The sequence below is a fragment of the Astyanax mexicanus genome, chromosome 7 (genome assembly GCF_023375975.1).
Source record: "Astyanax mexicanus isolate ESR-SI-001 chromosome 7, AstMex3_surface, whole genome shotgun sequence".
NCBI lineage: Eukaryota > Metazoa > Chordata > Actinopteri > Characiformes > Acestrorhamphidae > Astyanax > Astyanax mexicanus.
This window is the reverse complement of record NC_064414.1, coordinates 12,201,569-12,318,627: the sequence shown is the minus strand read 5'-3', so window position 1 is coordinate 12,318,627 and position 117,059 is coordinate 12,201,569. Positions and strand designations below refer to the sequence as shown.

The 117,059-nt window shown below is 37.6% G+C and overlaps 5 protein-coding genes and 2 long non-coding RNA genes across 10 annotated transcripts; 2 read left to right on the top strand and 5 right to left on the bottom strand.

Moving 5' to 3' along the window:
- The first annotated feature begins 7,595 nt into the window (after positions 1 to 7,595).
- slc29a1a (solute carrier family 29 member 1a) lies at positions 7,596 to 73,246 on the top strand. 3 transcript variants are annotated; one of them, XM_049481752.1, is made up of 13 exons: positions 7,596 to 7,617; positions 58,482 to 58,569; positions 58,657 to 58,738; positions 59,339 to 59,523; positions 60,588 to 60,727; positions 62,315 to 62,449; positions 62,590 to 62,687; positions 64,171 to 64,252; positions 64,596 to 64,678; positions 66,163 to 66,271; positions 66,369 to 66,454; positions 70,549 to 70,748; positions 72,396 to 73,246. In XM_049481752.1, exons 2-13 carry the CDS (start codon positions 58,541 to 58,543, stop codon positions 72,505 to 72,507), a joined length of 1,341 nt encoding a protein of 446 aa, XP_049337709.1. In that variant the 5' UTR covers positions 7,596 to 7,617; positions 58,482 to 58,540; the 3' UTR covers positions 72,508 to 73,246. The 3 variants fall into 3 exon arrangements, with proteins under 3 accessions (XP_049337709.1, XP_007228814.3, XP_007228815.3); XM_007228752.4 differs by lacking the exon at positions 7,596 to 7,617 and adding an exon at positions 35,216 to 35,356; XM_007228753.4 differs by lacking the exon at positions 7,596 to 7,617 and adding an exon at positions 56,844 to 56,944.
- Positions 73,247 to 74,310: 1,064 nt separating this feature from the next.
- LOC125803018 (uncharacterized) lies at positions 74,311 to 77,469 on the bottom strand. The gene is made up of 2 exons (XM_049481751.1): positions 74,707 to 77,469; positions 74,311 to 74,474 (listed from the first exon to the last, which is right to left on the bottom strand). The coding sequence occupies exon 1, from the start codon at positions 77,284 to 77,286 to the stop codon at positions 75,025 to 75,027; it is 2,262 nt and encodes a 753-aa protein (XP_049337708.1). The 5' UTR covers positions 77,287 to 77,469; the 3' UTR covers positions 74,311 to 74,474; positions 74,707 to 75,024.
- On the bottom strand, positions 77,304 to 81,407 carry LOC125802984 (uncharacterized). The gene is made up of 3 exons (XM_049481569.1): positions 81,158 to 81,407; positions 77,752 to 80,925; positions 77,304 to 77,426 (listed from the first exon to the last, which is right to left on the bottom strand). Exons 2-3 carry the CDS (start codon positions 80,713 to 80,715, stop codon positions 77,304 to 77,306), a joined length of 3,087 nt encoding a protein of 1,028 aa, XP_049337526.1. The 5' UTR covers positions 80,716 to 80,925; positions 81,158 to 81,407.
- Positions 81,408 to 82,996: 1,589 nt separating this feature from the next.
- LOC107197113 (uncharacterized) lies at positions 82,997 to 85,124 on the bottom strand. 2 transcript variants are annotated; one of them, XR_007440070.1, is made up of 5 exons: positions 84,914 to 85,124; positions 84,727 to 84,785; positions 84,522 to 84,580; positions 84,240 to 84,315; positions 82,997 to 83,960 (listed from the first exon to the last, which is right to left on the bottom strand). It is a non-coding gene; the product is annotated as an uncharacterized LOC107197113 (long non-coding RNA). The 2 variants fall into 2 exon arrangements; XR_007440071.1 differs by lacking the exon at positions 84,240 to 84,315.
- A 1,755-nt stretch (positions 85,125 to 86,879) lies between these two features.
- On the bottom strand, positions 86,880 to 87,724 carry LOC125803019 (uncharacterized). Its single transcript, XR_007440072.1, has 4 exons — positions 87,661 to 87,724; positions 87,425 to 87,486; positions 87,248 to 87,306; positions 86,880 to 87,102 (listed from the first exon to the last, which is right to left on the bottom strand). It is a non-coding gene; the product is annotated as an uncharacterized LOC125803019 (long non-coding RNA).
- A 4,003-nt stretch (positions 87,725 to 91,727) lies between these two features.
- LOC103022869 (coiled-coil domain-containing protein 177) lies at positions 91,728 to 97,223 on the top strand. Its single transcript, XM_007228751.3, has 2 exons — positions 91,728 to 92,128; positions 94,348 to 97,223. The coding sequence occupies exons 1-2, from the start codon at positions 92,049 to 92,051 to the stop codon at positions 96,002 to 96,004; spliced, it is 1,737 nt and encodes a 578-aa protein (XP_007228813.3). The 5' UTR covers positions 91,728 to 92,048; the 3' UTR covers positions 96,005 to 97,223.
- A 3,589-nt stretch (positions 97,224 to 100,812) lies between these two features.
- On the bottom strand, positions 100,813 to 112,818 carry LOC103023919 (zinc transporter ZIP9-A). The gene is made up of 7 exons (XM_049481753.1): positions 112,506 to 112,818; positions 110,478 to 110,583; positions 108,774 to 108,947; positions 106,982 to 107,050; positions 104,721 to 104,806; positions 104,393 to 104,527; positions 100,813 to 102,008 (listed from the first exon to the last, which is right to left on the bottom strand). Exons 1-7 carry the CDS (start codon positions 112,599 to 112,601, stop codon positions 101,751 to 101,753), a joined length of 924 nt encoding a protein of 307 aa, XP_049337710.1. The 5' UTR covers positions 112,602 to 112,818; the 3' UTR covers positions 100,813 to 101,750.
- Positions 112,819 to 117,059: the final 4,241 nt, after the last annotated feature.

Here is a 117,059-nt window from a genome sequence, read left to right as displayed (position 1 = left end):
AGCTCACGTGCAAAGCTATGCTTAACAGATTTATTATTCTTAGGACAAAAACATGTAGAACATACAGCTGTTAGAAGTTTACATAAGCTCATAAAGTGCTCCAATTTAAGAAGCTCAGTGTAGCACTGAGGTGTTGGATCATTTACACAAGTTACTCTCTTGAAACAGTCATAGATTTCAAGATTGACCGATCTAAAGAAACAGCAGGGTCACTGTCTAGATTCCAGTGAGTTTTATATCACAGTGGACTGAGAGGAAAACGAAGTGCAGCCTCAATGACCAGAGGTACTGAACATTTAGGGCCAAACCAAAGAGCCTAACCAAACTGTTAAACATAATATTGGTGTTAGCAACATGACCTGGGACTGTTTTTCTGCCAGTGGAGCACATTGCATAAAACAACTGGATCAAATAAGAACCTCACCACAATTCAACATAACATTGGTTGAACATTTTTTTGGGTAGTCGATTAATCTATACATCATTATTAGTATTTTTGTCTTCTTTTTTCTAATATTTACAATGGTACAGCAATTCAAATAAAGAGAGAGAGAGAGAAAAAACAGGGATGGAATGAAGTAAATTATTTTTTTTTTTCAATTAAATGTTTAGTGAATGATCTTTTATCTTGGCTACCTGTGTGAGAATCTGTGGCAAGACTTGACAATTGCTGTTCACAGACACTCTCCATCCAACCTGACTGAGCTTGAGCTATTCTGCAAAGAAGAATTGGCCAAGGTTTCAGTTTCTGTATGTTTAAAGCTGATAGGGAAATACCCCAAAAGACTTGCAGCTATAATTGAGAAAGGTGCAAATAGTGGTCCAACAAAGTATTGACTCAGTGAGGCTGAATACAAATGCCCAGCACACTATTCTTATTTAAAATAGTAAAAAAATATGTATTATTTTTCTTTTCACTTTTCAATTACTTGTTACTTTGTGTTGGTCTATCACATAAAATCCCAATAAATGAATGTGCAAAAAATGTGGAAACGTTCAAGGCTTATGAATACTTTTTCCAGGCACTCTATTTCTAATCCTTTATGTATAATTTTTACTCTGTTTTGATTTCAGGAAAAAAAACAGCAAAATAATATTTCAAAATCTACAATATAGACATGACATTTATATTAATGGTAAATGGATATTTACATTTTGTAAACAGAAAATGTCGGTCTGAATAAACCAAGAGTTAAATTGTGTTTCTCTACATATACGCCTTTTGTTTAAGCAAAAATGTTGACTTTGCAAGCTTTTAGTACCACAATATTTATGTCTAACAGCAGCTGTTAAATCGAACCAGACGCTTGTGTTGCATTTGTACCTTTCTTTCACTGCTGCGATGCATTTGGCACTTCTACTAGGCCTCTCGTTCCAAGATGTAAATTACTAAACATAATCAATCAAAAGCTGACAAACTGCGTCAAACAAGTGCGCCGTATATCATGTCCTCCACTGAAATGGGGTGTTCTGATGAGCATCTCCATTTTAACTGAAAGAAATAAAGAAAGAATTATGACTCTGGGCTATTGTGGAAGTGTGGGTGGTCTGTAGGCTTAAACTTTGGAAGGATATTGGCTGAAGTTTATCAACCTCATGGTAGTGCTTTGAGTCCTTAACCCTCTTGACCTCTGACCCTGGAGTGCCCTGGATAGAAACAAAACACAGCAATAGTCTTTGAAGGATTGCGAGGTTCAGATTACTGGGTTGGATCCACAAAGCTCTTGAGGAAAGTCTAATGAGACGTCTTATCTTGTCATTACCAAGAAAAATGTAATGTTAAATAATTAGCGTTAATGTTACCAAATTTACAGAGCCTGGTGAGGTATTAGAGGTTTTATTTAGCGTTGTGAACACAGAGTCGCTTGAGTTTAGAAGGTAGATTATTTTTTATTTATACTGAAATATAAATTAAATCTCATAACTAACTCTAACTATGCCCTCAAATAGAACTGAACACGCAGTATCTGTTGATGTAGCTAGATGACTACTTACATGACTTTTGCTCTGATTGGCCACACTTTATTCAGAAAGCAGTTCAGGCCAAATCAAAACAAAAATGGCAATTTTTCAAGCTTGTTATCTGTATAGACCGGGGAATGAACTATATCTTGAAATGTTAACTTTGCGTACACCCTACTTCACACTCTTTTCCATGTTTTACATGATATGACCCAAATGTATTGCTTTTAGTTCCAGAGTGATTCTCACTTAACAGACACAAAAAAGAATGTAAAAGTCATCATTTGATAGCAATAATTTTTAATTACAATATAATTTTTTTAATATGTTTTCAAGAAGTTGAGAGCAAACATATTTGCATGCCCCCACTGACCATCGTTGCATTTTTAATGAACTGCAGACAAATAACAATTAATGACAAATGTTTGCTCCTAACGATATTTTTCGACATATCCTCATTTTCAACCCTGTCTCAACATTCAATTTACCTTCTTTAAAAATAATAAAATAGTTCCTGTGACCTTATCCCTGAGGAAATTACATCACACATGTCTTTTTAAGGACAAGTGTCACTTTGTCGAGTGTTGTAAAAATAAAAGCCACATAAAATGTTAATGTTAATGTGTAATTTTGGTCAAAATATAAGGCCAAAACTGAAAAAAATAATCTGGTGTAGCTAATCTTAGTTAACTAATCTTAACTAGCCTGGTTTAACTAATCAACTATTAGATGAGTTTATCAAAAATATATATTTTTGACTTTTTTTTTTCTCATAAAAATGAAAAATCATCTCAGAGAATCACTCACCAAATTAACACATGGGCCTACATTAAGCAAAATATCAGGCTGACCTCTACAACCTGTATCAGATGGAGGTCAAGCCAAGCTGTAGGTCAGACCTGGGACTTGCCAAGCTGAGACGTCACATTGGTTGGCTGTTCGCCTCTGAGTGAACAAGAAAAAAAGCTTTGGAGAAACTGGGTTAATCCTTAGCACTGTTGCATGCTAATTATTCGAGGTAATTATGGGGATTTACTCTGCAAGGGTCAATGAACGGGCTCCATTTCCAGGTTTCGGGCTCAGCGGTGGGGTGTGAGGATAGCAGGGTGCAGTGACTGGAGGTCTGAGTTGTTCATTTGTCTAATGATATCTCATAATAGGGAACTATTTTGGCACATGACCAATACACATCATTATTATGGTTTTTGAGGGGTTGAAGAGTGGAGAGAATAGAAAACAGCACCTCTAACTGTGAAGTGTAATGAAGGCCTGCTGGACTGCTCTGTCAGTGTGCAAACAGCTGTTCTACATTACACACACACTGCATTCAGAGAAAGGTTTTGTTGTCATTGTAGTTTACTGGGCCAATAACCCCTTGAAATCAAGTCATTTTGTTTAGCTTTTGGTCTTAAGACTTAAGACACAAAAATCAGTGTTATATGTCACATGCGGTCATCACAGTTTGTGTTGAAGCAATGTTGTGTAGTATTTTACCTTAAAATAGCTGCTTCAGTGTATTTTTGCTCTACTGGTTTTGTAGTCTCTCTCTTGGCTCCAGGTTACTTTGGAGAATGAGGCAGAACATCACTAGCAAAAACTCCATAACACTGTTTAATAAGAGTTACTGCATTCGTCAGCTTGTCCAGAAATAGTGTTTCATGCTATTACCAGTTAGCATCGTCATGTAACTCTTCTTATATTATATATAAGCAAAAATATATTTTTTTACATTCTAAATCAGAACAAGAAGAGAACAGGAGAAGAGAAAAGCTTCTGAGAAACTGGAAACTGGAAAAGGGGGCAGGACATTGCTTGCAGGAACTGTGTGACACTATGTAGTATGAGTCATATTATTTAATCCCTCAGCTTGTCCAGAAATGCATGTCCTTTACTGGTGTCTCAAACCATTAAATACATTTTCAATCAATTTTAAATAAAATTTATTTAAAAAGCATACACATAACAGCTTTAGAGAAATCAAGAAAAAATGTCAGCAATACATAAAACAAGGGTCACCAATTACACAATTGTTTCAATGCGTGAAACCGCAGACTCATCTTGCTGCTCTTCAAAAACATTTTTTCACAGAAACAATGCAGAAGAATGTTGGTTGAACATGAGGTTTTCTCTAAACACAATCCCATTGGCTGCCCTTGACTCAGAGTTGGAGACTAGTCCAGATATTACTTGCTAGAGGTTTTCTGGATGTCTGTGACAGTCAGCGATCACTTGGAGACAGCTTGGTGAGCATCTTTCAGCAGTGCACACTACACGAAACGACTGAGTGATCTAAGTGATTTAGTCTGCAATTTACTAAAAACAGTCGGCAACTGGGAAACAGGGCTAAAATCATATAGTGTAAACTAGTCGTAACCAGTTCAGGGCAGATAGCAGTAAGTTTTACTTTACACATTAAGAGAATCCAATTTATAAAACATCAAAACTATCCTGAGATATTATAATACATTAAAAAAGGTTCTAGTCTACCAGGCGTAACTCACATCACACTATTATTTCTATCAAAAAAATATAGAAAATATACTAGCATTTTAACTTAAATTTATCATTTTAATTTCACATTTTTGTTATTTACATTAATCAAATATCCATTAAACGCAAATGTGATTAATCGATTGCCAGCACTAAATGCATTATTTTTGCAGACTTCAGGCTAAAGTACTTGCCAACTGGCTTGTATTATATAAGTTTTCTTTTCTTGTGTTTTGCATGTCCTGATTGACTGATACTAAAATGTTGTTTCAAAATATTAGGTTAGTGGCTCACAAAGCCATATTTCAGCCATATTTCACATTGCATATTTCATCTTAAAGTCATGTGTCATATGATGCATTCACCTGCCACTCTAAGATTTCCTTAAGTTAAACTGAGGTCTATTTATAAGATCAGAGAGCAGCATGTGACACTGCTGGCTGCCTCCATGTGACTGTGGCACAGTGGCACAGTTCCGTGCTGTGGAGCACGAATACAGGGCACATGGATAATAAATAGGGGTATACAATTATAATTAGTCAGGATCAGAATAGGCTGATTTATTTTTACTGCAGCCAATCTGTATTATAAATTTATGCTGTAACTAATATGAGCCCGCTCATATTATAAGCAAGTTCATATACTGTATATTATGTTTCTGGCTTAGCCAGCACACTGTGCATGTAATATCTTAAGTGTAATTTGACCTTCAAATTTAAACTTCACATAAACAGCCAATAAGCAAGGTCATAGAATTATTAAAAGTTGGTCATCAGCCAGTTTGGCTGGAAATAAATCAGCTGTAAAATCTCATGATCTATGCACACCTTGTAACATTGCCAAACAAAAGACCAAAGGCCAAATAGTGGTCAGTATAGTATAGCAGGTATAGCAGGTAACACTGCTGTGCTCGATGTTGCAGATATGGGGATTTGATTTCCCACCTTAGCAAGCACTATATATTAAATAATAAAGAAAACTGGATACCTTAATGTTTGTTTTAACAGATTTAATACTTACAACCAGCCTTATAACTAAATGGTTTAACCATGGAAGTTTAAACTCTAAGTTTTACTGTAAGGGAACTCAAACACATAAAGCTCAATATATTGTAAATTCTAAATAAAAAGAACAAATAAAATAGTTAATTATTAAATACAAACTAAATCCCTCTACTAGGTGGACGTTTTCATTGCTGGATCAAAAGTTGCTTTCTCTATCTCGTTCACCATCCTAAAACAGTAAGAGCATTACAAACTTAGCACAAATCATTTGCTTGGGAACACTTTTCAGCTACACCTAGATCATATTTTATTTTTTAAGGTCTAATTCTAACACGGTATTAATGACGAGACCAGCCACTGGCTAAAATCTGGCAATATGGAAATATCAAATATAGCAGTTCTCATAAAGCTCATCACTGTGTTTGTTTACAGTTTAAGTCCCACCCTTCAAAAAAAAGAGCCAATCAGCTTGCTCCTTACATTACGAGTACAGGAGTACAGGAGTACAGGTCTGTGTACCAATGGGGAATCCCCCCTCAAAGTGGAGATCTGCGCAAGCACAGTAACCAAAAAAAAGATGGAAAAAAGTGTGTTTTTTTGTATTTTTGAGCTAATCACTACAAACTGGTTTAAAATATGTTTTTGAAACAGTTATTTGAGCTTCAGTTTCTAATATGTTGTTTTTTCTGTTTAAAGAAATTGGAGACAAGTCTCATATGACCTGAGATAACTGTGCCTTGCCTGTAAGGACTTTGCACCCATTATAGTTGACATTATAGTGAACAATAGTAACTTACTTACTAGTTGAGGGATTTTGTAAAAAATACACTTTCATTAGGTTTATTCTGCATCTTTTATAGCATTGTATAAGAACATTATTACAGGGAATCCAAGGCTTTACAGCGTGGAATACTTTTAAACTTGAGCTGGTATAGGGAAGTGGATAACACAACTACCATCTCAACATGGTAAAATGTAAAATCTAACTGTTGTGCTTATTGAAATAATTAAGGTAACGTAACATAAATACAATATGCATAGTTACACACGCCATTCATTTGAGTTAGGAGAAGATTAACTTTTGGGCATACTTTTTTCATGGTGAATTGATTCAATTGAGTCATATTGACTAAGTGATCTGACTTGTGTGCCTAACATTTGGTTAGTGCAGTCTTGATGAGTATGAGTGAATATGATGAGTAATATGCCTTTCCCACTGGTTTCTGGGAACATCTATTTTGCATACTTGGTGTGTCTTTCTCCTGCTTTACTCACCATCAGTGTGTGGACATCTTCCCGACTACCTTCTCCTATGTGTTCAGTTATAATGTATAGTGTGGTACAGCTGCCTGGCCTCAGTGTTCAAGGCTGTAAGAGCAAGTTATCCCCTTTTCTGCTGCTGCAAATGGCTCTGTGAGGACTGAATGCTGCCTTTAAAACCCATTATTTGACAGATTTATGTATTGTATTAGAAAAATGTACTGGATCCAGTTTCTGGTCTTGGTACTCTATCACATGGTTCAGTTGTAAGTAACTCTGCACAAGTGTCTATGGCTCTTTATTTGACGTCAGTAACCTTCCAAATACTAGTAGGATCTTCATCACACCGTGAATGTTTGCGGCATTTGTCTAGACAGAATTGCACAAACCCAATCATTGATTTTTAATTTGTCTGACCTCTGGAAGCTTAAGTGAACCCTAACCTTGAAGAAAAAAAAAATTACATTATTTATTTAAGTTTGGCTGTTGTCCAGGGGCAGACATTTTACTACAAAGAACTGAAGAAAGCCTTTCTTTTTTGAGCAGCCTATTTATTACATTTTCATAAAACCCGGGTCCTCTTTATTAAACACGAGACCAAAGGAGGTGCAATATGTTATGGCAGGCATGTGGAACATTTCTCATAACTGTGTAACACATGGGGCCAGAGTACAAAAAAAAATCTATTCACAGCAAGGCTTTCACGGTCACTGATGGAATTTGGAGCTGGCACTTACTTAATGCTGAGCAGTGCAACACTCGCATGGGAATCAGCGAGCAGTCTTTCGGCCATTGTGAGAGACACCTAAAGGAGCCCTGGGGGAAGGGTGCCTCCAGCCCCAGCAGAGTGGCATGCAGAGCAGACAGGACGATATGAGGAGTCACTCAGCTGTTTCGCAATGTAAGTAGACGTGGTGTGATGTGTGGTGACAAAGAGAATGTGTGTTCTCGTCGAGCAGTGGGCTAATAGCAGTCTGCACTCGCTCTCGGAAGGGCCTGAGGCACATGAGTCTGACCGTGAATACTGAACTGCTTTCCAGTGATATTAACCCCCAAATAAATAATCAAGTCAAATAAAATGTATTTATATAATGTTTTTTACAACTCTCGCAAAGCAGCTTTACAGAAATGTGGTAGAAGTACAGAGAATCAGAAAGAATTCACTGGTTATCTGAGAAACCAGAGTGTTGTTAATGGTGCTGATACTAGAGCTACTGTGAACATGGAGATATCAAAACAGCAAACTCAGTCTTCCCCTGCTTATTTATTTAATGTTAAACCAAAGAAATTACAACTGAAGAGAGCTGCTGAGATACAAGATGATTTTATTCTGATGAAAAGTGCTCATGGCTGTACATATTTTAAGGTTAAATGTAATATACAGTAAATTACACAACAACAATTTTAAAACATGTTATTTTTTGTCATTTGACACACAATGTTTAAATGTTTATTTGAATTGTTAAAATGGCTGGAACAGAGAGAAGCTAAAACCACACTTTTAAAAGGAGATAAAATTATCTCCAGCACTAACCAAGCACTACTTCATTCTGTAAATCAAGTCACATGATCACACATTCATTCACACACTGTCCTGTGATGATGCTGCCAAGATGATCATTATATGTCACCTTGATGAAAAAATGCACTTGATTGTATTTAAAACATACTGAGGAAAGTGTTTCCTCAGATTTAACAGATATATGTACTTATTTCAAATACATTAGTATTATACTTTTGTCAAATGCTTTCAATTAAACTTTAATAATACTAATTATTAATATAAATACATTACAGTAAAGTTTACTCTTAGTTCAGCTTAAATATTATATATTTTAAATGCTTGCTTTCAATTAGACTTTTGAGGTTTTTTTGTATTAAAAATTTTATGTATTAAAAACAACTGCAATGGCAATTTTCTTTAAATATAAAAACAATAATAGTATGCTTTCATCAAATGCTTTAATCACACTTTTAAAATATATAAGATTAATTTATTGATAATAAATACATTATTATCAACTTCACCTATAATTATAATTCAGTTAATAATTTTATTTGATTTATATTTTATTTAAATATTTCTTCAATGCGTGTTCTCAATTTTAGGTAAAGTAAAACTTTTAAATTAATTTAATATGTCTTGTTCTCAAATAAACTTAACTTTTTTTCTTTTATTATTTAAAAAGATTAATTACTAGTCTAATTGATAATACAATATACTGTTATTATACTCATTAACTGTATTTTAATTTTACTACAAGCAGATTTAAAAAGTACCATTTTAGGACAGGTAAATACACTTAATACAATTACTGTAAAATACAACTTTTGCACATTTTTATGTAAATCTGGTTTAATTAGTACAAAATTATTTTTTCCATGTTGGCATGTTTTTACAATGATCAATGGTTTGGCTATAAGTACGCGTTTTAAACTTTAAGTGAAGTAAACTAAGGTTTACTTTTTTCATTAGGACATTAAGTTAAGCACAGTGTGCTGTAAGGAAATTTACACAGATTTTAATTTCAGCATGGGCTCTTTTGGATTTAATGAACTGTACTGGAAAGGCTCAGTGTACTGGTGTGTCACGTCACAGCACTCAGAGGCCCTGAGTTTTGCATCTCTTTATTAGGCAGAACAGATTCTTATGACATCAAAGCAGTGTGAGCATGTGAACGAAGGGCTCAGCTAAAGACAGACCCGAGCGTGGCTTGCTTAGTCAGCTGTGGGAAGGCAGTTTGTGTTTTCTGGTGGGTTCAGGGTCTTGGTGTTTAAAACAGGGTTAAACCAGTACACACACTCTTTCAGGACACAGCACAGCATGGGGTTGCATGAGAAAGGCCAAAAAATAGCTGCAGATGAGCAAGTACCCCTACAACATCCTCCGAGTGGCCAGTGAGTTTCACACAGATGTTTGGTTTAAGGGGCATTAAAATGGTAATTGTAGTAATGGCTCATTTTCACTTAATGGAAAATGCTCTTCTTTGGTTAAGCCCATTTACCTGCGTAAAACTGTGACTAATAGGACACCCAGTCTGCTTATATTTTCTTAATCTCTGGCCTCGGTTTGTTGGTATTGGAGTTTACAATTTAGTTTGTGTCAAAAGCTGCTTTGAAGGAGAAATGTTGTACATTAAAAAAAAAATACTTAAAAATATTAGGAATCCATGCTTTTGTTAAAAGAGGCATTTAATGTCATACATTCCCAAATCCCTGATTACAACATTGCCATTCACTGTGAACTGAGACTTATAGTGCTTATCTTTAATACTAAAAAAACACTTGGTACAACTCAAATCACAAAGGTAGGAAAGTATTCAAAATGTAAATAAATAAAAAAAAAAACACAGTCTTGTATTTACCTTGATTTGGCCCCACAAAATATTTCATCATTTACCTACTCAACCTATTTTCCTTTATAAATATACAGCGTACAGTTGGAATTTAATGGTTTTTTTTTCCAAAATTTGATCTGATCCTAAAATAATACCACAAAAAATTATAATCCTGCAGGTCTTTAGTGAACATACTCATACTAAAAATGGTTGTGAAAAAAAGAAGTGAACCAATGAAATCAACAGCTGGTTGATCCCCCCTGGCAGCAATAACCTTAATCAGGCACTTTTCCAGGGGAAATTTTAGCCCATTCTTCCTAGCAGAACTGTTATAGCTCCGTCATATTTCTTCGACACCTCAATTGTATGGCTCTCTCAAGTCAATCAATAGCATCTGAGGTCTGGGCTCTGCATTGGACCAACAAAAGGCAGATTAATTTTTTTGCTTATAACCCATTCTGTTGTTAACTTGCTCCAGTGTTTTGGGTCACTGTCCTGTTGCATCACCCAACTTCTACAGATTCAGCTGATATACAGACCATCTCATATTATCTATCCTGTAGAACATGTTGATACACTTGGAAATTTATCTTTCCCTCAAATGACTGAAAGCTAGCACCTAATCAGGCTCCCTCCACCATACTTTATGGTTGGGACTCCCTGCTTGTTCAAAGTTTTACGAATTGTAGACTTTATGCAGAAAATCATGAAATTACAAAGGGTTCAAATACTTTCTCTTGCCACTTTATATCCACTCCTACATTTCAGCCCTGCAACACATTCAAGAAAAGTTGTGTAACTAGGTCTGTCACGATAACAACATTTTCAGGACGATATATTGTCCCAGAAATTATTGAGATAAACGATAATATTGTCATTTTAAAGCGCCACTATAGAAAATGCTTTTTTTCCTGCTTCTGGGCTCCCAAAGGAGCTTTAAGACAGTGTGCCACAGTAATAAAATACTAGCATAATACTAATACCCCATTTTACAGTGAAACTAACTTTCTATTATTAAGAGCAGACATTGCGATTCCATGATAAAAATATTTTAATATCTTAAATAATTAAAACAAATAACGTACAACCACCCTGACACTCTGTGGGTTCTGAGAAAACGGCACTAAATATTAAAACAGACCTTTATAAAAAATAAAGTAAAGATTAAAGTAACATTTACAAAAATTTTACTTTTTTTTAACTCTGGACAAAACACAGAGGCACCTGCAGATAATTTTTACAGATCATATATGTATATGCTGTAAAACCCACATTAGCTCAAAAACACAAATATTTATATGATCAAAGACACAGATGGCTCAGTCAGAGCTCTTGCTATAAATGTATTTTTTATGTAACTGTCAGACAAATTCAGAGCAAGAAACACCAGCATGTTTAGCGTATGGGGCTTGAGGCAGGATCTCTCTGGGGTAACAATATTCATATTCAATATTCAGCTGGTTGAATTGGGCTGGATGGTTGTGCTTTAAATAAGATCTCAGGTTAGTAATATTGCCAGCTTACGTTGCCAGTGTTTTGAAACAAAGCAGACGTACAGGATCATTCGCGTTGATGGTTCTCCTCGCTCATTTGGCTTAAAGCCAAAATACCACAAAGTGCGGCTTTAAAGCATATAAGCATTATAAAGCATTATAATACAGCCTAAGTGAAAACACTTTTCCAGATATTTACATGAAGTCTTCACTTTTTTTGTCAGTAATGCACTCTCTTATGTTATATATTTAAAATTTAATGAATTTAAAATTACACAAATTCTGCAAAATGAGCTTTTACTAAAGGACATGGACCAGATATATTCCATCAATGAATCCATTCCTCAATAAAGTACACAAAACAGTACATCAACAATGGATTTCATGTAGCAATGTAATAATGTAAACAATTCACTTGTTTCTGATTTGTTCTTTTACCTTTTATAATACAAAGGAACACATTTTTAAAAGAAAAATCCATAAATATCAGTTCTAAGGGGCCTACACAATTAATAATCTTTATTTAATATTCCTCTAGCAGGCAACAAAAATAGCTCGAGTTATGTGAGTTATGGTCCACAGTGGGCTAAGGGATTTTAACAGGTAAACTCAGTAAAGGATTGTTTATTAGCTGATCAGTTGGATCCGGTGGAAAACACACAATTTAAAGGCAGTTTAGCTGCTTTAAACTAACAACATAAGTACTGTACTAAATTCTGGCTATCCTCTACATCTGGCTTCTAGCTAACTAGTTAGCTAACTGGATTTTCGTTTATTATAGCTGACAGTAAGTACTGCAATCCTAAATTAGTAAATACAAGTAAAAACAAATAATTAGTTACTGGCTGATCAGGTACATTAGCGTAGGTTGAACATTATATATATGGGTTTGATCTGTCTGTTTTGATTGGGAGTCTTTTTAACCTGCAGAAACAGCTCCAGAAACACTGTAATCACAGTTTACATGGTTAGCTCCATTACCTTTCTTTTAGAAAAATCTCCGTATATCCAGAAATGTTTTAACCTCAGCTGCTCTGACTAGCTGCTTGAACTCAGGCGGGGCTTCCCCACACTGACCCTCCTCTGCTTTCCGCAAAACCAGCAAGCTGATTGGCTGTTTCCCCTGAAAGGCGGGACTTTCTCCTTAAACTGGCACCATGATTGGTATTAAGAAATTTAATAATCTCTCATTTATACGTTTTTTTATTAATTTTTTATAATACAGGAAATTTACGGGAAAATACTAATACGGGAGGACAGTGGGAAAGAGGGGTAAAATACGGTAGTTTCCCGGCCAAAACGGGAGACTTGATATGTATGGATAGGTTCAGTGGTTTTACCCAACAGAGTGACTGACAAACTAATAACAAGTCTAGTCTAGATAGTACTTAACATAAGTAAAATTCTTTACACCAGATAATTTGCATTTGCATGTTTTCTTGTCCTTCGTTAAGCAGAACAGATTGTTATGAGGCAGCTCATAGCAATGTGAGCATGTGAATGAGCTTGTTCAGCCTTGTTGAAGAGTTTCTTTCTTGTTCAGAGAAGAGAAGAGTCAGGAGAGCAGAGCCGAGAGGAGAAGCTTCTTTATTGTAGTGATCACGTTGAGACTCAAAACTCTGTCTAAACATTCAGATCTCAAACCACAGCTTATATACACCCCTTAGAAACAGATGTTCCACACCCCTTCCGCACAAGAGTGGTTTGTGAACCTATAATTACCTCCACCACCTGTCACCTCTTGACCTTAGACCATCTGATTTACATCAGCCTGTATAGATTGTATATAATTGCTGTCTCACAAAAACCTTTGTTCGCAAAAATGTCAACTTCACAGGAGAAAGACAAAAAGCTCTTTTTTCAAATGAAAGTAAATGTAATTTATATTTGTGAAAGTAAATGTAATTTACTTTTTTCCCCGAATAATTCCTTAGCATTTACATTTAGCCCATTCATCCTTAAATCCCGACAAGGTCTGAGAAAAAAGTGTGCTTAAGTTGTGGCTTATTTGGAGTGATTTTGGGAACAAAACAACAACAGATTCATTGATTATGCAACCCAATGTAAACATTTGTTCTGCATGTTTATGAGGACTTTTACAGAGGACGCAAACATCTTGCTCTGGTCCACCTTTGAAAGTGAATCAGTGATCTGTGTTCGAGCATGTTATATATTGCCTTGTGTGAATAAACGTTTTCTTAATAGCTTCACCAGAGTTACATAGAGCAGTATAGCAATGTCACATGCCTGGATTAGCAGTGTTAGGTGTGCTACTCTAATTATTACAGGTCAGTGAAGTTAATGGTCTAAATGTGACAATGTCGGTAAAAAAAATACTAGAACAATACACGGCAAAAAAATCTAAATCTTTGCAAGGGAAATTATCTCATTTCAAGACAATAAATCTGTTCTCTGATTGAAAATATTGTCCTACTCAGCATTGTATAAGTGTAAGACTATTTTGCTGGTTTGGAACAAAAAAGTCACCAGTCTTGTTCTGATTATTTTGTCCAAATTTAAGCCAAGAAATCATGGATTCTTCTTTGATTTAAGTCTTACTTCTCTTATTTTGAGACTTTGTGATCACTTATTTTATTATATATTTTATTATTATTTTAGAAATATTACTAAAAAAAATTTGCTTACCACATTACCAGCTTTTTTGCTTTATATAATAATAAACATCTCAATTTACACATATTTTGTACATTTTGTAGTTTGTTTTTTTGTAGTTTTTTTCACAGGATTTTTTTTTTTGCAGTGTGCCATGTGTGAGCTACAGCTACATAACAGATGTTTTCTTTCATCATAGTGTTTTCATCTATGTTAGTTTGGGTCAAAGTCCACTCACTAGCTTGGCTTCTCTCATCTCTCCAAGCTGAAAGGGTAAAAACTAGCATGTATATTTTTGTTATCAACAATTTGTTATCAAACAGTCCAGGTGAAGAATGCTAACTGCCAATTTCGCAAACAGACTCCATGACCAGTACTGGTCTGAGTGAGAGGAGAGGAAGGGCTGTTCTACAAAGCTTTCTTTGAACTTTAAGCCACAGATGACTTTTGAGTGGTCAGGGATTGAACCTGCGATCCCCTTAAAAAAGGGTCCAACTCACATGCCAGTGTCATCTGGATGTAAAAGATTCCTTAAGAAATAGAACACATTAGGTAATGTGTGGCTACTTTGTCAGGTAGCAAGCCGAATTGCTTGTTTCGAACAATACCTGACTTCTCTAGTCTGCTACATGTGCTAATTTCACACTGTAGGCATTGTGCAGAGTACTTGCAATGCCAACAGGTAACAGTATTAGCTGAATATTAAGCTAGTAAAGCTCCCTGACCAGAAAAGAATGTGCTTTCAAATGAATATCCACCTCTTTGGGTGCCAAAAGAAGGTTGAACCCTTGGAGTATATTTGATGTAATAGAGTGGAATGCGTTTTCATTAAGTACTATGATATGAAAGAAAGCATCTGGCTGTTTGAACGGATTAATGAACTCAGTGGGAAGTAAAGAGTAAAACATACAGACCAGCGGAAGTTTATGTTTTTATAGAAAATGCTGTAATGAGAGCAGGGGGAAATGTGATATGGCAGACGGCAGAGGGTTGCTTGACTTAATTATTTAATTTTGTTTCCTATGGGTGCCTTTGACTGCTTTATATAATGGTCAAAGTGTGTAGATGTTAGATTTAACCTTTAAAGAAATGACACATGTATCACCATTGTTATTCTCCAAAGCAATCACATAATTATGTACAAACTAAACCAAGACCAAGAGTCAGGCAGTTTCAGACAGGTGAAATCTGCTGATATTTACTCTTCTGAGAGAAGACTCCTCTAGAGCTGATCCAAACTTCCAAAAAATCTAATTATGGTCCCTCCTATCTGGACTCTGTTCTTTCCTCCAGGCACCTGTAACTGCATGTTTTACTGGTAAACGTGCACCTGAAAGAAACTACTTCACTTTTCAAGGTGGAATGGAATAGGTGTATAGATGGGGAAGTTAAAATGAGTACTAGAAATTATAAAACTATCAGTATTTGCTCACTTTTCACTTTTCTGCCCCAAGAAAGTTTGAGTTTGTGTATATTCACGATAGTGCTGAGAAGCTTTTAATGTAGTTAAGAGCCACTCTGCATCTTTAAATATCGTCCTGTGGCTATGGTTCCTAGATTATTACAATGGGAAAAAAATATTATTAGTTCCCTTGCTAATTTTCTTAGTTGAACCACTAACAAAGACATGAAAAGGTTTCTTTTAAAAGTGAGAGAAGGAATATCAACTAAAAGTGAAAAAAACGTAAAAATGATTAATTAATTTGTATTTGTTTAGGTGAAATAAGTATTTGATCTTGTACCAACCAGCAAGAATTCTGACTCCACAGACCAGTTGTGTTCCCATGAGGCATACATTTTTTCTCTCTTTTTAAGAAAGCAATCTTTATCTGTATAAATGTCCCCTGTCACAGAATCAGTCCTTCCATTTAAACCAAAGAGCTGTCAAAAAATGTATTGGACAAAACTGTAGACCTGCACATGGTTTGAATGAGCCATCAGCTAAAAGCTTGGAGGGGGAGGAGAGACAATATTTATAAAATTAAAGAAAAAAAAGCTAATCGCCCTTGCACTGTGCAGAATGAGGGAGGAGCTTGTTAATGATCTCAAGGGAGCTGTGAACAAAGTTAACAAGAAAACCATAAGTAACACACTTTGTTGTAATGGATTAATCTGCTGCTGATGGTCCATCTGCTGATGAAGGCTCATGTTCAGCTTGTCTAAAGTTTGCCAATAAACAACATGAAAGATTTAGAAAAGGCTTGGTAGAATATGTTGTGGTGAGATAAGACAAAACTGAGCTTTTTGCCATCAAATTGAATCACTGTGTTTACATACAGGGAGAGGAATGCTGAATATGACCCAATGAATACTGTACCCACTGTCAGACATCGAAGTGGAAACATTCTGTTTTAGAAAGACTTCACCACATAGGTGGGCTGATGAACGTGGTCATGTACCATAGAATATTTAATGAGAACCTCCTGGCTCAGGCCAGAGCACTAAAGGTGGGTTGTGTATGGGTCTTCCAGCATGACAGTGACCCAAAGATACGTCCAAGACAACAAAGGAGTGGCTTACAAAGAACCTGAAGAAGCTTAGCCAGTCTCTAGACCTTAATTCGAAAGAAAATCTAACAGCTTCCCAAAGTTCACTCTCGTTTAGGCATTTTTAATTTTTTTCTTCTTCAGCCGAGGGGGCCTTCATTTTTTGTGGGGCCCTACTGAGCATGCGCAATAAACTTATAGGGCTTTTTTTTGACATTCACCTTCAAATAATGCAAGCTATTATTGGATTAAATAGATAAATTAGTTTTCATATTTTTTTGTGCTTGCATTGCTAGTAAATGCCAGATTACATCCTAAATGTACATTGTACGTTGTTTCTTTTATAGTACACCTCCGCTACAGCCAGAGATGTATTGTAACGAAGTAGAAGTACTTTACTAATGTACTTAAGTACTAAAATACTGTATCTGTACTTTACTGAAGTATTATTTTTCTATTACCTCCACTTTTACTTTACAACGTATTTTCCATGAGTTCAATACTTTTACTCCGATACATTTTTAACGTGCTGCATAGTTACTAGTTACCAGGGGCGTCGCCAGTCCTGTTTAGGGGCTCAGGAACCACCAATGATAATCTGCGTTCTCTCTGCTGAGCACTCACACGTGTACACGTCATTAGATAATTAGTAAACTTATTAGTTTATTTAGTGACTTAATTTAAGACTATATATAAATGTACTGTATTACTTCTACTTAAGTATGACACTTAAAGAAAACTTCAACTTCTACTCAGGTCACTATTTTCACAGAGTACTTTTACCGAAGTCTGAATCTCTAGTACTTTATACATGTCTGGCTACAGCACAGATGACATTACTCTCTTCATCTTTGAGTAGAATAGAATAGCAGGTCTTCTCGCTCCTGTCTGAATCAGCTTTCCCATTCTCTGGCCTCCCTCCAGCTGGCTATAATGGGGAATACCTTGCTATTGCTGTGCAGTGAGGGGATAAACTCACTGTGTGTGCAGCTGACTGCAGGCTGACTCGCAGGGCTGGGATTAGTGTGGTCTGTGGAATTCACACATGGTTATGATTCATCATGCTTTCACTGCCCACCCCAACCAGTGCGTGAGAGGCTGATGGAACATGTTGGAGACAAATTTCCGCCAGACGTTACTGGGTGCTCCTTTAGACAAAAACACAGGGAGTGGTCTGTAATTATGGCTGCAAATGCGGCTCCATCGTCACTTGTGTGTTTTGCACTGAGTTTAAAGCTAAAGTTTCCAAGACGGAAGAGACTACCTACTCACACTGACTGCACATTATTCACAACACAACTTAAATTTAACACACAGACATTGGTCTCATTACAATGTAGAGTTCCTTCGTGAAATTATTTGTTTTAAATATATATGAGTTTTATTAACTTCTTACAATCTCATCATCTCACCAGTAATAATTCAGTAGCTTAGTTACTAGTTTAAAAAACCCAAAATAAAATTCTAGCTTTAAATTATTACTTACATACATTTTATTTCTTTTTCATTAAATTTATATTTTAGTTTATTTTATTTAAAAATAAGTGTATCTCAAATAATTAGAATATCATTGTAAAAGTTTAAAACGTTATTTTAGTAATTCAGTTCAAAATATGAAACTCATATAGTATATAGATGTTTTACACACAGTGTGATCCATTTTAAGCCTTTATTTATTTAATTGTTGATGATTGTGGCTTACAGCCAATGAAAACCCAAAAATCAGTGTCTCAGAAAATTTGAATATTATATAAGACCAATTGGTACTTTTGAAAGTGCGGGCAGTGTGCCAAGTCCTGCTGAAAAATAACAATTAAAGAAATAAACACTTAAGATTACTCTGTGTGTAATACATTTATATAATATATGAGTTTCACATTTTTAAATTGAATTACTGAAATGAAGTAACTTTTTAATGATATTCTAATTTTGTTACATGCACAATTATGGTATATGTATTACTGTCTGATCTTTTTTTGGATGGTGTTGCAGGCCTGAAATGCAGGAATGGATGTGTTTCAAAAAAAGAAATGAAGTTGAGCAGATAAAACATGAAATATATTTGGTTTAAACTGTATGCAATCAAATAAACATAAAAAAAAGCCACTTTTTTTTTTTTTACTTTTTTGTTACTGTCCCAACTTTTCTGATTTGATTTTTCTGGGCTCAGGCTGCCAACTCACTGACAGTGAGACCCACACTGGCTGTAAAACATGCCAAAATATCCCGCTCTCACTTTACTCTTGCCATTTCTCTTTGAATTTTTATGACCCTTTGTTCCCATCACTGTGTATTTTACTGATTAGACACTCTGAGCCAGCAACTGCACATATTTGAAGGACAAGCTCCTCCAAAAAACTGTACAATACATACTACTACCACCAGGAGCGCTGTAGCGGGAGAAGAGTGCAGAGTTTAAAGGCCTGTTACTGAAAATTAAGCATTTTATGTTTTATAATATTTATTTATTAATTTCTTATCAGTAATAGAAATGTATTTGCGGAATGAATGTTTTATGTAGAACGTAAAGTTTTCTGTTCTTTTTTTTTTTAAGTTAACATCCAAGGCATCCACTGTATTGGAAAAATGCACAGCAAATATGTAGTGTGGCTTAAAAACAGTAGTAACAGTGCTCATCAGATAACTGTTTTCAATATAGGCCCAAAAAACACAAAAACAAGTCGATCTGAGATTAAATAACAATATAATTATGATAGTTTGTTGTTTGTTCAGTTGGTGTAACTAATTCTTAACTTTAACAGTAAAATATATATATATATATATTTTATACATATATACTTATTATATATATATATATACTTTTGTGAAGGATTTTAGCTCAATCCACATTCATGTGTTAATTCACATGATTTGTCTGGAATCTTCTTAGTTTTTAATGCATATAAATCATGTGACTAAGTTTACACCTAAACCACACAGGGTAATACAGAAAAATACCCGCATTTAGTTTTTTAAATTATGATTTTAATGATGATTAATTACAGAATACTGTTCTACTTATTATAATTATTGTTAAGAGATTGATACCACTAATATACATATAATTCCATTTTGCCAGTCTCACATTCATTCTTTTATTTACATATAAATATTTATTATTACCTTACTTTACCCATACCCTTAATCAGAAAAAAATTGTCATTTCAACTTTTGTTAAAGTCACAGTCCTTAAGTTTTGTGTATTAAGAGACCTCTCCTGTAAAAGAGAATCCTGGAAATGTACTTTTAAAAAGTGTACGGTTGTGGTGTAGTTTCATTTCAAAGAGGATAAATCTGGTGATTTTAGTGAGGAATCACATTCTCTTTTAGCTTGCCAGCTCTCTTCAGGTCTAGTGCTGCATTTTCTCCTGTAATGATGTGTGAATGAACAGAGGAGGACTGAATTTGCTGTTAAGATTTTTCCAAGTTCGCAGTAGCTCTTATATCAGCACCATTAGCACAGTAGCTCAAGTAAAAGCTCTGATGGACAGAAAAGATTCTGAGACCTACCAGAAACCCTTTTTTTTAGGATGAATATATTTGCCTTTGCAGGGATGATCACAGAAACACACTGATGCTGTGTGTGTGGACAGTGTGATGGGCAGCATGTAATGAACAAACTGAGCACTGTTGGAGCAGATGTGTATAGCAGGATGTTTTGATAATGCCTGAGACTACCTGTTAGTGGTTTATTTTTACTTACACATGCACACAGCACACGCCTCGACAGGGGGAGACTTCCACCCACACATCCTTCATTTTATAATAATAAATAATACATTGCTGTCTCTCTCTGAAGCTTTCGGCTGCAGTTATTATTGTATTTACTGCTGTAATGTTGTTGAATTATGACTCTTAGTAACTGTTGATTAAGGTTTGATGTGTGTGATGATTTTGTTATTGTTAAATCATTATCACGTAGTTTACCATGCAGTAGAATCACTAATCACTATCACCATTACCCTCCTCCCTGATCTGTTCAGCGTAATGGTATGGTATCATAATTGTATGACTGGTTACATCCACCCAGTGCTTTTAAACTCTGTAGGTGTGAAGTAACCCAGCAAAAGATCCTTTATTATATACAGTATAAAAGATTTTTAAATATACAGTACCTTGGACGCTTATCTGGGGTGCAGCTAACTCAAGCTGGTAACTCTGATTAACTTATTCTGAGCAATAGATGTCCCTCTTGGTCTTCCTTTTCTGGGGTGGCAGTTCTCTCATAACATTTTAGATGGTCTTGGCGACTGCACTTGATATTTTCAAAGTTCGTAAAATGTTTTGGATTAACCTTTAAAATTATTAAGTATTTTTTTTACTTAGTTGAGTAGTATTTGCCATAATATGGATTAGAACATTAATGTTTACCAACTCTACCTCTTCCCAATACAACTGATGCTCTCAAACACAAGGCAAGAATTTCAAGTAATCAACTCCTTTAGCTGTTGACTGAAAGCCATTCCAGGTGACTCTACCTCATAAAGCTGACTGAGATGAGTTGTCATCTAACCAAGAGGTGCTACTTTGAAAAAGAAAAAATATAAAACATATTTTGGTTTAATAAATAATTCTCAGTTTTTTTTAGTTTGGATGGCTTTAGTATTAATCTACAATCACTGAAATTAAGGTGTGTCCAAACATTTGACTGGTACTGCATAGTCTACATATAAAACTTTTAATTTAAATTTTAAATTTATCTTCATATAGGGACATATATGTACATATATGTAGATATTTCATATATGGCAGTCTCATATAAAGTTGCAAGAAAAAGTATGTGAACCCTTTGGGATTACTTGTATTTCTGCATAATTTGGTCATTAAATGTGTTCTGATCTTCATCTTAGTCACAACAATAGACAAACACAGTCTGCTTAAACTAATACCTCACAAAACATTATATGTTTGCATGGTTTTATTGAACACAACATGTTAGCATTCACAGTGCAGGGCGGAATTGCTTGGGGCCCCAGGGATCGGGGGCCCCCTGCTGGCCAAAAGGTTGGCAAAAAATAAAACGCATTATTTCATTTCATTCTTTATTTCATTATTTCCAAACGCATATTATTTCTTAGTCTTCAGCACAACCATGAAGTGGTCTTATCTCAGCGGTGCCCGAAGAAGAAAGAAAATGAAGGAAAGGAAGTTCAGCAAAGAAAGCTTTACAAAGCTCACCAATTTTTTCACAGCAGCAAGAAATTAAAAGTATGATGAGGATGAGGTACATGAGACAGCCAGGTTGTCAATATTGCATTTTGCTATACAAAAGAATCCATTTGATCAGGGCCCCCGGAAAAAAAAAACATTGCTTGGGGCCCCAGAACTTTCAAATCCACCCCTGGTCAGGAGGTCATGCCACAGCATCTTAATTGGGTTGAGGTCAGGACACTCCAGAAGGCGTATTTTCTTCTGTCGAAGCCATTTAGTTGTTGATTTACTTCTATGTTTTGGGTTGTTGTCCTGTTGCATCATCCATTCTCAGTGGGCAGACAGATGGTCTTAAGTTTTCCTGCAAAATGTCTTGGTAAACTTCCGTCCAAGCCCTGAGAAAGAGTCGGAATTGTAGGGCGATTTACTTAAGAAAGCTGAAACAAACAGAAACAAGGCAGTCTCAGGCATTGCGCTCGCAAAAGTCTCTGAAACCAAAACAAAATTAAATCGGGCAGTCTCAGGCATGGGGCCAAAAAAATTCTCTGGGAGGCACGGCAGGTACAGCTGGTACAGGCGTGGCAAGGACAACTAAAGCAAGCATGGCAATTACCAGAAGGGCAGAAGTGGCAAAAATCAAAACACTGAAGCAGCAGGTACCGCTGGCACAGGAAACAAGCAGACACCACTGCCGGGAACGGCTGGTACTGTCTGTAGAGAGCTGAGAGACTGGAACTGCTGGACCATAGATTGCTGTCCTAGTGCGGTTGGTCTCTCTGTTACGGCAAGCAGCAAGAACACCAGGAGTCGGACGAAAGTGCAGGGCGATTTACTTAAGAAAACTGCACAGAGCTCTTACACACATGCACATATACAGTTGCAACTTCACACAAAGACCAACACAGCAAGACTGAAACACTGGGGTTTTATACACACTGCGAAACACCTGGGAATACTAATTAGGGGAGTGGCTACAAATTAAGAGGTGGGAAGACTAAAGACAATCGGAAAGAAGGGAAAACCATGTGCACTCAAGCACATGGCCAGGTAAACAGACACGAGAAAACCAGGAGGACCAACTAGAACATGGCACAATGCTTCTTAACAACAGCAAACTCAAAACTGGTGTATTTTTTTTATAGGGCAGAGCAGCTTTAACCAACACATCCAATCTCATGACATCCTGCCTCCAATTAACTCTTAGAAAAGTCATTAGCCTTGAGGTTCACATACTTTTCCCCACTCACTGTGAATGTTAACATGTTGTGTCCAATAAAACCATGCAGACATATAATTGTTTGTGTGGTTTTAGGTTAAGCAGACTTTATTTGTATTTGAATTGTTGTGACTTTATGTTGTGAATTTATGCAGAAATCCAAGTAATCCCAAAGGGTTTACATACTTTTTCTTATTTCGTTTCTGGAAGGGGTGACAGAGATGCTTTCTATTACCACTAAAGTAGTATTTCTGATTTCATGATCTGTAACAGATACTGCCAATTATGGTAGTTTACCAGAGTGGAGTAACATGAGTAATTGTATCCTTTTACTGTACTTAAGTATTATTTTTGGAAGCTTTAAACTTTACTCACATAGTATACTCACACGTTTTTCCTCGTTAGCCTATTCACGTTCTTGTACATTTGAATTTACAGTTTTTATTAAACCATCCAACCAAATTCATATTGATCTAAAATTACACTGCCTTCAGCTATGCTCCGCAGCCCTCAGCTATGCTTTTGTCTTTCTGTGAGACAGTACGCCTAGCTGACATGTATTATGTGGTCATATAAACACAGGCCCTGTGTGTGTGTGTTGTGCTTAGGCTATGTCTGGAGGAGCACCATCACACATACACAGAGTTTATCTGTGGTTAGAATGACAGTAAAGTTCTTCTTGATCTTGTCTGATAAAACAAATGATAAAACACTTGAAGCAGCTTGTTATATCGGGACTGCAAAATACACAGCGAATATAGCAATTGATAAATAACTGATTGATAAAAACTTGACTTCTCACCTTAAAATGTTTTAAATTAATATTGTAATAATAAGAAATATTATATATTATAAGAAAAAAATATTTATAAGAATAGTGTTGTCATGTTATGGTATGTTGTTGTATACTGCTGTCAATTGTCAAATCTATGTGTTTTTAACATAGAAAATGGACTGCTAAAAATGTTAAATATGTTTTTTTAAAGGTTATTTACTGTTTTTTTCCCCAATCAGTGCTGCATGTTAAAAAAACTCACATGTGCTACAATAAAGTACTGGCAGTAAAGCTTCCCGTCACAGCAGCTGCTATAATTTAGTTTACAGTTTCTGTATTCATTAGCTGTTAAACATGCAGTGTTTTTGTGGATATGCAGGGACACATTTTGTGTGCACTGTTATTTGCAATATAAAGCTACCAAGAATGTACAGCAAATTTGGATTTTTAAAAGTGTCTAACACTGTACTGAACCAGAAAACATTATTATCTTCTGTGTGTTTGTGCAGTCTGTCCTTGAGAGAGTGCATGTAATGTGTGGTTAGCAAACACATTAACAGTGCAGAACGATACTGTTTTGTCAGTTTTCATGATGTCCTGATAACACTTACATAACATGCCTGGAAGGTAATATCTCTAGAGTTGGACAGAGCATTTATGAATCTTAAACTTAATTTAAATTTCTGCGGCTGGCAAACATTTACCCTGAAACTGACCCACACTGTTTGATATGTCATCAGGGCTTGGCCACTCTTGGACATATGTTCTGGTTGTGTCCATCCCTGATTAGGTTCTGGACTAAAATATTTGATGGTTTTACACATATGTGTGGCAGGCATATTCCATTAGATCCAGTTACTGCTGTATTTGGTGTCATAAGTGAGGATGTTCAGATCTCTACGTCTCAAACACACGCCATTGCATTTGCTTCACTTCTTGCTAGGAGACTTATCTTGCGGCAATGGAAGTCTGCTAATCCCCCGTCTTTTTCTGACTGGGTCAGAGAGGTTCTGGCTTTTTTGCCCTTAGAAAAGCTTAGATACTCAAGGGGTGGGTCTTCTGGTAGGTTTTACAAAACGTGGAGACCTTTCATGGAGTTTGCAGAACATCTTTCTTCTCTTGAGCATCAATGATGCATACTTTAGGACACTGGGCGCGGCACAGTTGCACTTATTATAAAATGACACTCAGAAATAAATCCATACAATGTGCTTAAATAATAAGATGTTCCTCAAGGCAGCAGACCTTTTTGTTTTTGTTTTGGTATCACTGTCACTGTTATAATTATAATTCATTTAATTATTAATCTTGTATTGTACGTGTTCTGTGTACCCTTGGGTGGGTGGGATCTGGGTTGTTGTTTGTATAATTGTGAAAAGTGAAAACCTATAAATAAAGTTATAAAAAAAAAAAACAAATGCTGAGTTTTACACACAAAAAAAATCTAATGTAAAAAAGTATTTTTATGTTCCACATTCAAAATGGAAAAAAGTACATCAAATCTGAAGCTACATGAAGTTTGGAAATCTGTAGTGATTGACAGCAGAAATTGATAACCTCTGTCCACTATGCTCTTCATTTACATGAAATGAACAGTGCTTTGTGTGTTTACTTCAAAATATCCATAGTTAGTTTGTAGAGACTAGGATCAAAAGATACACAAAGGTTGATAATGTTTAGAACCCTAGGAGATTGTTTTTAAGAATTCTTTGAAAAGATGAGTCTTCAATCGCCGTTTAAAGAACGTGAGTGACTCTGCTGTTCTGAGACCCAGTGGAAGTTCATCGTTGGTTTTGAGGGATGGTGGTTCAAACTGAGCCGTACTGGAAGCTCTAAGAGCTCTTGGTACAGATCTGGGTTTGACCATTGCCATCAAGCAGGAAGGAGCTGGTCTGTTTTTGGCTTTGTAGGCTAGTGTAAGGGTTTTGAATTTGATGCGGGCGGCAAAAGGAAGCCAGTGGAGGGAACACAGCAAAGGAGTCACATGACTGAATGTACATTTGCTGTACATTATGCTGAGTTTTACACACAAAAAAAATCTAATGTAAAAAAGTATTTTTATGTTCCACATTCAAAATGGAAAAAAGTACATCAATTTTTTTTAAACATACTTAAGTTACTTTATCATTTTTTTTCAGTTATTTGACTTTTTTTTTTTATTTGCCAGTATTTTCTTTCATTTTTGTGATTTTTGGGAAGTTTGCTTCTTGAATATCTTGTTTGCTTCTGTTTTAAATATTTCTTCAATTTTTATAATTATAACATATTTTTCCTTTAGATTTTTTTTTTTTATTATTTTTGACTGCAAATATTATTTGGTGTAAAACGTTGGGAGAAATTTAACTCTGCATGGTGTTTCTTCATGTGTTCAAAGCCTAATGTAAACATGAAACCAATTGGTCTTCAAAGATGATTCCTAAAGAGATAATCTGAGGATAGCTGAAGTTTCCGCTTGCTGAATTTGGCAAGTATGGCCCAGGTGATTGTGGCATGAGAACAATGGCAGGGTCCTGAGTGTGGGGCGTGTGACAGGACGCCCGTCCCTCAGGGGTTAAGCAGGATGACCCTCTTCTTTTCCACAAATAATAAACTGAGATGATGGAATGTTCTGGAAGGATCAACAGCCCAGTTATGTGATTGCATAATTTGAACTGTTTTTCAAGAAAGGTCTCGTATCCTGTAGATGAAAGTGCTTTCCATCACAAGCAGTTTTTTGAACATGTAATAGCTTCTGTTTTACACTATACTGCCAAAAGTTTAGTCATTGGCTTTGCACGCATAAGAAATTGAGTGACATCCCATTCTTAATCCATAGTTTAATATGATGTCAGCCCACCCTTAACAGCTAAAACAGCTTTAACTCTTCTCAGAAGGCCAAATGTTTTTTGGAGTGTGTTTATGAGAATCTTTCATCATTCTTCCAGCAGGATAACAATGTCCACTCTAGTTCACCCTAAAGTCCCAAAGTAATTCATCCCACACAACAAACCCACTGATCCATGTCACTATATACCTTGTTTTGTGCACTGGTGCACAGTCATGTTGTAATAGATAGAGGGCAGCTCCAAAATGTTTAGGAGCATGGAATTGTCTAAAATTTCTCATTAGCATTAAGAGCTCCTTTCACTGGAACTAAGGGGTTAAGCCCAATTCCTGAAAAACAACCTCACACCATAATCCACCTTTACACTTAGCACAGTACAGTCAGATAAGTACCATTCTCTTGGAATTTGCCAAACCCCAACTCATCTATTGGATTGGCATAGAGAAGCACTGCTCTGGAGTCCAGTGTTGGAGTGCTATCCACCACTGCATCCAATGCTTTGCATTGCATTGCTTGGTGATTTAAGGCTTGGATGGAGCTGCTTAGTCATGTAAACCCATTTTATGAAGCTCTCTACACTCTACAGTTCTTAAGTTAATCTAAAACTACATGAAGTTTCGATATCTGTAGTGATTGACAGCAGAAATTGATAACCTCTGTCCACTATGCTCTTCATTTACATGTAAATGAACAGTGCTTTGTGTGTTTACTTCAAAATATCCATAGTTAGTTTGTAGAGACTAGGATCAAAAGATACACAAAGGTTGATAATGTTTAGAACCCTAGGAGATTTTTTTTAAGATTAGTTTAAGAACTCTTTGAAAAGATGAGTCTTCAATCGCCGTTTAAAGAACGTGAGTGGCTCTGCTGTTCTGAGACCCAGTGGAAGTTCGTTCCACCTCCTTGGTCCTTTAGCACAGAGAAGAGTCGGAAGGTTTGTTTTCTGTTGGTTTTGAGGGATGGTGGTTCAAGCCGAGCCGTACTGGAAGCTCTAAGAGCTCTTGGTACAGATCTGGCTTTGACCATTGCCATCAAGTAGGAAGGAGCTGGTCTGTTTTTGGCTTTGCAGGTGTCAGGGTTTTGAATTTGATGCGGGCGGCAAAAGGAAGCCAGTGAAGGGGACACAGCAAAGGAGTCACATGACTGAACTTTGGAAGATTGAAGGCTCACAGTGAAAGACCAGCAAGTGGAGAGTTGCAGTTGTCAAGTATTGAGATGACAAGAGACTGCACAAGCACCTAAGTGGCTTGTGCGGATGTTATACAGGAGAAATCTGCTGAAATCTGTCCTTTTACACATACTATCTCTTTGCCGATGAGTTACTGTCATTCCCATTTGCTTCCACTGTGTTATAATTGCACTGACAGTTGGCTGTGGAATATTTATTGGTGAGGAAATTTCACGACTGAACTTGTTGCACAGGTGGCATCTTTTCATGTTACCATACTGAAGAGTGACCTATTTTTCCACTAATGTTTGTAGAAGCAGTCTGCATGCCTAGGTCCTTTTTTATACACCTTTGATTTTTGAAGTGACTGGAATTTCTTACTTTAATTATTTGGATGGGGAGTGAATACTTTTGGCAATACACTGTCTCAACTGTATTTCACATTAGAAAGGAAACTTCATCAGTGTACTGTAGAACACTGAAAATGCAACATGATCACAACACGGGCTTATTAAGTTACCTCCAGTACTGCTTGAGGGGTTAAAAAAAAAAGATAGAAATTCAGTGTCTATGCGCAGCACAGATATTATGTAATCAAAATGAACTCCACCTTACAAGACCTTAGGGAAGAGAGTTCAGAAAGCGGATCTTATTTCATGACATATGGCAAAAAGATCTTTCCACCACCCTCCTTCTTGCTCTGCTCTTCTCCTAGTCTAATCACATACAGTGCATTCATTCCTTTGCGTGCCTTTGAAGAAGGAGAAGCTTTATAACTAAAACAGGCACGCGGCTTACGCAACTTCTCCCATCAGGAACTTCTGCAAGTAAAATTGAGCCACATGTTTTCTGGATGATTCACTGCTGAATATGATATTTTAGATAAGTCATTGCTGTGGTTTGTATAACAATTACAATCTTGCATGAGATCCAGGTAACTCCAAATTTTTAAACTGGAGATTAAGTAGCATTAAAGAGGCATTCTCAACACCTCCACCAGCCCTGTATGCTAACTGTGGTGGATCTAGCTTAACGTCAACCTGTGCCAAATTGTTCAAAACATTTCATAATTAACAATGTCAGGGCAATTGGTCTAAAATCATTTAGTACTTTGTTGCATTGATTTTTGTCATTGGTGCTATTACAAAATGTTTCCAAATATATGAAAGCTTTTGCAGGCTTAGGGACTGAGAAAAAAAAATTAAATGGAATACACCCCACAGTTCACAGATCTGCCAATGCTTTTAGATACCTTCCACACACCTTATTTTTTATTTCCCTCACTTTCCACCTTTAATTAATTAGAGACCTCTGGTTTATTGTTAGAAAATACCCTTACTTTCTTAAGCACTTATACAGTTCATACACAAGGTGACATAATCACAAACCACCTCAGTAAATTTATAAATACAGTCTGTAGACTTCCAGAAGACAGACCAGTTTGTACAGTCAAAATAGAATGGAGATACTTCTTCCTCCTCTGCACAGATTTAAATTCAGAAAGAATATATACTGTGTTATGATCAGATGATCCCAATGGTGAATACACTGGGATACACTACTGTAGTTCAAAACCCTATGAATAAACACAATCATGCTGTGGGCTTATATAATGCCTTATAGATGATTATTAAGAATTCATCACTCTTAAAAGTGATCTGCTGTCAATTGTGCAACAAACCTGCAGAAAGGTTTAGGGAAGGTTAGTATATAGTGCACCACACATATTTAACTAGATGTGTGTCATATCTTATCAATATATATATACAATATATATTGTGGCACAGTTCATGTCATGATAAAAAAAATCCATATTGTGAAAATATAGGTAATGATATTTTTAATATAATTATTTGTGCTTGTGGTCTATACGCATGTACTAAATATTCTGTACTTTAGTATTTTGGTAGATGTTTTACTGTTTGTAGTGTTGTTTCATTGCATTTCACTGTGCTTAAATAATTATTTTTATAAATCAGACATATGGTGAATTACTGTTGTTTGGAAAACAGATGAAAGTTTACGTAATATTTAATTTCTTCTGAATGTTTGAAACTGTTATACTAACAAAAAACAAAATGTAAACATTTGTTGCAGTAGTATATATTTAAAACGAATCAAATAAATGTAAAAACAAAAAAAAGGTAAATGCAAGTAATTTTTATAAACATTAGAAACTTAAAACAGATAAACTAAAAATAAACACAAAACAATAGAAACAAAAGTGACTAGACTTAAACAAACTGACTAGAAATTAGAAACAAACTTCTATGAATCCTCTTAATATCATCAAATAAATGCGCACTGAATAAAAACAGACAGTTTGAAATGACATAAATGAAGATAAAATGCAGTTTGCCTTTTACCTCCTTTCATAAACAATCAGTCAAAACACTCAGTCGAAAACTTGCCTGTAGACAGTGATACTGTTATTTCAGCAGATTTCTCTGCCTTGGTTGGTCTTGGGTTTGTTTCAGGCCATCTTAACCGATTTTCTTTTAGTTTTCCTTCCAGACCCTGGCTGAATCTCACAATAACTTGTACTTACCTACAGTTAATAACAAATTAGCAATTTATTGTTATGTGTAGAAATGGTTTTAATTGATTTTCTGTTTATCAGTGGTGAACTTCTAATTTCTTACTATAATTTTTTATAATATTATATTTTCTTACATTTTATAATATGTATTTATTATATATTACAATATTTTCTTACATTTGGTGTATGTGTGCATAAAAACATAATACTAAATAGCAAATACTTTTGTACTTTTAATCAAGTGAAGGTCTACTTTTAATTTTACCCTGGGTATCTTTAACCAACGTACATGTTTTTGGTACTTTGTACCCCACTGCTGACTATGATCCAGGGGCAATTCTAGAATTAGAGGTTTAGGGGTGCTAAGCACCCAACAAACCGTGCACCACTGTGGGGGGACAAAGTACGTAAAACACGTCCCCCGAAAACTGTTTTTTTTAGGAATGAGTGGTCATATCAGATGAAACTGAATCCTTTTAATCATTTGGACACAAACTACTATGTATTTTAATTCTTAAAATTTTGTTTAATGATCTACTTTCTATAAATTCAAATATTCTTTTAGCTTGTCAGAGACACATATATAAATAAAAAACACTACTTTTTGAGCTTGAGCACCAAAAAAGGCTAGTGACCCCGCTGCTATGTTCTATATCTATCCTACTCAGATCTGCATTCAGCTCCTTAGACTTGTTATTGTGTTGGTCAATCCAGTATGTGCTGCTAAAAACGTCCTTTTTATGTCACAAAAAATCTACTAGCTGCCAAAATGATGACAAACAGGTAGTCTTTTTGGGACATTTTTTGTGACCCTGTATGCAGGATCACCCCAGAAAAGGAAGAGTAAGAGTTTCCTCTGTTGCACATGATAAGTTCATCAGAGTTACCAGCCTCAGAGACCGCAAGTTTACAGAACACCAGATGAGAGCACCTTAATGCTTTACAGAGTATTTTGGTTTGTTCAACATTTAAAGCTATTACATGATTCCTTCTGTGCTCCTTTATAGTCTGGATGACTCCAGTATAGACTGAAAAATCTGACCCACATGCCTGAAAAAAAGGAAAAAATATTTTATTTAATATATGTATTTTACAATGTAATATGCAGTAGGCAGAATCGAATCTAAAAAGGCTTGTTGAATGAGAAATAATTGAGTTCATTTTGAGACTACTGTCTTTAGTATTTTGTTGTGTTATTATTGTGGCAAATCTGAGCACAATGTGGGACATAATTGGGATCTATACCAAACCTCAAGAGGAGACACATGTGAGATTACTGAGCTCTTTTTCTCAGGAGACACATTTGAGGCAGGAGATTTATGCAAAAGTATCCTTTGTGATATTAATAAAATCTCCTTTTTTAATTTTCTTTCTCCTGGCTCCTCAAAAGTCTAATATGGCCACGTCCCAGATGGGTGGTAGCTTGTAGTGCACTATAGGCTCCAGTGGCACAACTTAAGCTTTTGTTCTTAATGGCATTTTGTTTCGTTAAATTACTTTTACTTTTATATTTTTAATAGTTTTGAAACCAGTATTTTTACACTTTTACTTGAGTAAAAAGCTTGAGTTGATACTACAGAAATATGTTAGACCCCTAGTATATACACTTTTACCTAAATAATAAATGTGAATACTTTTTTCAAATAGTCATAAAGCTCCTCATATGCTGAGTCAGGTGAGTAAGAACATAGAAAACAAAATTGTGCAGAGCTTGTGGTTTTGGAACCCATGATTAAGAATGAAAGAACAAGCACTGCTGCGTTTGCCTACGAGTGAGCAGCCATGCCCATCAAATATGTCTTATCCATTAACCATCAACCTTGCAGCGACTCTAATTACATTCTACATTTTAAGTATAAGGTTGTGAATTATGCGTTCTTACATGTACACTGTTCAGATCTTTCCGTCCAATATCCTTTACAGAACAAAAACAGGCAAGCTGACAGGATACAACTCGCTGACCATAGAATTAGATTTCACTTTGGATGGAAAAGCAGGCAGCAACAGAGTGAAATGAGCTTTTTTTCTTTTTTACTGCACTGGGAAAACATGGCCAGGGATGACATATTGAAAGGAAGGAAATATTAATATCTGGAAAACTTTTGTTGGAAATACTGTGTTGTATTTTGTTTGAAAACACTGAAGTTGGTATCAAGATAATATTTTATAGCACGCGCTATAACATGCTTGGGTGCTTCCTCACTCTTCATTCACACTCTCCTGCTTTTTCCTTTCTCCGTCTCTGTGTTTGTGTGTTATTCTCAAGGGCAGCTTCCAGACAGTCTCACCCCAACCACAGCATGCCGATTTTAGACTCGACTGGTTGTAGGTGGAAATGGAGCAGTCTGGCTGTGTGTGCTAACAACGTCTTCACACTATTTGCTCAACCATCCATTTCTAGCTCAAACCATAAGTAAACAAGAGTCCAGACAGTTGTGTTTTAAATATGCTAAGTAACCATCACATCAGCCACCCGAAGAGTTGAGGTATTTGAGTAAATTAGCCCAAATGAGAATAATGTTGTGCAGAGGCGATTCTAAGATCAGAGTTTTAAAAGTGCTCTCAATAAACCTTGCTGACACACATAAAGACAGCACTAGTCTAGCACACTTATATAATATTAATACACAGACCGACCAACAGCACATCAGCTAGACTCTCTCACTCTAGTTTAAAAACTGAACAGTGGCTGCAGTCTGCAACATTAACTTAAAAAGCATCAGACAACTGTATAAAGAGTGCTGTTTATATGTAAATGTGTGCATGCACGTTCAGCACACTGCAGAGTGGCAAGAAAGTGGATAGGAACATTTGCATGGTGAGGAGAGACCTGAAAAAATATTTAGCAATAAAACATTGTTTAGTTTATCAGAGAAAAACTTCCTTTTAAAAAACAACAAAAACATTTGTTTCTGCTTTTACTTTTAAGGGAGCTGGGACTCATTTTAGGGCTGCTTGAGCACTTAAAAGGGCCCAGTTTCACCCATGTTGCTGTGCATCTACAACACATTTTGAAATAACCATTCAAAAAACATTTGCAGTTTGTTTTATAAAAGCCTGAAAAGCTGGTTTCTTTATAATGCCTCATTACGCAACTAACATAAAGACAGAGTTGGATCATTGTTGTAAAATGAAAGGACACATTTTTTTTGTTCAGGTCCACTTGAGAAGACAGACGCTTCCTTCATCCGTGCAGAACAAAAAAACATGCAGAGATCTGTCAGAATGAAAGGCAAAGAAAGAGCAGATTTTGTGCTGTCATAGAGATGTGCCATTGCTATGCTTTCTAAGTGGTGATACTTCATTTGGCCCTCCAGGGCCTTTGGCCTTCACTGAGTATTTCACTGCCCCCCAGCTCTCCTGCTGGGACTGAGGCTGTTTGCAGTTAAGAGCTGTTTACACAAGTGCACATTTGTCTGGATGGGCAAAAAAACAAACTAGTATCTCTAAAGAACCCATTTTGTGCCTGATTAAATATGTAGCTTGCAATTTGTCCAAAGCACTATTTAAAGTTTGTTGTAAGCCCGTTTAACAAAAATAAGCTGTAGGCATCATGTGAATTGAAATATTTAGTTATAAATGAAGTTTTAGAGACTGTTATAGGCAAGGAAATATCTCTGGAGAGGAAGTTTCTGTCTGTTTTAGCTCAGTTTTACACAAACATACTGCTCATAAATGCTAGTTTGGCATTCCATATAGCCAGCCAATGGGTCAATTTTCAGCTTTAATGCTGACTACTTTTAAGACTTACTTAAGTTTAAGTGTTCATTTACAACAGACTACTGCATGCATAGGCCAACCCTGCACTCTGCACTGGCAGGAGACAAGTCCCTTATGTCCTACCAAGTTTGTATGTTGTCAGTGTGCTTGTGGCTGCTTGCGCTGTTGCGCTGTTTATCTGTGTGGCTGGTTAGCATGGACACTAATGCATAAAACAGCCTATTGGGCCATCTGCTACTCTCTCTCTCTCTCTCTCTCTCTCTCTCTCTCTTTGCCTCTCTCACTCACACACACTTCCCGCATGCACACATACACAGCTGATGGTATGTTTCTTCTTTCCAAGGTGGAATATGGAGTTACAAAACCATTTACGTTCTCCATTAAACCTCTATAAAAATAATGATTACGATTGTAAGGATGATTAATCACAAAATTGCAATAGTAGTGATTAATACAAAACATTTTTAAAGTGACTGACACAGCTAATGGCAATATAATTTAGTTTTGCCCCTCTAATGCTGATTCATTTATTTACATTTAAATATCCATTATTAAAAGCTTATGAAGATCTAATAGGCCACATGGTTTACACTGTTTGTTTTTGGTTGTTTCAAGTAAATAAATGCCTATATACAGCTCCACCTCAGTTTCTGAATCTGCTGCTCTAATTTGCTGTTTATAAGTATACTGATTGAGTAAAATTAACATTGTTGTTTTATTCTATAAACTACGGAAAACATTTTGCCCAAATTAAAATATATAAAATATATTCATTTAGACTATTTATGTGCAGAAAATTAGAAATGGCTGAAATAACAAAAAAGATGCAGAGCTTTCAGACCGCAAATAATGCAAAGAAAACAAGATCATAGTTTTTATGCATGTTGGCAAGTTCTCCTTCACCAGTCTTACACACTGCTTTTAAATAACTTTATACCACTCCTAGTGCAAAAATTCAAGCAGTTCAGCTTGGTTTGGTGGCTTGAGACCATCCATCTTGCTCTGGATTATAGTCAATTTGGTAAAAACCAAAGAAACTCGTCATTTTTAAGTGGTCTCTTATTTACTGGTAGTGGCAATGGTAATAGTTAGCAGCAGTGGCAGTAGTAATATCAGTAGTAGTAACAGTAGTGGCCGCAGTAGTAGTGGCAGCAGTAGTAGTGGCAGCAGTATTGGCAGTGGGCACGCTGCGCTGCCTCCCTCCTCCTCCTCTTCATCGCGCTTTGTGGTGCACATGGTCTCTCGCGCGCTTTAGTCAGTGTGCCTGTGAGCCCTGAACACAGAGCTGAGCGGCTCCGCACAGATAAACTCTGAGAGGTAGGTCTTTCTCTCATTTTACTGCGGAATTATCTCTTCCTCTAAAGGGGTCTGACCTTCTTCACGGGTTTATGAGCTCCGTACGGGTCTGTGTACTCTGTGTACACCGGGTTGAGCGTGAGCTGGTAGAGCTCACACACACTCCAGCGTGTTTACTATGGTGGAGAGGCTGGAGGGAGTTTCGTGTTTTGGTAGTTCATCTTGTTCAGTACTACTTTGGCTGGCGGCAGTAAAAGTGTGTGTGTGTGTGTGTGAGAGAGAGAGAGAGAGAGAGAGAGAGAGAGAGAGAGCAAGAGCGCGCGCGCCATCACTTTATTTCACTCACACTACATTGTCTTACACGGGTCCAGTGAGATAAACTATTAAACCTGAAACAAGAACACTTATTTTTGTCAGAGAAATGCAGCGTTTACACTCACTATAATTTAACTAGTTAACTAGGTTAGGTGAGCTAGGTAGTGAAATAGTGTGCTCCTGTAGTGTTTGAGGAAAGTGTTACTCCACATGTTGTAGCTACAGCCTCGTGTGTAAATATTGGTTAAATTGTTTAGCATGTAAAAAGGTTGATAATTAATGATACACGTGAATTATACAAGGCGTAAAAATGTATTTAGTCATCGTTAAGTGTGGTTGGTAATCTTAGCCAGTTGGATAGCCTAGGTTATCTATCTAACGCTAGCTGGTTATCTAGTTATCTTTAGGCTGTTTCTCGTCATCTTTCTTCCATCCTGTAGCCGGAAACCTTTGGTAGCAGAATCGTTCTGTGATTAAAGCGATCTCAGCTCGTCATGCTGACTCTGGTGACTCGCTATTTGTAACTTCTTTCACATGAAGTACATTAAGAAAGCCCTCTTTGTCTCAGCAGTCAGCCGCAGAACCGCATGGCATGTGTCCACACGCGGTAACCTATCCACGTGCTCTCAGTTGTGGCGGGCGATATGGCCCTAAAATATTATCATGATATCCCATGATATTTTTTCGACAGCGATATGACAAAACCGTACATTTTTAAAAATGAATTTCAACTATACACTTACTGCAGTCAAATCTAAATAATTTCAGAAGATTTTCATACATTCTGTAGCAACAAAATATATATAAACACTTGTCTATTTCCTAAACAAAAATCTACCACAACATTAAAATGCAGCATATGACGTGCATGCATATAAACCACAAACAAACAATTAAAAGTAAATACAATATATAATAATAAATAATAAAAACAAATACAAAACAGACTGTAATAGCTTTCAAGAATATCATAATATGGAGTGTTTATTTTTTTTATTGTGTTTGGCAATATTATTGCAATATGATATGGCATACCACTAGTTCTCGGTGTCTGTATAATGCTGAGAATATGTGTGCTTAAAGTAAAATGTCTCAACATTTATGTGTAATTTAAATCTGCCAGATGTACACAACTCTAGGTAAACATTGGTAAAGAGTGATTTGTGGAGACATTTATTTGCCCTTGTGGGTATTCTCAATAGTAATTAGTGGTGATGGGGGACCAGTGGTGTACATACAATAGTATTTGAATCTAATGTAGTCATTTTATTGCAAAACTGGGCATGTATGTGTGTTTATATTAGGGCTGTTTGAAAAATAATCTTGTTATTCTTCAAAAATATGAGCAATTGTGTATATATATATATATATATATATATATATATATATATATATATATATATATATATGCTGTATAGATTTTATTTTGGCTGATATTAAGCAGCCCCTTAAACCGTACATGCTGCTTTCATGTTAAACATGGTACAAACATGTACTCCTAGTATTTCAATGTATGAAAATCGCTCAAACAAAAGTACCTAGACACAGGCAAAGAATATAATATTCAAAAGTAGAAAGTGAGAATAGGAATATGATTAGGAATTTAAAATATATATATAAAAAAAATCTTAAAAGAACAAAGTAAAACATTGTGATTATATAGAATATACTGAAGCAGTCTGACTGTTTTATATGACTCAAAGTGCCAATCAGAAAAAATAAAAAAGGCAAAATGTGGTTGTGGATTGAATGTAGTGTGTTCAATACCTTTATAAGGTACATTTACTACATTATATAGCAATTACCACCAAACATCCTTGAGTTCTTGAAAAGTGCTATATAAGTATTGTTTTATGTAAGTATTATTGATATTTTTATTATTTAATTTTTAATTATTATTTTCTGAGCATGTCATGGAATTTCCAGTACTAACGCATATATGTTCTATACAAACCTTAAGTCAATTATGTCATTCCAAAGGACTCTTGCTGTTGCATGATGTGGTCACCCAACTGCAGAATCAAAATAAATACACTAGTGAGTTTTGGGAACATTGGGAAAACCTGTTGGGCTTCTCTAGCCTGAATTTAAGATGATATACCATTGGGCATGAAGGCATACAGGTTCTGTATGGCATTTTGTGGCACATGTACTCACAGATATTACGGCTGGGCTTTTAGCAGAATCACTGTACTCACCACAAGGCCTTCATTACTACAATTTGACCATTGACCGCCCCCAAACAGAGGACTATAGAATAGACAGAATATATGTCCAGTCTGTAGCAGTCCAGGTGCCTTGTTCACGACACCACTGACAATGGATGCCAAGATGGCTGACTAATGGACAACTTAGATAGCAGGCACTTTGTTAAAATCAGCTATACAGTTATATGAGCATACTCATTTTTTTGAGTTTTTGTTTAATGACCTGTGATAAAGCCTTTAATAACAATAAACTTATTTAGTTTAGTATACATTTCCATACCCTTGCGCAGTAATAGAGGGAGTGCCCCCTGTGACGCATGACATAACTGGACACTGCCACCTGCAGCAATCTGGGTTTCTTTATTGCTTTTGTAAATGAGTGTTTACTACGGGATTGTAAACTAATAACCAATCCTGATCCTGTGGATTAGACAGGGACATTATTATCCAAAATAACTGATAATTACTACACATTGTATTCTTCCATTTTTTATTTTACACAAGTTATTTGTTATTCTGTGTAATGTATTCCATAATATATATGTAGAATTTATTGTAAATACTCTTGTTTACCTGCTTCATTATTGATTTCAGTAGTGATGGAACGTTGTTATTGACTTAATGTCAGACTGCTGCTTAATTGCAATGGGGAAATGTGTATTGACTAGGGTTGCAGCGGTAACCGGTTTCACGGTATACCGTGGTATTAAAATGCACGGTTATCATACCGTGTGTGTTTGCTTATTACCGGTAAAACGCAAGCCAGCGGTGAAACTCACCCGCGCATGCGCAACTCTGCTCCGCTTCAGCTACTCAGCACACAGCGGTGAGAACGGCAGAAAGTGCTAGACTAGAGCTTCATTAACAATTATTATTGTTAATGAAAACGAACCAAATAACGAAAACTGAAAGTGAAACTAAACTACTTTATTTATTAGCGCTGTTTTCACTCCCGCAGTTCTACAGCGGGAGGTGTTGTGCTGATTCTGTCCGCGAAGCGGGAGTCGGATTGAGCAGGGAGTCGGATTCGGCACAACAGCGGCAGCGCGGCAGCACCTCGCGGTCCGCGGTGTTAGTTGTAAGCGCTCACGCTAGCCGCAAAATACGACAGAAAACACTGAGAAACTGCAGAATTATGAATTGGACTAAAATGAGCACGAGGAGATAAAAGAGAACCTTTACCTGTGAGTAGCTCACATCAGAACACGCAAATCTCTCTCTCTCTCTGTGTCTCTCTCTCTCGCACGTGAACTTCTCCGCACTGTGTTTAGCTGTTCTTAAAAATCATTTTAATTAAATAATAGTTCTATGCTTCTATGTTAGTGTTAATTAACATAATTCTGATCATATTTCGCTCATTCAAACAGCCTGAAAACAGACTTGTAATCTTGTAATCAACAAGCTTGTAATCAATGTGGCCGTAAAGTCACAGCTAAAGGAGGAAATACATCAAACCTGTTCTCCCATCTTCGAAAACACCACCCCGCTGTGCAGCGGAAAGTATGTGTTCAGTTTATAATTTTAATCTGAACATAAATAAAAACCTCTTTGTAGTCGTGCACAACCCATGCGGTAAGCGCCCGCAAAAGCGCTGAGTTATCCGAAATTTGGGCACGCAGGTACAGGCGTGAAGTGCGTGCTACGATGGATTCACGTGTCCGTGTAAAGGTCCTGGCCGGACTGGATGTGAAAGACGCCATTCATTTACATGCGTTTATTTTCAAATTCTGACGTGCCTGTTTTTCATATGTTGAAGGTTTTAAGGTATGAAAGCCTTAAAATAGAAATCTCTATTGTGAGGATCATGTCAGAAATAAATCCCCTCTTTCTGCAGTATCTGGTTATATACCAACTTTTTTATATATATACACTCTTAATGCCCTTAAGAGTAGTGGAAAAACATGGTTTCCTTCACCTGATGGTGTAGTTTCTGCAATAAATAGTTAATTGAACATAAAACCTTTGTTGTAATTTCTTTAAGGGTCAGTTTAATAATATATGTAACAAACTGTGATACCGTGATAACCGTGATACCGCGGTATTTTCCGAGACGGTTATCATACCGTGAAAATCTCATACCGTTGCAACCCTAGTATTGACTGACCTGTACTTTTGTCTGGCTGTAGTATCAATGCTTGGACACACTGACCTTACTTTGCTTCACTACTCTCTTGTTAGTTTTCACTAGTACACACAATGCTTAACAGTCACTTATTGCCAGCCTTTACATAGATAAAAATACTTTTTTAGGAATGTTTGCAGCCAAGTGGGTCACTGTAAATGTGAGGTGAGGTTGTGTAGATGAGTTTCACGTGAGCATCATGTGAATCTTGGCATCAATGCCATGACTATGTGCATTTCCTAAGCATGTGTATGGCCTCTTCTCCTGTCACATGTTCTTTCTGAGGGGAATGTTTCATTATGTTATTAGGGCTTGGGTGTATCCTTTGCCAAACGTCTGTACTGACCCGGTCAGGACATCGTTTTTTTTAGGGCATTCTGGCCTATAACTAGGATTTAATGTTATATTTTGTTATGTAACATTTTGTGATTCAATTCATCCTTCAGCATGATTGGTTGGTGATATCCATTAATACATTCATGCCACACTGCCCAGGTTTTCTCCTTTCCACAAATTTCTTCCACATTTAATATGCTTTTTCAGGATTTTATTACTGCTTTTACTCTAAAGAAAGGCTATCCAAACTCATCCCACTCCCTCACCCCTTGGGAGAATAAACATATATTTATTGAAACATAGATGCTCTAGACTCCCTAGCTTACTAAAGTTACTGCTTTATTACACCATGTGATGGTACTACTCAAAATAATAGAGTAAACCTGCAGTGAAGAATATTGATTTTCTAATTGTGAAAATGACACCAATAAATCCATAATCCTGGTATTTGCTTAAGAGTATTTGGAGCCGTGAGGTATTGTAGAAGTAACACTGTACTGTGCGATAGGCATTAAAGGAACAATTCAAACTCACAAACTACCAGAAATTAAAGGATTTGCTGCTAACCTCTTGGTTTCAGAAACCAAAGGACACATTTAGATGTCTCTAGATGAGCAGGTGGTTTTAATGTTATGGCTTATTAACATTAAACAACTTATTTAAAATGGCCCTAGCTAAAAAACGCAAAAGAAATACTATGTTTTCTATAGAATTGCCAAAACAGTGTTACAGCTGCTTTAGTATTTCCATGTGCCATTCTAGCATATACGGTATATTGCACATGTTCGGAGGTGTTCTCTTTATTTTTATTTTGTTATTTAAAAGTGTGATTTTGCTGGTCCACATGCTGACCAGTTTCATACTGTGCAGTGGGTTTTTACAGATATGTTTACTGGCAAATAGAGCAGATTCATGTCTGTTTCATATCATTTGAAGACTGTGTAAGAAGACCTTGGAGAATTACAGAATGTAGTTCTCGTTGCAGTATGTGTGAAGAACTGTTTAAGCATGTTCTGAAGTGTGTGCTGTTGAAGACGTTGCTGTGGCTCATATTCACTCGGTCAACTCGTATATTATTTCACTGTTTCCATTAATTTGATTTAATGCCAAATAATGAAATAGGGGCAGATTACATCAGTAAATGTGAAGAGGAGGACGTGAGGTTCAGTCCAGACTTTTTTTGCCTCATTCCATTTTGGAAATAATTCCAAAGCTGTAAAAAAAAACCTTAAAATATGTTGAACAGTCTGTTGAATTGCGCCATAAACTTCAGCAAATTTCTTTAGCTAACTTTATAAAGTTTCTTGTTAAATGTCTACAAAATTTACAAATTACAGCATTGCACATTTGTATTTTTCTCATATTGATGTGTCCCACCAAGAACCTGAGTCAGCTGTGCAGTGGCATATAGCTATTTTGAGTAAAACTTACACATTTCCCATTTGCTACCGGCAACATCCGTTTGCATATTTGGTGTGTTCTCCCACCGCTCAGTCACCATCAGCGTGTAATCACTCACTCCCAGGCTGCATTCTGTTAGGATTTATATATGTATTGTATATAATGATTAACTACCAGGCCTCAGTTCTATAGGTTATAAGAGCAAGTTACCATGTTTTCTGTGCTGAGTATGATTTATGTGATGGCTGGGTCCAGCTACTCACTCTTGCATTACCACAAGTTTAAATGGTTGGCGTTTAGGCAGATATGTAATGGCTATAAATGAAGGGATGAATGAATAAAGTTTCATTTAAAGATTCCCAGTTATTAACTTAAATTAATACAAAAAATATGTTGATTGGCCAACTGGATTTGAATTTGATTAATTCTAAACATTTCATTGACACAACTTTGACAACACTGAAGTGAGCCATATGTTCCTAAAATAATATCACAATATTTCATGGTATTTTCACAATAACGATACTCTTGGCGATATGGTAAACATTAAATTAGAAAATTTATTTCAAGAATACTGCAACTTTAAAAATACATTTTATTATTTCATATGATTTGATCTGTCACACCCCTAACTGAGATATTAATTTTATCAGATTTGTAACAGAAGTCAATGATCCACAATGTCATGATACTAATAATGCACTCCAAATATCTCCATATATCCAGGATTAAAGTAAAATGAATGAAACTGGACAGATATAATCTGTCTGTAGTAGATATATAATGGGAAATGAAAACAGTATGAATTTTCCTTTTTTTAAAAAACAGCAAAAAAGTAGTACCCTGATGTGATAATTAGGGTTGGGTGATATGCCACGATATTTCAGGGTATAATATAATTTACGATATTCAAACTTGTAGGCGATATTATTGTGTACAATATGATATGGCACATCCCTACATACAATATGCATTTAAAAAAACGTAGGCCAACAAAAAATCTTGGAAAACGTAATATTCTTTTTATACAGTGTTAATTTTTAAAAAGTAAATTTTAGATTTTCTAGCCTCAAAACTCAAATATCTAGTGCACATGTGTCAAACACAAGGCCCGCGGGCCAAATGTGGCCCGCCACGTCTTTTTATGTGGCCCGCGAGAGCTTGTAAGATCTTAGTGTCTATAATAAATAAGTCAGAAGCGTTCTTTGACCAAAAAATACATTTCCCACAATGCTTGTCGATTGTATTACCCGCAAAGTTACGGCTTACTGCCACTACACGGCAGTGTAGTCATTAATGTGGAAACCCTGCCGGAGGGAAGGTGTAACTTCGCGGGGGGAATTGAGACATATAAATGTTTATCCCATAATGTCCAGAAAAAGAGAAGTTGATGCAGACGGACGGCTGTGCTTCAAGGCGAAAGACCGGTATGCCTTTTGTGTTACGAAGAGTGTTACTGACCAAAATAAACGCTTTTTAGGAGAGATATAAGTTCTGTGTAAATATTTATAAGACAATAGCTGACAAAATCTGTTTTAATGACGTTAATAAACATCACTGGGACAGCGCTAGTCGCAGTTTCACCACAGCAAAGGACGAGGACGTGAATCACTTATCTAACCAGCCTTTACTGATTTCTGCCCTCAATAACCCTTTCAATAACCTCCAATAGCCTTTAATAGTCTTCAGTAGCCTTCAACAGTCTAACCTTGCAGCCGTGGTGTGTCCACTAAACTCCGTAGTTATAAACATCCTGAGGTTAGCAGCGCGCTAACTGACCTGTTTATAATGTAATCCCAGCAGTGACTCATGCTCTAAACGGCTGCTGTTAGCTGATTGGGCTGAAAGATGAACTGTAGAGAGCTGTATTATTCGGTTACAAAAATCTTTATTTCATACACAGAAGAACTTAAAAATTTTAAAAACGCTCCAGACTGGCTGAGCTGAGCCCTGTAGCCCATGGCTGGGCTGTAGCTCTGACTCAGTAAAGACTGCGGACTTGTGGTACTGCTGCTGCAGCTCCCACTAGTGGTTGGATGAGGAACTGCTAAATCTGAGGAAATGCTATGTTCTTAACAGCTCACAATTTTTGATTTTATATGTATTAAGCCTTATTTCAGTTAATAATTTCAAAGTTAATATAACTTGATGTCATTTCTATTCACTTGAATAGTTTGGTTCTTGATTGATGGAGTTTTTGGATTTCATGACATGACAAATTAAAAGGATTTATGTTAATAGAGCAACAAGCAAACATTTTTTCCATGCAACTGTAATATTTGATTGAATAAATAATATATTGAGAGTTATTTAACATTAAGGAGTAATTACATTCATTTACATATATTACATTTGGTTACATTTTATTACATTTATAAGTTACATCTGGCCCTCGGAGGACAGCCAATATGCCAATGTGGCCCTCGGCCAAAATGAGTTTGACACCCCTGATCTAGTGCATTTCAAGTTGCATTAAAATGTTGAGTTTTCTTAGCTTTTAATATTAAAAGTAAATGAGTTTAATTGTAACCATGCCCAATGTTCTGTGTTTACCAAACTATAGTGGGTTTTACCTCCTGAAGAGATGGTCATCAAAATATTCTGATAGGCTTTTAATACCCTGAATAGCACGTGGGGTGGCACCTCTGGGGAGAAGAGGTTTGAGCCCTCTTTTGAGGATTTAAAGCTTTGCATATTAATAGTGTTCCTAGCAACCCTCATGTTCTTCAGCCCTGTAGAATGAGTTGAAGCGAAGCTGTTTCCAGGTTCCACGCTGCTTTAGGACTTGGATGATCTTCACTGGATGATCTAAATTGTGGAGAACGCTGCTAGTTTGATCCCGCTGTGTTCCGGGACACTGAATCACTCAGGATTTCTCTGCCATCTTTCAGGGACCTCCTCAGATTACATGGTCCACCTTGGGCTCAGCACCCCAGCAGGCAGGCTATTCCTGGAGCCCGTGGCACTGTTTTTAAATGCAATGCTGTTGCAAGAGAATCTGGGAGGCTGGCCAGGATGATTTTTGACAGGCTGTTTTGCAGAGGTGACCGTTGTGTTTACGAACATCGTGTTCTGATGACTGGTAATGGACAGTTTTGTGTTTATTTGTGTAGTGTTACGTTGAGCACCAGGGGTGGGATAAATTATCAAAATCTTGATATTCATTTGCAACACATTGGTATTTTCTCTTGGCGTTTTAATTTCAGTGTTTTCATAAGAGAGCCTGGAATTGGGGCCTGGAATAGTTTTCTCAGTGTCTTGAAGGACACTTCAAGACACTGATCAGGTTTAGATCAGGGGATTGTGGAGGATAAATGCTTTTTTGTTTATTATGTAATTCCATGTTTGTCTCTTAATTGTTTTTATGTCTTTAATATTAATCTACAATTTAGAAAATGATTTAAATAAAGTAAAACTTTGTATGAGAAGAGGTGTGCGTTGGTGTGTTTTGACTTGTACTGTTTGTTCCATTTATCCTCTTCCTTCCCAGGAAGGTGTGACCATGTTAGTCTGAAACCCTGACCAAAGTTACTGCTTCATTACTCCACATGGTGGCGCTAATCAAATGAATAGGGTAAACCTGCGGGGAAGAATATTGGTTGTGAAAATCTGTGAAACTGACACCAATAAATCCATAATTCCTGGTATTTTATTCTTTTCAGTAACACAGATGCTGTGAAGTATCGTAGAGAATTGTCTTGCCAGTATAGCAGAATCACAATATTGGGATATCATTATCATGGTCAGTGTATCATGATGTGATATATCGTGATATGCTCTCTGATTCCAAGCCCTACTGTGCACTCTGGCCCATGTATAGAGGAGTTTCTTGGTTGGATCAGAACCAATATAGAGTGATTGCTTCTCTGGGTTTGGCAAGCAGGTGGATCAGGGAGTGAGTTATACACTGTAAATGATTGACATTGGCCTGGAAAGCATCTATGCTTATAATGAATGATGACAAGACAACAGCGAATGTTTATACTTAAATGAAGTTTGCTCCCACCCACTTCAGCAGCAAGCAGATGCATTTTTTTCCAGCATTTTAGACGCATAAATGTAATAAAACATTCCTATCTAGAAATATTTTATCAGTAGTTGGGTGTGTTGGGAAGGGGAGCACATTGCCTTGTTTGCCCTTGAAATTCCTGTAGCTAAAATTCTTGTCTACTGTGTTAAAGTGATAGTACCTTTTCTTTGAAGGATAATAATTTTAGCAAGTTGTAAAATAAGTGTCTGTAATGAAACTTTAAAAAGGACCGTCTCTTTTGTGTGCTTTTATAAATTCCTGAAAGTTCCATAGCATGAAAAATTAAATATTTGTTCTTAGTCCAATTTTCAGTGAACCAATGTGCAGTGGTTCTGTTTTTGCTTATCCAGTGAGTTGAATAGATAGTTTTGGTTAACGAAAACCACAAAATTTGATTACATGTTCATGTGGTTACTATTGCTCTAAAAGAAATAAGATTCTGTTTGTGGGGAGCTGTGTATTTTCCTTCAAGTCTGTCAAATTATTTTTGAACTGCACTTCTTTATGGATAGAATAGTTTGGAGCCCAGCCTCTAATGCTCTGGGGAGCAATGCTATAGCTGCTGCTGATCGACGTGCCCTGCTTCTTGCCAACTGTATAGGAAAGAACAGATGGCCAGGGAACCAACTAGACAGGACAGTGTCTTGGTTCTGGATCTGTCAGATACTCCAGTAACCACAAAGTCTCTGGCAACACACGAGCACTTCAGAATAGAGTTATTTCGTTTTAGCATCGTCTTTGCAATGTGGACATGTACATTAGTCCCATCACAATAATATGCAATTAGATAAATTAAATCATACACAAATACTGCTGGGCAGTATCACCAAAAATGTATATTGCAGTATTTTTCAAGATTCTGACACGGTTTCAAGATTCTGACACAGTTGTTTCAAGGTATATCATGGTATTCTTAATATTTACTTATTTATTTTTATTTATTTATTTATTTTATTTATTTAATTTTTGCATGACTGGCCTTTTATATAGATTTGTGACTTACTCTACTATTAGGAGTGAATATAATATAAAACACTAAGGCTGTGGATTGATTGCACAATTCCTTTCATGTTTTTCTGAATGAATAATTGTTGTTTGCTGCTGTTTTTCTTTTACTCCTATTGCTCATATAAAACAATCATTGCAGGGAACAGCAACAGGAGCTGTTCTCATTTCTCTCCAGGCGGGACAGAGCAAGACGATCACTTGACTCCACAGAGCCTAGCTACTGTTACTCCAGTATGTTAGCTTGTTATGCTAACTGGCTAGCGTTAGCGAGCTGTACGAGTATGCTCCTTTGGCAGTGCTGTTCTACACAGCACTCCACAGTTCCAGTGGTATGGCGGTATGTGAAAAATGCATACCGGTTTTAATTTCCCCTCCGGTATAACAGTTAATCCCTGCCCGGCACTAATACACTATATGATAAACATATCACAATATATTAATATGTCACTACGTTGCAGAACTCAACTCCAGATCAACACCTGCTGCTACAACTGTCAAGCTGACCTGAAAGCACTGCTACATTTAGCTTATGTTCCAGGTCGAACCACAAGGAGGTTATCACCAAGCCATGCCTTTTCACTCCCTTTAGTCAACACAACATGCCTTAACAGGAGCTTTCTCCACTCTGTTGGAAAAACATCGAACAGCCTCCCATCTGCTGTCGTCCAATACATCAGATCAAGTAGTGTTTATTTTAGGGCTTTAAAATAAAACACATATTCATTGTTATCTTGAGGAATTTACATGATTACCGCATCAAAAGGGTTGCTTATTTTAAGTAATTGCTTACCAGTTACTAATACTAACTAGTTTTGAGTAGTATACTCAAATATCCACAAAATTCATACTTAGAACCAGTCAGTTTTAGAGTTTGGTAATGATGGACAGTATTATCTCACAATTAAAAGCAAAACAGATTGGGAGGAGCTACTCACGTCTGGAACAATATTAGAAAAGAGATTGTGGAGAACGATGCAGTAGTTGAATGCAATTAAGTGCAGCAGGCAGCTGGAGAACCAAATAAACATGCAAATGTAAAACATTATTCTCATTATACAGAAAAAAAACGGGAGGAAAAGAAATAAATAAATATGTCATAACTATGTTAATATTTTGTATACTAACCTGACAGTCCTACACTATTAAGATTAGTATATAGTATATAATTGGGCCATTGTGAATTACAGCCAACAAAACTCATTACCTGCGGGCAGCAACAGAGGGAGCTCTTCATACAGTAGATCACATGACATGACATAATGAGAGAGAGGTCCACAGTGAATCCACACACACACCAGACTACTACTTAACCTGGGAACAATTTGTGTAACCAAGCTGCTGGAAAAAAACTCTGAGGAGCTTAAAATGAACTAGAATCTTAATTTATATTGGTAGCAAAATGTCTAAAGATATCCAACAGTGTTATTGCAGGGGGCGGAGAAAATGTTGATACATTATCGATATGTGGTGTCAAATGCCGTTATTTTTATTGAAACATATGTGCTCTAAACCCCCCACCCCCCTCCGATTAGACTTACTACAGTTACTGCATTATTAGTCAAGGCAAGAGGCTTTTATTGTAATTACATCCGAGTACAAGTACACAGTGTACAAAAATTATGTTCCCCCGGAAACATGGTACAACATTGGTTAACTATACAATAGGCAAACGTAAAGGGCAAAAATGCAATAAATGTTCAACAAAGAACTATAACACTACAATAAATACAACAGACAGGAAGTGTTTAGTTCCGTCTGTGTTTGTTGAGAAGTCTGACTGCCTGGTGGATGAAGCTGTTGCAGAGTCTGGTAGTAAAGGCTTGGATGCTCCTGTATCTTCTGCCAGACGGCATTAGAGTGAAGAGCCTGTGTGAGGGATGGGTGAAGTCATCCACAATGCTGGTGGCTTTGCAGATGCAGCGTGTGGGATAGATATCAGTAATAGAGGCGAGAGATCTTCTCAGCTGTCCACACTATCCGCTGTAGGGTCTTGCGGTCTGAGGTGTTGCAGTTTCCAAACCAAACGTGATGCAGGTGCTCAGGATGCTTTCTACAGTCCCTTTTGTAGAACATGGTGAGGATGGGAGGTGGGAGATGTGCTTTTCTCAGTCTCCGCAGGAAGTAGAGGCGCTACTGGGCTTTCTTGGTTACGGTGCTGGTGTTGAGGGCCAGGTGAGGTTCTCTGCAATGTGAACACTGAGGAACTTGTTTTTCTTTACAATTTCCACAGCAGAGCCGTTGATGTTCAGCATGTGCTGGACACCTGGAGCTCTCCTGAAGTCGACAACCATCTCTTTGGTTTTATCCACATTTAGAGATAGGTTGTTGCTTCTGCACCAGTCTGTCAGCCACTGCACCTCTTCAACGTTCTTGCTGATGAGGCCAACTGCAGTTGTGTCATCAGCAAACTTGATGTGATTTGAGTTGTACTTTGCTGTACAATCATGAGTCAGCAGAGTGAACAGCATTTTCATAACTACCTAAAACACAAACATATACAGTAAGAGTGGGACAATATATGGATATTGTCAATATATTGTATCGATTCAAGTGTATCGTGACATCAAATATCAATATTTTTATTGAAACACACTAATAAATAATTCATTCCTGGTATTTGTTTATTTAGGTGTATTTTATCCTCTTCAGTAACACTGGAAACATGACATGAAGTATCGTAAAGAATTGTTTTGCGATATATCAAACGTATCAGAGTACTGTAATTATCTTCGTTATTGTGGGAAACATACGTATTGTGAGATTCCCTGTGATTTTTGGAAATGCTTCTTTGAAACAGGAATGACAACATTTCCCATGTTCTGGTCTATTTGGGTTTGGTTTTAAGATTAGGACAACATTCCCACAACAAGCAGCTTCAAGGCATGCCAGTGCAGCACCTGATTCCACCATCTGGTCTACATGTTCCACCATTAATACAGTTCCACTATGGGTTTCCTGGATGCTGTGAGTGTTGTAGTTCAGTCGGTATTGATTTAAAATGTGATTTGATGCTAATGTAATTTTTGATTCTCCTAAAACGTGATTGGTTGGGGTACTGTAGAGCAAGGAACTAACTGTAGGTTAGGTGTTGTGGTTGGGAAATAGTGTGTTGATGAATATGCTGAACTTGATATGTTGATGCTTTATGACCACAACATGCAATATCTGCTCCAAAAGTGCGAGAAGTGCAGTGTGTGGTTAGGCTAGCATACACTAGCTTGCAAAAATATTCATAGATGTAATCGACCCACACAAAGTAACATAATTGTAAAGTGGATAAATAAATGCTTAGTAATTCGGTTATATCTTTACCAGCTTTGTACATCTAGAGACTGAGATTTTTGCCCATTATTCTTTACAAAACAGCTTAAACTCAGCCAGGCTGGATGGAGAGTGTCTGTGAACATCAAATTTCATGTTTTGCTACAGATGAAGCTCAGTGGTATTTAGGTCAGGACTTTGACTGGGCCTTTCTAACACATGAATATTCTTTGATCTAAAATATTCCACTGTAGCTCTGGATGTATGGAAGGTGAATCTCCTTCCTAGTATCATGTGTTTTGCAGCCTTCAAAAGATTTTTTTCAAGAATTGCGCTGTATATAGAATAGCTCCATCAATCTTTTCGTCAACTCTGAATATCTTCCCTGTCTCTGCTGAAGAAAAGCATCTCAGAATGATGCTGCCACCACCACCTTAATGCTTTACAGTGTATTTTGGTTTGTTTAACACTTTAAAGTTAACTTGTGTAATAATAATTTGTGTAATGTAGGGAAAAATTAACATTAAATGAGATGGTGTATTTAAACTTCTGACAGGTACTGTATATGTAGATGCACATATTTTCAAACAGCAGAAAGTTCATCTTATTCCTAAAATTACCTAAATTACCTACATTTCATTGTTTTTACCGTAGAAATGAATATTACCCTTTTATTATAAATGTCAATGTATTCATTAACACTAGCTGATCAATGAGGTATGTAGGATACTGGTTCAGCCCATATGTGTGCAGCCCTAGTTTAATTTGATATATCTCTGCTCTCACGGAAAGGAAACGTATGTGGTTATGGTGGTAAAGTATCATCAGCAGTTATCATTACGGTATTTCTTTCATGTTACTGTTTTTGTTGCAGCCTGGCAGGTGGCTTAGTATTAGAAATGAGACATTGTCTGATTTAAACATTGAAAATGTCAACCAGAACAAGAACATGGGCTCGATTTAGACTTTCCTAACCCATTTGATGGGTGGATTTTAGAATAAAAGAATTGATTTTATTGAACTTTTGTGTTGTATTAAAAATACACACCAGTGTTGTCAACTGTCGTTCTTTTGCTGTGTGAGGCTATCTTGGTTAACACAGTTCCTTCCATTCTGTGATGGCTTTATCAAAAGGTCACAAGTTGGTTTATATAACAAGCCAAATTTGTCCGGGCCATAGTAGTGGGAATAGTGTGATTTGTAGCATTTGGCCATGTTTTTTTTTGTTTTGTTTTTTTCCGACAACTTAAGTCCCTGATTAGAAAGCCCTATACAAGCCTGACATGTAAACACCTCCTGTTTGCATTGTGCTAGAACATGTGACGTTAGCTGTTTTCATAGAAGTTCACTTACAGTCACTGAATACATGTATGAAAATATAAAAGAATTTGCATGTTGCCTAAAAAGGTCATGAATTTAGGTTTTATTTATGTAATGTCAGAATATTCTTAAAAAAAAAACAAGCTGATTTTTAAAAAGTGTACATATGTGTATCATTATTTTATTATTGGCATAAAATGTTTTTTTGCATTTAAATGCTGAAATATGATTACATCTTACATCATTTAAGTTCTGTGTAATTACACACTCCCAGTGTTGGCTAACGGATCAGCATATTGCATGTAGGGAAGTTTTACCACTTGTCATTGTTTTTAATTTGTTACAGATGATTCCAAATTCAGTGAGTTGCAGTGTCTTTATGCCTAAATGATTTTTCTTTCTCTCTTTTTTCCTTATGTTCCCTGCAGAGTATAATTCACTGATTTGGTTGTCTGATATGCTTATATTAAATAGTAATGCTTAAACGATATATTGTGCCACCTCAATTTAAACAATATATCACCAATATATCAAAATATATTAAATGGTAACCCCTGAATCAAAGTATGTATCATATCTACATTTCCTGCCAATACACAATCCTACTGACAACATTTTTCTGCAGTCTTTCATAACCATCTGGAACTGAGCCTAATTAGGCCAGTTAGTCAGATGGTTGGCTGACCAACTAACAGCACAGCAGTGTTCCAGTTGAAAGGGCGTTGCATCAAGTTAATCAGTCTTAGCTACTTACTTAAATATTGTGTTTAAGCTGAGAGGTGATGATTTTCTTAATTTCAAATAAAGTCAGGATCAAAAGTTAACGCTTTTGATATATATTTTAGTTACGATATTAAAGTAAACGTTACTTTCTTCAGAAATATATTAATCCTGGTCAGAACTTTGAAGAACAATATACTGTTAAATGCAGTTTAATTCCAGATAATTCTGAAAAAATGTCTGAGAAGACTGAAGACGGTGCAGTAGGCTGCTAATTTATACTGCCCCTGCTAGCTTTGCTAACCGTCATTTTTAATAGATAGGCTTAGAAGGTAATTACCTAATATTAAGGTTTAATTATGTTAAGAAAGGTAAGGATTTTAGTGCCCTGGAAACCCTTAGGGTAACACTGATATTGACTCATTTCATTTTACAAATAAGCTTCAAAAGACCTGTGCCTAAAGACATCAAACCCTCTGAATGTGTTGAGCTCTGCGGCGAGCTGACGCCAGTAAAAAACGCCTGTCCGTGATTCTGTAAATAATACATATCGATATACCACAAAACTGATATCACCGTTATTGAAACATTTCTTATCGCGATAAATACCGATATCGAATTATTGTCCAGGCCTAACTACAGACTTTTCCTACATCCTTTTTTCAGCTGTAGCTTCCTATACTTTGCATTGATTGGTTTATAGTATACAGTATTCTGTCAATTCAGTGTGTTGCTTTTTTAAGTTTTCCCTTTCACAGGCGTGCGAGTTTCGCAGCGGATTGAGGGTAATTGATTTCCCTCTGATTCCTTTCATTTCAGTTTATAAATAATATAAATAATTAAATTGATTAATGTACAGTTACAGTAGATACTGCTGCAGGACATGCCAGCACATGTGCCAAGAGATGATTTTCAGTACAACACATCTTTTTCGCTCTGGTTTGTTAAGGCTGAAAAACTTCCTATAATTGATCCAAAAATCCAAACCACTTAGAAAAATGTTTTCACACTGCAGACAAAGTGGACCGTGATTCAGGGTATTTATCAAGTTTAGCTGGTTTTGTGTGTAAAGCAGTTTTCTCACATTAGAGTTGTTATTGTTACAAAACGCATATAAATATGCTGCTTTTTGGTCTTGTTTCCAGGAATATATTTTAGTAGTTGTTTAGCTGACTGTTGGACCTTGTTTTAATGAAATGCTGCTAAATCTGAGAACAACTAACCTATAGAATTTACTGCAGACGTAGAATGTGCCTCCTCCTCCCATGCGCCTTATTGGTCATGTCATGCAAAATCTATTAGGGGTCATTTTAAAGGACATGGTGCAATGCTTTGCTCACTTTTTTTCATTAGTTTTGTCCACAGCAAGCAAGAGTCCAGTCTTAAGTCTCCAATGGCTGCAGTAAGATCTGGTCCAAGCTTTTATCCTGACTTGGTCAGTCATTAGCATTCCTGACTTTTGCTGGGGTGTGATAATACAATTTCACGCTGATACCAGAGATTGGAACATCCTGTTCAGAGTTTGTAGATGTAGATAGTTACAATCGATTAAGTAGGAGATAATCTAATCCAAATTAGATTTTATACCAACAGTCAGCCACTGGGACTCTAAGAAGCTTTGAACATTAAAATAATAGATGCACACAAAGCAGGAAAAGGCATACACTTCCCAATCAAAATTTGGGCTCACCCTTTTAATTTTTCATGAAATCTACATTGTATTTTAATACTAAAGTTAGTATTACAGAGTCTGGATTACTTCAGTATTCATTTACAATTTAGGGGGGATTCATTGAATGATAATGTGTTTTCAAACTATTGACTGGTACTGTATTGTTTGTGTGGATGATTCCTCAGTGCATAATGTATTTGACAAATTACCGTGAACTGCAGTTATGAAGCTTCCCAAGACAAATTAGATGAACAAAGGAACTGCTCGTAGGATTACTAGAAAGTCAGTTAAAAGGCTTTTTCTGCATCCTCACCAGAAAACCTATTGTCAGAATTTTTCAAAGGAGGCCTGATACATTTTGAAAACTAGTTCTGTGGAGTAATGAAGTTATAATAGAGCAAGGAAGCCACAATAATCAACTTTTCAGCTTTATAAGGTAGAGTCACCTGGAATTCAGGCTTTCAGTTAACAGCTGTGCTGAACTTATCAAGAGTTACTTGATAAGTTGAAAAATACTTGAAAAAATACTTCAAGAAATGAAGGTCACAACTTTTGAAAGTGTCTTTAAGTGCAGTCGCAAATCAACTTTTCAGAATTTCCTAAAAAGAACATGCTCTAGCAGTTTAGCATTCGAAACCCTGTGTCTACTAAGCTGCTGCTTTTGTCTATTTGAGCACTAGGGGTGTAAAAATCTCAATATTGTATACTATTGTCATATTGTGCTTTACTGCAATGTATTATTTTTTTTTAAAACACAGTAGCAAATGTTAATTATTAGATTACATGTGCAGATGTGTCAGAAGTGGACAATTTAATGCTAACCATCCACCCACTAGATATCAGTGTTATACTCTGTCTTTAGAAATCAAAGTTCTAATGGAAGAAAAAGTAAAATAGTCTTTTATCCCGATTTTAATAAATATTTAGTATATTAATATTACGTGTTCTTTATTCTATGACAGTTTTTTTTATTTGATTTAAACAATCTTGATTGCTTTGCTTACTGTATTGCAATATATTAATTCGTAATTCCTGATTGAGATGTGTATCGTTCTTGACATTATACCGCAAATTTAGGCCCCCATCCCTATTTTCCTTCCACTTGAGTTTGTTTGGATATTTGATAATTGACAGCCATGAAAGACTGTGTAGCATCAATGCAATATACCCTGTTTTAAAAAAAAATGTTTGTTTTTAATTATTTTTTAAGGGCGGAGATGAGGGGAAATGATTAAAATGTTTTTAAATGTCACAGATACTTGATGAATCATTTTCTGAGAAGTTCAAATGGAAGTTTAGTAATACAAAATGTAATATATGTTTGATGCTGTCCAGAGGTCAGAGCTATTTCAGTAGACAGTTGTGTGATTGAGTGCTTTGGAGTAAACCTCTTTTAATGGAAGCATTTTGTGGCAAATGGAAAATGTCTTGGTGTTGAAATTGTATATAGAGTGAAGTCCTGCTGTTTGTTTTATCGAGCTCTGCATTGTCCTGCTTTGTTTGGATGAGATTTGAGTGGTGTCTCTTTGTTCGCCTACACACACACAGGTTCTTTTAAAGCAGCTGCTGATTGTCACTAATGCAAAAAGGCATTCAGTGCCTTTTCTATTGGGCCATGTGTAAAGCGTGCATGAAATAAACAAATTACTTCATATGGAAAACCTCACCATGATGCTTTCATTTGAAAAATGCTTGATATTGACTAAATCACAGTGTAATTATAAGCATATTACTTGGGATACAAAAATATTTTTGTGTGCATGTGTGTATCAGTATCAGTCAAAAATCAGTCAAAAAGTATCAGTCAAAAGTTTGGACAAACCTTACATTCAGTGCCTTTTCATTATTTAATTTGTTATCTGCATTGTAGATTAACACTGAAGACATCCAGACTATGAAGAAAAACATATGGAATTATTTGGTAAACAAAAACATGTTAAACAAAACAGAATATGTTTTATATTTTAGATCCTTCAAAGTAGCACCTCTTGCTTAGATGACAGTTTTGCACATCTTCGCTGGATTTTCTCAGTCAGCTTTATGAGGTAGAGTCACCTGGAATGGCTTTCATTTAACAGCTGTGCTAAACTTATCAAGAGTTAAGTAAGTAAAAAAAATACTTTAAGAAATGAAGGTCAGTCAATCCAAAACATTTCATGAACTTTTGAAAGTATCGTTAAGTGCAGTCGTAAAAACTGACAAAAACTGGCTCTAGGAAACCGTCCTAGAAAAGGAGGAGCAAGAGTTTCCTCTGTTGTGCAGGAAAAGTTAATCAGAGTTATCAGCCTCAGAAACCGCAAGTTAACAGCACCTCAGATAAGAGCATCTAAATGCTTTACAGAGTATTTTGGTTTGTTTAACACTTTTAAGTTTCTACATGATTTATTATGTGTTCATTCATAGTCTGGATGACTTCAGTATTCATTTACAAACTCTTGATTAGTACTGTATGCAAAAGATTTGTTTGTGTGCTTTAAGTGACTCTAAAGATCCATGTGCTGGAGCACACCCTCGCATCATTTTTGTATGCATTTATTTGTAAATCAAGGGATCAGAGTCTGGAGGAAGAGTGGAGAGACACACAGTTTAAGCTGCTTTGAGGTCTAGTGTGAAGTTTCTACAACCAGTGATGGTTTGGAGAGTCATGTCATCTGCTGGTGTTGATCCACTGTGTTATATCAAGTCCAAAGTCAGTGCAGCATTTACCAGGATATTTTACAGCACTTTATGCTTCCCTCTGTTGACAAGCTTTATGGAGATGTAGATTTCATTTTCCAGCAGGACTTGGCACCTGCCAAAAGCACCCACTGATCAAATATAAAATTACAATTTTCTTTGTAATGAACTTTTCCATTTTATTTTATTTAGATGCACCTGTAGTACTGTACGTCAAAGATAATTATACTGAAATTCCTCATCACGCATGGTTCTCAAATCATCTAATATAGAAAATGCTATATATCATTTTACTTTTATTTAACTTTTATTTTTCCAATCATAGCTCAAATATTTGGAGCCATGTGTAGCGTGATGAAGCGTGGCATTTTAAAGCTTCCTTTAGTTCATCTTCAGTGCAGTGAAGCTTTCTTACTCGCAGTGCTGGGTGGGCTGGGCTGTAGAGGCTGGGTCAGGAAAGTAGGGCTTCCCCTGTCCCTTCTCATTCAGCACAAGACTGGCTTTGTTGAGCAGCTATCGCCATCGTAAGAGGAATCATAGTGTAAGACTTGTTTTATATTGTTTTTCTCTCTATCTAAATTGTTTGTATTTGGAAAACTGTTATGTGCTGGATTTTTGGCTCATTTTGAACTTCAGATTGTTTGCATTTTTGATGTATGCATTTAGAAATTAGATAATATTAGTCATTATATTATATTATATTATATACTGTTGCACTCTGTCCTGTATTTTTACAGCAGAATTATTTCCTTTTATTTTATAAAAATATGATAACTTGTTAAGCCTGTTTCTTACTCTCGTTTATTGCTTAATGAAACCAAGTAATTGCTGATGTTAGGATTCCAGTGGTGTATTACACGCATGCCATGCTTTTAGCTAAGGGTATTACAACATATACGCCCAAGTAAAGCTTTAAACACGAGTAGTAGTAAAATGTAACTCTTTCTTGACTTATCTGGTGGAATCATGGTTTTAGAGTGTAAGTGTTAATGTCAGTGTAATATTAATCTGTTCATTTTAACCAGTTGATGTCTAAATAATTGGTGTTGGTCATGAAAGATTAACTTGTTTTAAATATACAAGATCCGAAGTCCTTTTTACACTAAATAATATTTAGCAACAATTTCTGAGGGGTTGTGGGGAAAAAACACATTCAAATGCAAAGTAATATTTGTAGTGCTGTAAGTGCAGGTATGTTTTGATTAGCTAACCCATAGGTTGACTTTAGGATTTAATGATTATGAGTGGAATTTTGCTGTATATTAAAATGCTGTTAGATTCCAGAGGGTGTGGGATTTTCTGCCTCAAAGTTCAGATTCTTTCCAACAGGAAATTGGTGTTCGGGATCACTGCTGTGTTCTGTATAACATGTACAATGGACCTATGGGTCTGTGTCTCGTACCAAGATTAAGCCTTGTCGTAGACTATGGGTATTTTTTCTATTAAAAATGTTGTGTAGTCCTTTACAAAGCTTTATTCTGGTCTGGGAAACAGAACCTGTTATAATTACTTGTATGTCTGTGTGATTTTTTTTTAACTTAACTATATATTTTAGCCCTAATTTGTGTTGGGCTGGGAAATTGGAAAATATCACCATCCATTGCCCAATGATATCACAAGACAATTCTCTACGATACATCATATCATCTGTGATACTAAGGAGGATAACATACTCCTAAATGATCAAACCCCAGGAATTTTGAAGTTATTGGTGTCAGTTTAATAGAATTTGACTGCCAATAATCTTCACCGCAGGTTTACCCTATGGTTAGTGTCATGTATGTGTATGTGTAGTACTGAAGCAGTAACTTTAGTATGTTAAATAGGGGGGACTTTGGGAGTTTGAAGCCCTGTATTTCAATACAATATTGACATTTGACGCCATGCATCCATACGATACGATTGAATCGATACGATATATTGCAATATCAATATATTGTCCCACTGCTACTGTGTAGGTTGGTGCATTAGATAGTTATGAAAGTGCACTTCAGTGTTATTTAAGACATTTTTAATGTTATAAAACAAATTAAAGCATGTTTTAATGTGCCTGTAATTTGATTGTAATATTTCTGTAGTTACAGATTTGATCCCAGCCTTTGAAGCAGAGCAGTGATCCACTCCGTTCAGAAGAACAATGACTGCAATTAATACTCCTCGAGACAGGTGAGCAGTGTCTGGCCACACTGGTCAAGGTGCTGAAGACTGAAAATGTACAGGTGTGTCATGTTTTGTGTGTGTGTGTTCTGGCAGGTACAACGCAGTATGGATCATCTTTTTCATCTTGGGGCTGGGAACTCTCCTGCCATGGAACTTCTTCATGACTGCCACCATGGTAATTATTTTTGTTACAGCCGTCTCTGGTTAGTTATATTTAGAATTTTATAGTTTTTTATGATGTTTACAAACTGGACTTTTTCTGTGTCATTAGATCCAGATGATGTTTATTTAACCCACGGTATCAGAAAGTCCTTAACCCTTTATGGCATGATTTTTCCCTCAGGCAGCACACCAAAAAACCTTTTTTGGATTGTTACACTGTCCTTTCAGTGGCTATTTTCTTTTCATTTACTTACTAAAACAGTGATTTTTTTATTTGTTGCCTTCGGGCACAAAGGAAATTATACTGAAGCAGTGGTTCTAAAATGCTTTGATGCATCAACAGCGATCCGCAGCCTCCAAAAAAGTAGTCTAAAATATTTCTTTCCCAACAAATATATATACCATGCTATAGAGGGTTAAGAAATAATTTAAACAATTCATTTGTTTATCCAAAACGTGGATTGAATCTGTTCAGTTTACAAATTTAAATGCTTAGGTTTGATCATTTGCACTGGTCCTAATTTCAGTGTACAGTGTACAAACTGTTCATTTGTGTTTTTTAAAATATTGGTTTGTCAGAAAACACAGAAATGATTCAATAATTTCTCCACAGTATTTCACCAGCCGGCTAAAAGAAACGTCTACGAATGGGGCTGCACAAAACCAGACATCCAACAGCTCAGAGGCAGGAGGTGACACACGTACTGTCCTGGAGGCCAAGTTCAATAATGTGATGACCTTATGTGCCATGGTGCCACTGCTCATCTTTACCTGTCTCAACTCCTTCATCCATCAGAGGTGAAACTGATGAAATTTTCTTTTGCTTTCTGCTAAAAAACCCGTTCACTACATGAGTTTTACCACTTTTATGAAAGATATACATAAAAGCAGTTTGCCCCCTGTAAATTACCCATAATATGAAATAATGTCAGGAGCAGTAGTAGGAAAATTATTCATTTATAATGTTGCAGACCCCTATAAAGACTGACCACTGAATCCCAGTTATGGTATCAAGGGTCAAATAAATGTAGGCTTGGCTTGACAACATTTGAAGAAGTGAGCAGCAGTCTGTTAGTGGTGCTTTCACCGACACCAATACATTTACAATGAGACACTAGAAATCTTACAACACACAAGGGATGCACAATATATTGTTTTAGCAACACCATCATAATGTACGCAAGTGCAATCTTCACATTACATGACATACAATGTAAAATTATATATTTAAAGCTTTTTTGCTGCCAGATACTATGAAAAATGTACAATGTTCATATTTACATTAAGATGATGTCTAGCCAGGACCATTTATTGATTCACAGATTGCATTGTAATATTTAAAAAATCACGAACAACAAAATATTGTAATGTCAATTGTTTTCAAAATCGTGCAGCCCTATTCCATACTGTATATATATATATTTTTTATTAATATAATTAATTGACTCTTTATCACACCAGACCTTCAGATAGATTATTTTAGGTCATCCAGATTTTTTTCATTTTGAACCAGGTCCACCTCTAACTTCTAATCAAATCTAGGGAGTGCATGTCAGCCTTATCTACGCTCTCAGCCTCTTTCACAGGTCGAATTTACTGCTTTTGGCGAGCTCAGAGTTCGTGAGTGAAGGATGTAGTAATTCTAAATCGTTCATATAGTTCATGTACTCTGATGGCATGTTTGTTTTAATTAACACGCTTTGGGAGGGGTCCCGTATACACCCTCTTACTCCCCAAACACAGTATCTCAGGAATGTTGATCCTATGCTCTCTCCCTTTCTCCCCCAACATCCCCCCTTCCCTCTTTCTCTCCTTCTCTCTCTTTTCTCCCTCCTCCTCCCTCTCACTTCCTCCTTTCTCAGGATCCCTCAGAAGCTGAGGATCTCTGGGAGTCTCTCAGTCATTCTGGTGGTGTTTCTAATTACTGCTATATTGGTGAAGGTGGACATGGAGCCTCTGCCCTTTTTCACTTTCACCATGATCAAAATCGTCTGCATCAACTGTGAGTGCCCGCTTTGCCCCCTGAAACAGCCCGCTCCATTCCTCATGGTGCTGGGGGAGTCTCTCTGGGTCAGGTCACTGTGTGTTGGTTCAGCTTCATTCTTTGAGTTAGAGGAGGATGGGGTCAACATCATAGACGTGACTTCTTTGATGATGTTGTTATTGTTACATACTGGTTTAGAGAGTCCAGCTGTTGAAGAGTCAACATAAAAGGGAACGTGTAGTGGAAACTTTTTAAATTCCTGTGAGGGTTGTTTTTATGTCCTGTTAACTAGGGCTCTGTATCACCACTGATCCACCAGGTTGTGATTCAATTTGATTTCTAAATGGATTTGATATCAATTAATTTAGTAATATATTTCAGCTATATATTTTCAGAGAACTAATGTTCCTTTCATTATTAAATATTTTAGTGTTTACAAGAAGAGTTAACCCAAAGACAGCAGTATATATGTAATATAAACATACTATAACACACTTCCACACAACAAAAGCTAACGTGTTTTCGAGCTAAATGTGAATTACTAAAAATGAAACCCATCTTTTTAACTAGTGTATCAAGCTCTAGTAACACCGAGGGAGGGAAAAAAATAATTGTTAACATTATCCTCCCTAAAACTACAGAATGGTTTGAAACTATTTAGGGTGGAACAGAAAGTCAGGGAAAATTTGAACACCAACTTGATTACTAAACACAATTGAGATTTAAATTGACTAAAAATGAGACGTATTTTTTGAACTAGTCTTACAGGCCTTAGGAACACTAAGGGGTGGGGGTTGTATTCTTGTCATTAACATTAGCTTCTCAAAAAATACAGCAAGTTTTGAAACTGCTGGTCTAGTGCATTTAGTGCTGGACGATATGGCCAAAATATATATCAAAATATATTTCTTAATTTTGGCCAATACAATGAATTTCCGATATTGATATAAACAGTATAGCCAGCCACCACCCTTGGTGTACGTAATCACATCCCGATGGTGCTGGGTGATATGGTAAAAATATTATATCATGATATTTAAAGCTATTACCACCATACACAGTATTTATCATGTTTTGACATGTTGTCAATACAAAATGAAAAAAAAAATACGATGAAATATTAATATATTGCCCAGCTCAAGTTTATTTAGGGTGGAAACTGAAACTTGTTCACTAAACTTGAGTGAGATATAAATTTACTAATAATTAAACACATCTTGTTTAACTATTCTAGAAGGCTTTTGTAACTTTGAGTGTGAAATATTGAAACTAGTTGATAATGTTTTAAGTTTAGCTTCTTTAAAATTACAGCATTTCTGGAAACTGCTGGTGTAAAACTTCTAGCTGGAGCTGTCTCTCCAGCCCTGCAGATGGATGCCATCAACACACAGGAAAAAAATAAATAATTTTAAAGTTATATCTCGGGTTTATATAAATCAGTATTGGATCATTTATTTTAAGATTTGATTTGAATTTTAAAAATCATTTTTTAACACGCTCCTAATGTTAACGTTCTTGTTTGTTGAGTTTTCCACCTGTTGTTTTGACAGCATCTTCATAAGAATTCCTCATCACTCTTCAATGCTTATCTCTTGTTCTCTCCAGCGTTCGGTGCGATTCTGCAGGGTAGCCTGTTTGGTCTGGCAGGAATGCTCCCAGCCTCCTATACAACTCCCATAATGAGCGGCCAGGGGCTGGCTGGAGCCTTCGCAGCGTTTTCCATGATCTGCGCTCTTGCCAGTGAGTACTCAAACTTTTCCCTCACACAAACCAGTCATAAACCAATCACCTGCTTTTCACTCCTCTGCAAGGTTTCTGATTTAAGTTACTATTGCCTTGATCTGTAGAGTCATGACCTCTCTCCTGTTTTTATTTTCCAGCTGGCTCAAAGTTGCAGGACAGTGCTTTTGGATACTTCATCACTGCCTGTGTTGTAATACTCCTAGCCATCATCTCCTACCATGCCCTGCCAAAGATGGTACAAGCCAAAGCTGTTTTCTTTTTGAGTAATTTTAGTATTATAAGAATGTTTGGTATCACTTTATTTGGATGGTTCGTTGTTACATTCTTAACTTACGTTCAACTGCATGTATAATCAATGCATCTGAACTCTAAGGTGAAAATGAATTATTCGTAATTAAATGTAATCCTACATCTGACTTAAACTTCAACTCTAATCTTAGCATTTTAGGGTTAGGTTTAATGTGTAGATTAAGGTTTAGGTTAAGGCTAGATTTTAGAGTTGATTCATGGTTTGGTTTAGGCTTGGAGTTAGGTGTAGGTTTAGGTTCTATAGAGAATAATTTACATTCAACTAGTTTTGGAGTTTAGTATAGAGTCTATAATAGACCATCAAATAAAGTGTTACCAATTGCTGTTAATTTTTTTGTTGTTGTTGTTACTAGGGAAAGAATTATTTAATTCCCAGTATATTAGTCTTGTTTTAGCAGTTAGAGTACCTATACTCTCTGGACATGCTGTACACAGTGCCACACTCCAACCCATGTTAGTGAAATAATATGTTAGTAGTGGTCTTGGTGTGTTCCTTTCCGCTGATGGAGGAGGGGGGTGTAAATGCCTTCACACAGCATTCAGATGTAGATCATGCATAGAGGTCATGAAATATTAAATAATCTTGGCCAAGATCATTAAATGCAGATTGTTTCTAAACTTTTAAACACTTTTTAGTCTTTAGTCTTTAAGTATTTAGTTCAGCAACCTGTAATTGCTGTTGTTTAACCAGTGGAGAAGAGATGAATGAGCAGAAATGTAAATCAAAGCTATTATGAAGCTTTAAAAAACAGAATAAAACCAATAGAAGAAATGTTGTCAGTTGTTTATAAAAAAAACAACCATGTTGATTTTGCTCAAACATATGTATGTATCTTATTTTTTCCAGAGATGTGTACAGTAATATCTTTAATATTTTAAAGGGTAGTATGTTTAAGGACCAGTATTGTTTGAGGAAGAGTGAGGAAAAAAGAAATAATTAGCATAAACACTAACTAAAAACAAATATTTTTCCAATACTGACTGACACTAATAAGAACAATGCATTTCTTTCTTGAATTTTTTTTTTTTTTTTCTTAGCCACTGCTGTGTCTGCTTACCAATGTGTAGACACTGCCTGATGTGTACACTCCTTAATAACCAAACCATAACAATATCAAATGCTGTAATTAAGCACATTAATGCTGTTGTAGCAGTGCACCAGTGTGAGATTCCTTGGCTCAGTGTATATGAAAATGTAAATCCAGGACTGTAGTAGTACTTGGAAAAGTGCTCTACATGCCAAGTGTAAAAACCATATTCATTCTGTTTTTTAATGACCAATGAACATACCTAATAAACTGGTAATACAGTATTAAATATAAAACACCCTGTTACATAAAGAAATCAGTTTTGTTGTACAGACAGTAGGTTTCTGGGCTTTTACAAAGTTTTGTTTTTCTGTCCCGCAGGAGTTTTTCCAGTATTACTCAGACACCAGTAGCCCCAGACCCGGCAGTGATGAGGAGAACAAGATGGACTTGTTGAGTAAAGGTAGAATATCTGTTTACTCGCTGTTGTAGAGTATGTTAAAAAGTCTCAACTGCTCCAAACAGGAAAAAAGTTAGCAAACAAGCTCTCGCTCTAACTCTACCCGACCCAGCGGCCAAGGAATGTATTTAATTAAAGTCTGCACCAAACCTCAAACCATCTGGAACGCGGACGCTGCATGTGTGTTTAGTCCTGCTGATACTGTGTTTGAATGTTTCTTTAGATAGAACCTGATTTAAATTCACCCTTTGATTTTAGTTTGATTTATCAGTGAGCCATCATCAGTTTTAATGATGATGTTTAAGATATCGAAAAAGAAAATGATTTGTCAATGTTTTCTCCACAGAAGCCGCTGGAGAGAAGAGACCTGTAGTGAGTCTCACTGATGAGGACACACATACAGTGTCTGTGTTTGCCATCTTCAAAAAGGTAACTTACCATTTTTTCCTGTGGTTTGAAGCATCTTCATGTGGCCTGGTGGGTCAGGGAGTCTCTTAGTGTTCTTATTTATTCACATCCATTAGGACTGCTGTCAGAAATAGACAGAGAAACACTTGCTCTAGCCACCTGGGCCACCAGTTCAGTGTAACACACATTCCAGCAGCTTTTCCCTGTTGACACACTTCTCGTAAATAAATAGTTACACACCGAGGGAATTGTCAGGTTGCAGTGCTGTTATAAGGAAGACATATGTCACCACTAACAGTAAATGATGATACATTGAGACTGATATTGTGCAATATTCATTGAATTGCATATACAGAAGTAGTGTCTAACACCTGTGTAACCCTACAACATGCCAGATGTCTTGGCATGGCATTGGAGATGTTCCTAATAGAGTCCTGTAATAATTCATCCCATGTAACTCCCAATATTCTCACACACTTCCTGCAGATCTTTTCAGTAGGGGTGGAGTGTTAATAGTGCATCCAATAGAATCCCACATATTTTTAATCAGGGAAATGGTTTGAAGATGCAGCCGGCCATGGCGTAGTATCTCTGTCGCCAAAGGAAACAGTTCAGACAGTACCAGTATGTGGATAAACATTATTCTGTTGTACACCCAAGTTACACCCAACACTATGACATTCGTGACAAACCATTGGCATTGACCACAGTGCCACTACACACACATTTTTTTTGTTGTCTCCTCCATAACAAAAGCAGGACTCCTTTTTGAAGGTGACCTGCTGCCATTTGGAGTCACTCAATGACAGTCTGGAATGCCACTGTTTCAGTATTTGGTGATGTTAATGTGGTGTTCTGGTCAGTCATACTAATGGGCTGCAAGCATGTAGTTCTGTGTTGTGCAGCCGTCTGCCAGTGGTGTTGGCATTACCAGGAGGCCATCGCCTTTAAATCTCTGGAGTCTTGTTGAGTCACTCGGTGCATGTTGGACAATTTGTCAGTTCTTCCTGTCTGTGATTTTGTGTAGGTCTCCTAGAGCTTTCTTGTCTATTGTGGGTGCCTTCTTCTATATACTGCTGAGAACAATGTGCTGTAGTAATATCTGCATAACCAGTATGGCACGCAATACGTCAATAAGGCTATCCTGTTCAAAGACCTTTAATGTGACCCCTCTAAAACTTACAAACTAGAAGCTAGAATTGCTTTCAAACTGTAGTCAGAAAGAGTTATTTATGCAGTCAGGTACAGATTTATATCATTTACATCTCTCAAAATGTCAAACTTGCCCACCAAGTTTCATTCCTGTGTATATTTGTGTTTATATACCTGGTACCTCAGAGTTCTGCTGTTTCTATTTAGTTTGATAAAAAAACAATATGAATCAATATAAAAAAAATATTTGCAGTAAAAACAGCAACTTTCTTGACTTGTTGGAATATTATGATCTTTTGTAGATCCATTGTCATGTATTTATTATTCCCTGTAATTTTCCTGCTCTGCTGTAGATCTGGGTGATGGCTCTGTCTGTGTGCTTTGTCTTCACGATCACCATTGGCACGTTCCCTGCTGTGACTGTGGAGGTTAAGTCCACTGTGAAAAATGATGAGATTTGGGGTAAAAAGCATGTTTTGTGAACAAATTGTACCTATATTTATTGCAGTGCTCATCATCGCCAGTTTACTTACCCAATGGTTTACTGTTATATTCACAGACACCTACTTCATTCCTGTGTCCTGCTTCTTGCTCTTCAATTTGATGGACTGGGCTGGAAGGAGCTTGACTGCAGTGTGTATGTGGGTAAGTGGTTTCATTTATTAATAAAGGAAAGAAGGAAAGAAAGCTTGTATGTGAACTTTTAGCCTTGTTTAAGTCACAAAATCTCTTTCCTTGGTTGAGAATCCAACATCAACATCTGGGCTGAGTATTAAATGAGCTGTTCCAGGGATTTTTCCTGGTGTGTGAGTGAAAAGAACATTCTGCACTGAGCGTGTTAAATACTCGAAACAAACTGAAACACGAAGCCATTCCAGTGAACTCTCATAGAAAATACTCCCCTACATCTATGCCCATTGTATTGGGGGGGAACCTTGGAAAAGAGCCTGTGTTGAGAGGCATGATTCATACGTTTTGGTAAATCCTCAACACACATGTTAGCAATTTGTGCACAGGCTGTAAGGCAACGCAGGTTTTGTTAAAGCAGTGATGAAACTGTCCTGTAGGACGAGTTATTAGGGTGTGTTGGACACAATCTCAACCCCTAACCCAGACTTCTAGCTGAAACTTCTTTTGCATGCTCAGAGCTAGTCCCTGCTGCTTTTCTAATACAATTTCCTCTAATTTCCCTCATGATTATCATGTGACCATACTAGAGCCTCACAGTACTATCATAATCAAATTACTACCAGGGTGAGTTACTGAGATTAAACTACCTTTTTAACAAGGTTTTAGTGTAGGGACTAGGGGGTGTAAAGAAGCATCGTGACACAATGCATCACAATGTGCATATTGGGAACAGACTATTCCGCCGTTTATTATGTTACCTGTGACATTGGGCAGCATGCAGGGTGAGTTTTGGCTCTCCGGGTTTGGGTTTGGCTCTTGTGTATTGAAGCCCATTTCCGCCAACTGAAGAAAAAAAAACGTCCTCAACTAAGTCATAATTATGAGATAGAAAAGTCATAATTATGGGATATTAAGTCATAATTATGAGATAGTAAGTCATAATTATGAGATAGTAAGTCATAATTATGAGATACTTAGTCATAATTATGAAATAGTAAGTCATAATTATGAGATAAAAAGTCATAATTATGAGATACTAGTCATAATTATGAAATAGAAAGTCATAATTATGAGATACTAAGTCATAATTATGAGATAGAAAGTCATAATTATGAGATAGAAAGTCATAATTATGAGATAGAAAGTCATAATTATGAGATGACTTTTTTATCTCATAATTATGACTTACTATCTCATAATTATGACTTACTATCTCATAATTATGACTTAGTTGAGGACGTTTTTTTTTTTCTTCAGGTGGCGGAAATGGGCTTCCATACTTAAATAATGTAGTAGTAAGATATAATGAAAAGAAAAATATTTGAATTTTAAATGCAGAAAAAGTCACTAAAAATTTAATTCTTCAATAAAGATGAGGCTTAGACATGTTAAACAATATAGTGCCAATAAAATATGTATACAGCAAACATTTTTATAAGGTGCACTTTGCATTGTTTAAACACTTAAGAAATATAAAAAAAATAAAAAAGTCTCTTTATTTCTTGTCATTCCAAATTTGTTCCAAATATTGTGGGAAAACAATTAGCCGTGAATCCAGAAAATTAAATCTAAAAAGAGTGCATCATTACACCCCTAGTAAGGACTAAAGATTTTCAATATCCTGAAAAATGTGTTTATGTATTTTGTACTTATTTACACATTTTCTGCATAAAAAGCTTTTAAAATAAGCTTTTAAATTATTTTGTGTAATATTTTTAGATATTACATTACTTTACATTACATTACATTTGGCAGACGCTTTTGTCCAAAGCGACTTACAATGATTACACTATGCAGCTTCTGTTAAATCTTTAAAAACTCATTTTAAATAGTTTACTCTGTCAGGTTTAGATTAGTCATTCCTTTATTCAGTTAAGTTACCGTACAGTACAGTTTAGAGCAGAGACCATTTTCCTAAGCCCAACCCTGATTCAAGAAAATGGTCTGTGACGTAGGCCTGCATTTTTAATGCTATTTTTATTTTATATAAAGCTATGGCGCGATAATCACAATATAGCAAAATAACAAATCACACTGTGATCGTGACATGACACATGAGCACCCTCACATCTTATTACACTTTGGAGTTCCATTCTTAATAAACAGTTTTCTTAAGAAATAGGCCTATGGTTCTTCTGGATTGCACAGTTCAATAAGATACATTTTAACAGATTTGACTCATTCAAACAAGTCTGATTTGTAGTTATAAAGCTCAGATTTAACTCTCTTTTTACTACAACAATGTCTGGCTTAACCTCATAATGGCAGTTTGTAGGCCCAGTATAGGTAATCAAGTGATTTACATTTATCAACTACCATGAAAAGTCTAAGAAACCTTAAGAAATCTTAAACAACAACCATGGGAAGAAAATCAGTATTTCTAGAATATCTCAAGTAAAACACACACACACACACACAAACTACTGTCAGCTGTTCCAGCTTCATGTGCTTCAGTTAAATGTCTAATGTGTAATTGGTCTGACCTCTGGCTCAATGTGAAAGCTGTTCATCCTCCACCACCCCCCTCTTTCTGAGTACAATCTAATTGAAGGAATTATGAGAATGAGACTGCATGCTGGGGACTGGTGGGGGAGCACTAAGTTATTTCCTACGAGAACTATTTTAGATACCGTGAAGAAACAGTTATAGTATTGAATGAATGGAATGCTGAGGCAGTGCTGTGACCAGAGCTAATCGAGTTGTTAAGAATGAGGTCTTCCTCTACCTTAGCTGAGATAGTGTGCTGACAATGCTAAAGTCATACATTTAATCCTTTAATAAAAAAAACTATACTGAAGATATATCTGATGAAGTAGCTTTATCAGAAGAATGTTAAGCCAGGCTTTATACAGTAAGCCAGACTTCAGAGTCTGGTTGAACCAGACAAGAACTAGAGGTCTGCTAAGCAGCTAATCCTAGTAATATTGTTGCTTTTGGGCTGGATTTTAGTAAGCAAGCAATATTTAACTCTTTTCTCTACAATGAACTAGTATTTATATTATAAGCCTGTTCATAATTTAAGTCTGTCTTTGCTGTAATAGATGATCACCATTCAATGCAAAGTGTGTTTGACTAATGATTTTAATTATCTCTGTATTTTCAATTGCATTTATTCATATATTCAAAATTATTTTATACAATATAGGACAAATTAGTATTATTGTCTCTGCTTCACAGGCTACCAATTGTGCATAATTTATTAATAACTATACATTCATTAATAATAATCATTAATCATGCAATTAATAATATGCATGGACCATTTCTTATTTGGATTTTAAAAACAGTTAAAAGCAGTGGTGTGCAATGAGGCCCTTCTAACCCTTCAGAGTGCATGTAAATAATTACATAATTTTTTAATCAGGAAATATATATTACTAAAATATGCTAAAACAGCAACTAATTCAAAGAATTAGTCTGTGTTTTTCAGTTGCTACAGGACTCTTATCTGACGGACAGCGGTACTGACTAATCAAAGCTTTTTAAAAAGCTGTCCCCTTGTGTCTGCTCGTGGACCCTTCTCCTGATTTTAAGAAGGGTGTAGTAATGAGTCTGTTAGCAAAGTTGTAACCAATCAGATTCATGATTTTCACTTCGGGGGCGGGGCTATTGCTGTCTATCCCCTTCTGAGCGCTCTGCTGAAGGGGTACGTGCTGATTAGTCGTAAAACAGCGTGCATGCTGGCTCAGTTTACTAGTTAGCTAACTATGACGGAATTGCGGCTGCAAATCAGACAAATATTGTATCACATCATATTAAAAAGCCCTTTTAAAGGCTGTTCTTCAATGTGAAACTAATCCACAGTAATAGGTGGCCTGACTGGTGAGTTTTTGTGTGTACTTAATAATGGTTTGCAGAAGGGATACCCACTAAATTCACAGCACGCCACTGGTTAAAAGTAACCAAAAATTTAAATTCTTCAGAAAAGATACTGGAAAAAACCCATTCAAGTAGAGCAACGAATTACATTTCTGTTGTTACTGTGAACCACTGTTTAACTTAGACATGTTACACAATTATATTTTTTGTTCATGCGTAAAACAGAACCTATAAATTAATAGTGCCAATACAAATATTTACATATGTTTTTTTTTCTCGTTTCCCCGCAGCCTGGCAAAGACAGCATCTGGCTGCCCATTCTGGTAATAGCACGTGTGGTGTTCGTCCCTCTCTTCGTTCTGTGTAACGTGCAGCCCAGGTACTATCTGCCAGTTGTATTCGCCCACGATGCCTGGTACATCATCTTCATGATCCTCTTCTCGTTCAGTAACGGTTACCTGGCCAGCCTCTGCATGTGCTTCGGACCCAAGTGAGTATTACGCCATCTTTTGTACTCAATCATCTCCGTTTGTTAAATTCCTGTATCTGGTTCTGACAGCCTTAAACCTTCCAAAAGATGGATTGATATTTGTCTAAATTGGGAATGTAACATCTAAAATAACTAAAAATAATTGTTTAGCACACTTTCTTTACTGTATTGCTAGAAGTATTTGCCTACACATCTAAATCATTGAATTTTGGTTTCATTTACTTTCTGGGCCACAACTGTATAAAACTAAACAGCTAGGCATCCAGACTGCTTCCACAAACATTAGTATAAGAATGGGTCGCTCTCAGGAGCTCAGTGAATTCCAGTGTGGTACTGTGATAGGATGCAGCACCTGTGCAACAAGTCCAGACTTAAAATGTCCTCACCTTTAAATATTCCACAGCCAACTGTCAGTGATATTATAACACAGTGGAAACAACTGGGAATGACAGCAACTCGCTCTGTCAGTGTAAAATAACTAAGCAGAGTCAGCGGATTCTAAGGAACACAGAGATCAGATTAGCTCAAGAACAGTTGAGCATAGAAACCTATTCCATGAAGCTCTCTGTCCGAGCAGCTCCCTGAAAGCCTTACATCACCAAGCGTAGTGCAAAGCGTCAGACACAGTGTTGTAAAGCACTCCAACACTGACATATAGAGCAGTGGAAATGTGTTGCTTTGAAATGATGAATCATGCTTCTCTGTCTGGCAAACTAATGGATGAGTGAGTTTTCCGGTTGCCAGGAAAACAATACCTGTCTAACAGCATAGTGCCAAATGTAAAGTTTGGTGGAGGAGGAATTATTGTAGTGTGGGGTTGTTTTTCAAGAGTTGGGCTCGTATCCTCCTTTTGGAAACTCTTAATGCTTCAACATGCCTAGAGATTTTGGACAATTTTCTCAACTTTGCGGAAACAATTTGGGGACTGTATGATTACACACCAGTGCACAAAGTAAGTTCCATAAAGACAGATGAATTAGAACAGAGACTGTGAGCCAGACCTTATTCACCATCAGTGTCTGACCTCAAAAATACGCTTTTGGAAGAATGGTCAAAAATTTCCATAAACACACTCCTAAACCTTGTGGAAATCTTTCCCAGAGGAGTTGAAGCTGTTATAGCTATAATGGGTTGGCCAACATTATAATAAACCCTATGAAATAAAATGGGATGTAACTAAATGTCATATGTGTGAATACTTTTGACAATATAGCGTATGTCATAGTTGCTAGTAGAGCTGCATGATTTTAATGTATAATTATATATTTTTTGTATTAAGACTGTAAGGTTCATGTAGGAATATAGTTTTTTGTTTGTCAGCTTTACAATAGCCCCTCAGTGTGTTACAATAAGCTCCACGTGTCATAAGAAGTCGCTGAATTGTTTAAGAACAGTAGATACTGCTAACAAAGTGTATGATTTCCTGTGTAGCAGAGATGCTTCTATTTAAAAACCAAAATGTTGTCCTCTGCTCTGTCCCAGCTGTTCAGCTGTACGTGTGTGCTTTGTAATTGGCTGAATAGCTGAATGGATAAGATCTACGTTTCCTCGCAGGTTCCAGTGTGATTATGAGAATCGTTTTTTCTGGTAATTTCTGCAACCATTTCCTGTTTGCTAATATTGGGCTGTTTCGTCTGTGTCCCACAGGAAAGTGTCCCAGCATGAAGCGGAGACCGCAGGGGCCATCATGGCTTTCTTCCTCTCGCTGGGCCTGGCGCTGGGAGCAGCTCTGTCCTTTGGCTTCAGGGCCATGATCTAGAACCTTTGGTTCTGCAGCCACTCGTCATGGTGCCTCCTAGGGAAAGTTACAAACCATTGCCAACTGTGCCAGTCTGAAAACGAAGAGACAGATTAATAATTGGACTCAATCTGAGAAAACAGAAAATGTTACTTATATTGGAAGACTTCTCATTTTTACGGCATTGTTCTTATACATTCACACAAAGCAGAGTTGCAGGAAACTGGAAAAGACCGTGTTGGGGAGGCAGATGTTGGTGTAAAAGAATCAGGTTCTCAGTTATACACTTGAGCCATTTGTACAAGCCAAAAGCAATTTGTATTTTATTTTGACTGTTTTATTTTTGTTTGTATTTAGAAGTTTAGAGGTTAAAGAGAGAAGTGAGAGTTTAGTGTAGTATTAGAAGAACCATTTGCTCTTTTGATGAGATGTTTGTTTTTTAAAAATGCCTTACTCTTACTCTAGTATCATTTGTAATGTTTGTATTTAAAGTAATAGTAATACATAGTGACAGTATGAACTTCAGCTGTAAACGAGGACAATAGTGGTGCATTATTGTTGACATAGCGTGCCTTTAAAATAATTTCTCTAGTTATTATTCTGAAACTACGTATGGACAGTTCAAATTAATGATCATTTTAGTCCTTTTTATAGTTTAGCTCACTTCTGTTTTATTTTTTTATGTTTTTTAATATGTTCAGTTACTATTTGTGGAATGCGTTTGTTTAATTAATGAAGAACAAGATGCCTAACTGGCTTATCTCTGTGTTCCTGATGTTTTCATGGCAACAATGTTTCTTTTATTTTAACATTCATAGACTTACTAGGTGCTCAATAGCAAAGGTAAGGCACTGTTGGTGCTGTGGTCAGAACATGCTGCCAACTTTCTCTTCAGGCACAGCTGCTAAATTAGTGCAGGGGTCATGTTGTGAATGAGCTTTGGTAGAATAGAACAACCAAATTGAAAATTGTGTGTATAAAGGATAATGGGGCAGCTGGCTAGTTTGTTTTTTCCCTTTACTTTTAGTGAATGTGTTTAGATAAGCTAGTTTGCAGAAATGTGAATGTCCCTATCAGACTGAACTAAATGAGACTTTTTCAATTTATATATTCTTTTTGCTTCATTCATTTGTCGAGAAAAGTAATGGGTGCAGAATGTGCCATTAAACATGGCCTTAGATCATTAAAGCCAGATCGTATTAGAGAATTAATGAGCTTAGGATAGCTCTGAATAAATCCAGAAAAAGTTATTGTGGGTGAAAGGGGAATTCCACAGATATCTGATATTATAAAAAAATTAATATGTGAGCAAAGATTTTTTTTAAGTGTTCATGAACTGAAAATGAGTAATGCCCCTAAAAGCAGCATTACAGAAAGCTGTTGCATGCAGTTTTGCTATTATGAACCTGCTGTCTGATACCCGAAAGCTATTTACCACAGTTACAGTATGTGGTAGTTTTTGGCCATATCATTCAGCCTTTATATTAGACCAAAACACAATATAACAATATATTTTAGTCGATATGATATAATTCTAATATCAACATGAACAGTATAAAGCCACCGCAGGCTGTGTACATCATCACACACTGGCACTGCCAGCCTACATTAACCTATAGTGTTCTGCCCTTTGTGCTCAGCTTAAATCCTGTAATGATACTGAATCTCTCATACAATTCTAGACTTATGTTTGGTGGTTTTATGTGCCTTTATTCCTCTAAAAAAAAACAAAGAATTTATAGAAGACAGTCACACATGCCAGATGTTATTTTCCAACAGACCATTGACCATTGTTAAAGAGTAACTAATAATAATAATTAAATAAAAGGACACAAATTGGTATACTAGCATCAAAGTCTGGTTCAGGTTAATTGAACCACTACAGGAAGTCGGATAAGAACTTGGTTAGGATGTCCCCGAGGATGTGAATCAGCAACGGAAACTGGAAATCTGCTCAGTAGTTTATTGACTTATATGCATGTGTGGTTCTGTAAATAAAACCAATACAGAACTAGTTTAGTGAAATATTGATTAAGGAGTCAACATACACCATCAAACATATACAAATTAACAACGGTCCTTCTCAAATAGGCAAACAAAATCAAGGGCATTTAGCTACACATCTGATCGACATTAAGCATTTACTTAGCAACATTTCTAGTTAACATTTACAAATATGTAGTGTATAAACTAACACAAGAAAAGGTCCATAGTACTTACTTTAAACGTACGCACACCAAATGAACTGAGCAGCTTATAATTTAACAACCTGAACAATCAACTTTAAACTTAAACTATGAAGCTGAACTCTCTCCATCTCTCTCAGCTACTGAGGCACTGATAATTGCAGCTGCAGGGCTGATTACTTCTGCCTTCTGATTGGGTGAGAGGTAATGAGCCATCTGATTGGTGGAGTCATTACAGAATCATGAAGGGAGGGGCTGCTCCTAGGTGCTCTGCCTTTTGCACAGCCGCCCCCAAATTCACATGTGGAATTTGTACATCAAAAGGCCAACTGCAAGTGCTGAATGGAATATACTAATCGTCATCAGGCAGAGCGGGAAGACTAACAAGTCTGGCTACAGGCCGAGTATAGGTTCTGTCCTTAACTTGTACGTCTGCCGACCTGATCCTTTTGTCAGCACCAGGAAATACCTGGGTAACCCTCCCTACTGGCCATAATGCACGAGGCAGCTGTGGGTCAATGATCATAACTGTATCCTCAAGCTGAAGATCTTGTTTCTCTGTCTTCCATTTTTGGCGTGCTTGCAGGCTGGGTAAATAATACTGGATGAAATGTTTCCAAAAATGGTCAGCCAAGAGTTGGCTATGCCTCCATCTCCGACGACCTAACATTTCTGAGTTCTGGTAGACTACTTGTGGTAAAGAAGCATCTCGCCGCCCCATAAGGAGGATGTTTGGGGTAACTGGGTCAGGGTCTGCCAGATCCGAAGATGTGTAGCCAAGAGGTTTGGAATTGAGGATCCCTTCAACCTCTATGAGAAGTGTCCTCAGTACTTCTTCTGTGACTGCTTGGGCCCCTAGTGTAACTTGAAGAGCAGATTTAACTGACCGAATTTCCCTTTCCCAGCAACCTCCAAAATGAGGTGCACCTGGAGGATTGAAAGCAAATTTGATTTGGTGGCCTGCAAGTTGAGCTTGAAGATCTGAATGGAGGGCATTGAATGCCTCTTTGAGCTCTCTCTCCCCTCCTTTAAAGTTCGTGCCCTGATCACACAAAACCTCAAAAGGTTTTCCACGCCTTGCAATGAATCTCCTGAGAGCCATCAAAAAGGCATCCATGTCTATACTGGTGAGGATATCAATGTGGACTGCCCTAGTGGTCAGACACTTGAACAGTATCCCCCATCTTTTCTCACTGCGGCGCCCAATCTTGATCATGTAGGGACCAAAACAGTCAACACCAGTAGAGTAGAATGCTGGTTTCAGGATGCGCAATCGAGCTGGAGGAAGGTCAGCCATCCTTGGTGGGTTTGGACGGGCTCGCCATTTCCTACATTCGGCACAGTTTCGTTGGTGTTGACGAATGGCTTCACGCCCTCTTAGTATCCAAAACTTTCTCCTGACCTCGGAAAACAGCCTCTCTGATCCAGGATGATGCAACTGGTCATCATAATCTTTGATGAGAAGCTTAGTGATTGGATGATGGGGATCGAGAAGAATTGGGTGGACCATTTCTGGCTCGAGCAGAGTACCACGGCGGAGACGACCACCCACTCTGATTAACTGGCTTGTGTGATCAAATTCTGGGGCAAGTGCTAACAGTCGACTAGTGGCTGACACTGGCTTGCCTGCCTTCAGATGAGCTACTTCGGTGGGGAATGATTCCAATTGCACCTGACGTAGGGCTGCAATTTCAGCATTCGTATAATCTTCTGCTGAGAGGGAGGATATATCTTGAGTACCATGATGCAGCAAGGCAGTTGCTTGAATTAACTTCTGAAAGGTCTGGTACTGTGCAGGGTCTTGCAAGAGGTAAGTAGTTGTGGTTATACCACAGAAAGTAGATGTCCTCAGCTCACTATCTTGCTCATTAGTAGTAAGGGACGGTGGCTCTGGCCAGTGTTCTGGTGACTGTCTGAGAAATGGAGGCCCATGGATCCAACGACTGTTGTCAGCTAGCTCGTGAAGAGTTTTTCCCCGAGTTACATCATCTGCTGGGTTGTCACAGGACCGGACATACCTCCATGTGTCTGCCTCTGTCAGGTCTTGTATCTCCGCCACTCTGGTCCCCACAAAAACTTTGTAGTGACAGGAGTCTGAATTTAACCATGTAAGTACTGTGGTCGAATCAGTCCATAGTACAACATGTTGAATAGTAAGAGTTAGTTCAGTTTTGAGGACCTTTGACATCTGGGCACCTGTAAGTGCAGCACATAACTCTAAACGGGGTATCGACTGCTGTTTCTTGGGAGCAACACGAGACCTTGCCGTCAGGAAAGCTACCTCTACTTTACCATGGTTCTCAGTTCGCAAATAAGCAACAGAACCATAGGCTTGTTCAGAAGCATCGCAGAACACGTGTATCTCCCTCACACTGCTAGGGTGATCCATTTCTGGGCTTGTATAACATCTGGGTATGTGAATACTCTGCAGATCATCAAGTTCAGCTTCCCATCTGCGCCAAGCGGTGAGCAACTCTTCTGGTAACTGTGGGTCATCCCACCCTCTCTTTTTATCCCATAGACGTTGGACCAACAGCTTTGCTCTGGTGGTATAGGGGACAATATAACCGAGAGGGTCATATTGAGAAGCCAAAATCTTGTAGATGGTGCGCATAGTGACTACTGAGCTGTCTACCCTGCGGTGCTTGTATGACAAGGTATCAGATTGGCAATTCCAGTGCAAGCCAAGGGTGGATTCTGGTATGTCTTGATGACCTTCGCTGAGCCATAGTTCACTACTTTCAGACCTGATTTCTGGAGGGAGATGTCTGATTACAGAGGGCTCATTGCTGGCCCACTGTCGTAACTCATATCCTCCTACCCTGAGGGTAATGAGAAGTTTGTCCACCATGTCTCTAGCACTTTCAGTGGAGCTGAAACTCTGGAGACAATTATCTACATAAAATGACTTTTCCACTGAATGCTGGACAGCTTCTCCTGCTTGACTGCATTCTGCCGCATGCTTTTGCAAAGCAAATACAGCACAGCAAGGGCTGCAGGTAGTCCCGAATGGAAGGACTCTCCATTCATAAACACTGGGAGGGTTTTCTCGCTTCAGGTCTCGCCACAAAAATCTGACAAGAGCTCTATCCTGGGGGAGTAAGCACACTTGATGGAACATACTCCGGATGTCACTACTGATGGCAATAGTGTGCTCTCGAAAGCGAAGGAGGACTGCTAATAGTGGTGGACTGAGAGTGGGACCTGGCAGCAGCATCTGATTCAAATTATGACCCTTGTACTGAAATGAGCAGTTAAATACCACTCGGTTCTTCCCATTGTGTTGTACCATGTGGTGTGGTACATACCATGCTTCATCTGATTGTTCCACCTGTTTTGGACATAGTTTCACAATATAGCCAGACTGTTCCAGTTTGTCAATCTCGGCTTGATAAGCAGCAGCTTGATTGGAATCCTTGGCCAACTTCCTCTCAATACTTCTAAGCTGTGGCAAGGTTGCATCTTCGGATGCACGTAGGTGTGCCATATTTCTGGTACGAAGGAGAGGGGTAGCATATCTTTTAATGCCATTCACTTCAACTCGAACTGTCTTCTCCTGCAGAAGTTGGACAGCTTCATGATCTTGCTTTGACCTGGTAACAGCCTTCTCACTACGGTATGGAAACACATCCATTTGCCACAGTTTCTCCACATGGGTATGCAAATCAGCACAGGGTGACATGGATGTAAACAGACACTGCTGTGGGGTAAGATTATCTCTGAGCTCTCGTGCTGGCCCTTGGAGAGTCCAACCCAGTCTCGTTTTCACTGCTGCAGGGCCACCAGGGGGCCCTAGTCTTACAGGCTCTATAGGAGTGATGAGATGTGGACAGTCAGAACCAATCAGCAGCACTGGGGAGACTTTGTCTAGCTGTTGTAATGGCAAGCCCAGAAGATGTCTATACCTTCTTTGTAGAAGAGCAACTGGATGAGAATGCTCTGCTAGTCCCAAAGGCTCAGCGGTGAATGCACTCTGTATCTTGAATTTTCTCTTGGGCTCAGCTACAGGAGATATCATGAATGATACAGCTGCCCCATGGAGAACCTGCAGGTCCTGCCGGACTGTGCGGAGGACTAAGTCTTCAGGTTGTCCTTTTAGGCCCAACTTCTTAGCCGCAGTGTGGAGAATAATAGTCCGCTCTGATCCATCATCTAGCACCGCATATGCTTCCATGGACCTATCTCCATTGCTAAGAACCACTTTGCTGACTTTCAGTAGTACCTTTCGGTTGTATGTTGGGCGATCAACGTACAGGACCTCACTGGCTGTGCTTACCAGACAAGAGTTCTCTACTGGATTAGCCTTTGCCTCTGCTCTCTCATTCACATCATGTAGGACTGCCAAATGTCTCCTATTACACATCTTGCAGGGTGCTTTCAATGTGCATTTAGCAGCTTGATGACCACGGCCACAACGCCAGCATCCGTTATTGGTTCTGATCCAATTCTCCTTCTGGTCTCTGGTCAGCTGCTTAAAATTGGCACAACTATTTAGAAAGTGATTGCTGTTGTCACAGTAGGGACAATAAGGTTTTACTTTCTGATCTGCACTTTTATCTTGTATCTCAAATGCTGTGGTCTTACTTGCTGAAGACCTCTCTGTGTTGAGGAGGATACTGGTAAGTTTACTGGTTTGCTTGATGTCTTTGCGGACCTCTCTCCGCCTACTGGAAGAATCTCTGTGAGTATGGGAAGAGAATTTGATGCTATCCTCTTGGACTTGCAGCTCATATTCCAGCCATTCAGCCAGATCAAGTAAAGTAGGTACAGACACTCCCAATGGGTGGATGTATCGCTTAAATCCAGATCTGAGGTCATGTGGGAGTTTGCTCTGTAATCTTGTGACGTGGGATCCACATTCCAATTCGACATTACCCTTTCTCCCCAACTGCTCCAACATGCTCACGAGGGAGCGAACTCGAAGAGCAAACATGCGGAAAGACTTCACATCTCCACTGCCAATATCTGGGCCATCCATAACTTCTGCAATGTGTTGCAAGGCCAACTGATGGGGCTGACCATACATTTTGTTGAGAGCACTCATGGTGTTGCTAAAAGGATATGGAGAGTTGCTGTAAGAATCAGCGACAAGTAGAGCTTCTTCAAGCTTTAAGTGGTCTGCCAATATCTGAAACTTGAAGCGCTCTGTAGCATCTTCTGGTAAAATATTCTCCAGGGCAATCCTTAATCTGGAAAACTCTCTTGGGTCTGGAGAGCTTAGATTAGGAATAGTTGGAGTTGGCCCTCTGTAGGTCTTCTCTTGTTTGCATGGACCTGTATGATGCTGTGGAGGATGGTTTTGTGCTTGAACATTATGAATGTCATAGCACTTATTGTTCGAAGGGCTAGGCTGAAACTGGTTGGATGGGTGGTCATACTGCAATGACCGATGTCTTGGAGAAAAATCAATTTGGCCCATCTGTTGTGTGATCCTCTCTGTAGAATCAATTGGGGCAGAGTGTACTTTGTGTTGTGCCAGGCTATGACGAGGTGCAGGTATGGGGCAGAATAGATCTGCACTTGGGTTTGTACGTCCTGCCGTAGCATGTAGGCGAGGTGATGGAACTGGATGGGTCAGTCTATGAGGTGAGGTTCTCATCTCTAACCTGAGTTCCTTAACTTCCCTATGCAGAATTGCATTTTCTCGTCTCATCTCCTGGAATGCTGATAAGAGTTCAGGAAAGTGACTGGTTTGCTGGCGCAATACATCATGTTCCCTTTTCATCTCCTGCCAGATAGCAGTCAAATCAGACAGTGGGTTCTTCTGTTTGGGAGATTCCACATGCTCTTGAGCCATATCTCCTACTGTATTCTCCCACTGATCTGTGATGAGACACTCATTTAGACTGGGAGCCTGGCTAACAGGGGTACTGTACCCAGTGGGGTCTGATGTATGCTGTGCTTCATCTTCCCAGTTTCTATCAGGTCGAGATAAATGACGCAGAGACTGAAGTCCTGTGAGGTCATAGTCCGTAAGGTAAACAGGACGGTTTAGTGTTCTCCGAGGTCTAACTACAGGTTGTTCTTGACTGTGATCTGACATCCTCACTGTAGTAGTTCACTGATCCGGCTCGGAGGACCATTAAATAAAAGGACACAAATTGGTATACTAGCATCAAAGTCTGGTTCAGGTTAATTGAACCACTACAGGAAGTCGGATAAGAACTTGGTTAGGATGTCCCCGAGGATGTGAATCAGCAACGGAAACTGGAAATCTGCTCAGTAGTTTATTGACTTATATGCATGTGTGGTTCTGTAAATAAAACCAATACAGAACTAGTTTAGTGAAATATTGATTAAGGAGTCAACATACACCATCAAACATATACAAATTAACAACGGTCCTTCTCAAATAGGCAAACAAAATCAAGGGCATTTAGCTACACATCTGATCGACATTAAGCATTTACTTAGCAACATTTCTAGTTAACATTTACAAATATGTAGTGTATAAACTAACACAAGAAAAGGTCCATAGTACTTACTTTAAACGTACGCACACCAAATGAACTGAGCAGCTTATAATTTAACAACCTGAACAATCAACTTTAAACTTAAACTATGAAGCTGAACTCTCTCCATCTCTCTCAGCTACTGAGGCACTGATAATTGCAGCTGCAGGGCTGATTACTTCTGCCTTCTGATTGGGTGAGAGGTAATGAGCCATCTGATTGGTGGAGTCATTACAGAATCATGAAGGGAGGGGCTGCTCCTAGGTGCTCTGCCTTTTGCACAATAATAGTAATAATAATAATAATAATATGAAAAATACCAGCCCTGTTTAAAATGAGGTGAACATTTTAACAAGAATTTAGGTAGTCTACCATATTTTGATCAAATCAAAAGCACTTAGTGAAGTATAAATAAAAAATGAGCCAAACATTTAGACACACCTTAATTCTGGTCCTTTTTCATTATTTTAAAATATTCTGCGCTATAGATTAATACTAAATTCATATTAAAGTTATGTCACTTTGAAGAAAGACCTATGGTTTTATGTATTAAACACAAAAAAAAGTGTTAAACCAGGATATGTTTTATATAAAAGTATCACCTCTTGCTTAGATGCAGCTTTGCTGGATTTTCTCAGTCAGCTTTATGAAGTAGTCACCTGGAATTCAGGATTTCAGTTAACAGCTGTGCTGAACTTAAGAGTTAATTACCTGAATTTCTTGTCTCTTAATGTGTAGTAAAGTAGTGAAGAGGTAGAGTTACAGGTATACAGTGAATAGTGAATATTTGAGTAATGTTCTAATCCAGATTATGACAAGAACTACTCAATTTAGCAACAAAACTTTTGACTGGTACAGTACATTTTTAAATCTGTATGCTCCTCAGGTCTTCAGTTATGAAGGTCAAACACAAGGTCAAAATGCGGGCCTCAGTGATATTGAAATTACAGCTATTGAAATATTTTCTACCTATTTTCTATATTGAATTATTGTTCAGCCCCATCACAAACTATATATTTTTACAACAAATGCCATATCAGGTATATTTTTAAATATATGTCCAGGTATCTCTCTCACATTTTCTATAAATACGGTTTTACATCAATCTACTTTCTTTATATGTTTAATACCAAATTTTACAGCTAATAGCTAATATCTCAGGACGCAGCCCAGTCCAAGAACGCCAAGAATGTTAGTAGGTTTCAGTACTCTGCTCTGAACGTGTGTAGGTTCCTGCTGGAAGTGGTGTGGGCGACATGACAAACTGTTTCTGCAGCAGGATCGTTTGATTCCCCCTTGGACCCCAATAGTTTCTAAATTGGGAAGCGAGGAAAGACGGCCTTGAAGTGAAACACAGGAACTGTGCGAGTATAAACAGGTGAACTAATTTCTACTAATAAAAACAGCTTTTGATGGTAAAGAATGGGAGTTATACAAGTTATTAAAAGCTCATGTCACCTATAATTACACCAGTCTAAATTTGGGGTATTTCCCAAGAGGACTAGAGACAAAAACTGTCGTTTTAGGAAAGTAGCCAAAGAATATAAAACACAACCCCCAACAAGTACTATGAAATTCAGTTAATCCTGTTGAAGGTAACAAAAGGTCATTACCTATTAGGGGGTGTTAAAAAATATATCAATATATTGATGCATCATGATATTTTGTGGTGCAATACTTTTCAAAATCACAGTATCAATATTTAATGATTAGTTCAGATGTTGTCAGGCAACAATAGTTTATTTTGTGCTGTTTAAACCCTGCCCATTACATAGCAGTTTTCAACTCTGTTCTAATTGGAAACTAAACATTTCTTTTATTCAGATTTTACAAATGTTTTTTGTTATGGTAGTGAGGCATTTTTAAACAATTGCAAGATATTGACTTGCTTACAGTATTGTGATATGTTGAATCATAACCCCTGTATCGTGATATGCATCATATCGCCAGGTTCTTGTCAATATACAGCCCTGTTACCTATGGTTGTTTATTTTTTGGACATTTATCACATTTATTACAGAAGTATTGATACTACGGTTAAAAAACACTTCTGAAGAGGAAATATTACCTTAGGCTTTTTACTCAAATAAAACTGTAAAAGTACTGGTTTCCAACCAACCTAAAATATAAAAGTAATCTTATGGGAAAAAATTACATTTTTCTAAAAGCCATAATGACTGTTATATTAAAATGTTAATGTTGATCAATTTGGGATGCACTTGGCTCCCTGTTTCAGCTGCATATATGCTCAATGAAAATGAATTTTAGTACATTTAGTACAATTTATATATATTAAAGAAGCTTAGTTGGACGTTTGTCTGGAGTTCTCTTGAGTCTCTGCACGGATCATCTTCATACTAGACTACATACGTCTGCTCTGTTCTTGCTGATAACTTCTTGCTTAATAACTTCTTTATTACCTGATCACAGGTGATGAATGAGTGGGAAATGATGAACATGACTGGACATCCAGAAGACTGGAGAATAGGTGTGAGATTCACAGTATGATGATGATAATAGTAGCAATAATAATATAATAATAATAAAAAATATTATTATTATTATTATTATTAACAATAACTATGTGGAGAAAAAAGAAAAAGATAACCTCCTCCTTCTGTGAAGGGACAGTAATGTGTTAGTGTTTAATAATTTTAGTAGTAACATGTTATGTAAAGTATTCTTTGGAGTATTGCAGTGTGAGGAGGTGAGCATCAGTGCTCGCTGAGCCCACAGCTGAATCAGCCCTGACTAAATCAGAAGCAGCAGCGCCTCCTGGCGGCCCTGCACAGCCCTGCAGCTCCATACAGCCAGCTCTGGACTAAGCTATTAATTGCTGAGTAAGAGAAACAAAAAAATATATAAAACAATGATGGAGAATATGTGGGGCTGGGTAAAACAGGCCCTTTGGGAAACATAAGAAATTAGAATTATACCACAGTTTGTTCTGACCCTGCAATGTGATTGGCTGAGAGCTGTTTTATGAGTGACATTATTAGCCAGTAATGCACTGTAACTGAAGCTCTCCATGTATTACTCCGCCACAAACAGGTAAACTAGCAACGATGCAGCGCTTACAAACCAAATACAAACCACATGATATGTCATTATTTACCACTGGGAGCTGCTGGATTCCATAGAGGCATAGTGAAGAAATGCCATGCCTCCAATAGGCGGCACAGGCAAAGACGCTGTCACATAAATAAATAAATAAGCCCAGCAATTTGAAAAAACGCATTATTACACACATTATCAGCTGCCGATATCAGGTTAAAAGTTATCAATTAAATAAAAGCTTGTGTATATATTTTCCAGTTAATATAGGGTATGACGGAAAGAAAAATCTGTGGTTAGTGAGACTGGTTAGAATATAGGTACAAATGGTAACAAAGCTTACCAGTTTTTGTAAACAGTCTTTAGACAACCCAAGCACAGATCTGACTGTTCACTGCAGAGCTGGAGCTCCGTCACAAAGACACACAGAAAAAAAACAAAAATGACAAAGAGAAATGTGTGGTTAGTAAGGTTGATTATAGTATATGTCTGGTTAGAGTCTGTTTAGTTGGAGAGTCTGATTAGGTAACAATGGTAACAGAGCTTACCAGTTTTTGTGAACATTCGTCAGAGGGTCCCACCACAGATCTGACTGTTCACTGCAGAGCTGGAGCTCCGTCACAAAGACACACAGAAAAATAAAATGACCGAAAGAGAAATCTGTGGTTAGTGAGGCTGATTATATATATTATATATGAGTATATGTAACAATGGCAACAGAGTAACAGAGCTTACCAGTTTTTGTAAACAGTCTTTAGACAACCCAACCACACCGGTCACATCTGACCGTTCAATGCAGAGCTGGAGCTCCGTCACAAATACACACAGAAGAAAAAAAAAGCACAATAGAAAGAGAAATGTGTGGTTAGTGAGACTGGTTAGATTATATGTGTGCTTAGAGAGCCTGTTTAGTTGGAGAGTCTAATTAGCTAACAATGGTAACAGAGCTTACCAGTTTTTGTGAACAGTCGTCAGAGGGTCCCACCACAGATCTGACTGTTCACTGCAGAGCTGGAGCTCCGTCACAAAGACACACAGAAAAAGAACAAGAATGAAAGAAAGAGAAATCTGTGGTTAGCGAGACTGGTTAGAGTATATGTAACAATGGTAACAGAGCTTACCAGTTTTTGTAAACAGTCTTTAGACGACCCAACCACACATCTGACTGTTCACTGCAGAGCTGGGGCTCAGTCACAAAGACACACAGAAAAAGAAGAACAACAACAATAGAAAGAGAAAACTGTGGTTAGTGAGGCTGGTTAGAGTGTATGTGTGGTTAGAGTCGGTTTAGTTGAAAAGTCTAATTAGCTAACAATGGTAAAATAGCTTACCAGTTTTTGTGAACAGTCGTCAGAGGGCTCAACCACAGATCTGACTGTTCACTGCAGAGCTGGAGCTCCGTCACAAAGACACACAGCAGAAGAACAAAAATGACAGAAAGAGAAATCTGTGGTTAGTGAGGCTGGTTAGAGTGTCTGTTTAGTTGAAGAGTCTGATTAGGTAACAATGGTAACAGAGCTTACCAGTTTTTGTGAACAGTCGTCAGAGAGTCCCACCACAGATCTGACTGTTCACTGCAGAGCTGGAGCTCCGTCACAAAGACACAGAAAAATAAAATGACAGAAAGAGAAATCTGTGGTTAGCGGAACTGGTTAGAGTATAGGTAACAGAGTAACAGAGCTTACCAGTATTTGTAAACAGTCTTTAGACGACCCAACCACACATCTGACTGTTCACTGCAGAGCTGGAACTCAGTAACAAATACACACAGAAGAAGAAGAAGAAGAAGAAGAACAATAGAAAGAGAAATCTGTGGTTAGAGAGTCTGTTTAGTTGGAGAGTCTGATTAAGTAACAATGGTAAAATAGCTTACCAGTTTTTGTGAACAGTCTTTAGACAACCCAACCACACATCTGACTGTTCACTGCAGAGCTAGTGCTCCGTCACAAAGACACAGAAAAAGAACAAAAATTACAGAAAGAAAAATCTGTGGTTAGCGAGACTGGTTAGAGTATATATGTGGTTAGAGAGTCAGTTTAGTTGGAGAGTCTGATTAAGTTACAATGGTAACAGAGCTTACCAGTTTTTCTAAACAGTCTTTAGACGACCCAAGCACAGATCTGACTGTTCACTGCAGAGCTGGGGCTCCGTCACAAAGACACACAGAAGAAAAAAAAGCACAATAGAAAGAGAAATCTGTGGTTAGCAAAACTGGTTAGGGTATATGTGCGGTTAGAGAGTCTGTTTAGTTGAAGAGTCTGATTAGGTAACAATGGTAACAGAGCTTACCAGTTTTTGTAAACAGTCTTTAGACAACCCAAGCACAGATCTGACTGTTCACTGCAGAGCTAGGGCTCCGTCACAAAGACACATAGAAAAAGAACAAAAATGATAGAAAGAGAAATCTGTGGTAAGCGAGACTGGTTAGAGTATAGGTAACAATGGGAACAGAGTAGCAGAGCTTACCAGTTTTTGTAAACAGTCTGTAGGCGACCCAACCACACGTCTGACTGTTCACTGCAGAGCTGGGGCTCCATCACAAATACACACAGAAGAAGAAGAAGAACAACAACAACAACAATAGAAAGAGAAAACTGTGGTTAGTGAGGCTGGTTAGAGTGTATGTGTGGTTAGAGAGTCTGTTTAGTTGGAGAGTCTGATTAAGTAACAATGTTAACAAAGCTTACCAGTTTTTGTAAACAGTCTTTAGACAACCAAGCACAGATCTGACTGTTCACTGCAGAGCTGGAGCTCCGTCACAAAGACACACAGAAAAAGACAATGACAGAAAGAGAAATCTGTGATTAGCAAAATTGGTTAGAGTATATGTAACAATGGTAACAGAGTAACAGAGCTTACCAGTTTTTCTAAACAGTCTTCAGGCGACCCAACCACAGATCTGACTGTTCACTGCAGGGCTGGAACTCCGTCACAAATACACACAGAAAGAAGAAAAAGAACAATAGAAAGAGAAATCTGTGGTTAGTGAGGCTGGTTAGAGTATGTATGTGGTTAGAGAGTCTGTTTAGTTGAAAAGTCTGATTAGGTAACAATGGTAACAGAGCTTACCAGTTTTTGTAAACAGTCTTTAGACAACCCAAGCACAGATCTGACTGTTCACTGCAGAGCTGAAACTCCGTCACAAAGACACACAGAAAAAGAACAAAAATGACAGAAAGAAAAATCTGTGGTTAGCGGAACTGGTTAGAGTATAGCTAACAATGGTAACAGAGTAAATGAGCTTACAAGTTTTTGTAAACAGTCTTTAGACGACCCAACCACACGTCTGACTGTTTACTGCACAGCTGCTCCTCAGTCACAAATACACACAAAAGAAGAAGAAGAAGAAGAAGAAGAAGAACAACAACAACAACAATAGAAAGAGAAATCTGTGGTTAGTGAGACTGGTTAGAGTATATGTGTGCTTAGAGAGTCTGTTTAGTTGAAAAGTGTGATTAGGTAACAATGGTAACAAAGCTTACCAGTTTTTGTAAACAGTCTTTAGACAACCCAAGCACAGATCTGACTGTTCACTGCAGAGCTAGGGCTCCGTCACAAAGACACACAGAAAAAGAACAAAAATGAAAGAAAGAGAAATCTGTGGTAAGAGAGACTGGTTAGAGTATAGGTAACCATGGTAACAGAGTAACAGAGCTTACCAGTTTTTGTAAACAGTCTTTAGAAGACCCAACCACACATCTGACTGTTTACTGCAGAGCTGGAACTCAGTAACAAATACACACAGAAGAAGAAGAAGAAGAAGAAGAATAAGAAGAAGAAGAATAGAAAGGGAAATCTGTGGTTAGTGGTTAATGAGACTGGATAGAGTATACATGTGTTTAGAGTCTGTTTAATTAGAAAGTCTGATTAGGTAACAGTGGTAACAGACCTTACTAGTCTGTGTGAACAGTCATTTAGGGGCTCAACCACATATAAACAGAAGTAAAGAATCATATTTTGTGGTAAAAGGTGTGCTGTAATTGAAGACATTTTAAACAAACCAGTTCACAGCTGAAAACCCTGGCAGCCACTAAGGAATACATTAGGAACCAGCCGGAAGCAGTCCAGCACCACTGAAACAACCATTTAGAAACACCACAGTAAACACCTTTCAGTCCTGAAACAGTCAGCTAAATGATTCACTCCTTTAACAGTGTGCACCTTAACTATCCTCCTGTTTATTTTAATGATTATAAACCCTTTGAAAATTGTAAAGATTAAATAATTAGATTACTGTATTAGAGTATTGTATCTATCGGTGTGTCCGCTATGGTGATATTAACTATGTGACTCTTGACCTGTTTAACCCAGCTAGCGCTCAGTATCTACCTGTAGAGTAGATTTGTGTACAGAGCTCGTGCTGGTGTGTAAATGCTGCGCTGATCTGGGGTCTGTAGCTCCACAGCGCTGTAGCTCCGCTGATCTTCTCTCCAGCACAGTTAATAATAGCAGTATTTCTGTTAATTATTAATAATATAATATGATATAATATATTAAATATAATAATATAATAATATTCGCGAGCTCAGCTCGGTTACTGCGTGATCAGGTTTAAGCTGTTTAGAACCGTGACGTAGCGTCACAACAGCGCTCACAGCGTTGCTGGTCTCCAAGGTAACGGGTGTAAAGTAGCTGCTGGAGTTGCGCTAAGCTGCACGCGGTATCCGCGCCGCTGTGCGCTGAAACCCGCTGTGTTTGCCAGAGTCAGAGCAGATTACCGCGGGGAAACGCACAGCCCCAGATCCATATCTAACAGGGTTATGAGTACTATCATACACTGTAACACTGGGACTGTGTATGTTTATATTTATAGGGACAGAGCTGTTTACTACAGCCTACTACTAAAGACTCCATGGTGAGGTGTGTATCACACACTGTTTAAAAGATAAAAAAAAATAAAAAGCTCCTTACAGCACCCTGTCCTTCACTTAAACTCATGAGGAACAACCAGTTTAACTAATCAGACACTTTAATACAATGTTTTACATCCAATATATCTAATTCTGGTACAATTTCTAGAACAAACTGTTAAAATACAGGTTCTGAAATTGTTGTCATTTGTGATACATCAGGATTTTAAAATATTAAGCCACAATAGTAAAAAAAAAAAAACATGAATGAGCTCCAGAAGAAGCGCTTTGCTTTGATTATTGGCCTTTTTTAAAGTGAAGCTAACCTTACGGATTTCATTTGGATCCAGCTTTTATCTGAATAAAATGTCAAATAGTAAGTACATGGCTGCAAGTAACGATTATTTTGATAAAGCAGTGAGAGTGTACAGTTGTAGTGCAGAAAATGGGTTAAAGAGTCTAAAAGCGTTAAGAGTGTACAGTTGTGGTGCAGAAATGGGCCAAAGGGTCTAAAAGCAGCGAGAGTGTACAGCTGTGGTGCAGAAAACGGGCCAAAAAGGCTAAAAGCGGCAAAAGTGTACAGTTGTAGTGCAGAAAACGGGCCAAAAAGTTAGCCAAAGAGTCGATAAGCTGCGAACGTGTGCTTGCAGTAAAACAGTATGGCTGTATGCGTGACGTAAGTATGTGAAGACGTGTTACATGGCCAGAATTATTCCCTCGAAAAATGTGACCCGACACCCCAGTTTTTGGAATAAATATATTAGGCTTAGCAGGGATGGTCGTTCCAGTACACTGGTACAATTAAACACAATATTTTATCCCTTCTCCACACAGAACTGATCATGCTTTCAACAAAATCATACAGACTGCCGCTTAAATGTTTCTTATCTTTTGGGAGAACATGGCAACTCCAAAGAAAAGAAAAATGGACAGCAAATGCAGAAAAGTTTAGGCACATTGGGAAAATTACTGTTTTTAGTTCAGAAGAAAGTGCTTATGTTTAATTTGTCAGGAATCAGTTGTCGTAATGAAGGAGTTTAATATTAAGAGACATTATGAAATGAAACATCAATTTGAAAAATCTTAGTTTAAACAACACTGTCAAAGATAGACAAAGATAGTAACTAATCTATGTAAATGATAGTAATCAGGAAAATGTATTATTATCAGTGGTAAATTTCATTATTTGTTTTATTACAGAATCTGTGGTCCTTGACTGCACATATATTTCTCACTAAAATAGAATTAACTTACTACGAAAAGTGCTTTCAAAATTCTAAATCTGGTAAGACTGAGGTTTTATCTACGTATAATATTCGTTAATAAGTATGCAGATGGGACAGCCTGCTGACACAGCTCTCCGGTCTAAACTGCAGGGGGCGCTGTAGTAACACGGCTGATACGCAAACAGCGACATGCGGGCAGTGAGGGGTTATTACCATTATTTACTTCATTTATACTGTTCTCTCTACAGTATATCACCCAGGACACGCTTAAAGCTCCATAAACTACAGACAGCAGCGACAGCGATTTTAGCTCAGAGCAGAAAACACACACACACACACGCTGAACAGAGCCGGTTTGTACAGAGCCTGCCCACTTACTGTCTCTACCGTTTATACCAGAACATTACTGCACACCGCCAGAGGGAGCCCGCGAGGAAGTACCAAATGAACTGGAGTGAATGGAGCTAAACGACTAAAAACGAATTAGATATTGTAATTAACCACGTGTCTGGGATACTTTTAGAAAATAGATTAAACGAGTCTGCTAAAAAGCAATGAAATCTTAGCTGTATATTTTCCATTTGTACAGGAAACGATTTTTGGGCAACAGGTTCTCTAGCATTACCACTACTGTGCGCTGATTCTGGAGTTACAACCAGAGCACAGAGTTTTAAAGTTTTATAACTGGAATTTAAAAGCTTTTAAAATAGGTTCGCGATTTTAAAACGTTTGGTTTTATTCAGCATTGACCAAATTATTCAGTATAAAATGATTTAACGTTATTAAACTACAATTTTGCTCAATTCATTTATAACATAGACTGTATATAGCTGGACAGAGCATCGTCTCTTAAAAGTGAAGCCACCACAGGTCGGGCGCCCCCTGCTGTTCGGCTGCAGAAAGCTGTGTAACTCCACCCATCCCCATAGGTTTCAATGGCAAAACAGACAACTTTCAATCACGTTTTTTTCTAATATACTGTAATTCTACCTCCATTATTTAAATGCAACAGCTAGTGTAACCTCTGCTTATATTGTCAAATTTTTATATCCCCACAGAATTCGGTTTTTAAAACTTTCTTTGGCTCTATTCAAAAAAGGTGTGGTTATGGTAAAAGGGCTGCTTATGGGCGGGACCAATAACAGACCGTCAGCTGCGCTCCGCCCCGCTCTGCAGTCTGTGACCGCGAGGCAGCCCTCAGGGGCGGGGTTATTTAAATGAGTAGGCGGTCTCTCCACAGCCTTTCTCCCTCCTCTGGTCTCTACTGCGCAGACTCTGGTCTCTGAATCGCCATAATGGCGGAAGATTTTGGCTTCATTTTCATTGAATGAATGGGAACGGCGACACGGCGTCCATCTTTATATACAGTCTATGATTTATAAGAACTTCATAAAAACCCATTCATTTTGGTCTCCCTCGAGAGCGCCCTCTAGTGTTTGATAAAGTCTGAACACATTCTAAACTGGGTAATCTGCTCTCTAGAGAGACTCTGGACAGACCAAAACCCTTAAAACCCTGCAGTTTAACCTGCAGTATAAACTTATTGTAATGCAAACACATATATAACTAATACATGTTAATAATAAATCTCTGAAGCTCAGCTGGCTACACACTGACTCCACACTCCTGTGCACTGAGCTGAATGAACCCCAGACTGGGGCGGATTAAAACTGGCTGACCTTAAGCCGGTTATCTCTCAGATAGATTCTCGGCCATCATGTCAGGACTGTGTGTAGGAGACTCGGGGAGATACGTGTTTTTCTCTCAGTTTTCAGGACTATAAGCTCTGTGGAGATGGAGGACTGCAGGCCAGGCTCGCCTCTGATGCACCTGGACCTGAATAACTTCGACACACCTGAAGCAGAACTCAGCAGGTGAGCCTTTACTACAGCCCTAGCATTACTCAGCCCTGCTCCCGGAGTCCCACTGCGTGTAAACATAAAAAAACCTACCACTTTTAATACGATACCTGCCTACATATCTCAATACAGATCATAGGGGTTAAAAGTATGGACATTCATTACTCTGGTAGAAGTCTATGGACCATTCCACTGAATGGGTTTCATTTGATTGTTGCAACTCTTCCAAAATTATTAATGTAATTAATTTATTAATTAATTTGTATTTTTTCAACTCTGAATCTAATAACACACATATTTAACTATTAAAACATGTACTGATCAATCTTAAACTGAGGATGGTTAGATGGTTACCAAAACTCGTGACATTTAAAAAGCATGTTTAAAAGCAAGTCTACGAATTCCTTTAATTTTCTGTCAAGAAAGTCTTTATTTTAAAGAAATTGTTAACTGCATGTTCAAATATATACGACAAAAGAAAAACAGTATATATGCATGCACATTGCATTTTTCTAAAATATGCAAAGTTATTTATATCTATTCAAGAATCTGAAATTGATCAAAATTATTATCATGCAATTTATTTAACAAATGGATAATTGATGACCCAAATATAATTGGAAAAATGGTTTAAATGAACTAAAACCAGGGGACGATACTCATTTCTGTTATTGTAACTCACACCCGTTATTGTAACTCACTCCCGGTAAAAAAATAATAGAAGATTAACCATTAAACAAAAATTATTAGTTTAATTAAATTAGCATTAGTTAAATGATAATTTTATTAATGATAAAAGAAAATCACAAAAAAGATTAACAATGTGATGATGTTTATTTTTTATTTCAAGGCTGAAGTTACCACCATAAAAAGAGGAAATACCAATGATGCGCCAGTAGAAAGCAGGGTTGGGCTGAGCAAGACGAGTTTGGCATTTAAGAAATATACATTAAAATAAATAGCCTGTTCTGCATATTTCCAATTCCCCTAACTCCAAATTATCAAATAGTCTGTTGACGTTGACACCTAATTTAGAAAATAGAACTATTACACTTTGAATAGCCTAAAAAATAAGGAATATTACTGTACCATGTTTTTTATTATGAGTCTCTGAACTTGGCTTTAAAAATATTATAGGAATAAATTGCCTGTTCTGTGTATTTCCAGTTGCTCTAATTCCAGATCATTAAATAGTCTGTTAAAGTTGACATCAAATTAAAGAGTAGAACTGTTAGTCTGTGAATAGCCTAAAGAACAAGAATTATTACTGTACTATTTTTATTATGACCATCTGAACTTGGCATTTAAGAAAATACATTTTAATGTTTATTATGTATAATATATATTATTAAATGCCAATCTTGTCTTTCTCGGCCCTATCCCGCTCACTACTGGCTCATCATTGGTATTTAAACTTTTTAAGGTGGACCGGAAAATCAAAATAAGAAGCTTGCATATAAGAAGCTAACTTCAGCCTCGTCATTTCAAGTAAGAGCGTAATAAATTTGGATGAATGGATTAAACACAGATCCTTCACTGGAGAGCGATGACGCTGCAGTTATTAGAATAGTAGGATTTTTTTCCCGCCATGTATATGGTTAATGCTGATGTGTTGAGGCATTCTTAAGTTATTACGCTGAAAAGATAACAAGGAGCGATTTTTGTGTCAAATGTGGAGTCTGCATGTGTAAAAAAGATACTCCCTGAACCCTTCACTCTTTCATAGTCTGAGCCTGATGAATCCTGACATTGTCATCTTGGAATTTGCCATCAGGGAAGAAAAAAAACAATGGATATGATGGAATAACTTGGTCTATATTCAGTATATTCAGGTAGTCAGCTGACCTCATTTTTTCAGCACATACTGTTACTGAACCTAGACCTGACCAACTGCAGCAACTGAAGATCAACATCGATTCAACTTTATAGTTGAGTTAAGTGCTGAAGTGCAGAAAGAGACATTTAAATAATACTTAATAATTGATTAGCACTTTTATAGGGCTTATGTTTTAATTAAATAATGTTAATGCCACATATTGATAATGTAGCACAAACAAAACGATACAACATATGTCATACTAATATAATGTCTCAACCCTAAATGTCTTATTACCCAGTCATAGTTTGAATTAATATATTTCAGCTTGGCACCCACTTTCTTGCAGGTTTCTGTTCAAATAAAATACACTGATTATTGTGAACTAAAATTGCATTCTTTCCATTGAATTACCCAGGTACGTTCTGACCAGCCCGAGGTCACTGGAGTCTTGTGCGAGGTTAGGGGTAAAACCTATTGACCTGCTCTTCAAGACGCTCACAGAATTCATGGATGAACATCAGGACACTCCAATGGAAGCACTTGCAGCGCTATATGAGGTTTATGAGAGGGGGCGAAGGGAGCGTGTCCGGCTGTGTCGGAAAGAGAGAGAGAGAATTATACAGGAGGGGAAAGAGCCAGTGTTGGCCATGAAGCCGTTCTCGGGTTTGGAGACAGTGCTGGAGCAGGCCAGCGAGACCCAGAGCATTGACTCCAAAATCAAAAAGTGCCACAGCGAATCATTGCCAATGGGAAAGAGTCGATCGGCAGTTGGGTTCGCTCACGACTCGCACATGACCAAGACGCCATCCGAGCCGAAATCCCCGTATTCTAGTCAGCTCCTGCCTTACAGTCACAGCCTGGGCGACCTCCGGCACTCTCCATCCACTGCAAGGAAGCTGGGCAGGCTTCGACAGGACATCTGCAGGAAGCTGAAAGTCACTGTCCCAGAAAAGGACTGCAAGATAGCAGCACTGATGCTGGTCAAGCAGGAGGAGGAGCAAGCCCAGATACTTCAGAGCCAGAGGGAGCAGCAGCGGCGTGAGGAGGCACAGAAAAAGGAGGAGGTGAGGCGGGCCATCGTAGAGCATAGGAGACGAAAGGAGCTGCTGCGAAGCCTTCGGCTTTGGCATGAGGACATAGAGGCACGGAGGAGGCAGCGGCAGAAGGAGCAGGCGGAGGTGGCACAGCGCCAGAAATGGGAGACGTTGGAGCAAGAGGAGCGCTGGAGGAGGCGGGCGGAGGAGCAGGAGGAGCGGCGGAGGAACCAGCTGGAGAAGGCACGTAAGGAGGCAGAGGAACGCACGCGCCGTCGAGAAAATCTGCTTGGGGAGTTGCAGAGGAAGGAGCAGGCAAAGAAAGAGGAGGCGCTGGGCAACGCCAAGGTGAGGGAGTTTCAAGCTAGGAGGAGCAAAAGTATGAAGGAAAGGAGAGAGCGACAGAGGTTAAGGGAGGAGAACCAGCGAGACCAACTGCGCCACTCCCTCCTGAAGCGTGAAGTAGAGGAGAAAGCCCAGGCTGAGGAGGAGGTGAGAAGGAATGAGCTGGAACGGAGGCTGCAGCGTTCCGAGGAGAAACACTCCCAGCTGCTGGAAGCGAGGCTGGGGGATTTGCGGGAGCGGGCCAAGAAAGAGGCGGTGCGAGCCAGGCGGGCTCGTCTGCGGGCCTGCCAGGAGCAGAAGGAGCGGCAGGAGGCGAAGGAGGTGCTGGCACAGCTTAGCCAGAGGAGAGCAGATGAGGCACAGCAGCATGTAGATCAGCAGAGCAGGAGCCGGGTGCAGCAGGTCATGCTAGAGAACCTGGAGAAGGAGATGAGACACCGCAGGCTCCGGAAGCATGTCCTGAAGGTGGACGAGGCCCAGCTGGAGCAGAGGAGGGACGCCGTGGCTTTAAAGGAGCAGCGCAGGGAGCAGCTACGGAGAGAGCGGGAGGAGGCGCTGGAGAACAGCCGAAAAGTGGCCCACGCCTCCTCCTGCATGAGGGAGATCGTGAGGGAGCAGAGCCGCAGCAGAACGTTCCAGCAGATGGCGCTGCAGGCTGAGTTAAGTGCCCACCTGAGCCGCTTAAAGCTTTGAGCATTTTAGTATTTTAGTGCACAGACAAAATAATCTGTTAACACTCACTTACAAAATCGTAACATTTCTACAGGCATGCAGCAATACAAACACGTAAACAAATAAAAATTTATAATATTGTTGTTCCCACAATGCATTCCTGTCGATAAACACACCATGAATGATTTGATGTAAAAATTAAAATGTCTTGCCTTTTATTTTATTTTATTTAATTAAATTTTAATTGTTCTTATTCATAATGTAAACAGAGTTATCTGGAGTGATTTTATGTGGGATGGTCCTTTGTATAGGATTATTTACTGTTGTGGCGTCAGGAATAGAAAATGGCCAATACAGACATTTTATTTCCTAAAAAAATCTCTTTCTTTTTAGGACAGTATGGAAATTGCTATTAAATGCTGTGCTTTTTACATTTACTTTTACATTTATTTTAATAACAGAAAGTATGAAACCAATATATTTCAGTTATATAAACTTTATTTAATGCATTAATATACACCCGTTCCTGCATTTCAGGCCTGCAACACTGAAAGGACTCAAAGGTTCATCCGTTTGAAAAGGTTTTAATGGTAAGGACTTTATTGGTAAAATGTATAAAGTTTAAATACACAGTATTTACACCTGTGGGAAGATAATTGTTTAAAACTTCACTAGAATATTTATAGAGTGATTAATTATAATTAATTGTAGACTATAATAATGGAGTTAAGGATATTTAAAAATACTGACAATTCCATAGATAGGCTAAAAGATACAGTATAACTGTAATTTGATTTAGGTGTCTGGCAACATGATACCTGCACACTGAGAATCATATCAGTATCAGCAGGTGTTTGTGACTGCATGTGAGGATACTTTTTTTTCATATTGAGTAAACGTCATTTATTTAGTTTTTTTGTTTACTTAGTTAAATATTTCTTCTCATAATCTGGATTATAACATTACTCAAATAGAGCTATTCACTGCATACCAACTCTACCTCTTCACACCTTTACAACTGATGCTCTCAAACACAATAAGAGACAAACATTTTAAGTCATTAACTCTTGATAAGTTCAGCACAGCTGTTACCTGAAAGCCTGAATTCCAGGTGACTCTACTACATAAAGCTGACTGAGAAAATCCAACCAAGATGTGCAAAACTGTCATCTAAGCAAGAGGTGCTATTTTGAAGAATCTAAAATATAAAACATGTTCTGATTTGTTTAAAACTTTTAAAATAGTTTTTGCATAGTTTTGATGACTTTAGGATCTACAATGCAGAACATTAAAAATTAAAAAACACTTTTCTCAAACTTTTGACCTGTTCTGAACAACATTAATATTTACAATATAATTTTATATGTTTGTTTTTTCACCAAAATGAATGCCAGAGAAATTAATGTTTACATTGTATTGTAATTTCATTTTATCATGATTATGCTTTTTTAAAAAATATTTTTTAAATATTTTAAAATGGACTTTAATATGTTTTTTACTCAATTTCAATTGTGAACATTTTGGCTACTTATTAAAAAATAAATATTAATAAATAAAGATTATTTTATAGAATGTGTGTTCTGTAAATTATTGTTCACTGAAGTATAAAAAGAGTATGAATAGTCTTGCTGAAAGTAATATATTGGTCAGTACAGGACCTGTTACTGCTTCCGACATATGGTGAGAAACAGTGTATATTTTAACAGTCACCCCAAACATTTTACACTGCTGTGTGAACGAGGTACTATATGTACACTTCTACTTCAGAGCCCAAACCTGCTGAGCTGTTTTTCCTCTACTGATGCAGACTAGAAAAAATACTATTTGGAAAAATTCATCATATTCCTGTTTAAAAACCTGAATGACTGATTTTTGTCTACAGTGTGATTTTGACTGCAGGAAAATGTATTTTTCTATTTAATATATATTAGATATTTTTATACAAAGAAATATTTACAAACAAAGTACAGGTGCTGGTCAACAAATTAGAATAATTTGAAATAGTGCAATCATGAAATTCTTTGAATGCATTTTTTGTGCAGAAAGCAAATCAGGTGTTCACCGCACCTGTCCTACTCGTTAGACTAATCACAGAACTCGTTACCTGGAAAAAAATTTGCTCAGCTGAGCTTTCCAAAAGGCCCATTTAGGCCATTTAACTGTGACACTGTTGTTTTATTGAATTAGAATAATGGAGAAACTGTTTCATTGAATTAGAATAATTTTTATTATAATTACAATCATCACTTTCTCAGTATTTTGTGGCTGCCCCTTTGGCTTGTATGACTGCCTGAAGTCTCCGCGGCATCGATTTGACCAGCTTGTCGCAAGTTTCCGCACTCACAGCTTCCCAGGCAGTGGCGATGTTCTGCTTCAGTTGGTCCAGCGTAGTAGGCTTTCTGTCGCGAATTTTCCGCTTGACGATGGCCCAAAGGTTTTCAATGACATTGAGGTCAGGCGAGTTGGCCGGCCATGCCAAAACTTCAAGCTGTTTTTTAGTGAACCAATCTTTGGTCGACTTTGCCGCATGAGCCGGTGCAAGATCCTGTTGAAATATGAAGTCTTCTTCGCCGAACTGTTCCTCAACAGTCGGAATCAGGAACGTTTCCAGAACATCTTGATATACGGCAGCATTGACAGTCTTCTTGAGGAAGCAGAGTTTCCCTACACCTCGAGCGGACATGCATCCCCAGACCATAACGCTCTGGGGAAACTTGACGGATCTTTTCACGCACTCGTGGTTGTAGGTTTCGCCACCACGACGCCAGACACGAGGACCTTGGTCACCGAAGGAGATGCAGAAGCGTGATTCGTCACTGAAGACCACTTTCTGCCAGTCTTCAGCAGTCCACTCGCCGTGTTCTTTGGCCCACTTCAGCCGTTTCTCCATTTGTTTCTTGTTCAGCATCGGTTTTACTGCTGGAACGCGAGATTTGAAGCCGAGTTCGCGCAGACGACGGTAAGTAGTTGATCTGGAGACGTCAGCGCCGGTCTGCTTGTTCCACAAGTCGGTGAGCTCGGAAGTGGACTTGAACCGGTTGCTGACTGCGATCTTTCTCAGCTGCTTGTTGTCGCGAGCAGAAGTTTTTCGGACGCCGGAACAGTTGGTGCGCTTGCTGCAGTTTTTCTTGAGAGCTTTGCAGACGGAAGACTGGCTGATGCCGAGCTGCTCAGCAATTTTAGTTTGGGTCAAGCCTTGTTGGCGAAGGGCTTGAATTTGAGCCACTATTCCGGTTGAGAGGTCGCGCTGCTTACCCATGATTGATTTTACAACTTAGAAATTCTACTCAACCCTGACTTTATACTGCACAGTGAACACTCTTCACAGAAAACAAAAAATCGAGCATTTATTCTAATTCAATGAAACGGTTTCTCCATTATTCTAATTCAATAAAACAACAGTGTCACAGTTAAATGGCCTAAATGGGCCTTTTGGAAAGCTCAGCTGAGCAATTTTTTTCCCAGGTAACGAGTTCTGTGATTAGTCTAACGAGTAGGACAGGTGCGGTGAACACCTGATTTGCTTTCTGCACAAAAAATGCATTCAAAGAATTTCATGATTGCACTATTTCAAATTATTCTAATTCGTTGACCAGCACCTGTATACTGCATTAAAGTCAGTCTGTTTTTTCATCCTTCTCTTTTCCTGCTTTTAGTTGTAAACTCTAGTTTAGGAAGAGTAGAATACCTGCTAACCACAACTGTACAGCAAGATTCACTGTCTCTCACTGTCTGTCGGATCAATAAGACTGACTGTACAGGTTCTCTGATTGACAAAGAAATGCTTCTGACTACAACTCACAACTTTTCCCCCAACAGACATCAATTAGGTGGTAAATACAAGCCTAATGATGACACTTTTAAACCTTTTACCATTAAATTCCGTATCTGAACATTTGTATTTCATTTTGAAGATTTTAAACACACAAATTAGTTTTTTTTTTGGTCCCTTGTGCCCCTATGTCATTAGATCTGATTTCCATCCCTCTGTTTTGTGTTCCTCTGAACAATCTTCATTTAAAAGAATATGTACTATAATTTTTGGACTATAAGGTGCACTTAAAAATTCTTGAATTTGTATGCCTTTTAAACCGGTGCACCTTATTTATGAATGTATGTATGTTATGTTGTAAGGAGAAGTAAAGCCACTCCACTGAAGTTCAGCGTTATACAGGAGTTTCAGTTTAGTTCTCCAGCAGGATTAGCATTAGCCGCAACCAATGCTAGGTGCTAGCTCTTTCACTGTTTAGAGCCAACTATATTGGCCTGTAGTCTGGTGCTAACCATGGCTAGCACTGCTGAAGCAGCCTTAGCATTACCCGCTAACTGTGCTAGCTATTTCCCGTTCAGAGGTGAGTATATCAGCCTGTAGTCTGTGTATTTACCATGTTAAAACAAGCTACGTAGGATAAACTGCTATCTGATATTTGCCTTATATTTGTCTTATCGGACCACTTAGTTTGATGTTGTCGGGCAGCATTAGCTGCTAACCGCTAGTGGTTATCCGCTAATGCGGCTGCACCCAACCTTAATGTAAATCAAAGCTTACTGTAAATAAAGGGAAGCGCTTTACTCACCTAAATAAACAGTTTTCAGGAGAAGAATCTGTGTAAATTAACATACAGTGTTCGTTTGACTTTTAAAAAAGCCACCCAGACCCCCCTGTTCCTTACTAGTGTTGCATAATGCGCCTCATAATCCAGTGCGGCTTATAGTGCATAAAAACACTTCCACCCCCTGCCCCAACATAAATCTATACACCCTACCGCTAGAGGTGCACGGATTGGGTCATGGGGTGATAAACAACAGCAGTTTGTAACAATACTCAATAGAATATTGTTTATGGCTTTAATAATGGTATTTCAACCTTAATTTAACAAATGTAAATAGCACAGTATTCCACAATACATAGAGATATGAATACAAATGGCAAAAAGAAAGAAAAAGTGTTGTTTGGGTGTGTTTACACATGCATGCATAAATTTTAAGCACCTTTGCTCGTATGGCTGGAATGATAAACAGCATGTTAACTTTCCTCAAACAGAATATTGTATGTGGCTTGTATTGTCTATGAAAGTTTCTCACATAATATTGGCAGCTAGACAAATACTATCATTGTGTAAACAAAAGTCATACCAAAATTAATTATGACGTTGCAGTGATGTTACCAAAACATTTAAAATTGCTGTCAGAACTTGCAAAAAGCTTGATGGTTACCTGTAACATTCAGAAAACCTTCTACTGACCAAAAACTGTTAGCTGGGTTGTGTGTATGAGTGTTTGCATGCTATAATGTTTAGCAACTTTGCTTATTTGTCTAGAATAATAAACAAAAGCATGTTAACTTTCCTCATCAGAATATTGTATATGGCTTTATTGATGGTTTTTAAACCTTAAATTTTCACAGATGCCATAAATAGTTCTTCATTTTCTGAATGTGTGTATGTTTATGTATGTTCAGAAATGTTGCATGTACTTCTCGAATAATGTGGCATGCTAACCTTCCTCAACAGACTATTGTATAGTTTATTTGGTATGTAATCTAAAATAGTGCACTTTAATAAATATATAAAAATCAGTTTCTATGTATGAAACATACAAAAGTTTCATACATACAACAGTTGAGAGTGGGTGTCGCTTAACAACTATATGCAGTGGTAAAAGTACCGTAAGCCATTAACAAAACATACACAAAGAGTGAACACTGTCAAGTGCAAAGTACATTTAGAAATCTTTTTTGGCATCACAGGAGTCCATGAGGTTAATGTCAGTCATCAGGCAGCCCGAGAGCCAGGAGCACAGGCAGCGCAGCTCCAGTGATCAGAGTGATGCTCTCCGGCACACTCAGACCCCTCTGCTGATAGGGCCCGGGGCCTGCATGGTGGTGAAAATGACTGGTTCTCTGCTGCCCCCTGCTGTTAACCTCAGGCAGGACATGCACAGTGGCCACGTAAAGGAAAGTTCCAGCAGAGACCAGCATGCCAATCCCTGTGGCACTAAGGCGGTGCTGTGCTGAGCCACCAGTCTACAGAGTGGACAGAACAGAGGTTTAATTAGCAACATCATCACATACACATACACTGTGCAAACTTAACTTCATCAGACATAAGCACTACTTTCTCATATAACATTAGTGAACTTTACTTACTTCATAATATCCTAATGATTTAACTAATGAGAACACTTGAGTAAACTACACTCCACCCCTGCAGAATCTTCAGTGAGCATGTGCAGAGGAGCGGTGCGGGAGAATTTTTGAACACTCATTGAACTTTTAGTACACTTAATAGTGGACATCAGTGGTAAGCTTAACTTAGAAATAACAATTTAGGCAAGGTTAGCTTGTGTTTTTGTTTCATAATAAGGAATAATAGGCAAGTATAATTTCTGCCAGACTATACTACTAATAAATGGAGAGTTATGGCTTTACAACACTGTGGCCAGACAGTAAACCATTATATGAAATAGAACTGTACACCCAGGGGAAGGTAGCCCTAGTGGGCACCCTGGTGAGGAATTAGTGGGGGACAGTGGTAGGCATAAGCATTTAAGTAGAATAATTTACCAAAAGGAATTTAAATTTAAAGTAAAACACTGGCTGATTTTTGGTGCAGTGTTTTCTCTGTGTCACATTTGGCCTCTCCTCTGGCCTTCCTGTGGACCTGTCTGTGGTCAGAGTGCTTCTACACGTTCTCTAGATTATGAGAATTGATTTTTAATTAGTGTATCTTGTAGGTGTGGGCTGTAGGTGCCTGACTAACAGAGATTAGTACTCTAATGCAGTTCTATGCTGGGGCACACCAACACAGACATCACACGTTTCCATGGTTCCAAAACAATAAAGCATTATCAGCTATCATGTTGCTGACAAGATGTCATTCACATAACGTCACTGTCCAATGAAAAACAAGTATCTCCTACAAGTAACAAGTAACTTTACAGAAGAGAGAGATGTGTCTTTATTTTTAATGGAAGTCAATGTAAAAATAGTTTATTTCGGGTCATTTTAAAGACTGCTATTGGTCCATTCACCAGGAATTTTAACACAGTGTGAGGCACAGTTTGTGTTTTAATTCTGGAGTTATATTAATACCATTTTAACGGTCATTAGATTGTTCTTTTTGTCCATTCTTTTGTTTTGTTTATATATACACACTTTTTTCTTTGAGTGTGGCTTGGTTTGTTTAATTTCATCCCCAGACGACCGTTTTTTTTTTTTTCAGTTTTACAAGTCTTAGTAATTTTCTTTAGTTGTGTGAAAAATTTGTTTATTTTTTTTGAAGTTCCTTAGACTATATTTTTTCAACATTTTGGGTTTATTTTCGTTTGTTATTTTTCTAATAATAATAGTAAATACATAATTGATGTTCTTTTTTTTTTTTTTTTTACGGGGCGAATAACACAAAGTAATGCAATAGTTACTTTTACTGGTAACTAGTTACTTTTATAGTGGAGTAACTCCGTTAGTAACTCAGTTACTTTTTTGGAGAAGTAACTAGTAACTATAACTAATTAATTTTTCAAAGTAACGTGCCCAACACTGCTCCTTTGTGTCTGACTAAACCACACAGCACTTTTTCATCTGTACAATATTCGCTCCACTCAGTACTCAGTACTAATGATACGTAAGCACTAGAGTTGCAACAGTATGAGATTCCATGATGATATGAAATCCGTCGTAGGCAATATTCTTCTAATTCCTTCAAGTCTGTTTTGAACACTTAAACACTTGAACACTTAAATAAGCAATGTGAAAAATGAGTATGGAAAGATTCTCCTTAAGGACAGATAAAAGCAGTAGCGTGTGTGTGTGAGAGGAAGGGGGCTGACACAATTGATTAAATCTCAACAGTAATTCTACCAAAAAACAGGGCACGGATCATAGAACATGACCCCAGCCACCCCCTTAACCCCTATTGGGGTGCCTATGCCTTGGTGTGGAAACTCTTTGAAAAAGTTTAAAATGGCTCTAAATTAAAGAGCGAGGCAGTGATTGAACTGTCCATGTCTGGTGTGTATGTGATAATATGTGTACTTATGTTCTGAGTTTGGTTAATAGGGGTGGTGTGAGGATGTGATGGCTTGTTGCTGGTGTGGAGGGGGGTGGGACAAAAGGTTTGGGTTGAGTTTATGTATTTATGTCTAGTGAGGCTTTATACGAATGATGGAAATAAATTTCCATTGTAGACAATAAACTGTCTATAAACTGACTCTCTGTCTACAAATAAAAAATAATCTGCATTTTGAACTTCTAGACAGTATCGACAGCGAGGTTACATCACTATATACCCTAAAAAAGCGCTATAAACATTGACAGCACTATTTATTACTGTTATTATTTAAACATTTGCATGCCAGCAGTGCCCAAACTTTTGCGTATATACTTTTATTGTAATATTAGGGTCTTACTGTGCTCAAAATGAAGTATGTGCTAATAGCCAGCACTGGAGCTGCAGCTGAGAAAGCCAGCAGATGCTTCTGGATTGTGCTCTTCTCCAAGCCTGCATGCATTAGGAAAGAGACAAGACCAAACGCAGCTGGAGCCTGAGGACACACACACACACACACACACACACAGATAGTAAGCATAGTAAAGATATTTTTACACCCTGTGAAAATGCCAGCTGCCCTAAGGTTTCCATTTTGGAATTACATCATCATAATATCAGTCCTTTCATATGAACTGTTAATAAAGCAACAGACATATCTGTTATAACTGCAAAATATCAGTTCTTACCTTGTGCAGAATCACAGCGAAGAAGACAATGACCTGAACTGATGCTTGAGAGGAAGCCACAGCTGCTCCTAGAGCAACACCATCAGCTAAAAGAGTTTAATACAGAGATTAATAACATTACTAAACATCTGCTTTTGTTTTCCTTAAAATGAGACCTAATGTAACCATACAGCACCAACCCGAAAACACTTAATGTAATTAAAATGAATCCTAAAATAGTCCTCCTTAATGTCCATTATATCTCAAGTTAAATCAATACTACATAGTAGTTACCTACCTCTACCTTAAAATTACAACTTACAAGTTCAAAAACACTGTAATTATTGGTCAGCTGATTTGTAATAGTGAAAACAGCTTCTCTATAGTTGTGCTCTGGTCTTGGCAGGCTGCACAGTGTAACTAGTAAAGCAGCCAGGATAAAGTTCTGTAACCCATCCAGACTCCAGAATAACTTTTTTCACAAACTAACATTTTTTCGCTTGTAAGACGAGCAGTTGTGGACGGACTCACAACACTACTGATATTAGAAAAATGGTTTCTTTGATTTTACCAAATAGTAAACCTCTGGAATATAATTAAGGAAGATGAATATTCTGTTGGCTGACGAGAAAAAAGTGGAACTTCTTAGAAGGTGTGTGTCCTGTTACCTCTAGCATTAAAACCACATACAGCCCTGGAAAAAAATAATAAACAACTTAAAAATTATGAGTTTCTTTGATTCTACCAAATTGAAAACCTCTGGAATATAATGTAGGAAGATGGATGATTACAAGCCATCAAACCAAGTTGAACTGCTTGAATTTTTGCACCAGGAGTTATTCAGAAGCAGTCTGTAAGACTGGTAGAGGAGAACATGCCAAGATGCATGAAAACTGTGATTCCACTAAATATTGATTTCTGAACTCTTAAAACTTTATGAATATGAGCTGTTTTTCTTTGCATTATTTGACATCTGAGAACTATTATTTTGCATTATTTTGTTATTTCAGCCATTTCTCATTTTCTGCAAATGAATGCTCTAAATTACAGTATTTTTATTTGGCATTTGGGAGAAATGTTGTCTGTAGTTTATAGAATAAAACACAATGTTTATTTTACTCAAACATATACCTATAAAAAGCAAAATCAGAGAAACTATTTCAGAAATTTAAGTGGTCTCTTATTTTATTTTCAGGGCTGTGTATATTCTTGGATATATTGTAAAACATACAGACACTGTTGTATTTGTTTGTGCACTTTTCTACTAACATTATATCAGTTGTGTTGTGAGTCCATCCACATCTGCTCATCTTACAAGCACAGTTCTGCCATCAGCCAGCGAGTGGCACAGTTTCCCTGTTTACTGTTGCTGCTTTTGAAGCTGCACAGTTGATTTACATGATCCACCAACCACACTTATATTATTGTTGGGCTTTTACACTAGTGCCCTGCTGAAGCTCGTTCTCCAACAAGCTGACTGGCTGTATGTTGAAAAGAGGGACTATCTAACCAGCAGGAAGTCTCCTTATAACCAGTTTCACCACATGCAAATTCACCGTCCCAATAGCATCCAAAAATAGCTTTAATTTTCTCAGTCATATCAGTATCTGTATTATTACTCTACTGAACCAGTCTAAAATTCTTTCATATTTAATAATTAATTTAAAAAGTAGGAGCAAGAAATCTTCACAAAATGCTATTTTAAATAGATCTATAAAATCAGTTTATCAGTTTTGTGACATCAGTATGATGTTCAGTTTTAAAAATCGACAATGCAGGTGAAGTCACGTGAACTGGTGTCCATTAATGTCCATGCAATATAGTTTAAATGTCACAAATTGCCCCTTGAGTAATAACAGTAGCTGCTCCATTGGAAATATTGTGTTTTGCCAAAAATGACAAAGATAACTATTCCTGGCAATACTTCCTCTTGATCCAGACAGTGACAAAGGGTGAATTTAATACCAGCTGTTAATAAAAGAGAAGCAAAATAGAGAATGGGTTCAGACAGAGCGAGTCAAGGCTGGTGGGAGATTTCCAGAGATTGCTTATCTGCATTTGTCGGCTTCATTCTTTGGTGAGATACAGACCGAAGAGTTCAGTGTCCCAACAAAAATGTGCCATGGTGGAATACACAGAAAACCCACCCCCACTGTCTGTGTTCAGACCAAGGGGCTATTCATCAGATTCACAATTTAAACTATATTTGTATAATTATTGCAGGAAACACATTGTTTGATTGTGTGAAGTGAAAGGAAAGAAATCCTGGATTGAAAGTCTACCTGCAGCGTGGATGAGGAGACCCAGCGTGGCTGTGATGCCGCTGCCGTTGTAGATGCTCGACCGTGAGTCTGTTTGGAGAGAAACACATTGGTAAAGGAATCGTGCAGAACAAATAGATAATTCTATTGTCTGTTTATTTACACAGTAACCCATTCTTTTAAACAATATTTTCTCCACAATTAATTGCAATAAAGACCATGTTATGCTACTAATATAATAATACAACAATATAATAATTCATAAACACATTAATTCCTTTCAAAGAGCAATTAACATTTAATTATTAGGAAAATGTAGACAATGAAATTACAAAATAAATAAACAAAACATAAATCAAATAAAACTACTATTAACAAACCTTGACAGGCTCTTCCAATTAAAATATTAAGTTTAGCTAAAATGGTGGGGTCTATATATTGCACATATTGCATAAGTTGATAATTATGGTGGTAGGCCAAGTTAGAGTAAAATTTGCTAAACATAGCAACTTTGCAGGAGTTTGTTTAATTTTACTATCCTCTGTCACAAATACTGATTATTGCTGTTTAATAGCACCGCTTCTAATTTTATTATACTAGTTAATTTAGAAAACTATCAGTATAATAAATGTAAACTTTAGTAAACAAAAAGAGTGTGTTGTTGTGGTCCCAGTGGATCAGATACAGAAGTGCTGGTGGAGTTTTAAACACTGTGTTCACTCACTGTCCTCAACTCTATTACACACTCAGCAGGAGGAAGATCTTTATCTTATCAACCCCTCCAATAACCTTCCCCAAACTGTAACTTTTGGAAATTAATATTTCCCCTTAGATAATGCTGCAGATGCATGGGTTCATAGACATAGGAAAGTGTGATAAACGGAGATGCTGGTGCTGTTGTCCACAACGGCCGACAGCATGTGATCACTCGGGTTTGGATGTCAGTGTTTCAGGGAGCCTCCGTGTCTATGCTACCTTCTGGCTCTCTCCCTTAAGTTAGGCTGCTATATTCACTGCTGTGGACTGCTATGTCTGATTCACTCACTGTACCAGCACAACACACACTAACACCTCATACACCACCACCATGCTAATCAGCTTTATGCAAGTGAAGGTGCTCCAGAAAAAATCTGATTTAGTGATATCTACAGCCCTGTCTCCACAGTGTGAATGTAAAATAGGTTGTGACTCTAGCACGTCTGTTTTTTAATTAATCCTAAACTACAAAGCTTCTGCTCTGAGTGTCTCCTGGCGGTTCTCCGAAACGCTTGACTGATACTACTCCCTTATTCCGTGCCTTTTATTGAGACTGTGATTTTATCATACTCACATTCATTATCCACTCAACTCAACTATCCACTGATCTCAGCAGGTCCCAGTGGCTTTATGATTGTAGCCAAATTAATGCTCTTTTACCATAAATCAGTTAACACAAGGTAATCTCAACACTGCCTGTCAGAGATCTTTTACCTAATAATATAATACCAGGAATTATGGATGTATTGCCACTAATATTCTTCCCTGAAGGTTTAGCCTATTTTTTAGATTAGTGCCACCATGTGTATTTGAACTGTAATTTTAGTAAGTCTAATTGGGGGCCAGAAATTGGAATGGCTCATTAAATGCAATTAAATGAAATCATGAATTCGCACTGCAACAAACATTGCAAGAAATGCAAGAAAAACATTTACAATCTACAATCTTCAACCTACTGCAAGTACTAACACAGTTCTCAAAGAGTGTTTAAAGTATGTTAGGGACACGGCGAGTGACTCTAACTAAAAACAGAGTAAGTAGCTGAACTGTAGTTTACCGCGTGCAGAGCAGTACTCAGCAATCTGGTCAACCACAAACATGAGGGTGAAGCCCAGCACCAGAGACAGTCCTATGAAGACACGTGGACGCGGGCCTTTCTCTGTGGACGACTCCAGAGTCGAATTGGAGTCTGTGCTGTTTAGTTTAGTTTTAATAACGGAGCAATCCGTATCTGCAAGGAGAAGACCAAGAAGAGGAATTAGCTTCCGGCACAAACACAGTTAAACCCCCTCCTCCAACAGGCCATGAGTGCAGCAGAGAGAGAGGAGGGTAAGGGGCACAAATCAGTACTGGATCAAATGTAACACTAATTCATGTATGTAGTTAAACAGGTTTAAGTACAACATGCTTTTAGCAGTTCTATTCTACTCGTAGCAACGTCGTTGTTGCTACTATTCTATTCTACTCGTTTGCATACTTTATTCTTTTACTTTATATATAAATGTCTCAATTTATTTAGCCCTGTTTCATGATTCGCATCATTTTACCAAGTTCTTGACAGTTCATATCCCTATTAGGGATGCAAAGTTTGGCTTACAAATCCACCTGTATCTAGACCAGTCTGGCTCTGAGCTGCAGTAGTATGGTATTTCCTCCGACACTGTTTAACAGGGACTCGCAAATTTTCAGACTCCCTCAATCACCTATACTGAGCTTAAGCACAGCTAACAGGAGCACAGCTAACATGTGTGGACATTCCTCCAGCACGGACTAAAGGCTAGTGTGTGTTGGCAATCGGCATCCCGCTAAAGTTTAATACTTTAGAGCCGTGTGTGTGATCCTGCACAGTGCCTCCTGCTGTATACTGCTGCACAGAGCTCCATGTGTGATCCTTCCACAGCGCTGATTACTGGGCTAAACGGTGGGTCTCTTCAGTTTAGTTTCACTCTGGTTTTATTGATTTGCTGGTAAAGGAACACATTATAAGCAGAGCTTTTCAGCTAACTTTAAACTGTTTAATCCTGACCACGTATAAACACTGGCGAGTGTTTAGATGAACTATTGGTGTATTTAGGAACGGACAGTAGCTTCAGCTATTGATCATAATTTGAAAGGAAATCGCCAAAACCTAATATTTATGCTTCTACATTAACCAACACAGAAGTGTGAAAAAGGTCTACTGGTATTCAGGGCAAACAGCTAATGATGAAGGAAACAGAAAAAATTGAAACAAAAAAAAAAAACATGATAGCAAAATATTATCCAAGCACAGTAAATACAGTACCAGTCAAAAGTTTAGAAACACCTTAAATTTAAAGGTTTTTCATTATTTTAAAATGTTCTGCATTGTAGATTAATACTAAAGTCCTCTATACTACGAAGAAAAACATGGAATTATTTAGTAGAAAAGTGTTAAACAAACTAGAATATGTTTTATATTTTAATTTCTTCAAAGTTGCACATCTTGCTTAGATGACAGCTTTGTTCATCTTAGCACTTTCTCAGCATTATGAGGGACGAGATTACCTGGAATGACTTTCAGTCCCTCTTAATGTGTTTGAGAGCATCAGACTCAATATTTGACTTCAATAGTCATCATAACTTCAATATTAAAGGTGTGTCCAACCTTTTGACTGGCACTGGAGTGACTTATAAAGTCACTCTGCTACAGAAAGTTTTTCTTTGATAGAAAATCTTCTCCTAGAGGAAGAACAGAGGAAGCACTCGGGGAGAACAGAGAGGCCAGCAGAATCTTCCTCACCTCTCCATGACTCCTCCACTAACTCCACTCCCTCTGGAATGATTATAGCAAGGGCGGTGCCACACAGAAGCCCCGCCCCCAACACACTCACAAACTGCAGCTTTTGCTGTGGAGAGAAAAATAAGACGTATTAGCACTTAAGCAGAGATGGGATGAACAGCCTGAAGCTACACTTTACTAACAATCATTTGTTTCTAAACACTGATACTAAACACAGTAGTGCAGTGATACTTCTGCATAAAATCACTCATATTTCAAGAAATAGGAACGAGAGCTCCTTAGATATAGTGCTGTTATAAATTCTCTCCAGGTAAGACAAGAGCAAGACAAGCATTTGATTCCACAGAGCTGAGCTAATGTTACTTCAGTGTGTTTGCTTGTTAAGCTAATTGGCTAGCGTTAGCTAGATAGCTGTGCTTCTTTGGAGGTGCTGTTTTACACAACGCTCCACAGCGCCTCTAGTGGTATGGTGGAATGTGAACAACGCAAACCGGTTTAATTTCCCCTCCAGATGAACCGGTATACCGCCTAGCACTAATGAACATTGTTTAGTTTTGAAATTCTGAGATTGAATCAATGTCTACTCTATAAAGTTATTTTGTGTTTTACTCAGATGAACTAATATTATCAAGTGAAGAAAACTGACCAGTCAAGAATACTCAATAAAATTAGTTTAGATAACATCAACCTGAAAACCTAAAAGTGTTTGTTGAGCCAAAAAAGGAAACGGATTTCAACCCTTCAGGGATTTCAGGGAGTTTTGGTTTAATGCACATGGACCAAGACACTTTCATCAGTGTTGGTTTATACAGCTTTACCATAAGCTCCTGGGACCATATATTTGCATACTGGGTGTGTCCTCCCCATTACTTAGCACCAGTGTGTTGTAGGTAACCCAAAGCTACCTTCTCCTGGTTGTGCATTGCTATTTTATAGCTACCAAGCCTTGGCGTTTTTAGTTGTTAGTATTTCAAATCTTTTGTACCAGTCAATAGTGTAGAAATCTTCTGATTCAATGGGTTTTTCTTCTTTTTATTTTTTATTTTTACATTGTAAATGTAATATTAAAGACTATATTAAAGCATGTGGAATTGTTCTGTAAACATCATGTAAAAGAGTTTTAAACAAACCAGAATATGTTTTATATTTTAGATTCTTCTTAGTATCACATTTATCTTTAAGGACAGATCTGTACACTCTTGGTATTTTAATCTTAGTGTCCTCATGAGAGAGAGTCACCTGGAATAGTTTTCTCAGCATCTTGAAGGAAGGAGTTCCTAGAGGTGCTGAACAATAGTTGCTGCTTTTCCTTCACGCTGTGAAGCTCCAGCTCATACCAAATCACCTCAAATCACCATCTCAGTTCATCAGGTTTAGATCAGGGGATTGTGGAGGACAAACACTTTTATTACGGTTTACTAAGTTTACATAATTCCACATGTGTCCCTTAATCGTTTTTACGTCTTTAATATTAATCTATAATGTAGAAATTTAATACAATAAAGAAAAACACTGAATGAGTGTGTATTCTAATTAACTAAATATTTTAGAAAATATTACTTTAAAAAGGTTATTTCTTTACATTATTTAAGTAAATTAAACTTCTCCAGGTTTACAGTGTTTTTTTCTGCTGAACTCTGTAACTCCAGTGGTGTGTTAACTGAGATAACAGCAGAACTGAAACTCGCTCAGGGAATCTGGAGCAGCAGGAGTGAGTAATCTGAGAGATTTAGACCTTTACTCTGTATATAAACCGCCCAGACTAGTTCCAGTCTTGATTAACTCTTACAGACAGAGAGATAAAGCTGTGTTACGGTTTAATTCGGCTGTAAATACTGTACCTCTGTAGTTAAATAGTTTAACAGACTGAGAGAGTGAGTGAACGCAGCTTCAGCTGGACCGGAGCCGCCTGGTACCGTTAACTTAGCCCCTACCCGCCCGGTCCGAATAAACCCGTCGCCCTTCTACCCCGCTCCCCGCGGCGGGCCCGGGGCTTCCTGCTGCCGGATAATTATCGATCTCACTTACCTGGGATAAGTTGATCAGTACCGGGATCAGTCCTAGCAGAAAGCATCCCGCGAACATCGCCACGGAGACCAGAACCACCGCCGCCGCTCCGTCCATTCCTCCGCCCGCCGGGGAGAGAGACCCGCTCCGCTCCTCAGGGGGTTCTGGTACCGGGGATCATACCCCGTGTTTTTAACCTCCAGCGAACCGCGGTAGAACCGGCGGTAGATCCGGACCGAGCGCTGCGGGAGGAGCTGCACTGAGAGCGGGCAGCTCAAACTTTCCACGTAGCCTAGTTTAACCTAACCGCCGGGGCAGAGCCTATATAAAGAGCCCCCCAGCGGCGGAGAGCGGGAACTGCAGACCGCGGCTCAGCGCTGCTCCACACACTTCCCTCTGCTTACAGTATTATAACGCTGACTGCAGGCAAATCATGAGACTCCAGCGTGACGCTCAGACTAGATACTTTCACTTTTTACTTTATTCTGTGGTTAACACTCATTCCAATACACCAATCAGCACCTCCACCTCACCAGACTGATAACTCCCATATATATTTTTATATATAAATTTATATATATATAAATGTATAAAAGTATATGTTTGCATGGTTTTATTGGAAACAACATGTTTACATTCACAGTGAGGGGGGAAAAAGGTATGTTAACCCCTAGGCTAATGACTTTTCTAAGAGCTAACTGGAGAATGTGATGAGATTGGATGTGTTGGTTAAAGCTGCCCTGCCCTATAAAAAATACACACACCAGTTTTGAGTTTGCTGTTCTTAAGAAGTATTACCTGATATGAATCATGCCTTGCTCAAAAGAGCTCTCAGAAGAACTACGTGCGAGGAATTGTTGACTTGCATGAAGCTGGAAAGGATTACAAAAGTATCTCTAAAAGCCTTGATGTTCATGTGTCCACGGTAAGACAGACTGGCTACAAATGGAGAAAGTTCAGCACTGTTGCTACTCTCCCTAAGTGTGGTCATCCTGTAAAGATGACTGCAAGAGCACAGCTCAGAATGATCAATGAGGTGAGGAAGAATCCTAGAGTGTCAACTGAAGACTTATAGAAATCTCTGGCACATGCTAACATTTTTGTTAACAAATCTAAAATAAAGAAAACATTAAACAAGAATGAAGTTCATCGGAGGACACCACAGAGGCAGCAACTGCTGTTAAAAAAAACATTGCTGTTTGAGCACCTGGATGTTCCACAGAACTACTGGCTAAATATACTGTGGACAGATAAAACCAAAATTGAGTTTTTTTGGAAGGAAAACACAGCGCTATGTGTGGAGAAAAAAGGCACTGCACACCATCATCAAAAGAGTTGCAGGTCCGATCTGCAACTACAGGTACGTTTGGTTGAGGTTAATGCTGCCGAAAGATTGTCAACCAGTTATTAAATCCAAAGGTTCACATACTTTTTCCCCACTAACCAATTGGTCTGGTAATATTAAAATTCATTGAAAACACATTGAAATTTAGGTTTTCATTGGCTGTAAGCTGTAATTATCAACATTAAAATAAATAAACGCTTAAAATAGATCACTCTGTCTGTAATACATTTATTTAATATATGAGTTTCACATTTTGAACTGAATTACTGAAATAAAGTAACTTTTCAATTATATTCTAATTTGAGATGCAATTAAAAGTAGGCTTTGTTAACAATCAAAGGCTTCAAAGTAGAGATCAAATTCCCATGTGCAACACAAATGCTGAGTGAGTGGTTCTTCCTGTTCTTCCTTCTACCAATCTAACCAAACAGGCTTCACCTTGTCAGCTGATTCTGTATGAGCCTAAACTCTGACTGTTTATAATAAAACATTCCACCAGATTGTATCAGTGTTGTAAAAAGAGTAAAATGAGAATGCCCTGTATAACATTCACTGTATGTTCTTTTAACTTTTTGCTGGAACTAATATTGACCTTTAGTTGCTCCTTTAAACACCAACATCATCAAAGGATACTTTTATTTTAATTGATAAAGTGCTTACTACTGAGCATGCTTTAACACAAACCAATCAGCCGTAACATTATAAGCACAGACAGGTAAAGTGAGTAACATGAGTAACACACTAACTACTTCTAACCCCATTTCCTTCTTCCCCTCCTTCACTTCTCTATCCCTTTATTTCCCTTCAACCTCCTTTAAGCCCTATCTAAAAATGGGTTATCTAAATTCCTATTACTTTTGTACTTCATTATTGTAAGTCGCTTTGGACAAAAGCGTCTGCCAAATGAAATGTAATGTAACGTAATGTAACATTGATCATATCTTTACAGTCACTATATATATATATATATATATGGTAATAGGTGAACAGGAGGTTTTTGAAATTGATGTGTAGACGCATGACAACTGGGCAAGTTTAAGAACATGAGTGACATTAACATGGGCCAGATTATGTCTAGATAAACAGTTGGGTCAGAACATCATGGAGTGTTTCTGGTATGCAGTGTTAAGTACCTATCAAATGTGCTCATAGGAAAAACACTAAAAATTGGTTGCTTTGTTTAAAAAATTGGTTGTTATGTTTAATAAATATGATGCACTCATGCTAAACACTTTCATGTCTTATTTGTTAAACCAACATGACTGTTTAATACATATTGAAACTGAAAAAAAAAGTTATAACTTACATTCTATTAATTGGTATTTTTTTAAGTAATTATAGGATACACTAAGCATGAATAGCTTTGTAGCATTTTGCTAACATAAGTCCACTCACAGGTAACTTGATCTTACAGTCTTTAAAAAAATTTTTTTTTATTATTATTATTTTATTTCTAATTTTTCCCATTTTCTCCCCAATTTACACGGCAAATTACCCAACCCACTCACTAGGACTCCCCCTATCATTAGTAATGCCCCAACACACCAGGAGGGTGAAGACTAGCACATGCTTCCTCTGACACATGTGAAGCCAGCCACCGCTTCTTTTCGAGCAGCCAGCGCACTCGGAGGACAGCGCAGCAGCTCAGTTCCGATACATCAGCTCACAGACGCCCTGTGCTGCAGACATTACCATAGGAATGATGTGGGGAGAGAGCGCCATCTACCCACCTGGAGGGAGCAGGGCCAATTGTGCTCCCTCTGAGCACCGGCAGCTTGATGGCAGCTGGGGTTCGAATCTGCGACATGCGATCTTACAGTCTTTAATACCAAGAACAGGCAAGCATAATGTAAAAATGGCAACACAAGGCCACACATAGTAGAAGAAGGTAGCCTGAGAAGAAAGACTATACAGTGATTGAGAGTAAAGGAGAGGGAACCCCTCTGTGTTGGTTCAGTGCAACCAGTAAAACCCTCAACAGGATCGTGGGGACCAGAGACTCAGTGATGCATTTCTTATGCATTTACTTTTCCACTGATGTGGAACCGACACAGTGTTGATTTGCAAAACAAATTTTTAAACTAGTTCTCTGCATTTCTACCAACAAATGCAGGTTCTGGAACCAGGAATGTTCATTTGCAGTGAGAACCGAAGAATACTAGGTTCTTCAACCTGAACTGTCACCACTTCTGTTTACTTCTGCCGCTGTATAACGCCTTCTGTGGATGGCGTATAATGTGACGTTTTGACGGTTCCACTAAACTGGTGTAATTGTGGGCTTGTTCGCTGAAAAGCACCACAGTTCTTTTACGCTCGAACAGAACTGGTTCAAGAGTTCTTTTGGTGGAAAAGCGCTATACGTGAAGGTTCCTCCTCCAATTTTCAGCACTTATAGAAGAGTTTGATTAGATTTATCCCTTTATACTTTCTGTTAGGGCTGTTTAAAAAAAATTAAAAGGTATATAATGTTGTATTAAACCAAAACAAACCATACATTGTATAACTTAAATGTTATTATTATTATATAATATAAAATATGAAATATAAAGCTTTCTATTGTATTCAGATCTAGTAAGCTTACTGAATAACACTGAACTCAACATAATGTTCATGATACTAACGTAGTCTGAGACAACATTTACCTTGTGACTGGGTGCAGTATAAAACCGGCAGTATCCATTAGAACAGAGGTGGGGAACCGAGGAACAGAGTCCAGCAAAGTTTACTGATTTCCCTGCTTTAACCGACCTATTAACCCTAACAGTAAACAGGTGAATTCCCAGCTAACAGAGAACATTATAAGAATGTTTAACAATGTTTTGGAAAGGTTTCAGGAAGGTCAGCCTGTAAAGTTAAATAAATAATGTTCCAGGACAGCTAAAAACATGTGACATAATATTAAATATGTGACATATATAAAATATAAAAATGTAATGAATATATACAGTGAAGTGAAAAATGATTCGGCTCCTTACAGATTTTTTTTTTTGTTATGGTTAATTTTTAAAAATATAAAGATTAATAATAAAGATGATCAAACAAACTTTAAGATCAAACAAAAATAAATATAAAAAGCACTTTTTAAATAATGATTAAATTTGTTAAGGGAAATCTAGCCCTGGGTAAAAAAAAATGTTTGCCCCCTCATAAATTTACTGTGATTAATAACACCTAACACAACCAGCCCTGATTACTGCCAGACCTGTAGAATCAAGAAATCACTTTAATAG

Bases quoted from the DNA above. Each gene is read 5' to 3' on its own strand.
- slc29a1a (XM_049481752.1), top strand. From the start codon at position 58,541: ATGACTGCAATTAATACTCCTCGAGACAG. The intron at 62,450-62,589 runs GTGAGTACTCAA...TTTATTTTCCAG, and splicing joins CATGATCTGCGCTCTTGCCA to CTGGCTCAAAGTTGCAGGAC. The intron at 64,679-66,162 runs GTAACTTACCAT...GCTCTGCTGTAG, and splicing joins TGTTTGCCATCTTCAAAAAG to ATCTGGGTGATGGCTCTGTC.
- LOC125803018 (XM_049481751.1), bottom strand. From the start codon at position 77,286: ATGCGCACCATCTACAAGATTTTGGCTTCTCAATATGACCCTCTCGGT.
- LOC125802984 (XM_049481569.1), bottom strand. From the start codon at position 80,715: ATGTCAGATCACAGTCAAGAACAACCTGTAGTTAGACCTCGGAGAACA. The intron at 77,427-77,751 runs GTCAGATTTTTG...ATCTCCCTCCAG, and splicing joins TCCCCCAGGATAGAGCTCTT to AAATCAGGTCTGAAAGTAGT.
- LOC103022869 (XM_007228751.3), top strand. From the start codon at position 92,049: ATGGAGGACTGCAGGCCAGGCTCGCCTCTGATGCACCTGGACCTGAAT. The intron at 92,129-94,347 runs GTGAGCCTTTAC...TGAATTACCCAG, and splicing joins CCTGAAGCAGAACTCAGCAG to GTACGTTCTGACCAGCCCGA.
- LOC103023919 (XM_049481753.1), bottom strand. From the start codon at position 112,601: ATGGACGGAGCGGCGGCGGTGGTTCTGGTCTCCGTGGCGATGTTCGCG. The intron at 110,584-112,505 runs GTAAGTGAGATC...TTCTCTCCACAG, and splicing joins TACTGATCAACTTATCCCAG to CAAAAGCTGCAGTTTGTGAG. The intron at 104,807-106,981 runs GTAGACTTTCAA...AAACTCTTTTAG, and splicing joins TCTCCTCATCCACGCTGCAG to CTGATGGTGTTGCTCTAGGA.